Source organism: Prinia subflava, chromosome 9, assembly GCF_021018805.1.
Source record: "Prinia subflava isolate CZ2003 ecotype Zambia chromosome 9, Cam_Psub_1.2, whole genome shotgun sequence".
NCBI lineage: Eukaryota > Metazoa > Chordata > Aves > Passeriformes > Cisticolidae > Prinia > Prinia subflava.
The window spans coordinates 15,563,091-15,664,341 of NC_086255.1; the positions used below are offsets into that span (position 1 = coordinate 15,563,091).

Genomic DNA, 101,251 nt, shown 5'->3' on the forward strand with positions numbered 1-101,251 from the left:
TGCTTCAAGTGATCCATAAACCTTTTCATACATTCAGCTAAGTCCTTGTGTGCAAACTTTTTATATAGCAAAAGGAAAATAGAATAACAAAAAACCCTCATAAAACTTAACAGAGAAATCAAGCATTGATATCTAGTGTCTGAAATACCTTTAAAGTTATGTTTTCAAAATTACCAAACTTCAGGTTTATTTCAAGAATGTAAAAATATTATTTTGGCAGGAAATTTATTGTTAAGACAAATATACAAAAAAGACTGTGCAATATTTTTTTTTTTTTTTTACAGGGTACTGCATACGAGGCAACTGTTACTAGCAGACAGGAAAAGAGCAGCTGTGCACCATTCTTGGACACAAAGTCCTCAGGAGTCACGAGGTTAGCACAGGATCTTTTTTTTTATGCCTGGTTTTGCTGACTACAGTCACTTAGTCAACTATAATAATCAGAATAAAAGTCTTCTCCAAAAGTTAGATTAATTTTATGCCACTCTATGGCAAGGAAAAGCAAGTCAAATCTCTCAGAATTGCATCCAGAAGAAAATAAAGATCAGATATATGAAAATGCCCTTGCTGAGATCCAGTCCTTTGAGCTGCCTCTTGGAACCACCCTCAGGTATGCTTCTTTTTAATAATATTATACTCTTCATGATGGATGTGTTCCATTCTATAGCTGTTCTTTCAGTCAGCACAATATATTAGAAACTTTGTTTTCCTGACCTGAAGTCTACAGGAAAGTTGATTTAATTTCAATATGATTGGCCCTAAGTGAAAAAATACAAACCAAGGTCACCTACTGTGCTCTTTCTGTTCACCAGGACAAAGTGATCTGTTTCTGATGGCTGGCTTCAGATTTGTGAAAAAATAAAGTGCTCTTAAAAATGAAAACAGGGGAAATTTTCTCTGTTGTGTAGCAGTGTTTTTAGTTTAAATTTAACAGCTACATTTAAAAAAATATCTGCTTCTTATTCTTAAATTTTTAATAAATGCAACTTTTGTTTTAATCACCAAAGACACAACTACTTAAGGTTTTACTGTTGTTATTTCTAAATATCTGAAGATTTTTTTTTAATTTGTAGCTTATGGAAACTGTTTAACGGTAAAAGTGCAACTGAAAAAAATTCCTCTGCATATTAGTCCTTAAAAAAGTAATACATATAAGACTGCAATGTAATTTGTCTAGGTATAGTGTCAGTATTTGCAGAGGAGTTTTAAAAATAGCGTGCCTGGCAGTGTAGGCGTCAGGTTGCAGTAATGATCAGGCTAAAAAAAGAAAATTAAATTTACCCTGAAAAATGTGTCAATCTAACTTCAGTATTTTGGGGATGGGAAAAAAAATGAATGTAGGAAGATTGTTACTGCATTTGAGTGATTTCTTGGAGGAAATGCTACAAGTGGTAGGATTTTTCCTTTTTTTTTTCATCATGCACTTTGTAAGCACTTGTCTACACTAGAATAATTGTTGATTTAGTAGTGTCATCAATAATGATTCATCTGAATCAACAGTGAATATGATAAAGGCACAAGCACAGACAAGATGTGCACTGTCTTCGGTGCCATTTATTAACTCGTGTACAGGTGTAGTTGCACCACGGCAGGAGAGATGATGAGTTTGAGAACAGTAACTCATCCTTTGGAAGGATGCCAAATGCAATTGTAGACCTTGATGCATTCACATTTGTCAAACGCTGTCAGTTCCTTACTGGAAAAAGTAGCCAAACATCACCCTGAAGTTTTACATATCTGGCCTATTTCTTTACATGAGCTTCCCACTTGTGTGCAGATAACTTTGCCCAGAAAGCAGGTGCATCCTGTCTCCTGAGCATGCAAAACTCGAGGATCAGTTAATCCCTGGCCACAGGCCACAAAGTGTAAAATTTAAATAGAAGATAGGTTATTCCCCCTTCATTGACACACGAAGCTTCGCTGTACACAGCACTAGGAAACATTATGTCAGTTTCTAGTGAAACACAGCAAGCCGCTGCACGTAAAGGTGGTACTTTTTTGTTTTGGCTTGGTTTTGTTCTATTTTTACCCCGATCCCCAAGTTTCTATCACGTAAATAACGGAAGGAATGGAGTCAGTGACATAACCTGAACGCAGAAAGCCCCGCAGAGCCTCCGCCTCAGGGGTCGGTGCCTCCCCGGCGGGACGGGCACGGCCCGCGTGTGCGGGAGCGCTCGAACCAAAACAAGCATCATCATCATCATATTACTATTATTAATAATAATAAAAATTATAATGATTACAAGACCACACCATGAAACAAACCAGAACTAGCTCAGTGGAAAAGGCCATGTTGAACCCCATAAGCCCTCAGGCCGTCTCTGCAGCCGGCCCGCCCGGGACCGCGGCCGCACTCTGCGCGTCCCTCGTTTGTCACAGCGCGCTGAGCGGGTGTCGGGGGCTGCGCCGGGCACACGCGGCTGCCGCGGTCTCTGCCGACACCAGCGCCCGGAGATGCCATGGGGACGGAGGGGCTTTGCCGGGCTTCCCGGGCATCCCCGGCCTAACCCTGCCCCTGATAGGGGCAACGAAGCACCGCCGAGCTGGTGCGAACGCGCGGGGCGCGGCTCCGCGGGCCCTGCGCCCCCTCACCTGCCGCTGCCCCTCCTTCCTCCCCGCCGCCCCGTGCGCACCGGGAAACCCTCCCCGGCCCCCGCCGGCCCCCGCCCGGCTCCGCCGCCGCTCCTCCCTCGGCGCCTCCCGCAGCGCCGGGTCCCTCCCATCCAAGATGGCGGAGAGTCTCCCCGAGCATGATCGGATCCTGCAGGAGATCGAGAGCACCGACACGGCCTGCGTGGGACCCACCCTGAGGTGCGGGGCGCGGGGGCCGCGGCGCCGCGAGCGAGCGGAGCTCCGCCGCCCTGCCCGCCCGCCGGCCCGGGGAGGCACGGCCCGGCCCGGCCGCGCTTTCTGACAGCTGCTCCCCAGGGGCCGCCCGCAGCGCCGCCGGCGGGAGCGGGAGCGGGTGCGGAGGGGACGCGCAGCCCCCGCTGCCGCTCTGCGGGGCTCGACCGCCGCCCCGGTCCCGGGCGCTGTGGGGCGGAGGGAAGGGGCCGGTGCGGCGCGGGCAGGGAGCGGGGCTGTCACGCCGTGCCCGGGTGCTGACAGGGAAAGGGGGCCGGGCGCAGACGGCGGCCGTGGCCCGGCTCCGGGCCGGCCGCTCCCTGCCATTGTCTACCGGGGAAGCAGGCGGGCACGGCCCGGCTCCGGCGGGGCCGGAGCGCGGCCTCGGGACGCGGCGGCCCTGGGCCCGGCGCCGGTGGCCGCGCTTGGGGCGCCCGCCGTAACCCAGTGCCGGCCTTTGCTGCCCGCTCTTGGACACGAGTCAGCTCCTGGCTGTGCCGGTACCCCCGGTTCTGTGCTAGAACGGCGCCGAAACCGTGTCATGGGTGGGTGTTGTAGTGCTCCACTGTGCAACCTTAGGGATGCGGTGTGAAACCTACTGCCCCGGTCAGTTTCCTTGGAAATGTGACAGTGTTGTTCAGAGCATTTCTGGGATGCTATGACTTCAGTGGTTTGGTTTTCTGTCCTTTTCCTTCAATTCCACATACTGCCGAATGGCTTAGCCTGAATGTTGAGGGAAAGGTTTTGCATAACCTTTCCTGTTAGAGGTGAGTGTGGAAGTGCCTTCCACTTAGAGCTGGAGAGGTAAGGGCAGGGCCTGTGGAGAGTGAATTGTGTTCGTTTTATAGACGAAACACAGGGGGAAGGGGGTCTTCATGATGGAGCTTTTCAGGGGCTTCTCAGATTAAAGATGTCTGAAAGGAGGAAAAAGCATAGGCACTAACCAGACGGGGGAGAGAGAACTGCAAATTTGAATGTTATCTCTTTGAGAAGATACAGCAAGCCTGTGTGCAGAAGACTGGAAAAGGCAGTTTGTGTGGCAGTGTGCTGCAAAGCATTGAGCATGGTGCTGCTGCTGTTCTGCAGTGGGAATGGTGCAAGCTGGAGAGTGGGGACACGGCTGGGAAGGGATGAACGTGGGCTACATGGGTGAGGTACCCAGTCCTGAGAACTGGTGGAAGAGAAGTTTCTGGTGCAGGCCAGATGGTCATTTTGCACATCACAGCAGTTGATTTTGAGGTTGGCTACCTGCGTCTACAGTGGATCCTCCAAAGCTGGGTGGGAGGTGGCAGTCTGGGCAGTTGTCAGGCTGGCTAATCAGTCCTCTGAGAGGCCCCATGGGGAGGGTGGTGGGGTTGTCTGGACATCACACGGGGATAGATATCACACGGGCACTGCTTGCTGGCTCAGTCTGGTCTTGGGGGTCAGCTTGGGGCAAGCCGCACTCTGCTCTCCCCTCATGTTCCATAAACACAGCTGCTGTTGGGAATACAGTGTGGAGATGCTGAGCATCACGAGGAGCCTCACCTTAGGCTGTGGCTGTGGGCTTAGGCTGAGAGAACGTAGCTGGGATGCTTTCAGGCTTGAGTTGTCCCTGGAGGCAGTTTCACCATGTTTCACCTAACAAGCCCAGACAGGTTGGAGCTGATGCCTGCAAAAAGCCCACAAGAAAATATTAAATATAATTGCTGTTTCACCACCATCTTCAGTGTAGAGCTTGTATCAGAGTAACCTGTAGAAAGGACAAACAGAGTATTAGGCTACACAGCAGAAGGCATCCACAGGTGTGGATGGGGAAGGGACTATCTGAATCTTTTATCCATATTAAGTATTTAAAATTTGCTGATTTTTTATAAAGACTAAAAATTTTTTTAATGTTCCTATCGTATCACTGACTTTCCAGTCAGGGGATTTTGCATTGCTGACTTTCAGGATTTTTAAGGAAAAAGTGCATTTTGGTCTGATTTAACCTCTAGAGTTCAACTACAAATAAAAAACAATGAGGTGAAAGAATGGTTACATCTGGCTAAGTGTTTTGAAAGAAGTCCAGCAGACACCACAGAAATAAGCTTCTACTCCCTACAAATAGTAGTGTTTAAGACCAAAACTTGAGCTTTTTAGCTCTGTGTTACTGTTTGTGAATTGGTGTGTGAAACTGGAAAGTCTGAAATCCCACATCAAATTACAAGATCTGTTTCAATGAAAGAAGCATGAATGTAAAATGGAGCATTATTTTCTGCATGAGATCTAGGTTTTACTTGCTAAACAATATAAATCAAAGGAATGAGTTGAGTAATTCTATGTGCAATTGCATAAGGCTACAGCATGAAGTGATCCATTGATTTCCAGTCACAGAAGCTATTGAAGCCAGTTGTCTAACGTAATGACTGAGGTTACATAAATTTCATTATGTGAAATGGAATAATTTTATAATCTCTGGTTTTTAATGGTGGGAGAATATTTATAGCATTGCCAGATGAAGTAAAGTACCAACATACCTACTTAAATAGCAGAACAAAAGAAGGGACTTGAGGTGAGTGGTTTGGATAAGCAGCATGAGGTAATATTAAATGATGAAGATTGTAGGATATGCAAGATCTGACTTATCCTTAATTGTTAATATCAGGCTGTTAATGTCTTCCTAGTGCATCCATGCTTTGCAAAGGAAGTGTCCTTTTTTTCTTGTGGGCCGTATGTCGATTCCATGGAAACACATTTTTGCTCCTGCTTTTCTTCAGTGTTTTGCTTGCTGGTTGGGTATAGCTGTCCCAGCCAGGCTGCTGTTTCCTACACTGGTACAAAAGTGGCAGCACTTGTTCTTACAATATAAAAAATAATAGCATTTATTGATATATAATGGTTTTGTGTATAATTTACAAGTAAGAGAAAACCTACAGATTGATCCTGCAGGTGATTTGCTATTGCTGATATCTACCTATGAAGATGAATGTGAAATGCAGGTCCTTTATAGAAGGAATCAACATACAGGTAGTGCAGGTGGGATTATTTTCTGTTTACAAGAGTTAGCTCCTAAAGACTGCTCTGCATCTCAAGAAATGAAGAAATTGTATTGGAATAAATTAATTTTCTTTTTTTATTTTAATTGGATGAATTTATTGATTTAAATTAGCTGCTATTTTACTTGCATCTCTAAATTCAGTAACACATGCTGAATCATTATAAATGAGACTTAAGCCAACATGCCTTTCATTAAATAGGCAGACTGTGTATATAGAAAGCCAGGATTAATTTTTTTTTTCATCAGACTCTGCAAAGCTTTTATCAGCATCTTTTTGGCTTTAATGGCTAACAAAATGAAATTAATGACAAAACTTGTTAAAGACTCATCACTGTCACCTTTTTATATAACATGTTAACATTGTATAATTCATGCTGCATACATAATTTTGAGCTTCTCTCAGGGAGAGCTATCACATTTCAAGCCTTTAGAAAGGAAATGGAAGAAGACAAAAAGAAAGAAAGGCAATTCCCATAAGTCTCTCGACAACAACAACAGAAAAAGATCAGAAAGTTAGTAACAAAAAACTTAAGGCCCTCACTGAACTCTGTGTCTTAACACTTCTTGAATGATCAGTTGGACATGTTGTGGTAGCTAGTAAGACAAATTCTCTTCAGAAGAAAATAGCTGACCTTATTTGATGGTTAGTTTATGGTTGGTTGAAAAAGGTCAAAGTGGAACTTGGCAGAGTTGGAACTTGGCCCTTGTTCTGCCAGGGCCCTGTGTACTATAGATATGAGTATCTTTGAGTCTGTAGTAATGTGTAGTATTTCAAAGCTTTTTAAAAAAATAAATTAATTAACTCTTAAACTCTAGCTTGGCAATATATTTCATAAGCATATGGTAGACTTTCTCTAAACACTTCATCTTGTGAGCTTTGCGTCACTAGGTCTGCAGTATTCTGTGATTCCCATACACAGCCTGTCTCAGGGGAGTACCTCCATGCCCACAATCCGTTGACTGTACAAAAATACAAAAGGAAAATTAAATATAAAAACTGGGGGGGATTTGATAATGGAAATTTTGTTGCTAAGGTGAAGTTGATAAGGAGGTGCTATGTCTATTGATGTATCTATAAGTGGAATGTACTCTGTAGCTTTAACCCACAACCACAGCTTGGAAAGTGCTCCTCGAAAGTCAGTGTAAAAATGCTTTTAATCAGATTCTCTCTTCCTGAGATCTGTCATCACCAAGTAGATGTTGCCTGGTAGATGTTAGAGCATCTTCTAGGTTGCTCTAAGTTGTGCTGGCCATGAAACTTCTTTGCAGAGCTCTTAGGGAGCCTCCTGTGAAGACATTTCACTGTCCTGTTGTCTCTGGCTGCAGCAATCACACCCACAAGAACCCTTCAGTTGATGCATTTGTGTCTCATGCTGCAGTATGCTGCAGTCACCTTCCACTGATCTAGGACTGCATTGCACTGGTAAAAGCACTGAGCTGAGACTGCAGAGCAAAATCATTTCTGTGTAGTGCTGCGTTTTTCTCATTTAGGTTAAACAGAGTTTGGAGGTTGGATGTCATAAATGAGTTTGGCTGAAGTGTTAGAACCAATTGGTAGCTGTTCATTCTGAACTTCTGTCTTTGTATTGCAGAAAAGCCAAAGGTAAAAGCTACACTTTAGTAAGGCATCATTAGAAAAATAAGCAAGAGTATTTTGTCCTTTACTGATCAAGGTCTCTAAGAAAATTCAGAGTTAGACATATGGAGTGAGAGTCAAATTCTGCTGCTTTTACTGTGTTGTGGTGCACTTTGCAACTGCAGATGCTTTGCCCTGGGGTCTGTAATTTGTATTTTGGAGATATTCTTTTATTCATTGAGGGGGCCTGACCAAAATAAAATGAGCAAAGTGCCTAAATGTTATGTAACTTCAGTTTTACTGCAAGTGTACATTACATTTACCAGCAGGCATGATTTAGGTTTGTGATTCTATGTCTTCAGCACAACAGTTAGTAAGCAGTAACATAGGCAGTATGAATGAAATCTCAAAATGTGGGAAGATCTTACAGCTTTAACACCATTGCAGGCAGGGAAATACTTTTTCTGCCTGTCTGTTGGGATTTGTGATGTGGTTATCCAATAACAAAATGTGGTTTTCTTCATTTTTCTCCTGTGGTCTTACTTGTCCGGTGGGAATGTCTAAAGTAATTTTTCTGTGTTTTTCATTATTTTGGTTTTGGAGCATGAGCCAGCAATAAGCATTTTTGTCTATTGCTTGGTCTCGTTTTAAATATCGAGCAGACATAAGGGTACTCTGAGGTCATCACCCAGTGCTTTAGATTAGAATTTTAATGGTTTGATCATATATTTTGATTTCAAATAGTATGATAATATTTTACAGCTATTAGTAAGCTATTGTTTTGAAAATCAGTGGACCTTATCTTTATTAATGGTCTGTCTTCAAGCTCTCCTCAATTTTCAAGTTAATATGTTTCATTCCTGGTTCCCTTTCAAACAGAAGTCACAAAGTGGCCCCAAAGAACTGGAAATTCACTGTAATAGCCCTGGTCTCTTTTGGATCAGGACTGTACTTTCATGTACATTGTTGTGGTTTAACCCCAGCCAGCAGCCGAGCCCGCCTAGCTGCTCATTCCCTCCCCCACCTGCAGCATGGGGGAGAGAATTAGAGGGGTAGAAGCTGGAAAACTTGTGGGTTGGGATAAAACAGTTTAATAGGAGGAGCAAAAGCTGCACACACAAGCAAAGGAAGGAATGAATTCACTGCATCCTGTGGGCAGACAGGTGTTCAGCCATGTCCAGGACAGCAGCTCCCCATCGCAACTAGTGGTTGCTTTGGAAGACAGAATCACAGAATGAACTAGGCTGGAAAAGGCCTTTGAGATCATTGAGTCCAACCCATGACCTAACACCTCCTCATCAACTAAACCAGGAGTGCCACATCTAGTCTTATTTTTAAGCAACATCCAGGGGTGCTGACTTCACCACTTCCCTGGACAGACGATTCCAGTGCCCAATCACTCTTTCAGTGAAGAATTTTTTTCTGATCTCTAACCTAAACTTCCCATGGCACAGCTTAAGACTGTGTCCTCTTGTTCTGTCAGTTGTTGCCTGGGAGAAGAGACCGACCCTCACCTGCCCACAGCCACCTTTCAGGGAGTTGTAGAGAGTGATAAGGTCTCCCCTGAGTCTCCTTTTCTCCAGGGTAAACAAACCCAGCTCCCTCAGCCATTCCTCACAGGGCTTGTGTTTCGAGCCCCTCACCAGCCTCGTTGCCTCTTCTGGATGCACTCAAGCGTCCCAATGTCCTTCCTAAACTGAGGGGTAGAGCTGGACACAGCACTCAATGTCTTTCCTAAACTGAGGGGCCAGAGCTGGACACAGCACTCAATGTCCTTCCTAAACTGAGGGGTAGAGCTGGACACAGCACTCAATGTCCTTCCTAAACTGAGGGGTAGAGCTGGACACAGCACTAAAGGTGCTTCACTCAAGGGAAGATTGCTGCTCCCTCCTCCTGCTGGCCACAGTACTCGTGATCCAGGCCAGGTGCCATTGGCCTTCTTAGCCACCAGGGCACACTGCTGGCTCATGTTCAGCTGCTGTCACCAGTACCCCCAGGTCCCCTTCTGCCTGGGCACTGTCCAGCCACACTGTCCCCAGCCTGTAGCACTGCAGGGGGTTGTTGTGGCAAGATGCCATCACTCTAAATGTCTCCTCTCTTCCTCCTTGCTCCCCCAATTTATGTACTGAGCACGGTGCCCTCTGGTCTGGAATGTCCCTTTGCTCCCTGGGGTGACCTGTCCTGGCTGTGTCTCCCCAGCCTCGCCAGCGTGGCAGCAGGAAAGGCCTTGGCTCTGTGAGCCCTGCTCAGCAATGACAACAACATCTCTGTATCATCAGCCCTGTGCTCAGCACAAATCCAAAACACAGCCCCATTCAGCCACTGGGAAGAAAACTAACTTCATCCAGCACATATATTTATCTATCAGTTTATCATAATAGCTAACTTCTGTTTTGTAGCTGGATTATAGAGTAAAGAGAATTGCCTGCTCACGGTGAACCAGAGTATCCTAAAAAACTAGAGGATTACTTGTAGTGTCAGTTGCAGATTTTGTTACTTGGTGCAGCATTTGATGGTATTCCAAGTATTTAAGTTGAAACACAACAGTCAGATAATGCAACTGTCTATGTGATGTGTATTGCTATGAAGGAGCAATTTTTTTTATTGCTAGTCCATTATATAGAGTCAAAAGGGCATATGAGGAGTGTGTGCTGGCATTCAGCAGCAGAACTGCAGTTCTGATTTTTCTGTAGCCTGGTCGGATTTGCCATTGGAAGCAAAAGTATTTTAGAAGGAGTCACTTGTATTGCTGCAAGTTTCAACATATTACTTCTCAAGTTTTTATAAAGCCTGAAACTATTTGCAGGCAATCATATCTGCACTGCTTTTTTTTTGTTGTGAAAAAATGTTTAGGTTCAATGCTGATTAAGTTTGTCATGAAGTATGTGTCTGCAGATCAGGTTATCTTGATCGCTTAACTGTTCACGCATCAGGTTCTGACTCAGTTCTTTCAGTGATTTCCAAATGGGCAACTGCCAAGTGAAGCTTTAACCTAACTAGTAACCTGTGTGAATTGTTCTGAAATAGCTCTCTCCAATTTCACAAGCATTACCAAAGGCTTGTAATTGTCCCAGTGTTTGGGAAACAAGTTTCAAAATACACTGACGCTTTTAAAATAGGGGAATCATCTGATACATCATCATCATCAGAATAGTCTACTTAATAGGTGTTTCATGCAGTTTGTGTCTCATTTAAATTCAGCCTTCTCTTCATATGAACAGTTTATGCTTGTCCACTTTTACATCAGTTAAATTTAGAAAAGCCAATTCTTATTCCTGTCATCACTTCATTGACATGTTCCTCAAACCGATTTTATTCAGTGTCTAGTGACCCAGATTTTGGACTTGCCATGTGCATAGGAAGTGCATAATTTTACATCCTTCACAAATGCTAGTCACACAGGTGCTTACTTCTGTGCAGATTTTTTTTTGGAAAGCCAACAGCATAGCTTGTGCTCCAGCTTGCTTTGTGTGGCTGACCCATTGCTCTGAGACATTGCAATTTCCTCAATACAGATATCTACCTGAGGAGCCTTAGCATCATTAAATATAAATCTGGCTTTGACTTAAGTATGGTGTATTTGCAAGTTTTGTCATGTTGCATTTTATGTATTATACTACTAAAATGAGCTTGTTCAAACTGAAGAGGATTAATATGTCTTAAATAATGCTTTTAAGAGAATGCCAGAAAAGGATTTGCAAATAGGAAGCTATTTTTATAGGTTGTAGTAAACCATTAAGTACTAACTCATTCAAAAATACAGGCCTAGCTTTGCATCAGCATCAAGTAATCATGTGAGATTTTATCTTGCTGAAGGGCTTGCTGTGGCTGGTTGAAAATCTAGCTGTTGCTAGTCTTTCGGGCTATTTTCTGGTGATGGTTGAAATGCCCAGAGCTAATCCCTGTCACCACAGAGCTTGCTATAACAATAACAGTTCAGTTTGAGGTTCAGCTTGATGAAGTATTTTCAACAAAGCATCTCTTCCTCATCTGTACTCCTGGCAGCTGGGTCCTGTGCAGGAAGGAGTTAATGATCTCTCCTGGAGTCTGGCTGAAGCCCTTCCCGTACCTCAACCTTTGCCAGTAATACCAAACTAGTAGGGAACTTAATCACCAACAGAGATATTAAGAAGGAAGGAAACAGCTTTTAGGGTGCATCAGTCTTGATGGAAAGATGTGGGATTGGACAGAGAAGACCTAAAAGACATTGGGGATTTTTTTTTTAAATATAGCATGAGAAAAGTGTTCAGTTCTAATACTGTGAGTGGGATTTTCACTGTGTCTCAGGGAAAGTAATTTGCTTACAAAATTGCAGTGAGTGTAACTTGCAATTCTCCTGTGAATCAGAGTAATACAAAATTAATAAAGCATATACTGTCATATATCTCCCTGGGGGATACTTTTGAGACATTTCAGCTTCAAAAGGAAATGTTTAAACTATCAAGTTTTGGGACATTTAGAGTTTGCACACTTCTTAGACATGGAGTGACTTTGAAGGATTTTTACCCCATTTTGTTCGTGGAAACCATGGTTTTTTACCAGTTTTGTTTTCAGTTAATTTCACCATAAAAGTAACATAGTAGATACAGTTTTATACTGTCTGTTTGTTCTGGTATTTTTCATAAACTTAGGAAGCTGCAAAGAAATGAAGAGATTTTCTTAGTTTGTTTATCAAGCAGATAGAGAACTGGAGTTAGTCAGTCGCATCAACACTCTTAATGGCTTCCTAACTGAGAGAAATGCCGAGTTTCAGTTCAGCTTCTCAATTGAAAACAGACTTTTTTTAGAAGTCATGTTTTATTTTCTTGAGTGATCCTGGGAGATATGCAAAGAATATACAGCACAGGCTGTTGTTTTACATGGATTAAATACATGATGATTTTTTGTGTATCGGCTATATGAGCTCATAGAGTTAACAAAAAAGAATAATATAAAATTGTTGTAAAACTCATGCTCTGGTTATCTGCTTGCAGAGGAGTGTGACACAGCAAAGGTTTGATCTAGTTTGATCTGTGTTGAATAGAATACATTCTTAATCTAACTGGTCTTGAAACTTTTTAGTTACTGAGTATTTTATTTTATCTGGAACTTCTTAAATTTCTGAAATAATGTATTTACATCAGTGTAGTGTTGATATTCAAAGCCTATTGAAATAAGTAACTTACACATTCCTGACATTAATTATCCTGTTCTATTTCATATGTTTTGTGAAGAGACATATAAGATTGTTGAAATATGAAACTTATTTTCTTCCAAAATGATTGGTGTGTATTTATCTCAAAGATTATGTCTCAAGTGCTCTAGATAAAGTTGACAGATTAGCTAGAGGTTGTAATAGATGCCTGATTATTTCTGGTGCATGTGTAAAAGAAATATCATGAAAATTTTTAAAAGAACTTACAAGTTCACATTTTGGTTTACAGATGAATCTGTTGCTCCTAAAATATAAAAATTATGTAATAAACAGTTTCTGGAGATATTAAGGGAAGATAAAAATATTGCTATATAGACTTCAGTTTCGTACTTTATGTTCTATGAAACAATGTAGGTTCCAGCTACATCTCCTTGTATCCATTTAGGTACATGGAACAGATGGCCAAACTTGGCACTTCATTCCGTGCCGATAGCCAGTACCAGGGCGAGCGAAGCTGCCGTTTCCTTTGCTGCCTTTTTATCTCCTATTACAACACAAAATAAGGAAAAAAAGTGGTAGTGTAGCACTTGTTTTTCAGTTTCTTGCTTCATACATCAGTAACACACAAAGGCTCAGCAGGAAGAGGCATCTCCTTGGTCAGCAGTGTAAAAACAGGAAGGAGGAAGTCTATTGCAAATCTGGGTGTACTGATTATCAGTTCATGTTTCGCTGCAGAGGATGTCCATTAACAGCCACCAGCGTGATCCAGAGCTTATCCAGCACGAACAATGACTGCTCTAGTGCTGCCACTACAGAATAAGGGCCCTGCTTATAGGAAGTAATGTTAACTAACAAACTGTACTCAGCCCTTTCCTGCTCATAGAAACAGGATACTATTAGTGAGAACAATTCACAGAAATTGCACATCCAGGAAAACCAGGCAAGCAAAGCATAACAGCTAAACTAAGATGAATAAAATCTTTTCTCTCAATAGGCCATAGCTGTGTTCTGTGTTGTTCTGGCATGTAATGTGAGCATTTAAATAGAGTGGTGAGATGTAATTATGAGTAAGAATGGCAGAACTGGAACATAGGTAGCGTCTGGCATTGAAAGACTACTTGGGTTTTAAGAAATGTGCTTATTACCATAACTGCAATTGAATTACAGGAAACACCTGGACATTATTTTATAAAGCTTTTTAGGGTGTATGCAGCCACCTATATGAAATTACTCCATGGAAAAATCCCTACAAAGTTTGCAGCTTGTGTAAACACAAAATATCTTTGTATATTCTAGGATAAAGGAAGTTTCTGCAGTATTTCCTGTGAAATTGCAGCTCAAATGGAGTGTGTGATACAGTATCATGGTTAGGGATGCCATGGTTATAGTCACAGTGTGACAGGGCTGTTTTAAGGGCAGAATCTTAATTTACATTGTCAGTGTTTTGTGCTTGCACTGATCCCACTAAATTCATCATGCAAATTTGAATTGTAAATATTACTTTATTTTTAAATTTTATTTAGTATAGCTCTCTGTTGCTGTTTCATTTTTGGGAATTTTTTTTCACTGAAAGGAGAAATAGGGAGAGCATCTAAGGGGTCACTTCTTGCAATGTGTGTTTGGGAACTAGTTGAGAGCATCTTTAGCATCAGAACAAAATTGGCATTGGTAGCAAGATATGAATTATGAAAACACTATTATCCATAAGCACAGTTTCTTCATTTGAGAGTTGGTTTATTTCTGTGTGTGTTTTGTTTAAAGTATTACTTTGAAAATTTGAATAAAAAGTACACGTTTAGGGGAATTTTTTTTGTGCCTTCATTTAACTGACAAAGTAATTAGTAATTTCCCCCTGTCCCCATGGTGCTTAATTTGAGGCTCTACAAATGAATCCTTTTCTCTTGCTTCCGTTGAAGGTCAGAAGCTGCATGGTCAGGCTTACATTCCGTGTCAAACTGTTGTACAGATACGGATAATTCCTGTCATTGGCACAGCATTCATGGAGTTGTAACTGATTGGCACTTACTGAGTGGTTATCAGTGTCCTGAAAGGAATGTGTACATACAGTTTTTAATTGCTTCATATGTCTTGTGTAATCAGGAAATGAAAGACTTTGTGGCAATATAGGCAGGGGTGGGGAAAGCTGCAATTCATCCTAGAAATGGGACAGAACAGGATGGGTTGGGGGAGGTGTGAAAATGGTGGAAGGTGGCAAGTAACTAATAAGATGTTTCTTTGTCCTGTAAAAAGATTGCTGTCTTTTTCTCATTTTTCTGACATGCTTTTTGGCTATTTTCAAATACATGATTTGTTTTGAAAGTGTCTGCTGCTGCTAGAGCCTGTTATTATAAATGATATATGGAGTAATGCTCCATAAGTTCTGATTTGTCTTTCCTGAATATGGATTAATGAATTAATAGATTATTATGGATTAAATTAATTATGGATTAAAAATATGAATATGGATATGCAATTAAACGTTGAATCATTGCCCATTTAAAAGAAAACACAAAACAATCCTAAAACCTTCAAGAAATAATAATTTTTTTTAAACTCCAATGGGATTTGTTAAATATTACATTTTCTTTATCTAATAGACTATTCTAGTAATGATTTTTTAATTGAGAGAGTTGTCACTGACCAAGAATACATATTATCTTCTGAATTACTATTTTCTTGTGAAAGTATGGAGATTTATTTTTAATAAAATAAACTCTTAAAGTTCTTTTTTTTTTGCCCTGAAGCCTGAGTTGCTGAGCAGTTCTCTCATTTGAAAAGTTAGAGCTATTGCTATAGATATGAGACAAAATTACTTTAGTTCCCATTCTGATTATTCTCGAAATCTATTTTTCCATGCTAAAACAAGAAGATTACAGTAGAAGTTGTACTTAGGTCTGGTTATTGTAATTTTCTAGTCTAGAGGCCATAGATGTGGAAGTAGACAGGAGATGAGGAGGGGAAAAAGCAAATTTGGGGTATTTGCTGAACTTCCAAAAAATTATTTTGAGCTCCTGTCCTTTTACACTTAATAGTCTATAAGCACTTCCATTCTCTGCCCTTCCAGTAGTCTAGTCAATGTATTAAATTAATTTCTGGGCTTATATGTTTTTTTTTTTTTTTTTTTTTTGCCTCTAACTTTTTATTTCCTTCCTTGTTGGTGAAATTCTTATCCTCTTTTACTCCCACCTACACTCAGGCATTTAAGGACATGTATCCTGATTGCATGCACAGAAATATTGTATGAAATGATAACAGAAATGTATTTTTGAAGTGAGACTGTAGCCATTTGTGAAGACATTTATGATGCTCACTTAGTGATAATGTATATGTATGGAGTTGTCATTATGGAACAGATCAGATGATTTCAGGATAATTTATTTTGAAAATTTTTTTTTTTTTTTAGAAAGGTTGTGTGGAGTTCCTGGCATGTTAAGTTTTACAATTTTTGGTTGAATTTTGGTTCTCTGGAAGTAGGCTTTGTTGCTTACTTAACCGTTGGTATTTTTGTGCAGAGGATGGTGCCCTCTGGTGCTTCAGTATATTTTTGCATGTAAGCACAAAAAGTCTTCATTAAGAACTATTAAATACACACTTTTCATACTGTGTTTCAGTTTTGAAAGTAATAGTTTTAGGGAAGTTTTTTATGGTATAAAGTAAACTTATTATTTTGGAAAATGGTTGCATATCTGAAAATCATCCTTAATTATTTTTTGGGACCTGAATTCAAATCTGTTTATGCTTGTCGTTCTCCCTTCAGCATACCTGGTAAGAAAGATCAAGCCAAAAATATCCCTATTGCAATAAAATGTATCAAGTGAACTCAGACATTTTTCTCCTTTAGGTCAGTCACTGACTGCTCCTAGTTTATTTTTTTCCTTTTTCAAGTATGTTCTACACTATCTTCTTTTTACCTAGACTGGTATTAACATGAGTCATCTAAGTGTTGGAATGAGTCAAAAAAAAGTGTCTTAGTTTATATACAGAGTTCTGGGAATATAGACAGAAAACCTGCTACTCATTACCAGGAAAGTTGTTCAGCTCTGCTTGTGCTTTTCATGGGTTCCCTGTTTGCCCTGTTGTTTAGGAAAGAAATCAGTACCTGTCCTGTCATTGATTGCTGTATTGGTGGCTAAGTAATCGCTCAAAGTTCTCTCATTCCAGTTTGAAAATTAAGGTGACAACGTTGTGTTGGTTTGGGGTTTTTTTGGGTGCCAAAATCCAATACAAACTTCTGTCTCCAACATTAGTGATCTTCTCCTTTTTTTTATCCAGTCTGAAGACCTGTACCAAGAAAAAAACTTCCTTGTCAAAGTTTGATGGTATGAATCAACCACTGGTAGTCTATCGGTTCCTGTAGCTGTGCAGATCAGAGGTTGAAAGCAGCTTTAATAAAAACTGATCATGTCTTTCAGTTTTACACAGTCCAAATCTGTGCTGTATTTTAGACCATCAGCATCCACTTCAGGGGCCCATAAAGCCCATGAAGATCCTCAGGGCTCTTCATTCAGAGGTGTATAAATGTAAACAAAACTTGAAAGAACTGTATGGCACATGTAAAAATTCCTTTGGTATCCCAGGCACATTTGTCCCTTTTTAATGACACTTCCTACTGCTGGATGTGAAGCAATTTACAGTGGGAGAGAGATTTTTAGGGTAGACATAATTGCGTGGAATTATCATCTCCTGAAGAAATGGAGCTAGAAGGTTACTACTTCCTCACTTGCTTTCCAACAGAACTCTGTGTGTGTTGTAAATTCAGTTAATTTTGTCTTGTAATTTTAAAGAATTATCTCTAGGATGGTTTTAGGATTTCATGTCTCTCCAAGGTACTGCAGTATTGGTGATTTGTTTGTTTGGTAATTAGCTCTCAAAAGTGGAGAATTGTTATCAGCATCTCTTGCAGTATCATTATCTGTAGAAATGTACACTTTCAGATAATTATTAAGAGGTAGCAATTACTTTATTTAGATAGGTGTAGGTGATCTTGAAATAAGTGTATGTATGGAAAATAAGCTTCAGTATCAGAAATAATTTATATAGTGTGATGTTCCGTAATGGGTAAATCAGATGTGTATTGTCTCAGTTGTGTTTGCTGATTTGAGAAAAAGCCTAATTTCTGTCCATGGCCAAAGACAGTCTGGCTCTCTAGTGTACACTTAGATTTTCAAAAAGGCTGGTGTTTTAGGCCAGACGTTGTTCTGAGCCCCTGAAACTGCACGTGTAGTGTCCTCAGAGGACAGTGTCCTAAGGCAGTCAATGAACCTGTTTATTAATCTTCTACTCACCTAGATGAGAAAGTTATGATACAAAGAGAGAATTTCTTTTAAATACTCTGACTATTTATTTCTGTAAAGGCAAGCAGTTCTGTCTCAGGGGTTTTTTTACTCGTCTGCTGAGAGTGTTGATTTGTTGTTCCCACAAGATGGAGCTGTTTACATATGTAATTAATGTGGAATTTCTACTACTGGTGCATCTTAGGGAGGTCTGTCAAAATGCTGGTTTAAAACACAGGTCACAATTTTATCAGTATCCTTGCAGAAAAGGGTACAATGTACGACACAAAATAGTAACTATTATTTTAAGAAGGTAGAGTAGTCTTGTGATTAAGGTATTGGGAGGTACACCGTATTGCTTTCTTCCCCATTATTTTGAACATTTATTTCCTGTATTATTTTCAGTTAAATAATAGTGATAATACCCGTGAGATTAAAACCCAGTACTTTATTATAATTAAATTTAAGCATAAGTGCCCTTAATATTGAGGAAAACATAATACAGATTTTTATAACAGTGAAAACTGTATTATCTGTGCTACATTGTCTGTACTTCCAGAAGTTCTGGCTGTGTTTTCTGGATTTTTGATAACATTTTAAAGAGAAATTCTGATTGCAAAGGATTTCTTTTTGTCAGTATTTTAAGAGCCTGTCTGAAAGTGTTGGCACAGATGTGAAATGGACAGAAAGTTATCAAGGCAGCTTTTGGATACCCCCAAATCATCAGGCAGTGAATACAGAAACACAGTGCACTGCCACCATGAAAGAAAGTCTGGTGGTACACACTCAAGTATGGAGCTCCTCTTGTACCATCTTTTTGCAGTCTCATTCCCATTTTAGTTACATTTTCTTTACTGAGTTTTGCTGCTGTTTTCATTTATGCTTACATGACAGAATTTACAATTTGGGCACATGGTGATAGATAGAAGTCCCCTATTTCTGTGATAATGATGCTCCTTTCTCAGTTCTCTTTGAGAACACTGGAAGGACACCTAAACTTGGAGGCTTCTTCCACCCTTAAAAAAAAGGTTAAGAAAACAGTAATAAATTGAACTTTTTTTCTGTGGTGGTTTTTTTTTTTTTTTTTGGTTTTTTTTTTTTTTTCTTTGGTTGGTTTTTTGATTGTTGATATTTTTGTTAGTCGGTCGGATTTGTTGCATTTTTTGTTTGGTTGTTCTTTAGTTTGTTTGTTTTGCTGTGTTTTGTTTCTTCTTTAGCATGCAGTGCAGTATAGGTGGCGAGTCCAGCCCAGTTTGAGGGGGCTTATGCTTGCCAGATCTCTGTGAAGGCACTTTGATGCATCTGATCTTCCTAATCTTTTTTTCTTGTCCAAGAGCTCTGAAGACAGCTGGATGCCCCTGTGTCCACCCTGTAGCTTCCAGCATTTCTGACCCTTTTCTCAGTGGAGCAGCACTCACATAACTGTAATATGTATTTTGGAGTGCTGCCACATCAGTCGTTGAACCTTTTTCTCCTCCCTCCCCCATTTCTTTACAGGTGACAGTGCTGTGGTGCAGGTGCTTGCCCCTGCAACTTCTCATGCAGAACATCAGGCTGCCTAGTGAGGCCTCACTCAATGCCCTCTGTGTCTTGCACCTTTCTTTCCTCCCAGGCCAGGATGCTGCTTCTCCCTCCAGCCAGCACTGGGTTTGTGTGGGTATTTCCCTCTGGTGATGCAGTCACTTGGAACCATCCACCACAGCCTTTTAGAGCTCAGCCATCCTGGGCAGCCTCGAAGGAGCCCTCTCAGGCAGCCTGGTAGGAGCCTCAGGGGGAGAGGCTTACGGGCACACATTTGCTCCTTCCAGCCATCACTTCAAACTGTGGTGGTAGAAATGGTGAGGGATGAACCACTTCATGGGTTAACAATCTTGTTTATCCCCTGGTGCACTTGGGAGGAAGTACACCTGCTTTCAGTACTATAGCCTTATTTTCCTATCATAAGCAAAAGGGGATATTCTCGTAAAATTTTATTCAATAGATTTTTTTCCCCTGAAAAAGTATCTATAACAAGTGCAATATAAGAAATGGGCTTTCTTCCTTCAACATGTAGGACAGCATATTGCCATTTTCTGTCACCTAAGTTGTTAGTTCTCTGAATATATACGAGGTCAAAAGAAACTCAAAAAGTGTAAAGAATCTTGTTACGAGAGTCTTTTCTGCATCCTTTTCTTCATTGAAAGGTCATGTTCCTGTCAGACACTCAGGTTTGTTGTGCTGATGATGAACTCAGACCTCAGCAAAGCCCAGAGGTCTGGTTAGAAAGAAAAGAAAAAAAGAAAAGAAAAGAAAAAAAAGAAAATCTTGAAGAATATGGGAAATCACACTTCTCCAAGAAGACTGGGAGAGAAGTATTTTCTTGCTACTCAAGAGTTGTAGAGGCTTTGACTCATGGTTGCTTGGGTTTTGACCTTAAGACTGTACTTCTGCAAGTAACACTGAAACGCTTGAAATTCCAGCTTTTTCTTTTCCTCATGTTAACATTTTTTATTTTTTCTAAATCAGCTTCTCCTTACAAATATCTGGAGAAAACATTATAATTGTGAGAGGAAGTTAGAGGCTAAAAAGGCAATTTAAAGATTTTTGATTAATTTTTTTTTAACACTTGCAGATTGCAGTACAAACGTGTTTGTATATGTATGATTAAATCATCCTTGTATTATTGCTCTCATTCTATGTGAAAAGCTACTTCCAAACTACCAGTATTTGTTGTTGTTGCTGTATCAAATGATTAATCAATTTTTGGAACTGTTTATGCCTTGCCTTTGTTGGGAGACATTTGCTTTTGGTGCAGTTCTATGTAAAACCTCTTCTCTTGCTTACTCTGAGGAAGTCTAAAGCTTAAAACTGTGCTGTGCCTCCTTTGCTCCTTCTCATGCTGGAGCATTTCTCCGTGCTCGTTTCTGTTTCTGACGCTGTTTAACAAACTACACCGGTAATTTCTCCCAAGTCACGTTTGCTGTTGGAGTTTCTAAGTGACCTAATCAAGAACTAGTAAAATAACCCAGAGGACCTGATTGCAGCCCTTCCTGACAGTGAGGTGCCGTGGAGGAGGCAGCCTCAGGCGTGTGCATGTCGTGGTTTTGCCCTGGAGCTGTTGGGCACGGGCAAGGACGGAGCCTTGGGCACTGCCTTTGCCAGGGGTCCGGCTGCTGCCGCACAGCGCTCCGGTCACTCCGGCTGGAGTCATCCCACCCTGATTTAGTTGGATAACTGTGCTGTTAGGAATACCAGGAAAGCAAATTTGTATGTTTGCACTTCTTTATATTTAGCAAAGAGTGGAATTTGATGGAAGAGCGATCCATGCTATTTGAGGTGGTTGGAGAAACTGATTCTTTTGTACCCAAATTTGAGCATTAGGGCATAAATAACAGGCCAGTGAGGCTCAGGTCAACCATGATGTAACTGGTTAAGCACCTGGATTAATGCCATAAGGGCTGGGTTTTGCGCCATCAGTTCTCAGTTTTGTGCCATCTTTTTTTTAATGCTTATTTTGATGGAGTGGATCCACCAAAGGATGCCACTAGCATCAAGTTTGCTTGCTTTTATTTTCTTGTTAAGAGAGATAGGTTTCAATAAAGATTGTTGCATACATGCTATTTTCAACTGAGGAAAAAAGTAAACTTTTATTTTCTTGTTTTTATTTAATAGGTCTGTATATGATGACCAACCAAATGCACATCAGAAGTTTATGGAAAAACTTGATGCCTGCATACGTAACCATGACAGGGAGATAGAAAAGATGTGCAATTTTCACCATCAGGGCTTTGTGGATGCTATTACAGAGCTTCTTAAAGTTAGGGCTGATGCAGAAAAACTAAAGGTAAGGAACAAATTTTTCAGAGTTTCATATATCATTGTCTTTGAACCTAAAAGAAGGAACTGGACTCTTCTACTGAAGATTATTTTAGTGTTTATCACATGCACTGTGATGTTTGCAGCAATTTTTTAGAAGTGAATTGAACAGGATTTGTGATTAGAGCTGTATTGCCTGATACAGTGATTTATATTTACAAAGCTGAATATTTTATTAGATCTCATTCTGATTTTTTAATGTGTGTTTTCAGAAATTGGTACTAAATTATTTTGCCTTTTTATACAGTCTTTCTCAGAAGGTGAAGGACAACAAATGATAAACACAGTATTTCTTAAATAGGTCTTTTCCTAATCATGTGTTTGTATGTCAGACCTTAGAAGAATTGAAAGTCCTTATTAGAAAACTAAAAATACCACAATTATGTGTGCAAAACCCCCCTGTTCTTTACTTTGTAATGAGCAGGGGAGTAGGTGATGTTAGTAGTTTTCATGAGATATGAGAACCAAGATTTCCTCGCGGATCAGAATGCAGAATAGTGAATTATGAGATCCATCCCTTTTAGCTCTCCTTACACTTTTGAGAGCAAAATATGCACACCAGACAGAATGAGCATAGTTCATCAGAGGTTATGATTAGAAGACCATTATATAAAGGATATTCAGATAACAAGAGACCAAATACAGCATCAATGAGGTCATTGAGCATCTTTGTTCAGAAATTAATGAGATTTTTAATAAACTAGAATGTGCTTCCTTATTATGATGACCTAATGAGTCACTTACTATGTGGGAAAATCTGAGGTTGAGCTTTGCCTGCACCTGCAGCATTAAAATGTTGCTGTGGTTTGGAGATTTCCACGTTTGATGTTAATCAACCACCCAGTGTTTGCATTCAGCAAAGTATGAATGTTTAATTACCATAAAATGCAATCACCATTTCTTACAGACAATGAATGGCCCATAGAGCTCATTGAGGTTATCAAAAAGGGACCAGTGGTCAATTGGGTCAATGATTTGAATTGTTTGACAGACCTACAGAAACAAGGAAAGTTCAAAAATCCCAAGTAAATTTGAGAAGTTTGCCACAGAATCTGTTAGAAAGAACTGTCATAAGTAATTGAATTTAACAAAAGCCCTTTGCGATCAAAAGTTCAAGTTCAAGCTGTAGAGTTAATTTGAATTTGCATTTCTTTGTTCTAAGTTTCTCAGGAAGCATGATCTGATTACAAGGGTGAGCAGTCACATCAGGGCAATATATGCATATTTGTCTAACAAAGGTGAAATTATTTTTAAGGTCCAAGTTACTGATACCAACCGAAGGCTTCAGGATGCTGGGAAAGAGGTGAGAAAATGGTGCTTCCTATATGGGTGTTATGAATATTTGTAGCAAAATAAATTTATTTGCATAATTTAAGTGTGATTTTCTTTCCTTTTTTTAAAAAAATAACCTTTAAGGTGATAGCCCAAACAGAGGAAATCATCCGATGTAGGGTTCAACAGCGGAATATTACAACAGTTGTGGAAAAACTACAGTTGTGTCTTCCAGGTGAGTGACCTATAGCTAAGTATGATGGCAAATTAAAGAAAGTAAGTCACAGTAGCCAAAAGGAAAAGTCTTCTGTTTTTTCTGTGTTCTGGTCCTGTAACATCCAGTTTAACGAAAAAATTAATAGGTTTTTAAAAGATGTCAACATGTAGGTTCCATGTTTTGCAATATTTGACACAGAGCAATTGTAACAATGTCAGAAGACAATGAGACAGTTGAATGGCACAAACAATGCAGCCACATACAACTTTGAATGAAATAATATTTTTAATATGATAAACAATTAATTTGTTGCTTGAGAGGGTAGGTTTGAATACTGGGGAAAATACTAATGATACTCTTTCAACATTGTACTTTTAGTTCTGTATTTCAAAACAGGTGTTTTGAAATAAAACAAAAGGGCTCTAAATGTTGTTTCAGGAAGGTAATATTGTAGGATTGCACACAGCTCCATAAGGGTTTTATCCTGTTTGTCATTTTGCTGTAAAGTAGATTTGAGAGGTTTTTTTGTGAAGTCTTCTTCTTGACATGTTCGGAGTACAGTAGGTGGTACTGTTGCCTTTTTATTGAGACAGACCATGGACTGGTAATACAGATCAGCTTGTGGCGTGTAGTAAGTGAATAAATATGTTTGATATGTATACTGTTGACTGTTTTGTTAATCTTAATTATTTTTAATTGAAAAGCTGTTAAGAGTTCAGTTATCTTTTTGTTTTTTAGCTGCAGTCTAGATTTTTTTTGCTAGATTTATCACATTTATGCTACAGTAGGAATTAAATGAGGTAAATATAGTACATCCTTTTCTATCTCTAATTTTGTCCTTTACAATACATATTTTCCTCTTTTATTAACTAAAGCCACAGTAAGACTCACAAATTCATCTGTTTGCTTTTATGCAGTGCTGGAAATGTACAGCAAACTAAAAGAACAGATGAGTGTTAAAAGGTGAGTAAACTTATTTCTACGAGAAAAAATGTAACATTTGTAAGTAAGTCGACAGAATAGCAAACACTTATGTAGACAAGTAAGACTTCTTAGCCTGTAGCTTGGTATATGTGTAGTCTTTGTTTCCTAATACTGGTCTGTATTTCAAGAATATTTGAAAATGTTGTGTTAAAGAACTTCTAGGACCTTAATGATTGCCATGAAAAATAATGCTTACTTAAATGACTATGACTTGTAGTGAAATTATGATTATAAAATGTGAAATAAAGTTTTCTTGTTTTATTACTTAAAGCAGGTTAAGAAGCAAGAAAAATAAGATCCTTAGGGAGTAAAGGTCTTTTAGAATACATTAATATCTGATTAATATATCATGATATATTTAAATTAAACACATAATACCAGAAGAAAGGAGATTTTATTCCTTATATCTTTCTTTAGACCTATCTAGTTTCTCTATGCTTTTAATGTAAATGGGACTATGAGAATGAATTGCTGATAATGTGTTGTTTTGGGTTTTTACCTCTGTGACAAACTGACTTGTTAAAAAGAATTAAAGCTATAATCTAGGATAAGAGTTTATAACTGGTACCTGAGCAGCTGCTCCTTCCTATTGTGTCTCCACTTTTCATTTTCTCAGGGAGCCACTCACTGCTGCTGTAGTCCCAGTATTCCCAGTTCTCCCTCCCTCCCCGGCAGCTTGGCTGCCCCTGGCCTCTGCGTTAGCTGCATCCTGTCCCACTGGGGCTGCTGCCTGCACCCCGCACACCCACCCCAGCAGTTCCACTGCTGCTGTTTTCTTCTTCATGATTCCCATATCATCACTGCCACCGTGATCCCTGCCTGCTTTCCGCAGTGCCTCAGTCACAGCGATGCTCTGTGCCTGCCCCTTCTGGGTTCCTGCTTGCTGGCAGTGCCTCTTTGTGCACTTGGCACCACTTCAGGGAGCTCCTGCTGACAAGTCTGTCTGGACAGGACTGTTTCCATTTGGAACTAGCTGTGCACAGTCAGTTGTCTGCAGGGCTGCTATGTAATGCAGGTTTACTTTTGGACTGTTTGTCTGGATTTCAGTTTCTGAGTAGCCAACACCTCCTACCATACTGTTGGCCATCTGAAAACCCTCAACAGCAGCCACTGTGTGAGTAATCAGCTCTAAAGCCTGTGTGCAGACATGTCCAAAATGCTTCAGATTAACTGTACACATCAGGTCTATGAACATTGCAGCAAATGTGAGACATCTTTGACAGTGATATATGCACTAGATGATACCTATGCATGTTTGCTCTCTGGGATATCTTCTGCAAAAATACAGAAGCTTTAAGAATGACCTTACAGCTATGGCACTATGGTGTCTCTTACTACAATTAAAACTTGCTGCATGTGAACTGGTGTAGTAGATCCCATCAGCTTGACTGCTATACAATGTTATCTCTGAACATTTCACTGGTTCAGCATCTGCTTAGAGTAGCTGGCACATGGTAGTAGTAGTGGTAGCATGTTGTTGCAGTGTTCTTGGAGCAGCTCTGCAGGAAGATGTAAACAGTCTCCTTGCTTCTCCAGTCAGAGATCATGTACTGTCTGAATCACACCACTTCCCTCTGCAAGGTCTGCTGTGGACAATGCTATGTTTAGTATCCTGAAAATATTGAAAACACTGGGTTCAATGCTGCATTCTGCCCTTGCTCTGTCAGGCAAGGCAAGCAGCATCCTGGTTTTAGAATTGCTGGGGAAGTTGTAGTTCCTACTGTCATCATATAACGATCATTTAGGTGAGATAAAATTGCTGATGGTTTTGACTCTGTATTGTCTAGTCCTTTTGTAGAGTCCACTGATGGTTGATGTGCTTTCTGAGAAACCATCTGTACTCTTCAAATCTTAAAGACTTCTATCTGATAATTTTCCCATGGAAGTTGTTGCCAGACAGGAAGTCCTAAAAGTCAAAGGGCTCCTGAATTGAGGGGTTTGGACACATTATTATCATATTGTAAAGAGATCTAAAGGAGAGGGGAGATGCCATAGCTTTGATGTACCATGCCTTGAAATCACATGGAGTGCAGAAGGCTTAGGCTGTGCTGCAGGCTACTGCTGCAGCTCAGATAACTCTTTCATTAGCTACGCTACAGTTACTATTTTGCCTGTGACTTTACAATTCCCTGTAATACAACCAACAGGTGGCTATCCCATGGAACTTGCAGATAATTCAAGTGGTAATTTCCTTGTGGCTCAGCAGAGTGCATGTGTTCTGGCCTTTATCACTACTAAAAGATTGAGCAACATCAAGAACATCCATAGTGTCAGTGCAAAGACCTGACAGCTGATGTGTGCGCATACAAGGCATTTCAAAACTGATCTTCCTAAGTTTTGCTGTGAAGCTTTTTCTTGGAAGAGTCAGAGAGAGTAGCAGTCACAGTCGAAGACATAGCAAAACAGTAAAGAATGTTTATTTTAGGCAAAGAAAATTTCTCATAAACCTTCATTGAAGTTTGTTAATGCAGCAAAGCTTTCACTGCTCTTTTTTTTATAAAAAGACATCTTGACTTTCTCTGCTTGTGGCTTTTTAGAACATATTTTCGTTATTCCATTGTCTTACAGTCTTGTACCGTGAATAAAACTCTCAATTCTAATATTTAAAGGAAGGGAAAACAAAAGTATAATTATGGATACTATATATGTTTTGGGGATAGTTGTTATAGGAAAAAGATTGGAATTTATTTTCTTTTTCCGTGGCAGACCTCTTTTAAGATAATGCAGGATTTTGAATCTGGAATACATACTGGTTTATGCAAGTGGAATGGAGGTTTTCAGAGAAGTCTAAAAAGCCATCTATTGATAGCAACTTTTGGTCCTTTACCAACGTGGGTAAAACTGATGACCTAGAGGTGAAAGGCTCTGTATCCTATTTATCTGTCTCCTGAGCCATGGATAACACAAATTGACAAGAACTATAGTAGTGAAAGGAAGTAACTGCAGAATCTGCCTTAAACAGACACAGTTGGCTGGAAAGAGGTACAGAGGGTTTAAAGTCTTAACTGAGGAAGCACAAAGGAGGAGTGTGGTTTCTTTGCTGCTCTCCCAGCCACCTAGTGGGGGCTATGCACTCACACAATTCGAGCTTGAGTTTTAAGTCAGAGACAAGGTCATCACACATTTCATACAGCTGTTACCATGGCCTTGGTGTTTAGATTTTGGTATGTGTCTTGGGAGGCAGATCCCAGCTGCTTCAAGTGATTGTGGTCTAATTTGGAATAGTTAGAACCGGTGGTTTTGCAAGTCTTTCTTGACAGTAAATATTACAAGAAACCTAAACCCATCACACAATGGAAGTAATACAATAAGTCAGTCTGCCAAGGTTGTTGCTGAATCTTCTCAAATCTTCTGTGAGAGGGACTGAAAAATGAGTATACTGTTTCAGAATGAGAATAAATTATTCTCAGTAAAATTCAGTGTTTGAGTTCATCTTGCTCCTGATCTGTGTAATGTCTTTACTGCTGTAGTTTAACTTGATGGGGCTTTTTTAGTAAGTTATATTTCTCTTTACTGCCTCCAACTAACACTTGCTGATAAAAATCTTTAAAGTCCTCTTTGTTATTTAAAGCATAAAAGAATACTTCATGTACACTAAAGTAGTGGTAATTTTCTTTTAATTTTGGGGTTTTTTCTGTGTTGCTGTTTCATATTCTTTACAGACTGTTCTGACTGTTCTGTGCCTGGGGAATTTTGCAAAGAATAAGGTGATGCAAAACACTAATATTAATCTTTGGGGGTGGATGGAGGGGTGACTGTTTCTTTGTTGCGAGGTTTTTTAAATTTACTTTTGTGTTGTGCATTGGTTTTTAATTTCCTGGTTCTTGCTGGTATTAGAAGGTTCCATTTTTACAGTTTGGGGATTTTAGTAAATCTGTTATGCAATTTTCATGTTCTGGTGTCGAAATGGATCAGTTCTGCACAGTCTTACCATATGACCCATACTGGTGTTTCAAACTTGTGTCTTCAGCTGGAAAAAATTACAAATTTTGCGTCAAGGAGTGTATTCTCATAACATCAACTCAGAAGAATAGACAGAAGAATGCTATATTTATATTAAAAAAACCCTTTGAAGATACTTCTTTAACTCATTTGTAGTCAGATGGGCAATTTTCACCTTATGTGATTGATAATGCATGATTGCAACTAATAATGTTGTCAAAACCTTCAGCATGGAGTTAAATCTGTGGAAGGTTTTAGAATCTAAATACGTGAATTCTATAAAATGGTATGCAAAACTTTCTGGTTTAAATCCTGACCTGCAGATGACCTTCAAATTAATAAGACTTCAGTGCTTTATTAGAACAGATGTTAAAAGGCCAAGGTCCTGAGCTCCATATATGTATAATTAGTAAGGGACTCTAGAATGGATTTAGAGTGGATTATGTTAATTCTGATCGTAGAGCCAGCAGTCAAAAACCTTCCAGATGAGCTAACAGTGTTCTGATAAGCTGATCTGTATAATTTAAATAAAAACCTTTTATACGATTTTGATGCTATTATGGTTTTATTCCCCAGAAGTCTCACCATGTGGCACTCTTGACCATTTTCTATTTAGAAAAACAAAACCCACACACATAAACCCCCCAGACCTTTTCTTATGTGCAACATTCCCATCACCTTATGTATATTTTATATAAACCAAGCATATAACAAACAAAAGCTCCTAATTTACACTTGAAACCTCTTTATTTGCAGTCTTCTGAAAGCAGCTCTGTTCTGGAATAAAAGAGAATGTTTTTCCCATCCTTCAGCTATGTTCAGTTGTTAACTTGGAAATGTCTTGATTAAGAAGATTCAAACATTGTCTTAATTTCAGAATTGAACAAGAAATCTTGTCTCTAGTGTTAGTAATTTGTTATTGTTTGTCTACTGAAGGAAACCAGAAACTTGAATTATATTTTTTGAAAGTGTTTACTCACTATATTTACAAAGTAATGTCCAGAAACTAGAGAACCGTAAAGGACACTTTTCTAGGTTTCTCATTTGAAGGGATTTTCCTCATATTCAGCTTTTTCCCTCAAAATCATTTGGTAATTTTTCAAAAAAGATTATGTTGGACTTTAAGGAAGAAAAAGGAACTTAAATTATGGAAGAAAAGCTGAAAATGGGTTAAGGATATCACTCCATATTTGTGGAAAGAAAGGGTTTGGAACTAGCAACAAGTTAACTCCATCTCATCTGAGTATTTGTGCTTTTCCCATTTGAGACCAAGGTAGAAGGAATTAGTTTATCTTAATCTGTTCTAATCGGACAAACTAAATTCATTTTCCCACCTCCCTCCAGGGTGAGTAGCTGGTAAGAATGCTACATAAAGGGAAATTATTGTCACATCTGCAATTGACTGCTGTCTTACTCATATTTAGCCTGATTCCTATGCCTCTTTAAACTGTGGTTGAGATCACAGGTTTGTTGATTATGGTACTTCATTAATTCAGTGTAGTTGTTTTCTGGATGGGATAGACTGTATTTTGTCAGAAGAATTAATAGGTTTGTGGTTTACAGCAAAATATGATATACTGCTGGAAAAAAGCATTGGTCAGGATAGGTGTGTCCCTGTCTTTCATGACTACAGATGGTAGAAGGAGTGTGGGCATAGATGTGTGCATGTGCTCACATATACCTGAAGAAGGCAGATAGCTGCAGACATGCTTTTTCAACATTTTTTTCATTGTTTGGTGCATATACTGTGGTGTTGGGTGATTGGCAGTTTCTGTTTCAGAAAAAACCCCAAATCATAAAAAATCCCTGATCAGTTCAATCCAGAAAGGAAGATAATGGTCATGACTTCAGTGTCTCCATTCTGCAAGATGCTCTATGTGGTACTGGGACTCTTGATCAGAGCTGTTAATACTGTAGGAGTCTACTTAGTTTTGACTTGGCTGAGTCACTCTGGCACTTCACCGGGGTTTTTTTTTCAAACTAAAACATTATATGGATGACCTTTTGATTGTTAATTTTTCTAAGAATAGAATAAATTAGATGTATATTGATTTTATGTGTGATATTGATATATATATATATATTTATTAAATTATTTTACCAATATTTTATAAGAAGCTACATAATTTTGTTTTAATCTCTTTGTAGATACTATTCAGCTTTGAAAACAATGGAGCAGCTAGAAAATCTATATCTTCCTAGAGTTAGCCAATACCGCTTTTGCCAGATAATGATAGAAAATCTGCCAAAACTGCGTGAAGAAATAAAAGAAATATCCATGTCAGATCTGAAGGACTTTTTAGAGAGTATTCGAAAGCATTCTGACAGAATTGGGGAAACTGCCATGAAACAGGTAAGCCAACCAAACTATGACTTTGGTCTGTTGTTTACTGAAAATTTCAGTTTCATTAGTGTCAGATAATCCCAGAGGGTTTATTCAAAGGTTACAGACATCCCACAGAGCTCTGAGTAAAGATGGAGAGCTGTGAAATGCAAACATATTGTGTGGTTTTTATCAGTGTCCTGGAAAGAAGTAGTTTTTTCCCTGGGAAAGGAAGGAGAGATGCTGTATATCTCAGTTTCAAGAAACTACGAAATACTTTGAGTAGTCAGCTCCTGGACAGTCTGTATCTCAGCAGCTACTGCACCAAGACAAAGAGCAGCCTATCTGGCCAGCTGGCCACGATGAGTTAGACAAAAGAGGTGCTGAGATATAGCTGCCTAGTTCTCTCCAAAGTGCTCCTCCTGCAGAAGACTAAGGTAAGAGCCAGAAGGAGACTGAGGCAGCTGGAGGCCTTGCCTGCTCTGTCACTAAATAATCTGCCACTTCAGAGCACTACTGCTAGGCAGGGTTTAAAGCAGTCAATGCTTTTAAAGTTTATTCGGAGAGCAAATACTGTTTTCATTTGACTTCTCGTTGACAGAATTCAGGTTGGGTTGCCATTTTGTCACCTAAGGTCCTTGTAAAATGCAGCATTGATTATTATAAATGAAACTTAATTGCAAGGTTATGCTGTGCTTTCTTCAATAGTAAGGGCAATATAGTAGTGCCTTTGGCTTCTGCAGCTGACTACTCACTTAGACTTAACTGAAGACAGCAAAAAAGTATCTGGGAACTCAGATACCTGTACTTCATTTATAGATTGATTCTCTGCAATTTATGATCAGGAAAATTACAGATTGATTTTTAAAAATTTTTCTGCCTCTAAAATTTTATACTGGAGATTAGGGAAAAGTTATGCAGGGTTCACTATTGAGTTCAGTTGTCATCCCAAATTCATTAAAGGCCAAATCACTGGTGTAGGCTGAGGGTGTGCATGCACCTTGCAGTTATACTGGTGTGTATTCAATTGCACCACCTGTTTTTCACATCCTAGCATAAAATCATCAGTGATGAAATTTGAATTACATGCCTCTTAATTGATTCTACTCTTAAAACAGGCACAGCAGCAGAAAACCTTTAGTACTGCTCTCCAGAAGCAGAACAATGTAAACTATGGTCGGAATATGCATCTAGGTAGAAACAGGATTTTGGAATCCAAGAATGAAATCACATTGAAGCGAACATTTGAAGATGAGGATGAACATGAAGAAGAGGTAACTTTGTACTAAATCTGTTCATCTTATTTAAAGTGAATTTTGTAGGTTTATTGAACAAAACTCACTGTCTTTACACTGTCTCTAGGTGGTTAACATTAGTTAGAAAACTACACAGAACACCTTCAAGTTATGGTAACAGTCCAGATCAGCATTTCAGGATGAAAAATTAGTGCTAAAATATTAGTTGTTTTATTGCTAGCTTTAGCATTATGTTTGAGGACATTCAATTGGACAGGACTTCCAGTTCTTCTGGAATTCACTTGCAATTTATGTCATGCATTACCTGCCCACTGTTAGTGTTGTGTGGCCCATTAGAATGTTCTGGTGTTGCTAAATTATGCATTTTGGTGTTGAGGACCTCAGTTTAGGTAAGACATCTTTAATCTGTCAAATACTCAGTATTCCTAAATTAAATGAAACAGTGAGTACTTAGACCTTTAATTCTGATGCTCTGGAAACACAGAGGAAGGATTGTGGTATTGTAACACGAATAAAATTTCTGACTAATGCAAAAGGAGGAGAGATTGGAGCAATTCTTTTATTGTTTTCTAATAGAAGCCATCCATTTTTGAGTCCTTATTATGTAGACAAGTTCTGTTGGTACTATATCCCATTTTGCAGATTATATGCTTATTATGTTTTATATACTCTTCTTTTTCCTTTCCTTCTTCAGGTTTTAACTGCCCAAGATCTTGTAGACTTTTCTCCAGTCTATAGATGTTTGCACATCTACTCAGTCTTGGTATGTATTAAGATGACCTCAAAAAGAAATATAAATTTTTGAAGTTACATATTCATTTTCACATTGTTCATACTCCTAATAGTTCCCAAACAAACAGGTATATTGCTTCTAGTGTTAGTAGTTCTGGATGAGCCAGCTGAAATGGATACGGGTACTCAGGACACGAGCCCATGAGTTCTTTTGTATGCATCGTAAAGGACACTCCGCAAGGCATTTATTACCTAGGTGTTTTTAAGTAAAATACGCACATTTGCCTTAATACTGGTATCCACACTTTCACAGTTCCCACTAGTGTTCCCTCTTACCCAAGTATTTGGATGAATGTGATAAAACATAGCAATATTCGGCCTGAATCTTGTGGAAATCAGAGTAGAAGTGAAAAATAGGAAGCAAAATCTGGAGATTGTGACAGGGTGTGCCCAGGCAGATTAGATTGGATTCAATGGCAGAGACACAATAGCCTATTTTAGCTTCTGTAAAACAGATTCAGTGCACAAGTTCACAAGGATGAAAACTTTTTTTGTGAGACATGGTATCAAATTATTTGTTGTTTTCTTATCTTTCCTATGTCTCGGTTACTTTTGAAGTCAGATTACTTGCAGAATTTAAGTAGCAGTGACACTGATGTGTGCTTGTAAGTACTGCTAATCCTACAGTCTCGGCTGCACCTGCCTTCAAGCAGTCAGTCTGGGTTATCTTCTTTTTATGGAATCTTTGCAGCTGTGTTATATGAAAGGTTGCATATTGAAATACTGTTTAAAATGTAATTTCACTGTAACTTTTTTTAAAAATAAAAATGCAAACAAAACCATCATTAATTGTTCATCTCACTGAAAAGTTGGGAGGGATAGAAAGATAGGCTACCAGAACTATTGAAAGAGTGGACTGTTTTTTTTAACAGAGAACAATGTGAAAAAACACATTAAAAAGAATGTGTAAAATTAACCATACCAGTTGACAACAGCTGCTGATTCTTTCTTTAGTATAATAAGGGAACAGAAAGTAAAATTGATACATGACATTTAAAAGTAATATGTAATTATATTTTTCACTTTAACGAGGATCCTGAAGTTGCACCCTTGATCCAAAGATATGCCTTTTGGGTTTACACAAAAAGTTTTCCAGATTTCAAATTTATTTGAGACAGAAAACAACTTGGAGCGCTTCCTGATATCAAAAAGGATTGTTGATGTAGACTTCTGTATTTCCAGCCAGCATAATTTCCTTAATAAGCCGTGATAGCATTATCAAGAGTTGTGCATTAGCCACTTTTGGGAGTCCTTCTCATTAACCTTGTGTTGCAAACCATCTCTTTTGAGTTTAGAGAACTTGATGAGGGCAAAGAAGGGGAGTTGATACCAGATGACTTTTCATTTCTCCAATAAGGATCTTACAGCAAATGTTATGTTCTTAATGTAATTCCATCTCTGCTACAAAATTGAAGAAAATATTCTAATTTCACACAGGGCAGAAGTTTTCTACTCTGCTTCTTCATATTGAAGAGGAAAGCATGATTTTATATACCTCAGAATATTACACAGTTTGTGATTCCAACCTAGTGATGGCAAGATACAGACTGTATTTATGGACCTGTAACCTTTCTTTAGACTAGAAATTGATGAGAAATATGCATAAAGATCTTTCTTTAGCCATCAAAGCATTTTTGTAACAACTTTATAATGCAGTTACTTTCTTGAATAACCTAGAGAAATGTTTTAGGAGACAATGAGTTTCAGTTATACAGTAATAGGCAAAATGCCTTGTCTATGAATATTAATTTACTCTGAGAGTTGTAGTTTAAAAATGGACATACTGTTTAAAATACATAATGTTGCTTGGCAAAATGTAGGCATGTAAACAAAATTTCTATTTACAGTACAGACTGTAAGCTTCTCTACAGAAGAAGGTAATTTCTGTGTATTTCATGCATGCAAAACTTTGCTGGTGTCAGCTGGAGGTTTACACGTGGAATAAATGCAAAATATGTGCTTAGTTTAGGGGAATTCTACCTTTAAATTTAGAAGAGCCTTTTTCACACAGAGACAAGATTCTTTTTTTGACTACTTATGTCTTTTTTTAGGGTGATGGGGAAACATTTGAAAATTACTACAGAAAACAAAGGAGGAAACAAGCAAGATTAGTTCTGCAGCCACAGTCAAGCATGGTAATCAATACTTTCGGTTTTGCATTGATTTGAGTTGAAGCTAATGCTTAGTGATATTTTTGTTCCTAAACTTGTTTTTTTCTTTCATTGAAAGCATGAAACTGTAGAAGGCTATAGAAGATACTTCAGTCAAATTGTAGGGTAAGTTTTCTAAATGAAAATTTATTTCAGTTTTACTGTGTTGATTCTTAATTCAACCTGTGTTCACCCGTTGTCCAAGAACTTTCTTCTGCAAGATTCAGTTTCTGCACAAATCATGTGGGTGGTTATTGCTGGATCTGAGCAGGAAAGGGCATCTAGATCCTACCAGCACGGTGCCCTACAAGGACCTTCCAACAGCCTGGGCTCCAGATGGCCTGAAACAAACTTCACATTTTTATTTCATTCCGGGTGAAGCACAGCACCAAACCTACCAAAGTGTCACTGCTCCAGTGGGGAAGGTTTTGGCTATGCTTGGGTATGAGGGGTAGTATTTGCCCTAATATTAGAAACAACTTCATAATTTAAGTACCATTTTGTTTTAGTTTCTTTGTAGTAGAAGACCACATATTACATGTAACCCAAGGACTGGTAACCAGAACATACACTGATGAACTCTGGAACATGGCCCTTTCCAAGATCATTGCTGTTCTTAGAACACATTCAGTAAGTGAGAAATCTTACCAGTATTGCAGTTTAAATCCTCTTACTTCAGAGCTCTATGTATTTAAAGCTGGGATAGCAACAAAGTGAAAAATTACACCTCTCTCATGTTTTCTTATTCTTGTGATTAAAAATTGCTCAGATTTGGGAGGGAGCCTGCCAAGCTTTTGTTTTTCCCAACAGTATCAGGCTGTGATCCACAGCCATGGGCTATTTGCATAATCCTCCACTGATTTACAACTCACTGGGTCTTCCAAACCTCCTCTTAGTCCAGCAGTTTAGAATATGCAGAGTTAATCTGCTGTTATTATTGCAATCCTTCCTCATTAGGCTCAACTGACCTCTTCATTAGATCAGATTGAATAGTTCAGCACTGAAAGCACCACCAGGAAATAGTTCCTAATTATCATTCCAAATGCTGTGTTTCCAAAATAAACTCCACCAGCAAAACCCTTGCAGCTCTCTCTTCAATGCTGTAGTGGTGTTATGTTTACGGTGAAGTCAAGGTTTTAGAAAAATTCTGTATCACTTGGGTATTTCAGTGCATTCAAGTGTGTCTCCTAAAGTTATATTCCTGCCCTAGCTGCAATGATGCTGGATGCTATTTCTTATTCCTCTGTGAAAAACCAATGGAATACACATTGTTCACTCAGACTGACTGATAATAAACTGCTTTTGGCGTAACTTTTACTGTCGGAAAAAAGACGAGAACTTTATCTTTCCCTTTTGAGCGTTTACTAGCAGTATTTCCTTTGTGCGATGTTATTTTTATTGTTATTAAAATTTATCTCTAATTTAAGAAAAATTTTCTATTTCATATATACTGAGGAAAAATGGGGAAGAAGTTGAGATTGCAACCATAGTTATCATAGGTCCTTTATTAACAGTGGTACCTGAGATGTTCTCATACTTTTTTACTTCTTTTGAGAGGATTATTGAGATATATTCATCCAGCATTTTTTAAAGCGAAATACGTTGCTAATTAATTGTCTCCATGTGGATTTATACACCTGTATCAGAATGGGATGATTTTGAGGTTGAAAATAATGTAATCTCTGAAGAACTCTACTCTTGTGTTCTTGGTCACTATTTCTTCTCTGTATGCATAACTCCCATCAAACCCAATTCTGTCAGAATCTCTCTAACATCATCCTACTGAGGACTAATGTTTAGATAAATAAACCAAACCCTTCTTTTTAATGAAATACACTAAGAGCAAAACTTCAAGAAAGGTGAAACAGGTGTATATTGTCTTCAACCAATACTATATTCTCATGCAGCTTTAAATTATAATAATAGAATTTTTTTTACTTTATCCAGTATTTCAAATAGTGAAGCTGAGGTGAAAGCCTTAGTTGTATAACTCTACACCTCTGAAAATCAAATTTCAGTTTCAGTCATCTAGTAAATAACTTAATGTCTTTACCTTTTTATCATCCAATTTAAATTTGAAATAGTTTAGAAAATATTTTATTAAGCTTTACCCAGACAGTTTTTTCCCAGCTGGAAAAAACTGTTTGAGGTGGCACAGCATTAGGTAGACCCAGGCTTGGTGGTCAAAAGAATGTCCTGTGGAACGTCTCTGATACTGATTCAGCCAAGTGTGCTTATGTTCCATTAAAATACATGTAATTTGCTGATTTTTCAGTCTCAGTACACCATGCTGGTATTTATGGAATCTTATATTTTAGTTGACTTTTTCTAAACTTTTACACCATTGACAGTTATATTAATATTTAACAAATATTTTTATATAGCTGGACTAAGTAAGGCGAACATGTCTAAATTGTTTTTCACTAAGGCTGGAGAGTTTAATCTGTGGTAGTATTCTTTGAAAATGTTAAATCCTTTTACTAAAACGAGAATTTCTCACTTTCAGTCATATTGCAATGATCCTGACCTTGTTCTGGAACTGAAGAATCTCATTGTAGTATTTGCTGATACTTTGCAGGTACATACTGTATTATTAATTTAACTGAAATTCTTGTAGTCAGATTTTAAGTTTAGGTGAGTGCACTGTTTGTGTTTTCATGAATCATATATACAAATCAAATTCCAAATTGCCCAGTAATATTAAAAAAAATGTATTTCTTGCGTTAGGTCCTAATTTTCAATATTATGAACTGAACATATGTGTTCTGGGCTATCCAGCATGTATCAGTTACTCATATCTGTGCAAAAGTAGTATTAGTTTTGTAATTTGTGTACACTCTTTTAAAAATGCTTTACTTCTCATCTTAAAAAAAAATAGCATTCCAGTTGTCATTAACTCTTTAGCTGAAAGACTAAGTGAACATCACTGCCAAGTATATTTGCAGTTTTTAACAAATAAGGAGAAATGGGGCAAATTTCCCAATGCACAGGATAAATACTTAGGTAAAAATTTAGTAAATCAACATGTAGTAGTGTGCTTCAAGTGCTATAATTTGTGTTATAGAGGGGATAAGGTTGAATATGTGTCTCACCTCACACTTCTGAAGTGTTGTGATAGGAATTGAGTGTATTGGCTCTTGAACTATCCCCTCTTCGTTTTCATCCTTTAGGGCTATGGTTTTCCTGTGAACCGACTATTTGATCTTTTATTTGAAATAAGAGACCAATACAATGAAACACTTCTTAAAAAGTGGTCTGGATTGTTCAGGTTAGTATATCAAAATAGTTGTGCCTTTTGTATTGCATCTGTTGTTATTGTCTGAGCTCAAGTTTTTATGATGTAATTCAGAAAGAATTTGTTAACTCAAGTGTTGTCTATGAATTCCAGGTTGGCTAGGACTAAGATATTCATCACATGTAACTACTAATTAGAAGAAGATACATCAAGTAGTGTTTCTATAGTTAGTGGAAAGAAGGAAGGTCTCCATAAGGACATTATCAGAGAAACATGCAGGAGAGAGGCATCTATTTCTCTTCTTTAGGAACCTGACAATTCCAGATTATTGCAATAGGGCTTTAGGTTCCTAATTTTTAGTTTGTCTTAATGTTTACTGTTGGTTGATATGCATATTTGCCTGACAAACCACTGACTTTGGCACTATGTCTTCATTATTTAATGAAGTATGTTTTCCACCAATTTCTTGGTGGAATAAATCGATGGAATAAAATCTAAACCCAGGAATACATCAGCCTGAGACTGTACTCCAAGCCTATTTGCAGATGGGGTGTGATGTCTCAGTGTGCAGAAATTGTTTGCCGTAAAATGTTTTATTATGGAAAACCTTAATATTAAATTGACCACTTAAGGTTCTCCAGTTCCCTGTGCTTCTGTTACAGACATTTGGCTGGTACAGAAGTGCAGAGGGTGCCCAAACTGTGCTGTGGCCAAATCCTGCTTGAAGTTCTCTCAGTCATCTCCATTGACCACATGTGGCTCTGGTGTCAGAGTGAGACACTCTGAATATCAGCTTTAGTGAAGGAAATGTGCAGGTTTCCTCATCAATAGCTATATTATAGTTTACTCTGGGGTGGATCAGTTGCTCTAAGGTTCCTTTGCTGTATTATGCACATATGAAAACACTTGAGGTTTTTTTTCCTCTGTGATTAGACATACTGTAAAGAGTCAACATATATAGCATTTCCAAAGCAATCAGAAATACTTGGGATGTGTAAAGTTCTTAAAACTTTTTGAAGATTCAGACCCAAGTGTGGTAAAATTTATATTTATTTACCCATTTTAACACCAGAAAATACTGTAAGTTACATGTCCAAATTTTTTTCACTTCACTTATTTACCAGGGATATTTTTGAAGCAGACAACTACAGCCCTATCCCAGTAGCAAATGAAGAGGAATACAGAATTGTTATAAGCAAATTTCCTTTTCAAGATCCAGAACTTGATAAGGTAAGGGGAACTTTTATGTTATTAAAGTTTGTGGAAATCTAATTGAAGACACTAGGGACAGTAATGATTTCTATAATTAAAAAACAATTAAAATTTGAAAAGTGAGGTCGATTAAGAGGCTAAATCACCTTCTTTGTGTGTAATTATCTAGTCATAAATAAATATGAAAATGAAAGATTGAGTCATTTGCTCAGATGTTTGTGTGAGTAATGAAACCCATTGTTTTGTAAACAAATTAATAATAGAGTTTAATTGCTAAAGTCCTTATGTAATTATAATGCAATCTGTCTTTAGCTAAATTTTGCTGCAACTTGTGTTTAATTACTCAGTATACACCGTTGTATTGCAAAAACGCATGTAGAATAGAGATTGGTTAGAGACAACAATTTCTGTATTTCACTTTTAAATTTAAATATTTGTGTTTGAGGATGTTGGACAAAATAAACATGAAGGGACTGTGAATAATTCTGCTGTAACAGCACTGCAGTGGGATGTCCTTTTGTAGTGTCAGCCATTCTTTCACTACAGATTCCCTTCACAGAAAGGTGATTAACCTGTTCTGCTATTCAGGTATGATTTTAGAAGTACCAGTGAAGAAATAAGAGGCTCATGGTGGAGTCTGTAGAGGGGCACTAAGAACCACATGACAGTGGGAGTCACTGCTCTACGGGGAAGCTGTTTTATACAAGATCCATCTGCTACAGATACCTGCAAAAGTGAAAAGCTATTTGAATTCTGTGGTTCAGCAGGGATTTGCCAGCAGCTGTAACAGCTGCATGTCATTAATGCAGTGTTGCCATGAAGATGAAAAATTAAAGGAGGTTTTTATGCTGATTTTTGAATGAGATTCTAGAGTGATTTCTGGATGCATTCCTCCATCAAATTAATTTACTTAGCCATCATAATACTAAAATAAGTTAAATAGTTAATGAGTTAATAAGTTAAATAGAATGAAAATCCCTTACAGTGTTGGAAGTATACTATACCCTGGATACTATTTAGCATGGCATAATTTGCTAATAAACTGCCGAAATTTTTATTTTGTACTAAAGAGTTTTATCTGCTATACATATATGTATGATTACTACAAAGCTTTGGCTGTTGTTGATGGATGCTTTTTTTCTAAAGAGAAATTGAATTATTCATGGATGATACCAGTTGTTGATTATTTTTCTCATGCATTAGTCATAAACAGAAAAATAATTTTTCGTAAATGTCAAAAATTATGTGTTCAGTGCAGAAATACCTATTTAGTTTGTGTAGATTTAATTGAATTTATTCACTTTTGTTCTCCCAAATACAGTATCAGCTTTAAAATCGAAGTAAGAAGCATGGTTTTATTATTACAAACTTACTACTATTTCCCACATGTGAATCCAAATTCCTGAAAATAATTCAAACTGCTTAAAAAAATAGTCTAAGCATTCTCAAGATACTTTGAGAGTCGCAGAGGTGTTGAACTTCTCAAACTTTCTTTGTATTGCTTTCTTTGAGAAAGAAAAGTTTGTATTTTTGAACCTCTTTTCCCAATTACTTCTATCTTGTTCATTCAGATTAAAAGCAGTTTGTGACTTTTTTTTGATGTATCTTTGTAAATGGTTTTCTGCAGGGGCATCTTGAGTTACATAAACTCTCCAAACTTTATCGTAATTTAGAGACGTTATGAAATTCTATTCTGCTTATAAGCTATTTAAACAGATGCAGAAGTCAGCTCAACATATGCAGCTTTGTATTTGATGAAAATCAGAAAAGGTTTAGATAGATTAAAATGTCGATAATGTCAAGTGGCTTTCTAATTGTTTAGTGCCAAGCTCTTGTTGGAATCAGTTCCACGTGTAAGACAGTATTATCTTTTATTTTCTCAGCAGTCCTTTCCAAAGAAGCTTCCAATGTCTCAGTCAGTGCCTCAAATTTATATGCAGGTGAAGGAATTTATTTATGCAAGCCTTAAGTTTTCAGAGTCACTTCACCGCAGGTAAGCTTGAGCTATCAGGAATGTGGCTGTAAAGTAACTTGTAACTTTCAGGTGACCTAAAAATATATACTAAAATGAAAATACACTTTCTTGTGTATTTGCTTGCTAGGCTTGTTTCATAATTTATGTATGTAATTCTTCATATATATTTAACCTATGATTCCCAGGGCTGTAGCACATATTTATACACATGTGGGTATGTATATAACTATACAATATGTGCATCAGTGAGCATTGCTTGGTGTGGTGAACAGTTTAAAACACTGCTGGGATTCTTTAAACAGTATTGACCAGTTTGTATAATCTAGAGAATTTATTTAGCAAAGCATGTAAAGATTGAAATGTATGCTTTGATGCTGAGCATTTCAGAAGTAACTGTTTAGCATCCCTGATTACTTCCTAGTGTTTCCCCACTCAGTGCTTTGAGTTTAGCAATGATTTCTCCTGCAACAAAATGTGCTGCCTGCATGTTCACTTCCTCTGCTATCCCACCTTTTTCTGACGGAAAACATCACAATTCACCCATTTCCTTTCCTCTTCTGGCCTTCAAAAGCTTAGTTTTAATTGCATAAAATAGAGATCTGAAATCTGGAAGGTATTTGTGGCCTTGTCACCCACTTCTGCACTGTTAAAGATGTAAATTACTCCCTTTCACACATTCTTAATTGATACTGTTTATAATTTACACGTACTAATGAGCACATGTTGACCTCCTTAGTAACTCATTAAAACCCACAAATTAATCTTTACGAACTGCTGTGTGAATAAACACGTCCAAAATCTAAAAATAACAGATTTTTCTTCAGTGTTGAACTTCAGTTAATGGATAATTTGGTAGGTGAAAGAGGTGTTCTATCACAGAAGACTTGGAACAACCAGAATTTAAATGCACATAGAGAATTCTTAGCATCAAAAGTTCCCTTTGCATGGAAGAAATTAAGTATTACTGTCAAAGTATTGCTACGTACAGCATAATTATAAAACCTTTTTTTTCAGTTCAACAGAAATAGATGATATGCTCAGAAAATCTACAAATTTGCTGCTTACAAGAACTCTAAGTAGTTGTTTACAGAACCTAATTAAAAAACCTCATATAGGTTTGACAGAGGTAAGTTTTGAAACACATATTCAAAACGATGAATTTTAAAACAATCCATGCTAAAACTGTTTTTGTGATTGTAGATACACAGATAATGACACCACAGTATGAGAAAATCAGGTAGTGTTTGTTTTAAAATTAAAAATGAAAATAAATATAAAAAGCATCAATATCTGTTACATCCATAAGAACAATACAGTGTTGGGTCTTGTCGGGCCTTTTGAGAGACATGACAATGAAGGAGTTCTGTGGTTTTTATGATAGACAGAGAGTTGCAGGAAATAAGCCAAAGATGTTCACATTTTTGTTTACATGCAGAGTATGATTTGTGTGTTCTGTCTAGCAGCTGGTACCACTAATGTTGAGTTTCTCTTTCTTTCTATGAAAAAGAGTGGAGTGGGATGTACTTGAATGCATCATTCTGCAGACAGTGTTGTGACTTTTTAGGAGCAGTAATTTAAAAAAACAATCAAATGGCACAAATTAGTGATTATATTTCAGCAATATATTTCCCTTTATTTTCCCTTTTTTAATTCTAAACTATCAATTGGATTTACTTCACTGGGTAGGTGTCTGAGATCTTTGGTTTTGAAATGGCGTAATTTGTATTTAAGCTACATTATTACTTCTTAGTGGTATTTGAAAGCAAACGTGAAAACTAACAGGAAATTGGTGGTAACCTGAAATACTGAAATGAATGTCTAGTAGCATTGTTCATGAAAGAAGTAACCATTTAAAAAATTAAATGACAATAGGTAATATAAAAAGATTTTTACAAGTGTTTTTTGTCTCGTAGCTTGTTCAAATTATCATAAACACAACACACTTGGAGCAAGCCTGTAAATACCTTGAGGATTTTATATCTAACATTACAAATATTTCACAATTGACTGTCCACACTGCAAGACTTTATGGACTTTCTACATTTAAGGTATGGTTTATCTCATCCATTGTCTGAAAAGTTACATAAATGAAGCATTTTAAAGCAAGAAGGGTGAGAGCAAAGCTGCATGTCTTCTCATCTTTGTCTCTAAAATAATTCTGAACTGTTAAGCATTCAGTTGTAACACTGAGCAGATAAAGAGTAGTTTTTTATGTTACTAGTATGATCTGCAATATGTCAGTACATGAGAGGCCTCAATATTATCTTTCAAGTGCATTTTTTATTAAGTTGTGAAATGGCACTCAAAGCTTAACTTCACCAGAAGCTTTTAATAGATTAAGCTCTAGTTTGTGTAACTTCTCTCTTTTTCTGAATGGAATCAAGCAAAACATCTACCTTAATCTAAAATGTTTGTATCTATTTTTTATTCTACAGTAGAATTGTTTTATGATGTATTTTCAAAGGGTGTAAGTATTAGTATTAAAGAAGTGTTAACAACTAGTGTTTGAACTAAGATTATTCTATGATATTTTTAGAATTTAAACCGCAAAACAAAAGTCATCAGGGATTCTACAGCAGCTGCAGCTTGAACTTTAGGTATTTGGCATTTTTTCCATGCACACTGAGACAAAGGAGAGTGATTTCTTGTATTTATGGAATAAAAAGGATTAATTCTATTGAGAGAGTTCTGTTTTCTGCACTTCATTTTATCTCTTGATGCGATATGTAGCCTGTCCTACTGTAACATACCCTCTGGCATAGCTGTTAAAAGGTGGGCGAGGTGGAATCATTGCAAGACACCTCATGTTTCCAGTGGATAGCTAACGATTCTCCCATTAGCTGCTGCTTGTTTTGCTGAGGATTTAGCACATAAGGCAAGACAGAAAGGTTGTGGCCTGGCAACCATACTTGGTTACCACTGCCCTCCCAGCAGTTTTACTAATTTTGGTCTAGGGTGCCTAATTTGCTTGTGTACCCATAGTGCATGTGTGTCTTGTGTATCTGTAGCTATTTTCCTCTAAGGACAATTCATTATCTTTTTACCAATCAAATGTGCATTCAAAAACACTTAATACAGCCGTAGTCTTTGATTCCATTAGGAGGTGAGATATTCTTTATCCTTGAATTTCATTTAATAAGTGCATTTGCAAGTTGTGTTATGTTTTTTGTAGATTGCTTATGCTGTTTAACAGTTATGTTTAGCACTCCTACAAGCTAAGTTCTGTTGGAGGGATTCAATACTGTGTCTGTTCTTAGTGAGTTTAGCATGTATACACTTTGGAAAAATACGGGATAAATACTGACAAACAGAAGGAGTTTTGTGTGTGGTTTCTCTCCTGTCTACTTGCCTGGAGAACTTGTTAGCACAACGTTCTCCAATTATAGTAGAAAATTCTTTTCTTGTTAATCCCTCTTTTTTCCCCGCTCTCTATTGTAATGAAAAACTGCTCACCGTTCCCCAACTGGGCCCTCACAGAGTTTGGTATGTTCTACTGTTATTAAATTCATCTCCTGGTGGCAAATTGTGTCACCTCCATTCTTTCAGACTGGTCAAAAATCTCCTTTTATTAGCAGCAGGTCACGTTTACATTCCATGAGATGAGCTTTTACATCTACAGTATATTTTTTTTAATGCAAGACAAAATCAGAAGGACGAGTCTTGCCATTGCTAGAAAATCATTTTAACTGTTAAAGGTTATACAACCAGTCCATGAATGACTTAGATTAAAAAAAACAAAACAAAAAAACAAAACCCCAAACACAAACGAACAAACAAAAAAATTTGAAGCAATTTTGCTCTAAACCTAGGCAGGTGTATTTGCAAGTCGCATCATTATAAATTGTTGCAACTGAGGTTTCATTGTTAACAGAAACTTTAAATGTAGACTTTAATTGAAACTGTCCTAGTCATGGCCATCTACGAAATTGTGGATATCCACATACTCTTTTGACATGATGACAGGTTGCCAGATTCTTGCATGTTGGATTTGGAGAGCTGTTCAGTGCAGGCTTTCTCAAGTTGGTTTGGCAGTAAAAATGCTATTTTTAGGGAATCATACTTTGATATTTATTTATGGCAGGGCCGCATACTTTCTTGCTTGCTCCTGAAGTGCCTCTCAGCCTAGGGCCTGATTGAAGATTAAATTTGGCACACTCAGTTTGAGGACACCTTTAAGCTCAGATAAATGTGAATATTATTAGTTTTTCTTTTTGCCTTTCTTATTTACCCTCTTCTCAAATGCCATGGTTTTTTTGGATGGCTTTCTTCTAGAGGAAAGTAGCGATGGGAGTTTCATCTGTGTTTTTGTTGCTTCAGTATAGCCAGGCTATTTTTACTCTCTTAAGACATTAAAGTACCAATTTCAATAAAATATTTTTTAATCTAAGGAAAACACAAGACTTCAGTTTTGTTGATGGATATAATTTTATATGCATTTAATAGTATTTTAGAATTCTGACAAGCATTGCACAATTTTTTTTTTCAGGATGCAAGGCATGCTGCAGAAGGAGAAATATATACAAAACTTAACCAAAAAATAGATGAATTTATTCAGATTGCTGATTATGATTGGACAATGTCTGAGTCAGATGGAAGAGCCAGTGGATATTTAATGGACCTAATTAACTTTTTGAGAAGCACGTTTCAAGTATTTACTCATTTACCTGTAAGTGTTCAAAATGAAGTTTAATCTCAAACTATTTGAACATCATTTTATTTTAAAACAGTAAGGTTTGGACAAAAGGTTATGGTTTTTGATTTGTGCACCTGCTGACAAACGTATTTTTAAGTTTTTCTCAGGACAGAAGTATTGTCAAATGTGTATTAATATGTTGGTGGAGCTTACCCATCAGAATACTTAGAAAATACTTTCAAATACTTTTATCTAAATATTGTTACAACTAATTCACGAACAGTGTAAGAACTCAGGCAGTTTTCTAGAGCCTTTTTGGTTAATCATCTTGGTTTTGTGCACATATGCATTGGTTCAAAAAATGCAGAATTGGTATAAATCCTGTATTTGTGCATAAGATTATGAAGGTCTTGTATTCTCCAAGATTTTTAGCTAAATATTTTTGATCATAAAAGTTATTTGATTCTAGTTGACAGAGCTTCATTGAATCCTTGTTCTTATTTAAATATATCCTGTGTTATTTTGTCCCAGGAAAAGGGGTACTGTTAACCTGTCTTCTGTATGAATTGTTCTATTCTGTTGTCTGATTTCCCCTTGCTTCAGATAAAAAAGATTATTTCTAGTTTGGCTTATCATCATAATGATATCATCAAATATCATGATACCATTATGATGATATCATTATGATATCATAATATAGCTTGATGGGTCTGGAGTAACTTCAGTAAGTAATTCAAGCCACATCTGCTTTTTATCAGCTTGGCCTTGGTTGTTACAGTCACACTGATGTCTAAGTGCTTTGCCCACCTGCAGTGCTTACAAAGAGCACGTCCTCAATGCATAGAATATTTTGAGGCTTCAGACTGAAAGAAAAATTCTTTATGTGCACAGCAAGATGTTGAAGTTGCTAGCAGGCTTATCTTGTCTTCCAGATCTTACACAGAGACTGTGATCCTTCAGTCTCCTGTTCTTTTAACTGACTCAAAGACAAAGCCCACCCAAAATGTATCATGTGGTACTGATGCGAATGTGTCATGTGAGGCATGTGCTTCTGTGCCAACTCAGTGGAGCGTTTTTTGATAAAGAATAGCAAGTTTGTTAGATAGTGTAATTCATTGTAACTTAGTATACAAAGCAGTGTGAACAAATGGCACTGGTCCTCAGTGGCCGTACGCATGTGGCAGTGAAGGGATGTGAAATTTGTAGAGCAGGATGTACCAAAGTCTGTCATGAATGTGTGTTGCTAAATGGCTGTTCAGAAATGAGCCACAGACAAAATGGAATAATGTGTAAAGAGGAATTCAAAGAAGCAGCTGTGGCATTAGGACTTAAGAAGTGTGAAAGGTATAGAATTATGTGCCTGGGGGTACAAGTCAGCCTTTGGAGAAAGCTATTTCTGTAGAGAGGTTACTCTGTAATTGCAAACTCTGATCAGGTAACAGGCAGCTTGTAGAACTGTATGGACAAGTAGTCTGTTGTGGCAAGAGGTTTCTTAGGATTTTTTTACTTCCTTTGCATCTCGTTCCCTATTCTAGCTTGGCCAGCCATAGAAACATACAGTCCTGCGAATGTTGTGTGTGAGCTGTGGAGTTTGTATGAAAATGTGTGCACACTATGGTGGTTCTAGTTAGATTTGTACTAGTAAGTTATTTTTGTTAAGAGAAGATTTATAGTGAAAGTATTTTCCAAGATTAGCCCAAAACCAGATTCTATAACTCATTAAAATAGTAGGTGCTTTGGAGTGATAAACTAAGCTAGATTTTCCACATGCTATGATTAATGTTTGGAATAGTTTTAGAATTAATTTTCATTAATGAATTATTCCTTTAATGTCATAGTGTCATTTCCATAATAATTTTTGTATGGCTGGCAGAAACATTCCACTGCTCAAACCTGTTTATCAGAACCTTTTCTGTAATTAGAAGTCAAAGAACAAATTCCTAGCAGACTGGCCACAATTCTAGTAAGCAAAAGAGTGGGACAAGTGGAGAGGTCTCTTCCACCTTCACACACCCAGCTGTGTTAGAGGGCACTGGGCTAGGACTGGGGACACTAGCTGGCCACAACAGTTCTTTGTTGTCACACTCCAGAATCACTGACTTTCTCGTTGGTATTGTTTCAAACACTACTCTGCCTGTAGAAGTGTTATGATATGTTCTCTAATATTTTTTTTTTGTTGCAGTTATTGGGTTCCTATCATTAAAATCTTGTTTTATTTTTGCTGTATGTATAATGCTGTGTAAATGCACAGGGATGTGTCTCCCTTTGTGCTTTCTGTGGGGCTGTACTGAAGTACTTCTGTACCAACGTAGGCATAACTTTTCGAAAATGCATCTTACATTGTATATCTGTTTTGTGCAATTTGTATTATTTTCATTGGAATATTAGAGCTCTAAATCAGGGACCATGAACTGTACTGAATCTGCACACAAAGTGACATAAGTTAGTTGGAGTCTGATATCTCTGTTGAATCATTGGAAATCTCTTGTGTCTCCAGAGCTTTTTTTCCCTCACAAGTTTTGCATGTTAGTTTTCTCCTCTGTGTTTACTGTACTTAAGAAGCAATTTTGGAAAAGAAAACAGCTTTCTTCAACCCTACAGTTACATTGCCATAAGTTACATGTTAAAATTTATTAATGGGTTGTGTTATATTTAGATTCTTTCTGTCCTGAGCCATTTAAAGTCTTGCTTGAACAAAGCATGTTAATATACATATAGCCTCTGTAAGTCGTAATGCTAAACATGGCATTTATTTTTTAACCTAAGTTTTTTGGAGTATATTCTTGCTTTTAATGGAAAGTTTCTGGAAACACATTTCAGTGGACAGTTTGTCATTTGAAGTTTGTTACTTGGATGTTTTGGCATACACTTCCTTATTACAGAAAAACGTATTATTGCCAAATTAGTATTATTTCAGTTATAATCTCTCTGTTACACTTCATCAAAATATTATATAAGTTCAAAGGTTTTTAAAAAAATTACTATTATGTAGCTATAACTGTTCTTTTTGTAAGCTTTTTCTTATCTTTTATTGCTACCAATTTTTTTATTCTTTTTTTTTTTTTGAAGTTGACAGTACATCTTAATTTTTTGTTTTGATTGCCTTACTGGTTTCCTTCTCAGCATAACAACAATGACCATGCAGCTATGTCGGTAAGTAGATGCAAGATGAAGAAAAAGCATGTGAACAGAAAAACTATTAACTGCCTGCAGGCTTATTGCTTCAGTTTTTAATCATTTAATAAAAAGACCCTTTCTGTTTTGTTGATAACTTGCTGTGTACCTTGTGTGGATGCATGCAGGGATCAGGTTAATGACTAACATTGGGCTTTCATACACTGGGACAGACAGCGGGAGTCCTAAAAACCTTGCAGAAGGTTGATGGGGTGTGCCTTGCATCCCAAATGAGGTAATTTAGAGACTGAGACCTCTTGAAAGAGAGGTCAGGTATCAAAATACAGCTATGAGACATGCATACAGAATTAGGATAGAGTGACAGAGTTGAATAAAGAATCAGTGAAAGTTCCATCGTTCCTCTGATACATTGGTCTGGGGTCAAGGGAATGTGTGTCCTGGTGTTCTTTATTTACACTTTAAAAAATTTTTTTAAGAAGCTGATGAGTTGCATTTAAGAATTCTCCTATCCCCTGGTATTTTCAGGTTGTAATTTTTTCATATGAGGAATTTATTTTCATTTGGCATAAGCATTGCTGTGATAATGAAAGTGATGAGGTTAATATTAATAAAATTATTAAAACCTGAACTGTTTTAGCAGTTGTTAGGTGCCTAGAGCACAAGTGGAGGTGTATGGAGGTGGAGTATTTAGTCTGTTAAAGAGAAGGCTGAGGAGATATCCAGTGGCAGCCTACAACCCCTTGGAGAAAAATACAAAACTGACAGAGCCAAACTTCTTGGCTGGGCTGGCAAATTCAGATGTGGCTGTGGTCACAGGTAGAAGCTGGGGAGGTGGAGCTTTGATACTGAGGGAAGGTGTGCTTGAAGAGAGTAGTGCAGTGTTGAAGGAGATTGCACAAAGGGGCTGCTGAGTTCCCATCCTCAGTTACTTTGAAGGGTCTACAGGAAAAAAGGTCAGTGGACCTGAAGTAATGTTGGCAACAGGGCTCCAAGTAGAAGGCTGGACTAGGTGACAGTGGTGGTTCATTCCAGTCAACGTTTCCATCATTTGAATACTCAGTGTCCTGGTGAACTGTCAAGCCAATAGGTGTCATGAGCTCTGTGTTTTGTTAGAAATATTTCCTGTTAGTACTGTGTAAGTCTCACGTTGCTGGTTATTTCATGATGGAGGACTAGCAGAATTTCAGCAGTGTAGAACGCAGAAGCTGTGTGGCTTTTGGAAGGTTATAATTGGAAAGCCATGCACTTTTAAATGGTTCTTTTTTCTGAATTCACAAGAGTTTACTCTTTGGAGATTATGTCCTGTTTTAAGTTCATCTTGCAGTTTATAGTGCCATTAGATGCTTTGAATTAAAAAGCAAATTAAAATTCTATTATTCAATCATTAATCTCATGAAATAAATTGGATGATCAAATTTGTTATTAAGGAGCTACCTTTTTTAGTTTTATATTGAAGAGTTAGGGCAAAATGTTACCTTGTATTTTCAGATCAGTTAACTGGAAATTATAGTGGGTCCATATGTAAGTGGTTTTCATCTAAGTTTAGAATTAGCTAATATTTTATTCTAGATATGTGCCTTTTCAAAGTTGGAAAAGAGTGGCCATTGAAAAGAGACTGTTGCAAATTACTTTCAATTAGGTATTTTTAATTGTTTCAGTAGCGTTTGGGGCAGAGACTGGAAGTAAAGTTGATTCTTAACTATTCCATTCATGTTTTTAGTATACTTCTATGAATAGTTCAAAAGTTGGAATTTTAACCTCGAGTGATAAAATTTGTATAATTTATTTGCATTTTTAAAAAGAATAACATTAAGTTATTTCATATTGCTGAATTAATTCTTCATCTTAGCATCTTAGATTTAACGGATAAGGTTTTTTATTTTCTTTTTATGCTGAGGATGGCAGTTTGTGTTATTTTATTGTTTCTGTGATTGGCAGCAAAAGCCTCATTTCACAGCTTGCAGTGAGGGTGAAGGGGTGGTGATTTTCTGCAGCTATATTCAAAAACTGTCAATCAACAGCCTCCACAGGCTACTCAGAGAATGGGTTTTCTTACTGACTTCTGCAACTGCTGCTTCATGCTGTCTTTGATTGGCACAGCCTGGCAGGGAGGATGGATGAATCTGTCACTGGCTGGTTAATTGTGTTGCTGGTCTCAGCCTGACATCAGGTCTTTGACTCCTAAGTGGCTCAATACAAAACAAATTAGCAGATTGTAGTCATATTTCTCATTCTATATGCTTTGACTTTGTTGAATGCAGTCCATAAATCATATTGACTGACACCATAGTGAATGATGAAAGCTGCTTTTGAGACAGCTAGCATGGGTTTTAGAAAGCAGCACCGCGAAGGTGCCGTGGAAGGATGCATATGGCTGACCCTTTGGGAATTTCCTAGGAGCCAAATGTCTCTTTGGTACAATTGTTCTTAGGAGAAAAGCTTTTGGGTCCTATAAAAAAGGATTTAATATGTCAGCAGATTCTCTTTACAAGCTCCTTTGAAATATAAGAAGTTTGTCTAAGGGTTTTCTCTTTTTACAAACTTGTATTTCAGCAAAATGTGAAGGCTGGGTGAAAAAACAGTTGCCTTTAACACTGTTAGCAGGTGTTTTTGTGTATAGAATAGGGTCCTTGTTTCCTAAACTTTACACTGATTGAGTGGAAGAATAGGTTTTGTAGATAGGAGCAATTAGCATAGGCACAGCAGAGACAATAGTGGTGTCTCAAATGGGAGGCAACTGGGGCGGATGTGAGAAGCCTGCTGAATCTCTGCGTGCTGTTAAATATAGGTATTTAATTGCTAGATAACCACGGCCACCCCCACTCCCTTAAATAATAATAGTGATTTGAAAAAGCAAAATTAACAAACATCAAGACTGTTTTAAAATTAACTGACATTTGTTCAGTTCTGAAAAATAAATGTTATTGCTATGTTCATGAATCCTTATATTTCCTCTTCAAAATGCTTTATGAAAAATTGGCAAGGAATTGATGGTATGGTAGATCTTGTAAATTTGGAGATGAATTTTCAACTAGATCCTATTTTTGAAACACAAATGTTAATTTCATTCTTTTCTGGTTATCATACATCCAGTGTATTTTGAACTGGGAAGCACTGAATTTTGAAGAGGAGAACAGCATAGTTCAGATTTCTCTTAGCTAAAATTCAGTATTTTGATAGATATTACATAGATTTATTTTTTCTCTAAATTTGAGACTATTAAGTGATTTTCCTTAAGTATCAACTGTGTATAGTAAACTTGTAGTATTTGTTATGTGTCATTTGAACAATAAGCCTGTAGTTCAAGTTACATAGTTGGAAATAATTTATATGTTAGGATGTTTCCATTCTATGAAACTTTAAAACCAACATCAAATGTACATGTATTGATACTTATTTGAAGTCTGAGTGGCTTTAGCTGTGTCATTTCTGTATTGTAACCATTATCTTGTGCTCCAGTACTATTGATATTTGCCAGATTGTAACAATTAACTACACATGCTTGTTAGAAATATAAAATTCTGTCATTTATTTAAGATAACAGAGGAGTACACATTGTTTCCATATGAAATAAACTGAATGTTAAAATTTTTCATGACAACCTATTAATCTGGATGAACTTTTATTACATTATAGTGGCAGCATAAATAGGACATGGAGCTGATTTGATGGAGCAGTACATTAAACAGAGATGCACTAGTTGTTCCATTAAATCAAAATGACATTTCCATTAAGTATTTCAAACGCACTACACTGTAATTACATGAACTGTGGCCCATTTAGTCCCCTTCTCACCTCCCTTTTTCCTTCCTTTTTTTTTGCGTATTCTTTTTTTCTTCTTGTTCCCCCATTCATATTGATATTGTTCTGCTTGGGGAATAGAGCTGCATGTCTCCCAGTATAATTGCTGTTGGGTTTGGGAGACTTTTAAGCATGCTGTTCTTGCATTGTTTCTTACATTCTTTGTTGTCAGTTCATCTATTTTGCTTAAATATGTTATTTGGTTTTCTGAGATTTTCAATTAAGAAACTGACATGTCATTTTAGATAAAAAGCTCCTTACAGTTCAAGGTGTCCTAATGCTAAAAAAGAATTAGCAACAGCCATTTAATATGTGAATGTGAGGAGAATTGAAGGCTTTCCATTGTATTCACTACATTTAATTACCTTTTAACAAATAATGGATTTTTAAAGCATGAAATATTTGGGGCCAAATTTGCTTTCTGTAACGAAAATTTTCTGCACATGAAAATTCAATTATCTTAGCAAGTTGACTTATTAAGGACAAGATCTGGCTCTTCAGAAGCTGGAGCAGAACTTTCCGAACTTCTTGGGACAGTGAGCTGTTGTCCATTATAGTTGTTCATTACTTATATGTGTTTCTGGGAGTTGAGAGTGAATTGATCAACCTGACTTTGCAGAAAACAGCTGGGGAACCATTACTTTAGAGAAGCAGGTGACATCACTGTACTGATGGATAGAAGTAAAACAATAGTGATGTGTGCTCCAGTAGCTCTGTTATGTTATTATGATTTCTGTTGTGTAAACGTGTTGCTACCTTTGTTTCAATATCATTGTAATGTACACATCAGTTGAAAGGAGTGGTTTCAGTGTACTGAACTGCAGAGATTCATATAGTTGGATTTGACATCCAAGATCACTCTGTTTTAAAAGATGGCAGCGCTGTGAATAGAATGGTGCCATCTGGTTTGGTAGCTGGTCTCAATTGGTTTTCTTTAAGGTAGCATTTAGTTATCTTTAAATTTTTCTATAATACATTTTAAATAATTTATTCAGGTAAATATCTGACTCTTGTGTTTTGTTTTCTGATCTCATGTTGAGAAAATTGTCTCAATTACATGTAGATGATACAGAGCAGTATTGCCAGGTAGATAGACTGTGACTGAGAAATTATTTCTATTTTGTACAGCAGAGGGCTACATTTCATTTTGTAAGTAGTTGATCATTGACAGCACTGATTTATTAAGCACCTGAGATGATGGATAAGCTTGAATTTTTGAAGTAATTTAGAAACAAACTTTGAAATAGAATCTGAGCAGTTAAACTACCAAAAATTAGCACAAGCTCTTATGAGAAATGCCCCAACCAATTGCAATCATTTTGGTTTATATAAAGTTGGGAGGTTTAAAAATTTGCTATTGTTAAAAATATGCAGCATGTTGATTTTCATTACATTCTTGCCTTCTTTCTGTATGGGTTAAAAATATTTAAATAACTCCACAAAGCTGTTCATATGCTTCATCAACTTTAATTGTCATTGTTTTGGATGTGCCCTTGTATTCATGAAGACTGTTGGATTGCTGGAAGAAATATCAATAATTGCTTTACCTATTTAATCTAGTTCTCTGATGAAATAGAAACAAATCTAATAGGTCAAAGAAATAACAGGAAGTATGATCTCTCTCCTTCTAACCTAAATTTTGTATCATTAAGACTTCAAATGTATATTAAAATCAAATCAGATGACCAGTTCTTTAGTGGTGTATCATTTGTTTCTGTTTTAAAACTTGTTGCTTTCTCTACTAGGGAAAAGTGGCCCAGACAGCTTGCATGTCAGCCTGCCAGCATCTTTCAATGTCCCTAATGCAGATGCTACTGGACAGTGAATTAAAACAAATAAGCATGGGAGCAATTCAGCAGTTTAATTTAGATGTGATACAGTGTGAATGTAAGTATATATTCCCATCTGTATTGGTCTGAACATTGAAAAAAAGTTATTTAGTGTAAGCTATATAGCGATCCTTTTCTATAATCTACTAAAACTTTGTCTTTTACTAAAAAAATAATTTTACAGTGCATCTTCTTGTAAAAGTATTTATGAGTAAGTATGTTGGCATTCCTGGAAAATTTTTTAATGAAACTTTTCTTTTAAAAAAGTGTCTAAATTGAAATGTGCATTGTTGTTACTCGTAATGGGATCATGATCACTATACCCAGTAAAGATTTTGTTTAGTACAAAATTGCCCAAATCTACTATATAAATATTATGTTTTAATGGTTAAGAGAAAAGGTCAAATGTTTATGAAATTTTAATATTTCCTCTTGAGTTCACCTATTATGACACAAATTTTAAATGTGCTGTTACATAGCGTTTCCTCACTCCTAGAACTGCTACTGCCTTACTGTGCAGAATAATAGTACTCATTTAGTAAACATCAGATGTTGTTTTATTATCACTGTTTAAAACATGGTATCAGAATTATTTTAGAAACTGGTTCAATACAGCACTGAAGGCAGGAATAATTACCTCATGTTTTGCATGGAGCTCATAGCTCAGGGTGAGCTGTTAATCTGTAGGAAGGAAGTTCCATGAATAGGTGTTAGGACTGGTTTTATAGTTGATGACTGAGACAGAGTGGAAAGACTGACTAGAGATTTTTTTCAATGTGTATTTTCAGATTCCTCTGCTCTGGGTTTGTTTTTTTTTTTTCAAAGTATCTTTCCTGTTATGTGTTTGAAGCATAGGTCTCAATGATTTTGGTGACAGCTGTAAAATGGGCAGTTATACAAGTGATATCCTGAAGCTTTTAGTTTGGATGCATGAAAAAAATTGATGACTACTCCATTAGAAGCCACCTATGGGAAACTGAAAATTTAATTTCAAGCGATTTGGTTAGCATCACAAAAGGTTCTTGTGGGAGTCCAGAGACAGACTTAAGGGACATTTTTGACATTTTAACCATATACTTGTCTTTTCTTCTGCCTTATTTGTTACATTCCAACTGAACTCAGTAGCAAGTAGAGCAGGCATCTTTGTGACAGACCCTCACTGTCCAGCCTGAAAGCCTTTCAGCATGTGGAACAAACTGACAGGACTGTCAGGGTCAAATTGATAGAGTATTTGTGATTGTGACATTAAAATTCTGTGATTGTACAAGTTAACCAAACAGATCATGGTTTGACTTTTCTTACTTTCAGTATGATTGATGTTGCAAATTTAATAGTGTACTTTTCTGGTAGGTACATAGGAGTGTGTTTGTCCATTTGTGTAGTTTCCTAGATGTAAAAAAGTTGTTAAAAGAGAAATTATACAGTATTCATAATACTGACATCATAGTCATTCATCTTAACAAGCTGAATTAATGCAACCACTAAACCATCATGTGCCTTCTGAACGAATAGTGGAACAGTGAAGAAAACTTGTCCATATAAGTATTATTCCGCTTCTAATATTTAAAATATCAGCTGTGAACAGCACACTACTTCACTACTCTCTGTAGATTACCAATGTCCTGTTTCACCCTGGGATTTCTAGCAGTACAGGGGATAAAATGCGTGTCTTGCAGGTGACTTTCACAGCATGAACAGTATTTTCATGGCAAAGAAGGGAGAAATTCCACTGTTGCCAGCTGTTATCTGGTCTTTGGGTTGTTTTCAGACCTTTTTCCTCTCAGGCAAAGGCTGATATGAGCCCTGATTAGTGTCATCCTAATTTCTGTTACCATTCTGTCTACCATCTTTGGTTGATGCACAGCAGAAGAAAATGAAGAAATCTTAGTAGAGTTTTATTTGATCTAAAATGATAACATTTCATTATTTTAAAGTAATGAAATCATATAACTATAAGATGACATGGTTTTTCATATGGAGCTGTCATTCTGAATATATGGCATGGACAGGACATACCAAAACTTTGGCCAAAATGACAAAGTTTCAGAAAGCTAGTAACTTAAAAACTGAAAAATGCATTCTTCCACCACTGTGTAATTTCCTGCATGGGTTGTACAAGTGCAACTTTATTTCTTCCTTTGTGAAAAGCTTTTAAAGCATGTTAGAAAAAAATCCTGGTTTTGCACAGAAACCCTTTGAGTAGTTTAAATATGATTATGGAAGCTTGTCAGAATAGTGTGCTGCAACAAACCACATTTGCAGTCTGTGGAATAAAGGAGTGACACAAAATTTTGCTCAGACTGCTTTGCTGATGTGGTTTCATTCATAAGGTCCATCACAGGCACATTCCAGGCCTCTCTGTGATGCCTGTGATTTATGTTCTTGCTCATCACCCTCCCCCAGCTTTATTCTTTGATGCTTTGGGATTAATGGATACGACAGTGACATTTCAATTAGTGCTTAGAGTGTGCAAATAATTCACAACTGTTGGGAGTTTTCTACTGTATTATATTAATGGGTTTGACATTTTACTTACAATAGAGTATACTCTATTGTATAATGAATTTTGAACTAAGAATTTAGATGAGATGTAGAAAGTTACTAATAGCTGAAGGTAAACTTCAAAAAATTTTTGCCAATATAGTAGAATGTTTTTTCTGATCTTTAGCATTATAATTTTATTCTTTCTAATATGAACTGGAGATATCTAAATAAAATCAGAAAAATGTGATAACGGACTAGTTTTTTTATTTTTAGTTAAAAAACAATCAACAGTCCAAACAACAATCCAGCAATCTGTTAAAGTCAGCAAGTGCTCTTCTTAGTGGCAAAGGATAGATAGAGTGATAACTGGACTTCCAAGAAAGAAAGGTGGAAGTGAAGGAAGTGATCTGGTGGTGAGCTGGGATTTTTGTTATCCTGCACTAAATTTTCATACAGTGGAGTACCTATAATAGCTAACTTCATAAAGCACAGTAGAAAATCTGGAAATACCTGATATTTTTGCTCAACAGTAATAGCATCAGGTGGTCCTATCTCATGATTTGTAAGGGGAAAAAAAAGTCATCATCATCTTGCTGCTCTTCTGGCATGTTTTTTGTTTCCTTCCAAACATTCCAAAAGATTTCAGTTTTATTTCAGTTTCTTCTGTTCAAATCAAAGTATTTCTCTACTTTCTTTGCAAATTCTATAACCTAGAGCAGTGTTTTACCCCTGTATTTTGTACCATTCTTTCTCAGTGGTTGTTTCCACTAGGATGATTGAGATTCCTGAAGCACTGTTCAGAAAATAGCATGTACTAAGTGCCATTGAATAAAATCCAAAGAGTAGTCTTTTGCTTGAATATTATGTTTTGCTTCCCCAAGGAAGGAAATGGGTTGGGAAGGGGATGTTTGCTATTTCTTGAAGTTAAAATTCAAATATGGGTTACTGTATCTCACTATATAGGAAGAAAGGTGTACATAATAAAAAAGGAATTTTGAGAGACAGATCTGCTTAGCTTACATCAGCTTCTTATTAAGGAATTAGAATTTGTCTGACGTTGTAATTGTTGGAAGAGCTAAATGTTTTGGGTTTGTTTATGTGTTTTAACGTAGATGAATTGTGAGGCAGGATTCGTTAACAGAATGAAATATGCCTGAGTGGGCATCCTTCTTCACCCAGATGTGAAGGGGTGCAAAGGTTTTGGGTCCTGCCTATAAACAAGCAAGGCTTAGTGGAGAGTTAGTGCAAGCAGGGTGCTCTGTATTTTCCCGATCAGCCGTGTACGGCTTCCTGGCAGCCCCTCCTTTCACCCACTGCGTGGAGAGCCGCAGTGTCCAAGAGCAAGTGACATCCTGACAGAAGTGTTCTCTGCTGAGCACACACAAAAGCAGTCTCCAGGTGGACATTGCACAAGCTGAGGAGCCCAGATCCTGTTTCTCCTTGGAAAGGCACTGTGTCCCTCCCTGGAGGCCCCTGGCTTTACCTGCCTGCTCTCTGGTCTGGGCAGTCAGGTTGACTTCCCTCGCTGGAGGCCATCCTTCATCTGCGGGGCACATGTGGCAGCACGGGCGGCAGGGAAGCAGCGAGACCTCGCTGGCGCTGGGAGCTGCTGCCTGCCCAGCTGGCAGCCCCCAGCAAGGCTCCCCCCAGGCGTGTTTGAACAGCTGGAGCATCCAACAGCGCTGCAAAGTGGCTGAGGCAGCTGAGATAGTCACCTGATTCTCTGCTCTTCCTTTAAAAATACTTCTGTAGCTTTGCTGTCCCGCCTGTGAGTCAGTGCTGTGAGACTGGAGTTAAACTATCCTGATTTAGCTTTTGGTTCAAAGTCTGGACTCTTGATTTTTAATTTCTTCCACAGCAAAACTATTTGTCAAGAATTAGCTACTGAATTCCCAGACCAACAGAGAGGCACAACCAGATGATGTCTAAAAGATGGGCTTTTGAGACAATAAAATTAGGAGACCTGTTAATAAATCTGGAATTGTGTAGAAATTCAGTGCAATTTACAGTTAAAGATGTCTTAAATTCCATTTAGTAGATACAGCCTTCATCTTAAGATCTCCATTAATACTTACGTATATATATGTCAATTCTTTTATATCCTGTATACAACATGTAATTATAAGATCAAAGCAAAATATTCAAAAGAAAATGGACAAATTTCAAAGTAATCTTTGAAACATTCATATTCACCATTATAATTTGTGTTGTCTCCCAGCTGTTTTTGTATTACTACATATTTGTTTCATTTGATACTATCTTATTTATATTCCTAAACTGCCTGTTACAGGAAGTGTGTTGAGATTGTACATATTGAGGACCCATGTTGTTCTTGTTCTATATACGCAGTATCAGCAAAGCAGAGGAAGAGAAGATGTTAACAAAAACCTTGTGAATACCAGATTCACATAATGTATATTTTCAACTGATTTTTCCCAAACATTTGAGTTTCTGATTCAAATTGCCAAACAGCCAGTCGTTTGCCCCTAAGAGTGACAGTTTAATAGTGATCTTCGCATTTAATTCTCCTATATTATAAAATTCCAGAATGCTTTAATGCACATTAAGCCAAACAACCAACCAGTCTCCTACCCCTGCAAATCCTCTTTAAGCCTAGAATGATTGTAGGGCATGAATATTTTAAAAGATGTATATATGACAGTATTTCATTACTATCTTAAAAAGGGCCCTTAGGACAAAGACATTAAGAATGTTAATCCTGTTCTTATATCTTCCTAATATGTTGTGCAGTAGAAAATATTTAATTAGCTTTGTAAAATTGTTAGCAAAACTTAAAAGCCCTGCGCTGAGGGCGGAGGGGGAACTGTCTGACTGTTACCATAAGTAGATTATCTTTTTGCCCTCTGAACTCATGAAATTATAATAATGAAACAAATTCTATTGTAGTCACCTGTCAGAGTGTTCCAAATGTGAGAATAAATGTTTGTGCTATAATTAGTGTCCCTAATGTTGTAAATGCATTCATAATATAAAACTAGTTTAAGAGAACAAAGCTTATACAACAATTAATGGTGTGTTGTGTACTTCACGTTCTATAGCTGCAATACTAGTAGGTATTACGTAGAGAAACAAAAGGATTCTGCGTTACTTAATGCATTAGGATAAATTCCAAACTCTCTTCGCCTGCTGGGCACAGAAAAGATGCAAATATTTGCCCTGTGGCATGTAAGAGTATTCTGCTGTAGGAAGATATCTCCTGAAGTACAAAGTGCCAAAAGCTAGATGAGAAGGCTTTCTGAAGGTCACACTTTTCAGTTATATTTACTTTTCAGTTCTGTAACCCTTTTTTTGCCATCGATCTTCTTTCTCCCAGTGCTAGCTACAATTGTGGAAGAGCTGAGATTCTGGTGGGGGAGGCTGGTTGCAGCGTACTGTATATGAACACAAAGTTAGGATCAGATCAGATGGTCTGATGGGCCTTGCCTTTCTGGTTTGAAGTATAGAAAAGACCCCTTCTGACCATCATGTGTATCCTCCATGGCTCACAACTTATGTATCTCTTCTCATCTGTTTGCTGTGGAGCTCTGCTTAGGACTCCCTCCTGGAGTGTGGTGTTCTGTTTTAAACTCTGGGTTTGGCTGACCTCAGAGCCCAGCTTTGCTGTCCTTAAGAAAGGGTGTTCCTTGAAAGTGGCCGTGAAATATCTCCAGGAAGCAGCCATGTAGACTCATAGGCCTTTAGCCTAGGTTGTTCAGAAGGGTGCCTAAGGTTCCTAGGCTTAGGCATCTTTGTAATTCTGCAGGTTGGTGATTGTACAGGCTGATTTGTCTCTGCTGATTTAAAGAGTTTATCATGAGAAAGCTCTCCCTATAAAATACTGAGTGTAAGGTATGTTTTTTCTACTGTTTTTTTAGCTTTCTTTTTTCCTTTTTAAAGGCATGTTTGTGGTCAATTAAAATTTCCTGAAAACTCCTCTAGAAAGTTGGTGTTACTTATAAAGTAGGAAGACCAGACAATTTAAAATTCATACTTGCATACAGTAATCAGTGAGCATTTGCCAGTGTTACCAGTACTTGTCTGTGACATTACAGTGGTCTCCCTAAGGCATTTAGTTGTTATTTTTTATTTCTTTAGTTGATAAAGAATGAAGCTGTATTGCAGTTGGATTAATTCTCCTACTACATGACTCTCGTAAAATAACTTTTGCACTAGTGTAATACAAGTAATAAATTCTGCTTCTACTGGTAAAGCTGCTACTCTAATACTATATCCATCTATTACTAAGCTATTTTAAGTATTCTGAGATGGTCCTAGTAGTTTCTTGACCATTTAAGTAAGAGTCTTTATCTAAAATTGTGTTCCATATAGTCATTTTTAGACTTGTGAAATAGTCGATCTGAATTAATTAATCTACTTTAAGTTAATCATCCATTCAGAAGTAAATGTTCAAGTCCATTGTTTTACCATCGTGTTAGCTCAGACACTAGTGGTTTTCTGGATTTTACCTCCATATAATCCACATTTTCTAACTAGTGATTTAAAACAATATATTATGGATTTCATATTACTTCTAAATATTAGTATTAAGAACGGTAGAGTTTAGCACTGGGTCTGGAAGTTGGATACGTACGTTTTGTTTCCTCTACCATTGAATGACCTGTTTCTCAAACTTGGGAAAAAAATTACCTTTCACTGCCTCAGATGGTGCTTCTCTAAATCTGTTGCAGTAGTAGCTTTGTTTTGTTGGAAGCTCTACCTGAAGGGCATAAGAAAAATACTCTTAAGTTCTTTTGAAATAAGATATCTAACCTGAGTGGGGATGTGAGGCAGTGGTTGTTTGTCTTTGTTATTAACTTGTGACCAGAATAATAACAACAAAAAGTGTATTTATTTTTAAGTTTAACAACTACTGATCTTTTCCTGATTTAAATAAATAACTGACTTTTTTTTACTGACCTCGTTGCCACTTTTTGTATAACAAATATATTTTTGCCTGCCAATTTTGACAGCAAATTTTGAGTTCAAAATGAGCAGAAGTTCATTACTGATAAGCAGGCTAAAAGGCACAAACAGGCATTTCAGCTCTGCTCTGCCTGTTGGCACATAGGGCTTTCTACCTGTTATCTACACATGAAGCTAACTCCCACCTTACTGTTTGTCCTTTAATGCTGTTTGGCTGGAGGTGGAGGTTTTATAGCAAGGATGCTGTAACAAAGGCAGATGTTTGAAAAGACATTGACAGCCATGGAATTGGTATTTTTTGGAAATTCTTCAGTAATCATGCACCTCAGGCTAAAAAATATCTTGATTTCTAGGGTCATAACATTACTACTGGGATAGAATTTTAAGCAAAATTGCTAATAATACTCCTAGAAATATTATTCCTTAGCATTATTGGAAAAACTGTCAAAAGGTTGTTTGTTGTTTTGTTTGGGTTTAATCATTGTGAGTTATTAAACTATTCCTATGAAACTGAGCTACCTAGCATTTATATTGCATAGACCTTGATTTTTCTGTTAGAGTAAAAAAAAATCTACATCCGTAATATTTTAACCTTTTTTTTGCAGTGTTTGCTAGTTCTGAGCCTGTGCCAGGATTCCAGGGAGACACCCTGCAGTTAGCTTTCATCGACCTCAGACAAGTAAGACACTAGTTGGTGTTTTTTATCCTACTAATTTCCCCTTCTGACCAATGCTGAAGTTATTAAATTCAAGAACCTTTCATGTTTTTGCATTCCCATGTAATTAGTTGTGAAAAGCAGTTATTTGAAGTGTTGTTAGTAGCACTATTCCCTGTAATATAGCATAAAACTGTTTCTCCAGTGTGTGGTTAGGGGGCACTGTGCTACTGGTAGTAATGTTGTAGGAAAATTGGATTGAATTGGATTGCCTTTTTGCAAGAGAGTATGTGTTATCCTGTGTGCTGGTCTGATTCCATTCTGAGCATTTGCTCCTGTCTACAAAACTACTCTCTGGATAGCAGAATCAGGCATTGTATTATTTAACATTTCCTTTCCTGAATTTGTTACATAGAATTCTTTTAAACTGCTGGAAAGTAGCTTTATTCCAACTGGATGGTCATTATTCTACATAAAATTTAGTTGAATTTAATTTTAAATGCTGTAATATTGGAAGCACTTTTCCACAGATCTTGCCAAAAGGTTTTCTCAGACTAAAATCTACTAAAATCTTTCTAAATTTGGACATTATAACTGCCATTACAAATGATCTTCAAAACCTTTTCATGCTTGAAGTTAGCTTTTACAAAGGATTTACTATTTCACAAAATCGTAAGTATCATTTAAATAGTGAAATGAATCATTAACTGCACATGGAGGATCTGTAGCCTTAAAGATGTTGGTGATGTTTTTCAGGACCATTATGAACCTATCAAAGTCATTAAAAATAAGAGAAAGTAGACAGAATTCTATTTCAAATTATCTATATAGTGAGAATATTTTTGCTTCTGATAATTTAGTTGGTTTTTTCATAGCAAGATTATTAAAGAGCATTTCAGAAGGGAAGATTCTTGAGGCAAAAGTATTCAGATTTCTCTTGATAGTTAGAAAGGATTTCATTAAACTGTCTTTTTGAATGGAAAAGTTATAAGGTAGCGTTTTCTGTTATGTTCTCTCAATAATATAATAATGAACAATATCTACAGTGGGAGAAGTGTATCCTGTGTGAGCAGGATACAGGAATATGGCTACAAGATTTGTTCACGCCACAAGTCTTGCCTCGACTAGCAGTCTTCCGCTTTTGGATTCTTTTTTAACTCTCTTTATATTGCCAGTGTTAAAAAAACTAAATACCTTCCAATTTGTACTTAGATCATTTCAGTTGAAGGGAATGGATGTTGAGATTTTGGCACCATTTCTGTCATCCACCTAAGTGGAATCTTTGCAGACCCTACGTTTGTTTCAAGGGAAAACATGATTTCCAGCTATGCAAGAGGGCAGGGTTTGTACATACTTGCTACAGGAAATAAAGATTTTTGTATGTTTTAAGTACTAACTGGGGAGTATGTCACTTAAATAGGTGTTATGTTATTTATCATAGCTCTTAGCTTAGAATTCTGTCAAGCACTTTATAGAGGATTCTCTGTATGTCATGTGAATTTAATTGACTTAATATACTTTATAAATAGGGAAAGTTTGGGCAACTCTCTTATTGGGTTGCAACTGGAGCTTGCAGATGTAAAAGAGTTCTAGCATATTTGGTTTGGTTTTTACTATATTTTTGTGTGCATCACCAAAAAGTATTGCAGGCACACATCAAAAACTTTTACCATCTAGTAAGAATTTTCAGTGCTTTCCCTCTTCTCCTTACTTGTGATCCATTCTGTCTTAATAGGGTAGATGACAGTTCTTTTCAAGAATACTTAGAAAGGCAACAGAGCCTTTTTCAGAAGGTTCTTATAAAAGGTCATGCTTCTGTTTTTTAGTTTGAATTTGATACTTCTTCATGAATTGCAGGATATGAAAGATAAGGAAGTAGGTCCAGTGGTCAGGTTTTACCTGCCCACCCGGACTGTGCCCTGAGGTCAAACTCCTGATATTGGCTGTTTGGTACAGAGGAGCTGATGACAGGTAGGGGCTGATACAAGGGGGAAAGCTTGAACCGTATCAAAGCTAAAAGGCAGGAGATTTGGGACTCAGTGAGAGACTGTAGCTAAAAGATGGATCAGCAGGATTGCCCTCTTCTTAAAAAGCAGCTGACCTGCAAGGGAAAAGACTTTATCGTCCTGCCAATCACATGGTTGCTAATGGAAGCCAGTTATCTCAACAACAGCTACTCACTCTGTGCTGTACTAGTGCAGTGTGTAAGATTAATGAGGATTGGGCAGTAGGATATTATAGCACACTTACTAACAAAGTAAAGTCACTTACAGGGAGCCAGCTTGGAAGACAGAGAGAGGAGCTACACTTGAATGATTACCATGTAGGGAGGAGCAGCTTTGAAAAGAATTGCCATAGGTATTTTCAACCTAATAGTTCTTGATCCTCTGTCTTTCCCTGAGGACAATGTGTAGGCAGCATGTTGTCCCCAGCAAGCCCACTTTCCTTCTTCCTTCCACAGGCATAGAACAGCAAACAGAAACAGCTGGCTTGAGAAAGAGCTGTGTCTAAGAAGACAACAGTAGTTAGTAGCAGGAAGCTCTAAGAGGACAGAAATCACAAAGGAGCAAGCACCTACCAATGTCCTGTTTGAGCCACTGTCTCAAACTGTCTGTCTCTTTATACTATTCTGCACTTGAGCTTTTGGCATACTTAACATGCTCTTTAAAGATCTTTGTAATCTGAAGAAACACTAGTCAATAAAGATTTTTGTGCTATTCATAACCACAGTATCTCAGCATCTTAGACAGGTGACTTGGTGGGGTTAGCTGATCACACTTGATCATCTACTTCCAGCTCCAGCTAGTTTAGCAGGTAGAAAATTAGGGCAGATCCACAGTTCTGTGCAGCTGCAGTGATTGTGTCATGCCTTATGCCACTTGTCTTAGCGTATGACCTGAGGTCACACCTATGTGCACCCTTTGACCCCACTTAAAGCCATTGAGGGGCCATCTCAGCAAGGCAATTATCAAAATGGCATGTGCTGCTTTACAGAGACTGGTCTCTAGCATCTTGTGAAGATGACCCAGCTCTCCTGCAACGTGCATTGCACTCTGACAATAATTTCTGTACTGTCTGTACAGGGAGCCTGGGTAAATAGTGCAGTGGTCCCAAGTGAGGGGGAATAAACTCTGGAAATTTTGCTATCAATTCAGATCTTAGGTCAATTGGAATTAACCTTCTAAAGTAAACAGGTCTTAGTTTGTCCTACTTGAATTGTCTCTGAGGAGGAAGCACAGCCTCTGACATGAATTAGTTTTTTCCTGGTTATGATCTGTTCTTTAGTGCCTAAAGACTAGGGTTACAGTTTTGGAATGTGAGGGAGTTTCTTGTATGTCCTGTACACTTAAGTACTGTGAGGATAAGACATAAATATTATAATTCGTATGTTATTCCTTGGAGAGCCAGTGTAGTATGGAGTGGACAAGAACAATAATCTTATGGTAGGCTGAGAGTTCAGCAGTTGCTGTCCTAGGCCAAATGTCCTGATTCTTAAGCAAGTGGGTGCTAACCAATACCTATTCTGGAAATCGAATAATTTTCTGCAGAGATATAACTAAGCTGCCAACATAGCTTGACTTTGTTTCACTTTTGACTTGATATGTTTCTCCACCGTCAGCACTGCTTAGGGGCTTCTTCCTCTACTGTCTCATCTCAAACAAGTCAGCTAGCTTGATGATTTGTGGAATTTCCTTACTTTGCTGGGTTGAGGAGAACTGTGTCTTATCTGTGTTCCTTTGGCACTTAAGTACATGTTGTTAACACCCTCCAGCTGCTGTCAGTGTTGATCCTGCAATGGGCAGCAGTCTCAAGTGAGTTTAATCATATGCTGTTGGTAACTCCAGAGTTAGGCAACCACAGTAGCAATATTTCCACCCACATGATAGAAAGAGTTTCAGAGTTTGCAGTCTGATAGTGGTGTCCTTCAGATGGGAGACCAAGGGCTGTAATCAACAGTGTCCATAAGCTCTGCTTAAGCATGGGGGGAAATTATAGAAGATTTTCAGCAGTTTCTATTTTCCCAGTGTTAGAGATAAATTGGACACAAAGTCATGGTGCAATCAATATGACTAATATAGAGAGTAATTTATCATAGAAACATTAGAAGATACATGTTTGTCAGACTTTTGTTTATGATGTGTGTAAATAAGCATGTGTTGCTTCTATGAACTGAAGTTATTGGTAGTACACAATATGTATTCCATCTGCAAATTGATACCTGATAATTTAGAAGTATGTTTTCTTCTAATTCCAAATCATTGATAGTTCATTGGGTTGCTTGTCCATTTATATTTTAATGTGTTTTCTGGTGAGAAATGTTAGTAACCTTGTGAACATGCAACAAAAGTAATGTAAATTTATTTGAAAGAGGAAATTGTTATTACTACTTAATATAGCCCTCTTCTTTCTTCCCATTCATTACTGAGACTGTCCGTCTGATAAACTCGGAAGTAACTCCTTGCAGGTAGGGACTGTGTAACAGACCACTGGGCTTCAAACCCAGGCACAGGATTTTCTGCCACAGAAGACAGGGTGACAGTTCAGTCTTCCCCACTGTTATGTTTGCAGTGTTTAATTTGAAGTAATTTCCTGTGGCAGTAACTGTGTTTCAGCTCTGGCTTGTCTCCGATTCCCAAAGGTTCAGCCTGCCAAAACTCTTGCCATCTGTGTTCCCTGTGGAGAATGCTCTTGAGCCCTTCAGCAGACCTCAGAGAATAAGTTGTAGCCTGTTCCCAAACCTGTTTGCCATAACTCTTGGAAGCTGAAGGCTCTAAAGGTGTGCTCTGGCTTCCTCTCCAGGCTGCCAGCCCACAGAGTGCCTAGGCTTTGGAATTAGTGGGGTACACCCACCTTGACCTCTGTTCCAAGAACGAGACTTGAACTGAAAAAACATCAGGAGTTTTCAAGAGGGAGAAATCCCCAACAGTATGTTTAGGAGTAAATCTTAAAAACTTCAGAGTTTGAAGATAAAAGTAAGACTTTTTTTCATAAGGCAACAGTTTGAATTTTTAATTAGAAAGTAGTGTAGAACACTTCATCTTTTGCTTCCTGAGGGAAATGGTTGCTGAGACTTTCATCTTCACAGAGGCTCTTTCACAATGCCTACTGATCCCTTTCTCCCTGTTATGCACTCCCCAGCTTCTCTGAGCAAGCAGAGGAGCATGTTACATCTGTAACATGAAGCCCAGCCTCAGGGTGCTATGTAATGGGATTTGTGCTTCTCTAGTTTTCAGTGCAATGCTGCTTATTTAGCTAAAGAAAGGAGCTCAGGTTTCAGACAGCAACAAAACAGGAGTTGCATCTCGCTGGATTTCAGAGCATAGATCCTCACTTTGCTGGAGGAGGAAGGCAATTCTTCCTGGACTTTCCCTTCTCCATAAGTTGGCACTAAGGCAGGAGGGCTTGAGGCGCACTGTGAGCAGAAGAGGCACAAGTCAAGGTTCAATATCTCATGTATTTGCATCATACAGTGGTAACATACATTTGCATCTCTGGCTTTATAAATGACACTGTTATTTGAGTATGACTGCAAGTTAAAATGTGTGTTACCTGGCTTGCAGGGAAGACACAATATTTCTTCAGAGTACTATATTCTTCCAAGTAAACAGAAATTCTTCACACAAATGTGACAACTTGTTTTTAAGTACTTATATTCCCCAATGGAATCTCTTACTTTTGATTTCTCCTTCTCAGCTAGCTTCTGCAAAGCCTGTAGTTAATCACAGTAGGCTCAGGTCACAAGCTGTGTCTAGAGATATTTGTGAGGAAGATCTCAATCAGTGCTCTGTACACAGAAGCAAGCTGGCTCATTACTAGGATGGGATCTTCCTGCCAGCTGGTAAGAATTAGGAAGCTTGGGAAACAAATGCACAGAAATTAACAGCAGGGGGTCAAAAACAAGCGTGGCTTTGGATTCACAATCTTGATAAGGATTTGCAGAATCAAAGCAGAATGGCAAGTTAGTAATTTCCTGGTAGTAAGTATTTCTACCCTGTTAGTGCCAGAAACTAAAAGCTCACATGCCAGGTATTTGGTGTCTTTGGGACATTAAATCATTCATTAAATTCAGTGTGAAACAGATTGTATCCAGTTCATCTAAATACCCCTTTTTCAGCAGAGAAGTGTGAATAACATGCTGATCATGTACCAGGATTTTGCTCTAGATCATGGTGTACTAACAATGAGGGGGCATACTTGAAAACAGATTTGAAAACCTCAGTTTCAGAACAAATGCTGTTCACTTACTAGCTCTATCAATACCTCACTTAACAGAAGTTATATACCTGTGGCCACAAGATACCCCATTCCATTTATGGCAAAAACCTTAGCAGTTTTTCCAAAGGATAGTATATTGTACACAAAAGGCTTTGAGGTGTAAAGGTGTAATGCATAAACAGAATGCCATCTCTTAATTGACAGTAAAGAATGGCATAGGTACCTAAATCATGGAAGTTATAAAAAATAAGAAAATTCCTTATTGTTTCTTTAGGCTAGGTAATTTGTGGGACACACTTCTCTGAGTTCTCTTACTTAACAAGATACACACAAGAACTAAATGAGCCAACAAGAAATCTGTAATGTGTATTAAGAAACTACAAAGAACTTATGGAGCACTGACTCATCTGGACTTGGAGACCTGCAGATAACAGTCTTTGAATAAGCCTCAGTTAGGGCATTTTTTATTGTTGTTGTTAGGTGAATTTATAGTTTTGGGAACTGAGACAGGAAATCACATTTATTGATCTCATTTGTGCAGGTGAAACACTTGACTTAGAACTGTGCAGAAGAGTTTCATCTCTAAATGCTACCATCATGGAAATCACTAAAAGTTTCACTGGAGAGGTTGATCAAAGCAGATATGAAAAAAAAAAAAAAAAAAAGAAAAGTTGGCAAAAGCTGCTGTCAAGACTATTTAGATGGACATATCTGAATCCCTGTCTGAATACTACCAACTGTCACATTTAATCAGCTTTAAGCTCTTCTTGGTTATCATTACTTTTGCAAGACACAGTTTAGAAATAGTTAATCAATTAATTCAAAACCTACAGAGCTGTTGTTAGGATGAAAACTTCATATCTCTGGAAAACCTTTCCATTCAAGAAAGCTTATCTCATAGTTACAGAGGAAATTCCTATAAGACTGGGACCTAAATGGAACTGAATTTTATCCTTGGTAGTTGAAATGAAATCCCAAGAATACTCTGCACATAATGTTAGAACCCAAAGGATTCCATTTTCTTGGGCACTGAATTTCTTTAATAACTGGCATGCCATGGAACACTTTGTGAAGCAGCCATTTCCAATGACATTATAAGAGAAGGCACTAAATAAACTTCATCTGGAGAAGGTTTTATTCTTTTGCAGAAGGCCCTCTGGTAGGAAAGTTTCAGAAAGTTTACTTCCAGATAATTTCTCAATTACCAAATATCTTCCTTGAATTAGAGGTTGATCTATGTGCCTGTTACATTTCTAAAATCCTGCTTACCCTTTGGGTCACTGATGCACATTTCATTGAGTGAAAATTATTCAGTGAAATTAAGATTCTCTTTAGTTATTCTTCTGCTAGCAGTTTTGTTCCCGTTCAGTCCTTGCCTTTGCCATATAAGAAATTAAGTACATGCAAGGAAGAAAGATCTGGGTGCACACCTTTCCAAAGTTTGTGGATGCATTATACCAAGCTGTCTTCCTGCTGACAGGCAGCTGCTGCAAGATCTCCACCATTGTGTCTGGGCCCTCCTGTAGCCCTGAGCTGATGGATGGAGTTCAGTTTTGGAGCCCCCATCTCCCCAGTACTTCCTCTAAATTCTGTGAGCAATCTATGTGGTTCCTATGAGTAATGAATAAGGATTATTAATTAAGCAACACAAGAGAAGGAAATTACTGTTTTCCTTCAAGTTACATGTTATTTGTATTCTCTTAACATTTCTAATACCTAGTCTCCCATTGGGGAGCCATGGAACTGGTAGCTGTGTTAGTGTATTCTGCCCCAAAATCACTTACATTCTCCAGCCTTATGTAAACTGGTATTACCACTGGTATGTAGCATGTACTGAGCAGCACTACTAAGCCTTTAACCCTACAGATTTGCCTTCAGTATTTTTTTCAGTTGCATCAATCAACATTCTTAGGTGCCATTCCTTTTCTAAATTATCTGTCAATCACGTGCAGCAGACAGAATACCCCATTTTTCCTTTTGCTAGTTTCTTCTGTGAAAAAGGAAGTCCATCTCATCTTTGGAAGTCACTGCAGGGCAAATATAAAATCCAGTAAAATCAAAGGAATCTTTTACATCAGGAAAACAAGACTTCTTCTTTGCTTCAGAACAGTAACAATACAAGGAGGGAATTGCATGGACGTAGTAAAGCAATGACTTGAATTGGTGAAATGTAGTTAATGAATGTTTATTCATTTGGATCATAATATCTTGGGGAAAAAAACATCATATGTTCAAAAGTGTTTGCATTGGATGTACCTTAATGTGACACTGATCTGCATTTAGCTGTCTTAGAGCTGCAGAAATAGAAATTAAGAAGTATTACTCTGTCTAGCTAGACTGGCGTCTGTCAGTCAGTGAAATTTGGGAGATGCAGTTAATACAAAGATACCAATAACTGGCAAAGGAAATATTTTCATCCTGGTTTGTTATAACTGGATTCTGAATGAAGTGCAGTACTAGTTGTACTGCAAGCAGTATGACTGAACCAGCATGTTCTTGGGCACAGCTTGTCATATATGTTAACATTTATGGCTCTCATGGGTGTGTCAGGTTCAGAGCAATTTATCCTTTTACAAATTGTGCTATTTTAAAGAATATTGAAGTAACTAAGTGCACATGGAAGATTCACATACAGATTGTGTCCTCCTTGCAGAGGACTTTCTCTGGAGCATTAGTAGGAAAGGAGCAGTGCAACTTAAAAGACGCTGCGATTACAGAAAGTGTGAATAAAGAGTGAATAATAACAGAAATGCAGAAGTAAATCAAAATATGAGTAGGTGGAAGCCCTAGGGCATGGGGAGAAAAGAAGAATGTAAAAATATGGGATGATGGGGGAAAAAGATAAAAAGTCAATTTGTGTCTGTAAATGTATTTTATTATTCTTACCCTTTTCTCCTGTGTTTATAATTTTCCATGGTTTATGCTGAGATCCAGTAAGAACTTATCTTTTTTAAACAGTAGAAATTTGAAGAGATGTTTTTATCCAAAGAAAAGAAAGACTTTCAGTACACAGTTAATGGTGTATGAAGTCCATAAAACCATCAGGTTGCCTTATTCCCAGGAGAACTCAAGCTTTCCCACTTTCAGTAGTGTGCCTCCAGGAAATCGTTCAGAAGGACACATAATTAGCCCACACTCTTCCAGAGTGCACAGTGTAACTTGATGCAGCTAAACCAGAAGACAGTTTTCATCTTTTGACCCTGTGTCAAATGTGTCAGTTGAGTAGCTTACCTGAGATCTGTAAGACAACGTAGGCAATCAGGTATTTTCCCATAGAAAGGAACATGCAGTAGGACACACACACAAAACCACAATTTTAAAACCTGGCTTACTTTCAAAGTAACAGAAAGTGGTCATTGTAAGTGGCAAAATTCCAGATTATGTTTCTTTTTGCCAGTCTGAAGTTGAAAGAAAAATGTTTGCCCTTGCTTAGGATGTGTGAAAAGGACATTAAAAGTGGCTCTTTCACTTTAAGCACTAACAAGATCTTGAGATGCTATCATTCCACATGCAAATGATGGTTCTGGGAATGGTATAATGTTCAGTGTAGTGTCTACGTCTTGCATCCGTTGACATGCAGAATAGTTGAAAAAGCTCACAGTGAAATGGAATAATGTTGAATAACTCCTAGACAGAAGTGCCCTGGTAACTGGGTGGGGTGGGGTGGTGGTGGTGGCTTGTGTGTGTCAGGGTGTGGTGGCTGCAGGGAGTACCTTGGTAACTGGTAGAAAAGACACAAGCTGAAAACCCAAATGACACTGTAAAACAGACCTCATAGCTTAATTAAATAAAACCAATAATGCGATTTAAACTTCTTTGAGTTAAAATTACTTTAATAAGGGTGTTAATTACTAGAGGATTAACACTGCTTACATGTGATAATAGATCTGGTCAGTCAATAAAGGGTGAGAATAATGTTCGTTTAAGAAGCAAAAGAATCTAGCACAGGATTACTCATTAGAAAGGGATAACATTTCAAAGTGGCAAGTAAAATCAAGGGAAGATGTTTTCAAATTGCAGGAGGCATTACAGGCTGGATTTTGCCATCATTACTCAGCAAAAGTTCCATGTGTACTGGGATCTGTTGGTGCTAAAATATGAAGAGTAATTATTGAAAATGACATAAAAATAATTGGTATTTACTTGGTGTTCCAGAGAAATCATAAGAAATAATTTTTAGATAAACTATTTAAAGAAAATACTGTCTACAGAATTGAGCAGAAAATGTGCAATCTAAAGGAAAAAGGCCATCTTCTAAGGAAAAAAACTTCTTGAAGATATATTTCTTGGAAAAGAAATTTTATTGGATTATTGCCTTTAGGCAGAATGGGGTTTTTTCTAATATGTTTGCAAACAACAGCCAGAGGAGAAAGATCTTTTGCAAAAACCCAATTAAAAAAGGAAATTTTGATGTGTCCAGGATGCAACTTGCTGGGTTTGGAAGCCTTTGTTAAACTAAGTTTTCTAGACAGGTTAACAAAACAAAACCAGGATTTTATATGGGCTATAGTACTTGCTAAAATGTTTTGAGAGTCATTTGATAGATATAAATAGGGAAGTAACTGTTTTCTTGTAGCTGAAGAGGAAAGTGAAGGTTGTCCATGAAAGAATATGAACGTTTTTTCTTAGTGATTTTGGCTTTCCTTTTAACTTGTCTCTATTTACATTCCTGTGCTAGTGATTGTGGAATTCCTTGTCCAGAGGTTCTCAGGTCTAGCATAGCTTTCCCTAAGGGATGTAACTTCATCTGCCATAAAGGGTGGTTATGCAGCCGTACCCTGAGTGCACTGCTTTGGAAGATTTGTTTACAGTAAACTTACGACATCCACATGTGTAAGTATCTGTGCCTTATAGATTGCACTGGATTTTTGTTTCTGGATGCAAACAGAATTATGCTGTTTTGTGGCCTGTTATATCTTGAATTTCAGTGGCTTTTCACGTATTCTAGCTCAGCACCCAAGATTGGCTGAGATACTTTATTGAGCAGTTGCTGTATTTGTATCTGCTTCCTGCAGAAGCTTTTCAGAGAGTCACCTTGTATGTAAAATTCTAAGTGTTTTGGGGGCTACCTAAGAGAAGAATCTGGCACACTGTGGCTGTAATTTTTTTATTTTAGATGTGCAGCTTTTAAGAAACGCATAGATGCTAGAAGAAACTAAACCAAAAGAAAGTTGTCAATTAAAAAATAATTACTCTGTTGTGTGGAACCAAACTGTTTCCCCATACCTGCTGTAGAACCTCAGGTTATCTCAGTGGAAATAATATGATTCATAGTACACACTGTAGATCATGGACTTCTGTGGAGATCAATTGCTGCAGATTTAAGAGAGCTCATACATGTTACAGACCTGATGTAAATCCTCCTGTTAAGTTGAATCAGTCTCTGTAGCAATGTAATTTCAGCATATTTCAAAGATGTCATTTTCTCTCGTGGTTTTGTCCAAGTCAGAATATGACAAGGAATGTCTGGAAAGTTGGGAGAGGGAAATGCCCGGTTCACTGGATCCCTAGTCCCCAGCAGTGCCTGCACTGGCAGTGTCCTGGGTCTGCTCTTGAGCTGCAGCTTCACACAAAGAGCTGAAGTCTTCCCTTCCTCTGTAAGCACAAAGCTGATGCCATGGAGCTGTGCCATGCTCACTTGTCTTCCCATAGGCATCAGTTTGCGTTTGCACGCCAGGGCTGTGAATCTAGAGCTCCTTCCTTCAATCCTGGAAGTAACTGGACTGAAATGGAAACCCTGAGTTGGATACTTGGGCAGACCACTGCAGGTGATTAGTTCTAGGGGAGAGCAGCCTGACTAGATCAGATGTGTGTGTATACGGGGACAGTTTTGGGGTTGTTCAAACCAGCATTTCTCAATTGATGACTTCTTGTGGTATGGTGTATATACTTGTAAGACTACAGGCATCTGGAGTTACTCTTCTGGATAGTGCTAGGTATTAAATGTGACAGATGGGGCAAGAGTGGTCAATTCCAGAACACAGTATGGAAGTGGAAGTGAGTATGCTTTGTGTTTGATTTTTTTTCTAGTTACACTAAATTAGATTAATTTAAATTAGACCCACCTCTAAACCAGAGAAGATGGTAAAAATTTAACTTTAGATTTTGAACTTTTTGATGACATTTTTGTAGTGAATCATCTCAGATGGATTTTTACAGGAAGGATTGAGACAAATTATAGCGTTTTAATCCCCAGGAAGCTTATTTTAGTATACTGTGCCTCATCAGGTGCTGTTTATGGCATTATTTCATAGACGAGTGAATAGTTTAAAGCAAACCTGTTGTGAATTTTTGCAAGTAAAAAAAGAAGTGCCTATACAAAATTAAAGATTAAGTAAGCTAAACTATAAAATTTCTTTTGTTGATGTCAATATTTAAGTACTACTGGCAAACTTGTGTTTCAAAAACAACCAGAAGTCAAGTGAAAATGCCAGCTGTGCTGTATTAAATGTTTCATAATTTCAACAGTTGAAATTGTCTTTTCAAGTCTCGTTCAGGTGAGAGGCAGATGGCCTGTCCTGGGGGGCTGCACTTGTCGCCCCTGGTGCTGTTTGAGCGTGTACACCTCTGCGTCAGGAGCTCAAAACCAGAAAAAATGGTGAATGACCTGACCATTGCATAATACACGATTTTTAATCCACACAAATTTTGCCATTGACACAGTTTTATGCTTTGTCTAAAGGGACTTTGTGTACGGACTAACACGCTTGACAGGAGCAATTTGGCCCGAGCCCATGCCCTCTGGAGCCTGACTGTCTGCCAGGCTCCTGCTTTTCAAACTCTTCCCTGCTTCTAGACTCAAAAGATGGTTCTTTTGCTGCTAGTCCAGCTTATTCTTTAATGATGAGGAACAACACACTTCATAATAAACATTTTCACTGTAATTAAACAAATCTTCTTTGAAGAGGTATTACTTGTTGCTGTGTTGTGTGTTTCATAGGCCTAGCTATTTATACTTGTCTCAGAAACTGTTTTTCTGTGTCTTCAGATGTTACGTCGTGGGCTGCTTGAAGTTTTAATGGGATTTGTAAAAATTATACATTGTGAGTGTTTTTCTGGTTATGGTAACAGCAATAAGCTTGTTCATGTGACTTCAACAGCAAGCATTCTATTTTACCTAAGTTCATTTTGAAGTGCCAAAGAATAAGAAAAAATCCATGAATATAACAAGACCAGGCATCTTTCAAAGTGTACCACAAGGTCCAAATTCTAGGAAAGAGTTCTGCCCTTTGCAAGGATTTTTTCTTACAAAAGATATATGAATACAAATAACTTCTGTTTTTTCTTAGCATAGCAACAAATCCCAGTGGTTCAGCTGTCATAACATTATACATTGTACATTTATGAATGTGTTGAAGATTGTATCCCAACATTCAAGATAGTGACAGATACAATTTCACTTCTAAATTTGAAACAGATGGTAGCATTTAAATACAAAATTGTTTCATTCTTGTGAACATTTCAGTATCCCAAGTTTAGACACAATTTCTAAATGCATGGTGCTTAGAAGGAAAAGGCACGTTTTAATGCAGTGGCTTAAAAACTGAAAGACACTGCCTTTCTAACACAGACTATCCTTCCTTTGAAAATCCAGGGCTCAGTTTTCAAAGCATTGTCTAGGAATTTAGCCTGCGACCCCCATTGACACTAATGGGAATTGCATAGCTAAGTCTCCATAACATCACTTTGAAAATCCATTTGTTGTACCAATTCAGAAAAATAGCATAAACTACAGGGAGACGTTCACAGATCAAGAGATCAATGTACACTTTGAAATACAAGACCAATGTGCATTATTCAAGTTTTGTGACGAGTAGGGGGGATTCAGAAATTCACCACATTTGCAAAATAAGTCACAGGTCTAAATAAAACAAAATATTTTGGCAAGTGGCAGGCAGACTTGCTAACCAGACTAACAAGATGTTTGTCAGCAGTAATGAACACCTACTGATTAAGTGATAATTGTGTTTGGTTGGTATGGTGTTATTCTACAGTTAGCAAACTGTGTTTTTGTCTTTCAAGCTGGACTTAGGTATCTATATTTTAAGTAGTTCTGTTGTTCCTTTGCAACCAAGAAATGTTCAGAGTAAACAAGACTTGTCTTTGTCCAATTTTGATTTTGATCCTGATCCTTTATGTTTTGTTTTCCAATTTAGTAAGTGCTTTCATGGTGTGCATGCTTTAATTAACAGGAGCATAACTTGGTGAATAATGATGGTGTTATCTTCATAGTCATGCAGATGGTTTTTATGGGAAATAAGTGTATACCTGTGTCAGATATGTTCACGTATACTTGTGCATGAAACCTAAGCAAAGATTTAAAAAGTGTTGTTCTTGTTGTGTAGCTGTTACTCCAGTGCCTATGAGTTCCAGTCATGGACCATGGCCCCATTATGCTGGGCAGAATATAAATAAGTGTTTTAACAAAAGAAAGACAGTGCTGCCTCAGAGTTCCCAAAGCAATGAGATTATAGCTCCCCTGAAAGGCTAACATTATGTCAGAGATTATGAAACAGCAACGATTCTGGTTGACAGGCTTCCTTTTGGGTCCTGAAGCCCATTTGTCCTTCTTAAAACAAGGTGGGGTGGGAGGGTACAGTGTGGTCTCCTTGGAGTAGGAAATGTTGAGGACCGGAACATTTTTGAGTCGCTTTTGCGAGTTTACTGTGTTTAAAATGAAAGACATCTTCATGTTTGGTGCTTTTTAGCTCCAAAGCCCGATAAAAAAAGTAATAATTGAAATATTTATGTGTCTGCTCTTTCTTTATCTTAGGGATTTAAATGATACATAGCTAGCAATAGCAGGTTTTTTCTCTAGGCCAAAAGCCATGCATCCTCAAGGAAAAAATCGTAATGTTACTTCTGTATTCCTTCCTAAGAAAAGATCGGGTGTAGCTTGCAGTTGTATATGCTTGGCACTATTAATTTCCCAGAAGAGTTCACCGTATTCTAGGCTTTGGGTTTTTTTTAATTAAAGAGGTCAAAATCCATTATATCAAAATTTCAAAGAATTTACCAATTAGCTGTAGTCTGTGATGCCCAGCAGGTGGCTTTTATACTATTAAAGAGAGATTGTTTCCATCTCTGATCAAAGCAAAAGCAAAACAAAAGAAAATATAGAATATTTTGCTGTACACAGTGCAAACCACTTGCTGTGTAAATTATGTGAAAACTGTATATGAGAGACTGTTCAGTCATCCTGCTTTAAGAAAAGGTTCTATATATTTTCACACTGGTCCTCACAAAGATTTTAATGGTAATGTCTAAGTATGTTTAGATTACTGATTAGCTGAGGTTAGACAGCTTGCTGTTTCCTAAAATGAAGACTTTAGCATTTTCCTTATTTAAAAGTAAAAGTAAAAATGCACAATTAAGTAGATAATGAATTTACTAGAAGTGAAATTAGAAAAAGCTGAGTGTGCTGGAATGTTTCAAGACCCAAAAAAATTTCCCAATTTGCACTTTTCAATGAATCTAAACTTCCCCGATTTTTGCCTACTTAAAAGAATGTTTGTGACCTTTTGACCCTTTTGTTATCCCTTACTCAGAAAGGCCTTTATTCTGTAAGACTTAGGTATAAAAAAATAAAAAGAGCATTAATGGCGTAACAGTCCTTTCTGATCACCCTGTGTAAGATGTTTATGCAAAGTGTCAATAGAAGCAATTGGCCTAACAGTGTGACAACCTGCTTTGCTTGGAAATGGGCTAATCTCCTGTTTGGGTTATCCAGAGGTCAGGTAAGGATTTCTTTTTTCGCACTCCCCGTAGTGCATGGGTACATAACCTGCAAACACTACAGGGCAGAAATCAGAAGCAATTGAGCCCAAGGATGCCACAAAGCATTTTTAGTTAATCCTGAGCAGCTTGCTTTTCCTGATTTTTTTTCCCCTCTGCTTTCTTTTAGTTTTTCCATTCCTGGTCCCATCCCAGAGAGTCTGCTTGAGCATATAACACATAATGATGACAGGGATTCTACCAATTTCATTATCTACTGCTTCACTGTGTTCGTTTTTTCCTTTTTTTTTTTTTTTCCAAACAGGCATCATCCCACTCTTTTTTGAAGTTCACGTGGAAACCTACTTTAAATCTCAGTTTTTGAGGGCTGCCCCCTTTGCCCTGTCACAGCAGGCTGGAACTCAATAAGAGCTCAGGCAAGCGTAGCGGGCCGGGCAATGGGCCTTGGCGGGCTGCACGCTGTGAACTCCTGCCTCACTGAATCAGCTTCTGTGTGTTTTTATAACTGCCTTTTTTTTCCCTGTTAATTATGCCCCAAGGCTGTGGAAAGACAGCATTTATCTGTTTCAACAGACTAAGCAGCAAGTGTTCTGACATGTTTATCAGGCAAATTGTACCTGACAAAAGGTAATTACATATGCAATCAAGTCCAGAAGTAACTGGGTGATTAGGGGTTAATAAACTGTTTAGCATAAGAAATATTCAGTGTGTGAGCAAGGAGAGCTGGCCAGAACTGACATAACCTACAGTCATATATTAAAAAAATTATTCTTCTTTGGATGGAATATTTGACTTTACTGAAAGGGAAGTAGGAAATTAAGTGAACAACTCAATTTTATCTCCAACTCCCGAATCACTGGTGCCATTTGTACAACCAAAGCAATTTGCTGATGCTTGTGCTGCCTCAGAAGAGATTCCGACTTGCACCATTCCAAGTTGCACTAAGCTACCTTGATAATTTACAATTAGGATTTTTGTAGTATAACCAGCACAGTGTCTAAAGGACACTGCCCCCATTGCCATCTGCAAAGCTCATGTCTCCTCCTTGTGCCTGTTGCTGTGTTCACTCTGTGCATAGCTAGTTCCCAAAGTTGCGTTCTCTTCCAAGATTATTCCTGACAGTTGCCCAAAAGTAAAAAGGAAAGGGCATCTGTATGATATCTGAGGATGTGACAAGAGGCTCAAATGGCATTGAAAGGGCCGGATGGTCAATTCCAGCAGTTCCCAGTGCACAAAATTCTCACGTAATTACAAGATGGCCTAAATACAGGACTATGGCTGAGCTGCTCTGAACTTTAGGTAATGCAATACAAAGCTTTAGTGAGCAATGATGAAGAGTAAATTCTGTTCAAACACGGCCATATCACCTAGATACTGGGAAAACAGTAGAGTACTAACTTTGAAGAATAGGTAAAAGTACCCTATTTGAAAACAGAATTCTGTCCCTAACAGTTTAAGATCTTCCCCCCTCATAGCATCAATATTATAATATTTTGTGTTAACTGATCCTGTTAGCTAGCAAGGTCTTACAGTAGGAGCTCTTTCAACCAAAACATAGTTTAATATCTTTTAAAATAAAAGTCTTCCAATTAAAAATAGCAGTATTATCTGTATAATGTGAGAAATTACTATAAACTTTTACGTAAGTACCTTTCTTTTCCAAGTGATGTTTATTTCTTCAGAGAGACCTAATGTTAGACATAAAAGGTGTTTAGAAAATACCTGCACATGAAGGGAAAATTACAAAATCAAAGAACTGTAGAGCAGTAGAGCAAACAGAGGCTTAAGTTAACCTATAATGTTAGAAGTATATATGTGACTAATAATGTAATGGTTTGGGAAAGCAACACTGTTGCACGTATGTTGTAAGAAACATGTTGCTCTCTGATGATCATCCCTCATGGTTCCAAGATGTTGGATAAAGGTTCCCCTTATATCACACCTTTAGAAGAGGCAAAATCCTCTGAATAAGGTGGAAATGTAGACTGTACCTTGTAAATGGAAGTAAGTGGACAGTATATAGGATGTTCTGTGTGGTGTACAGGAAAGGCTAAAGCTTGTTCTTTTTTTTTTTCCCTCTTTCCTTGTTTTCTTTTTTTTCCCACAATGACTCAGACACGCACACATCTCTGCAAATTGTTCCTAGTCAGAGGGGAATAATTGCTCTTTGCTCCTAGGGAAGCATATTCTGCTGCATTGTAAAATACTTGGGTATAGTATTGCCTGTCTGAGCTTATTCTTATTTTTCATGGTTATTATGGGATAAAGAGCACAGCAGTGCCATTGTTCTTGGGTAACAGAGTACGTATATTTAGTTTATTGAGTGCTTCACAGTGTTTTGGCTGCATGATAAGCTGGTTCTGACTGAACACCCTTGGGTGGCTCCTTAGGTGGGGCTGAGTAGCTTTCTAACAACCAAAATGAGCTGTGCTGCCTCCAGACTCTGAGCAGTGAGGGAGACTGCCTTTCTGTCAGGTTTTTTCCATACATGTTCACTTAGGAAAGATGCATGTGCAAAATAAACATTTCTCCTATTGTAATTTCAAGGCAAGCTGTGCACAATCTAACCTTGAAGGAGTTGCTGCCAGTAGCACCATTATGATGAGATGCACTCTGTGGCTCTGACTGATTTTTGAGGCTGGGAAATACTTATTGCCAGGACCTACTGTTTGCCCATATTTATCTTTTGACAGTGTATGCCAGTGTGGAGTTTTCCTTGGTAGACAAAACATCTCATTTTCAGTTACTGTCTCAGTAATAGTGGAAGCTTTAATAGGTAAAATAGTAGTAAGGAAATGTTGCTTTAACTTGGCCTTTAATCATTTTTGATCCTAGATGCTGCAGTAAAAATTTCTGTCACAGAACTAGCAAACTGTCCTGTGCTTCATGTACATCATCTGCCTGTGGCCAAGACAGTCCCACTTTTTCTGTATCAGGGAGAGGAATTAAAATGATTAATTTAAATAGAGCACACATTTGTGTAGCAAAAGATGGCATAAATCAGAAAGCAACAGAGCAGCAGAAATTGAAATAGATTGGTGAGTTAACACCTCTGCATTGTTGCTGCAGGAGTGAAGGTGAAATTGGTGTTGTGTTGTGCTCAAGTGAAGCTTTGCATGAATGGATTGAACTTATTTCCCACCACCCATGTGGTGGTTCTGGGGCCAGCGAGTCACTTCTGCTAGACTGTCCTCTCTGCCACTGCTCGCCAACCTGCTCCCCTCACAAAGCACCTGCCTGGGCTGGGCATCCACCGAGCCCGGCTGCCAGGGCAGGCGCAGGTGACAGGAATGGCCAGGACAAGATCCCAGGCACACCAGGCAGCTCTTGCCCACCCCACAGCATGCAGTACTTCTGTCAAAGCCCACTGCGTACAGCAGTGTGCCGCAGTGCAGAACTGCAGCTGTGAATGGGACAAAATGCTCAATGCGTAATTGTGCACAGCAGCAGTCTGGTCTCCAGCAGTGTCTGCAACTCCCTGCCACATTTAATCCAGAGCCAGGACATGATTGTCACACTGCAGCCTCTGAACAGATGCACAGGAGGAGGAAGGGGGCTGTGACTGAGTGGCATGTGTCATTTGATTGCATGTCTGGGCCTTTGAGCTACCTGCCACATATCATGACAGCTGCTTTAACTGAAGAGATGTATTAGCATGGCTTTAGATTTATTAGTTGGCTGCGTACAGCTCTTTCACCATGCATGGAGCAGGGAAGAAGCTCTGGGTACAGCCCCTTGGCAATAGTGCCTCTTTGGGTATTCATTCTTTAGGGCCAGGACTCTCTCAGAGTGCACAGAATATGCTTCATGTGTGACTTCTTTTTGCCTCGTGTTGAAAAACAACAGACTTCATGGTCTGTTTAGAGCCCTACATGCATACCTGTGTTTGACCAGGTGACAAATGAGGTGTAATCTTCCAGCCATCACTGTCACTGAGATTTCCCAGAGCCATGGCACAAGCAGTTGAGTCAACCATTGAAAGCACTGTATGAAATTCACTCATGCAGTATTGTCAGGGAATTTCCTTTGAACTTGTCAGCACTGTAATTGTGTCAGTCATCAATGGCTTTGGGCTGCTCCTATTTTAGCAGGATACCTTCAGATACCTTTCACCCATATGAGCTTCAGGGTTGTTTAGGATTTACCCAGAAGCCTCAATTTCAATGGTACAATAGGGATAAGAAATGAAATCTTTCACCGCTGACTCACTGAATACAACTGCAGGAATATTGGTCCATCCTTAAGGACCCTTCCCATGTGGAGCCCATGACAAGTAGCACTGGAAGTAGCCGTAAGTTATTAATGACCAGAGTATATAGTTTGGGTTCCTGTCAGCTTTATGCTCACAGCTCATTTTGTGAACCTGCCTGTCCTATCTTTCCACTCTTGGTTGTGCTTTAAGATATCTCCATGAGGACTGGGCACCACAAACTGTGTAACGCAGGTAATAACAAATGATGAGTAACATGCACTAGCAACTGAGGCTGTGAGTTTCACAACTGATGCTAATTTCTGAGTTATCAAGCCTTCCCCAGTCTGTTTGCTTGGTGACTGAAGGCTTGTTCTCAGCAACTCAGTAAAATTGGTGGTGTCCATCTCGAGAAAGGGCTTTGTGAGAAGGAACTGTTTGAATTTGGCTTTGGTGGTTATTATGGATATCTATTTAGCAGTGCCTCCTTGGGTTTTAGATCCTTTCACCCCTATGAGATGGTTAAATGTAAGTGTCACTGAGGTTTGTAAGGGTCCCTGAAGGTCTTTGGGATGACAGAGCAGTAGGTATGTCAGAGGTCCAGGAAATGGATATAATGCCAGGAAGTGTTGCTAACTAGTCCTAAAAGACTACACTACAATTAAGGAAGGAGTAATTAATTAGAAAATTATGTATTTAAATTAGACACTCTATTTGAAAGTAACATAAGAAAGTGGTTTGGAAGTGGAAAAATTTGTAAAAAAAAGCATAGAAATTTGAAGCTGGGAAGACTGGATCTATGCTTTTATTTTGTAAATAAATTGGTTGTTATGATTTTGGGCACGAGCATTACTGGACACCTCTGACAGTTTATCAGGCTGAGAAGTTTGAGTAAGAAGTTTGAGAATTCAGAGGAGCAGGCGCCTGCTGCAGCTCTGCCTGTGGGATCAGGGGCTGCTACTGTTGTGCCCCAGGTGTAAAAGCTCTGGTCTGGCTTAGCACAAGCTAATGTTTGAAGTGAACAGGGTTCTTCCTTGAAGTAGCAAAGTGGTGTAAGTTGCAGTAGTCTGTTACATTTTTTAAGTGGCTTTGTTACACAAAATCCTGTTCTGGCCCACCTTTGCAGCATTACTGATCCAGCAGGGCTCCAGGTTACAGTAAGGACCCAGCTCAGCAGAGCAGCCACAGGCACTGCACGCTGGGGCGAGGTGTTGTTAGTGGTTCCCAACGCTCATTTTATCAGTAGGTTTGGCTAACACAGGCAGCCTGAGAACAAGCCCTTGTTAGCCCTTGTTAGCCCTCCGCAGCAGGGCAAGGGCAGGCAGCAGACGCAGGGGGAAGCTGGGGCGCCCCGCCATTGACGTCAATGGCAGTGGGGCCCGCTGGCCCGCAGGTAGCCGTGGGAAAGGCGGCCCCGAGCGGGGCTGCCTGTGCCCTGGCCCCTGGCAGCCTGGGCAGGGTGCCCAGCGGTGCCTGGCCTGCACCCTGTGATGGTGGACGGGGAATTAGGCTTTGAGGGCCGTGAGGATGCTGGCTGCTGAAGGTTCGGCATTGCATCTGATTGTAAAAGCAGGCTGGTTTTTTGTTGAACAGCAGCTCTGAGACCACGAGTCAAAGACCTGATTTGAAACTGCAGCCAAGCGTAGGACTGTGCTTGGAGACGTTTTGTTCCTCCACTAATGTGTTTGGGTTTGTTTGGCCAAAAGCGTGCCCAGGGCTTAGCGCTGAGTTTCAAGGATCAGTCACAATGGAGAGTGCAGCCAAGAGGTGTTTCATTCACTTCTTTGAGACTACCTGAACCTCTCGTTTAAATTACTTTGAGAAGCAGCAGACAGGAGCATCCCTGTCTTGCTCCCCACTGTAAAGCAAGTTCCCAAATACTAAAGCGTGAAGCCATTAGCATCCCCTCCAGGGGCCGAACCTTCGCAGCCGCCTCCCTGCACACTGAGGGAGGTGAGAGACGCTAAAGAAAGAAATGAGCAGGTGAAGGGGGGGTGTTGGCTGGGCTCGGCGAGGGGCTGCGCCCGGCCTCTCTCCGCAGAGCCGCCCCGCACTCCCTCACCCGCCTCTCTCCCGCAGCTCCTGGACCTCTTCATGGTGTGGGACTGGTCCACCTACCTGGCTGACTACGGGCAGGCCACCTCCAAGTACCTGCGGGTCAACCCCAGCACGGCCCTCACGCTCCTGGAGAAGTAAGTGCGGGGGCCGGGGCCGGAGCTGCCGGCGCGGGGATGCAAAGCGGCGCCGGAGCCGGGGCCGCCCCACGGGAGCGGCGGGAGCAGCCAGCGCCTGCCCGAATTGCCGTTCTAGGGGAGGCAGGCGCTGAGCTTTGGCCGTGGTGAAGCCGTGCGAGCGTCTCACCGGCCTGGCGGGCGGGCAGGGTGAGCGGGACACGTTACCGGCAGCCCGGTACCAAGCCGCTTGTGAAAACCGCATCAGAACAGCTGCGGTTTAAATACGCTTTCTAACAGTATTTTCTCTCCTTTCCTGCCTGCGATGAAAATGTCTTTCGCAGAGTTCACAGAGGGTATGTATCGCCTATATTGTTACAAAATATTTTTTCTGTAACTTACTCAATTTCCCGAATTTCGTTTTTATATCCGTTGGTACGGGAAATCAGCAATATAGATACCCGCTATTGACGGTGAACGAAAGTTACCCATTCGCCGAGTCTGAATTTACCATGGAAGGAGAGGATACTAACGGGTTTTCTGACTTGATTCTCTCCTAGGGCAATTGGTCGGAGTCCTGCTGAATGGGTATTTGCTTAATACTTACAGGTTATTTGTGAAATAGTATTTGTTAAAACGAATTCTATATCGCAGAAGTTTAATTTAATAACACATAGTGAACAGGTTTAGTAATCTTTCAGTTCTTGTTAGCAGAAAGATCAAAAGAGGAACAGCAGTAAACTGATCTAAATAGTCAGATTTTTCCTTTTCAATTTATGTTTCTAATGTGTTTGTCACTTGCTTTTTTATTTCTCTAGAATGAAAGACTCCAGCAAAAAGAACAACATTTTTGCTCAGTTCAGGAAGAATGACCGTGACAAGCAGAAGCTAATAGAGACTGTAGTAAAGCAACTTAGGAGTTTAGTGAATGGTATGTCCCAGCACACATAGGCCTCTTAAATCGACAGTATCTCATCACACCAAGAGGTGTTTCTTAGCCACTATTTCTACTAAGCAAATGATGATACCAGTTAGGACTTTTGTTTGACGGAGAGAAGGAAAAATGCAGTAGATGGATTGTACATGTAGTCTTCAACAAACAATTCTTTGTACGTATTTTTAATGGATCGAATACTATTTTGTATATTGTAAACAAATGGTGAAAAATAAGGTTGTACAATAAAAACCAGCGCAATTGTATTGTACATGGAACAGCTAAACTGTAAATACGTTATTTAAATATCTGCAGATATGGTGTCCAGAATTTTGCTCCAAGTAGGAATTATTTGAGAAATGACCCCTTAGTTGCTGTTTTCTGGTTGGATCCTAATTTAATGTTTTGAAGCATTGAGATACTTGTGTTTCAGATGCCACCTATTGTTTTCTTGCATTAAATGTATATTAGCCTTAAAGTGATTGGACATAATTTTGTATACCAGGTTTTGTAGTCTGGAGGTATGAAAAAGTCTTCTGATTTTTAGTACCTTTGAAAACTACCTGAGAACTAGACTTGATATCTATTTAGCATTAGGACTTATAGGCTTTGTTCTCCAAAAGGGTTTAATCTTGAGGTTGTGAATGTAAATAACCATTTGAGTTCTTTATAATGTGACATGTTGTTTCGTTTTGGTTTTGTTCCTCAGGGTTACTATTTCTAACTGTACTTTTGTAAGATCTCGGGTTCTTTATCCCACGCTGCAGTAAGGAATAGGTTTGCCGCTGTTGGTTTCGTGCTGCATCTGTTTGTTGGTTTGCGCTTTCTCCTGCCAGCCCCATCCCAGCGATTAGCATTTTGTCCGACTGTCCGTCTCTTTGCGCTGTCCCCTCCTGGCTATTTTAGACACTAAGAGAATGTCTAACAGATACAAACCAAATGGAACGTGTAAAAATTATGTACATTTTCGCTGTATTTTTAAGTTATTGACGGTCTAAATACAGTAATATAAACCTCACCCGCGTTCCTGTTTAATGTCGCACACCAGAGCACACATCGGGGCCGGTTTCGCGGGACCTGTGCAGGTCGCGACTCACTGGTGATTTAGCCCCGGGGAAGGCGGCCGGGGCTCGGCGCGGCCCCGACGGCGGGAAGCGGGCCGGCAGCGCTGCAGGGCCGCCCCGCCTGGCGCTGCAGGCCGGGGAGCCGGGGCGGTGGGGCCTGCGGAGCAGGGGGAGCCCGGGACGGGACTCGCTACCTGGGCGGGCTGGCCCGAGGGGGCGCCGGGAGATCCCGGCGGGGCGCAGAGGGTACCCCGCTCCCAGGGGCGGCCGTCCCTCCTCCGGCTGGGGCGCCCCGAGGCGCTGGGCGGGGGCGGGAGGGGCGCCGGGCCCCCAGCCCGGGGGGCTGCCCCGCCGCCGCCCCGAGCCCCTCGGCCGCTGTCCCCGGCCCTCCGCGCCAATCACCGCACTTGGCCGCGCTGCTTAAATATGCAGCGGATACGTCATCTCCGAAGGTGGATCGGGCGTAAGTGGCCAATATCTATATAAATGTGGCCGAGGGGCGAACCGGCAGCAGGAGGCGAGCGGGGCCGGGCGGGCAGCAGCCGGCAGCGCCCGTCGCGCAGTGCCCGTAGCCGAGCCGCGGGCGCCGGCCCCCGTGCCCGACAGCCGCCGCCGCCCGCCCCGTGCCCGCCGCCGGAGGAGGATGCCGGCCGGGCTCTCCTGGCCCGGGGCAGCGGCGCTGGTGCTGCTGGCCCTGGCTCTGCTGGTCACCCTGTGCCGGCACCTGTGGGCGCTGCGCTGGAGCCTCAGCAGGGACCGAGCCAGCGCCCTGCCCCTGCCCAAGGGCTCCATGGGCTGGCCCTTCTTCGGGGAGACTCTGCACTGGCTGCTCCAGGTAAGGCGCCGGGGGAACGGGGCGGGGTGGGAAGGGGGTGGCAGGAGCCGCGGGCTGACCCGCAGCTCGCCCCCAGGGCTCCCGCTTCCACAGCTCTCGGCGGGAGAGGTACGGAAACGTCTTCAAGACCCACCTCCTGGGCCGGCCGGTGGTGCGGGTGACAGGCGCTGAGAACATCCGCAAGATCCTGCTGGGTGAGCACACGCTGGTCAGCTCACAGTGGCCCCAAAGCACCCACATCATCCTGGGCTCCCATACTCTGCTCAGCTCCACCGGTGACCTGCACCGCCAGCGCCGCAAGGTGAGCCTCACAAACACCCCGACGGGGCACACAGCCCAGGCGGCACCTCCGGCCCAGGCCTGGGACTCGGTGCCATGTGTGCACCCCTTGCTTTAACTGCCTGCCTCTCTTCCCCCCTTCTCCTCCTAGATCCTGGCCAGAGTCTTCAGCCGTGCCGCCCTGGAGAGCTACCTGCCGCGGATCCAGAAGGTTGTGAGCTGGGAGCTGCGGGGCTGGTGCATGGAGCCAGGCTCTGTCGCAGTTTATTCCTCCGCTAAAACCTTAACTTTCCGCATTGCAGCTCGGATTCTGCTGGGGCTCCGCCTGGAGGAAAAGCAGTTCAAGGATCTGGCCAAAACTTTTGAACAGCTGGTGGAGAACCTCTTCTCCCTGCCCTTCAACATACCCTTCAGTGGGCTGCGCAAGGTACTGCCGCCTGCACTGCTGCCTCTGCCCGGGGCAGAGCCTGCTGCCAAGGGCCTGGGCCCTGGCAGCACAGACCCCTGTCCCTAGGCCCACCAAGGGACACATCTGATGGGCCAGGACTTCTGCCCTAGGGCTGAGGGCTTGGTGTCTTTCCCCTTCTCTCTGCACCTCTCACCTGCTCCTGGCTGGCTTCCAACACCTCTGGGCACTGGCTCCAGCTCATTGTACAGCACAGGGCTCCTCTTCTCCCTCATCCCATGTGTTGCCTCTGGTGATTCCATCACGCCCGACCCTGTCGCGTCTTATCCCATCTGAACTCATGTCAGCCCACGGCAGAGGGGTCTGTGGGCATAAGCACAAAGACAGGTGGGCACAGCACACCCCAGCCTAGCACCCCCTCTGCAACTCAGGCAGGCTGAGAACTTAAACCTCTTATGGTCCTCAGTCCCTTGTAGTCCAGCAGCCCAGAGACAACCCAGCGAGAGGGACAGTCTCTGCCTCTTTCAACCTGCAGTTTCTTCCCTGCTGCTCTGCCCCTCTTTGCCTGCCTCTTCACACTCCTGCCCTAGGTATAGGTCCTGTGTACCATTCTTCCTCTCACATTCCTCCCTCCTCTGGTTTGGGTTCTCCACCCTTACCACAGCCGAAGTCTCCTGTCCACTTTAGCCAGGTCTTACCTCATCTCTTATTTCCACTGTGAGCTCTGCCCTGTTGGATCACTTTACCCAGCCAGTCCCAGTTCTCCCCCAGCCTCCCTGCTACTCTTCATCAAAACTCTTGTTTTCCCTGTCCAGTTTCCCTTTGCAGGTTGTTACCAGTATGAGTTTTCATCCCTCCCACCCTATTACTCTCTACCCTTTTTCAGGTCAGCCAAAGCCTGTCTGGCCCCAAACCAACATCTTCAACTTGCCTTTAGGACCCCTTGTTTTTCTCCTCACTCCCTGCCCTGTTTACTTTGTCCAATCCTTCCCACCTCAAATCTAAGCCATTGTATCTTCTTCCCAACATCTGGCCATGGCCATTTTTAATTTCAAATTTCTGGTCCTTCTGGATTTTGCAGGAGACATTTTTACAGAGAGTTGTACGCTCTGTGACTCTGTGCATCCCGCTTTGCAGTGACATTGCTGATCCCTTGACTTGCTGAGATCTTATGTGAATGTTTTGCTGCACTGGAGTGCAAGACACCTGAAGATGAGCTGACTGTGACTGATGTGTCTTTATCCACTATACCCTTGTAAAACCATTAGTGCCTTGCTGTCTGGGCTCAGTTTTATTGCTATCTTTTCTTGTCCCATGGGATAAGCTCCTTTTGGACCCGACACAGCTGTAGGTTTGCTCAGGGCAGATCCTCTGAACTTGGTAGCATGGGTTTACTGCTGTCCTTTCCTCCCAGAGAGTTTCTTAGGACTTGTTGCATTTGATTCACAAGTCAGCAAGGCAACAGAATGTGCAGCATTTCCCCCCAGACTGCTGCCTCTTGCAAGGCCCTGGGGCTGGGCAGCAGGTTAAACAGTTCTTCCTGTTACAGGTCCTGGGATTAAGGATTGCTACACTTGGGTTCCCCATGTCTTTCTAGAGAAGGGGGCAGTTCCTAAGGTTCTCCTGAACTGTGTGTGCCTCTCACAGGGAATCAAAGCACGGGACATGCTACATAAGTTTATGGAGAAGGCCATACAGGAAAAACTGCAGAGAAACAACCCAGAGGACCACAGCGATGCTCTGGATTTCATAATGAACAGTGCCAAGGAGCATGGCAAAGAATTCACCATGCAGGAGCTCAAGGTAAGGAGAAGCTCTGCCTTGCAGTGCCACTCCTGACTCTGGCTGTTTGAGAGACGTGGGCTGAGGGCCAGGGGGAGCCTTGTGTGGGGACCTCCACCAGCTGCTGACTCCTGCCCCCCTCTTAGCAGCGGTGAGGACACCGGCTCCTGCACAAGCGAGGGAGCCTGCTCTCAGCACACTCATGCTCTTGTAGTCCTGTGTCTCTTTGCATTAGAAGGGACCCTTTTAAAAGGGAATGAATGCCCCTTCTACCTTTCCTCTTCATGGCCACCAGCCTTCAGCCTGATGTAGGATGCTGGTAGGGTTATGTGGCTGCGTTAAGGCTCTGCACGTCTGTGCACTCAGTAACCTCCAGGACACTCTTGGAAATATTTAGAGCTGTTTGTGTGCTTCTCAAGCACAGCCCAGCACCCAGCCTAGGGCAGGGTGTAGATCATGTCCCTGGGCTCCTCAGGGCTGTGAGCCCAGAAATTTCTGAGGTGATGAATCAGAATGGATCCAGGGATGGAGCGATGGATTCCAGGTCATTCCCTATCACCTCCTCATTCATCAGATCATGTGGATTGCTATGATGAAATATGATGTATGACTGTAACATAGGGATGTGCTCAGCAGTCCTTGCTGAGCAAAGCCACCAGTGAACATCATGAATATTTTACCAAAGATCTTGGGGAAAAAATGTCATTAGTACTGCATCATTCATAGCTCCAGGTCACTCTGTATCAGTGAATGATAGATGACATTGCATTTATGTGACAAGTTTTGAAGAAGTTTTGCATGGGTACAGCAGCTGGATATGGTTTTAAAGTATTTGATTATAGTTTAAAGGTAGTTTTACTGTTTATTTAATTATTTCAGGATAACTGTCCAAAGACTGATATTTTATAAATATTTTGTAAAAATGCAGTCTCTAAATCTAAAATATTTGAAAAACTTTGAGCAACTATCAGATATAATTACAACCAGCATGCATTCCTAAATACATTTTATTATAATTATTCATTATATTATTTATTCTAACAATGTTTTATTATAATGTAATTTTTTAAATTAACTGACAGATTCAAAATATGATTAATTAATCTCTGTTAATAATCACATTAATATGATGCAAGAATAATTTCACAATCTCTCCCTGTCAATCATGTTCCTGGCTCTGATCACAAATGGAATAAGGAGATATTAAATATAACATGGACTGAGTGACATGGCAGTGACCTTGGGCCAGCTGATTCAAATTAAATATATTCATGTGTTGTTCTGTACCTTCATGGTTAGAAAATTTCTGTATTTAACAAAAATATTTGCAAACTGAACAGCCTATGCTTTCAATTATGGCAATATTCTATACCCTAATAAAACAGTAGTAGAGGTCTCATTTAATGAAATGGTGTAAGTGGATAAAAAGTCCAAAGCTGTCTCAGAGTTGTGGATATATCTGTCTTTGAGAGACCCTCCAGACACTGGCACAAACTAGTCACTAATCTGCTTTTTTTTCAAATGATCTGGAAAGATATTTTTCCCAGAAATTTTCCTAAATACACTGTGATTTGTACTGCTGCCATGAGCTCACCAGGGCCCTTAAAATGCAAAGGTCATTAGAAAGATATTGCTTTGCCAACAATACTGTTTTAAAATATTTTAAACCTTGGGGAAGATTTTGAAGAACTGTATCCTGCATACTAATGCTGTCACTAGCTGGGTGTTGCTGTGTGTAATGCTGTCTGTTCTGCCTCTCAGGACAGGGACAGTACTGGTGAAGAAGCTTGGGAATATCCTGCCTTCCACTCACTGCTTCTGTTGGCCTTGTAGGAGCAGGGAGGGGAGGCTGTGACAGCAGATGTGACACAGCTTCTGCAGCAGCACTGTCAGAGGTTGATGCAAAGAGCATAAGGGCTGTTATTTCAAACCTAAGAGGTTGCCCTAAATTCCTTGCATGCTATTGAAATGTCTTGGGGTTTAATTGCATGTGGTGGAACTGAGAGGTTTCTTTTCATCTGGGTCTGCTACCTTGTGAATGTAAAAATTCCTGCTAATGCCTGCAGGAGGTGTGATTGGGGTTGACAGGGATCTGTTGTTCCAGGGATTTTATTTCAGCTGGAAGATGCCCTTGAGAGCTGCACTTTGGCAAAAGCATCTAGCCCAGCCAATATAGGGCACTAGGGATGGTAGCAAAGTGTCATCTTTGTTACATTATCCTTAACTTTATCAGACTGGAATCCAAGTACCTTCAGTCTTCAAGTGTTCCTCTCTGCTAGAACCAATTGTGTCAGAACAATTTAAAGTCTAGATGCAGTTGTGTGAAGGGAAACTGCTCTGTGTCCCTGGGGGATTTTGCTCCTCTTTGCCCCTGGGCTGGAGCAATTAATGCTCTGTGATACCAGTCAGGTCCCAGGCCTCCTCCCTTCCACTTCTTGGCTTTTGTCTCCGGCCTCAGTGCTCCCAGCCCTGTGCTGTGGAGCCACTGGCACCTTCAGATGATGCTGTAGGTTTGAGCATTATGTTTGCTGTCAGAGATGCCTCACGAACCAGCTCTGGGCAACCCTTAACTTTTGGAAAACCACTTGCAAAAGTTGATCAGAGGGTGCTGCAAACAGCCCCCTGGCACGTGCTGTTCCATACAGACCCTGCAGACAGTCCCACAAAGGGTAAGAGGCTGTGAGGAGACCCCTGACCTTGGACAAGGCACATATTACAGATTTGACTGTGCTGTGATCTGTGCATCTGAGCTGCTTAACTTCCTAACTTGTTATGGATACATGTGCTATGGAGCTGTTGGGAACTCTGCTGTGCTTCAGACTGTACAGGTTGAAAAGCAAGTCCTATGCCTGGTGTGTGCTTCTTACTGGCTACAGCACTTCCCAGGCTGATCTGCCCTAGCAGAGAGGCCTTTATGCTTCTGACTCTTGCCTTGACTCCCCTCCCAGATAAGATCAGTCATAACTGGAGATGGATCAAATGCAACCCACTTTAGCTGCCAGCACATCTAGAATTTGTGCATAAACCACTGCCCATATCCTTTGCCTGGGCAGAGAAGTAAAAGCTGGGTGCAAAGGGGAATTGGCAGATGAAGATAAAAAGGATAATACTTGAAATGGACTTCACCCAATGTGCTATAATGCATGCTAAAGTGCTGCCTTAAAATTGGTAAATCTTGTGAGGAAATCTTAGAAGAGCTGATTGGAGGTAATGTGTACTCATCTCAGCCGTAGTTCTGCATCAGTCACTTAGCAAGTGGATGTCCTGTTCATACAGAAAGAAATGCTTTGGTCCCTGCCAATCCAGGATGGGTGTGGGTTTGGGGAGTGCAGAGTGGGGGCCAGGTCCCTCTGCACAGGGGCAAAACCTGCAAAAGGTGAGAACAGTCTGACACACAATCACTTTGAAATGTTATTCAAACTTGTCATTTTCATTCCTCTCTCAGGAATCAGCAATTGAGCTCATATTTGCTGCTTTTTTCACCACGGCTAGTGCTAGCACCTCTCTGATCCTCCTGCTATTGAAGCACCCCTCAGTTATTGAAAAAATAAGGCAGGAGCTGATGTCCCATGAGCTGTACCAGCAGAGTGAGTGCTGCCCTGCAGGACCCTGCCTGGACACCCTGACTATCCAGAGCAGGGACAGAGAGAAACTACTTTCCCACTCCACGGCCAAAGACATTCACAAGGACCAGAGCCAGCACCTGGCCCCGGTGGAGGAAGATTCCCTCCAGTGCAGTGCCCTGCCGGAGCCCACTGGCCCCCGGAGCAAGCCCTGCGCTGGCCCCCAACTCCCGGCTCCCCCAGGACAGAGCTGTCACTGCACCTCGGACATCAGCCTGGAGAAGCTGAGCCGCCTGCGCTACCTGGACTGTGTGATTAAGGAGGTGCTGCGGGTGCTGCCCCCAGTCTCCGGAGGCTACAGGACGGCACTGCAGACTTTTGAGCTCGATGTAAGTGCTTGGCGCTGAGGCAGGCTGCTGTAGAGCTGAGCCTGCCGTTGTGTGCAAGCACCCCGTGTCCAGCACGGTGGTGGTGCTTGGCAGTGTAGCTCAAGGGAGGTGTCACCCTGCAGCCTCTGTGGGTCCCAGTCGGGCTGGGGAGAAAGGAACCGTAGAGCAGGTATGTAGCACAGGTATGTAACAGTCCTGTGCTCCCTCTTCTCTCCCTTCCCAGGGCTACCAGATCCCCAAAGGCTGGAGCGTCATGTACAGCATCCGTGACACCCATGAGACAGCTGCTGTCTACCAGAGCCCCCCCGGCAGCTTTGACCCCGATCGCTTCGCTGCCGGCCGGCCCGAGGCTGCGGGCCGCTTCCACTACATCCCCTTCGGAGGCGGGGCCCGGAGCTGCATCGGCAAGGAGCTGGCACAGGCCATCCTCAAGCTGCTGGCCATTGAGCTGGTCAGCACGGCCCGCTGGGAGCTGGCCACCCCTGGCTACCCCTCCATGCAGACCGTGCCCATCGTGCACCCTGTCAACGACGGGCTGCAGCTCTACTTCCACCCACTGCAGCCCAGCCAAGGCCACCGGGCCTGAGCCAGGGCTGTGCTGCTCCCCCAGCCCTGGAGCTCATGCCCCTCCACAGCTCTGGGAGCAGGTCTCTGCTGCCCCAGGCTGGGTCTGCTACACAACCTTAAAGGTCCTTCTGTTTTTCCTCTCCTGGTGCACAGGCTGGTAGGGTGTGCAGGGTGCTGCAGCAGGGTGTCCTGCAGAGTCCCACTCCTGAGCACTGGGACCTGCTGGAGCTGCTGGCAGGGTGCACATGGCATGGGGACTCAGTCAGCCTCTGCCCTATACAGGCTCCCCTACCAGGGATGGGGACCAAAATTCTGAGACCCACAGCTAAGACTCCCAGGGTTGTCTCCTGTAGGTGTGTTATAGGAGAGGCAGGACAAACATCCTGCACACTGTAGCTTTTTAGATGAAAAAAGAGGGAAGGTGGGGGCTCTGCAGGAAAACACGTGCCAGAGTTGCCCAATCCACAGCATCAACTCTAGCTAGAATAATAGGGTGTAAAGCGGTTTTTATTTTAAATATTTAATCTCATTCATGCACTTCCCATTAGAGCTGGCACAGAGGACATCTCTCATTCACCCTGTAGTAGTAGCTGTGTACGTTGTGCTAGAACACTGTGCTACTGCTTGGGGTCTGCCATGAAGCCCCCTCTGAAGTCCCCCCAGGATATTCTCCCCAGCCACAGCCTACCCATGGGATTGGACTGAAGCAGGGAAGGGGGCTTTGGGGAGCAAATATTTAGAAAACAGACATTTCTGGATATGTAGAAAGTCCCTTGTTCCTGGTGATCTGTTCTCATTGCAGAGGGGACATCTGCAAGGTGACACAGGCCCTGTGGTAGCTTGCTGGCTGGCCAGACTGACTCTGTCACCTCCGTCAGCCCAGCTCTGCCAGGGAAAGTGTCAGGACAGCAGCTCCATGTGTCTGTCCAGGAGGTGGTACCCGAGGTTAAACGTGGGTGTTGAGGGCACCCTTTTAGATGGCTTTTGGGTACCCCCACAGGGTATTTCTCTCCCATGTAAAATAAAATGAACTGAGTCCTGTTGTTTGTGTACTGAGAACAGCGCTGGGCCCAGGCCCTTGATCCACAATGTGTCGATAAATTTCTTTCAGTTTAACTTCTACTCCCCACTATCATGTGTGAATGCAGTGGGAAAATAATCCTCCTTGTCCCTCCAGAGCATCCCATGCCTGGTGGTGTCGTGTGCTCTGTGTGAAGAACCAGCTCGACCTGTGAGGGCCAAAATGGCAGTGTCCCTTTGGAAAGGCTCTGGGGAGCTCTCCAGTCTCCTGAAACTCTATCATCATCCTGCTTCAGTGCTAGAGATGGCCTTGCCCTGCCAATCCCCCTTGCCTGTCCATGCTGGGGCACTGCAGCAGGGTGTGTGCTGGCATTAACTCTCGGAGGGCTGTGCAGCCACCACCTCAGTACCTCGGGCAGAAACCTGGCTCCCAAATGTGACAGGTCAAATCTGGAGGAGTTGAACTGCACGGCTGAGTTAAGTGCTAATGGCAAGTCGACCCTGTAGTGAACCAGAGTCTCTGGCCCTCCTGACCTTGTCCTGAAAGGTGAATCTTTTTTGCCTATCAGAGCTGAAATCAGTAGATGGTGGCTGCAAGTGGCAATGACTAACTTTAATTAGCAGGAGTTACTGGCTGGCTGAGAATGCAGGCGGTTCTCACCGCGGGCAGGACCTGCAGGGCTGGGCCTGCAGCACCCAGCACCCGCTGCTGGAAGGTCAGGCTCCTGCAGCAGTGCACTTAAAAATTACTCTGAGCGCCAACAAGCCCACTAAAAAATGAAACATGAATCTAGTTAAAAAAAACAAAACAAAAACAAATACAAAACAAACAAAAAAAAACCCTAAAAGAAACTGATAAACTGATTTTGTTTGCAGATAAACACAAGCATTTACAAATGAAGTGTAATAATTGTTACTTGTAATCAAAGTTTGTTCATATTAGGCTGTTAATTTCTTGACCCCCTTCCAAGATGTTTTTAATTATCCCTTTCACTCTTTACCATTTGATTCTTTTCAAGCCGATGGCTGGGGAATACACAGCTGGGGAGATAATAAAGCCTTCCTGTGGCAATTATCGGTGCTCAGGCCACCGTATCTCGTTATTTTGATAGACAGTGAACTTGGCGCGGTTGCCGGCCGGGTTCACGCAGATGTCACGGTCCGTGTTGTAGGTCACAAGCAGGTCAGCGCCCGGCGAGGGGAGAGCGCCGGGTCAGGGCGCGGCCGCCGCTCCCGGCCAGCGCCGCCCGAGCCCGCGGCGATCCCCGAGGGGCTACCGGGGCCGGGGGAGCACCCTCCGGGGGCTTCCCTCCTGGGGAAGGGGCTGTGGAGGCGGGCGGCCTCGCTCCGACAAGGCATCGTATGATGCGTCGTGTCTCGTGTGATGCGTTGATTGTTAGAAAAATAATAATTAAAAGTGACATCTCCCTCTCCCCTACACAGACACACACACAAAACTTCCAGCGTTTATTGAGCTTGTCTGGGAACAAGAAAGCAAAAATAACAGAGAGGGAAAAGATAAAAACGGTAAAGAAAAAAAGTGTATCCGCAGCAGCCGTCGCCAGCGGAGAGTTCCGCGGCCCCGCAGGCGCGGTCCGCGCCGGGCGCCCCTTCCCCAGCGGCCGGCGGCACCAGCAGCAGCCCCGGGCAGCGCAGCCCTCCCGCAGCCCCGCTCCTCCTGCCCGGGCCGCCGCTCCCGCCCAGGCAGCGCCCGTGCCCGCCCGCCAGCGCGGAGCCCCTCTGGGGGTGCCCGGCCGTGCCGAGAGCCTCTTCCCGGCCGCTGCAGCCCCGACGGGATGCGGGAGAGCCCCAGGCCGGGGTGCGCAGTGGATCCCGGGGAGAGGAGCTGGGCACGGCGGGTTTGGTGTTTCCTTTCCGCGCTCACCTCCTTTTCCCTCGGTGACCCGCGCTTGAACCTGCACCGGGAGGCTGAGACGGACTGCTGCCGGCGGCTCCTTCCTCCGCGGCCGGCAGAAATACAAGCCGTGCCTTTCGAGGTGAGCCAGGGGACAGCGGAGGCTCCGCCGCCGGTGCGCCGGTACAGCTGCGGCTCTGCTCAGGGGTCTCCGGGCTGCCCCAGCACGGGGGATCGTCCGCTCCGGCAGCCCCACGGCCCCGGCCCGCGTCTCCCGAGTCCGTTCCCAGCCGACGGCGGCGGGCGAAGGAGCTCCGCGGAGCGCAGCGGCGCCGGGCGGCAGCGCCGGGGGTAAGAGCCTCCGGACAGCCGGGTGCCGGCCGGGAATTTCTGGGTGCAGCCGCTGGTCTCTAACGAGCACCGGCGATAAATCCGAGGACGAGGAGGCGGCGACGGCCGACCACCGGCTGTCAGCTGTCGGGGACGACCCGCAGCCCACTCGCCGAGCGCGGCGCAAGGTCAGCGAACCCGGAGCCGCTGCTGCCGCCCCCGACAGCACCTTTCCTTCCCCGGCAGAGGTCTGCGACGGGTAGGATGCACTACGCAAAGCAAATAGTTAAAGATTTCGGGGGGAGGAGCTAGGCCGCGATCCGCAATTAAAGATGAACTTTGGGTGAACTAATTTATCGGACCAAGGTAGGGGTGGGCAGCAACCTGGGAAGGGTATAAAAGGCGGCCCGCGGCGAGCCCAGCCCGCGCACTCAGAGCTCCCGGGGGGCCGGGCGGGAGTCGCTCCCCAGTCATGGGCTTCTCCGCCCTAGTCGCCAGCGCCCTGTGCACCTTCTTGCTGCCCCTGCTGCTCTTCCTGGCTGCCGTGAAGCTCTGGGACCTGTACTGCGTGAGCAGCCGCGACCCCAGCTGCCCGCTCCCGCTGCCCCCGGGCACCATGGGGCTCCCCTTCTTCGGGGAGACGCTGCAGCTGGTGCTGCAGGTAAGGCGAGGCGATGGCGCGGGGAGCGGAGAGGCGCCCGTCTGGAGCCAGAGCTCCTCTGGCTGCAGGGGAGGGAGATGAGCGGTGACTTTGACAGGCTCCCGTGCCCAGGTGGGAAAGAGCTGCTGTCCCTGCCTCTTCCTCTTATCCTTTCTAAAATTCATTTTATCATTTCCCCCTCTCATCTCCTGTCTAGAGGCGGAAATTCCTGCAGATGAAACGCAGGAAATACGGCTTCATCTACAAGACTCACCTCTTTGGGCGGCCCACGGTACGGGTGATGGGCGCCGAGAACGTGCGGCACATCCTGCTGGGCGAGCACCGGCTCGTCTCCGTGCAGTGGCCCGCCTCGGTGCGGACCATCCTGGGCTCGGGCTGCCTCTCCAACCTCCACAACGGGCAGCACAAGCACCGCAAAAAGGTACGGCCCGAGGGCGGGCGGGGAGCGGGCGCGGTGGCCCCGGGCGCGGCGGCTGAGCCCGTGTCCGCTCCTCCTCGTCCCCCGGGCAGGTGATCATGCGCGCCTTCTCCCGGGACGCCCTGCAGCACTACGTGCCCGTCATCCAGGAGGAGGTGAGCGCCTGCCTGGCGCGGTGGCTGGGCGCCGCCGGGCCCTGCCTGCTCGTGTACCCCGAGGTGAAGCGCCTCATGTTTCGCATCGCCATGAGAATCCTGCTGGGCTTCCAGCCCCGCCAGGCCAGCCCCGACGGCGAGCAGCAGCTGGTCGAGGCCTTCGAGGAGATGATCCGCAACCTCTTCTCCCTGCCCATCGATGTGCCGTTCAGCGGGCTCTACCGGGTGAGGCTCACGGCGGGCCGGGAGGAGAGCGGTGTCCCTGCGGCCAGGGCACGGGGGAATCGGGGGGAGGGAGGGAAGGCAGTACGGCCTGAGAGCCACACTGCTCTCCCTCCCACTTGGTCAGGGCTTGCGGGCACGCAACATCATCCATGCCAAGATCGAGGAGAACATCCGTGCCAAGATGGCCCGCAAGGAGCCTGAGGGTGGCTACAAGGATGCGCTGCAGCTGCTGATGGAGCACACACAGGGTAACGGGGAGCAGCTCAACATGCAGGTAAGGTTCCTCAGGGCTGGATTAAACTCTTTCCCTCAGGCCACCTGAGAACATTACACTTGCCTTGTGGGGCAAAAAGAAAGAGCAGGAGATGCTCTGTCTCATAAAATAAACCAGCTTGTGTTGAGCACTAGGGTGCTGAGGCTGCAGTCAGGCTGTTGGATGGGGAGACATCCACAGGGAGCATAAGCACCACCAGCTCCCCCATCCCTGGCGGCTGGGTGTCTGTTCCAGTTCGGGAACAATGTACAGCATTGCAGTGGTAGGGTGGGCCTGGTAGGCATACTGTGTTCAAGGCCTGGTTTATGCCTCTTGTATCCTTTGTGTAAGGAGTTGAAGGAGTCTGCCACAGAGCTGCTGTTCGGGGGCCATGAAACCACTGCCAGTGCTGCCACGTCGCTGATCGCCTTCCTAGGGCTGCACCATGAAGTGCTGCAGAAAGTGAGGAAGGAACTGCAGGTGAAGGTGTGTGTCTTCCTCAGAGGCATTTCACAGGAGGGGGCAGTGGGAGAAAGGGACCTCCGGGACAGGTATCCCAGACAGGGCTCCCTTTAACCCAGGTGGTGCCCTACTTTTAGGGGTGGCAGGAAAATACTTCTGGTAGCTGAGGGGCAGCTGCTTTGCAGTGCCAGGAGCCCTGGCTGCATGGTTCATAAATGTCATGGCAGCATTTTCCTTTCTAGGGGTTGCTGTGCGGTTCCAACCAAGAGAAGCAGCTGGACATGGAGGTCTTGGAGCAGCTGAAGTACACAGGCTGTGTCATCAAAGAGACCCTCAGGCTGAGCCCGCCTGTTCCTGGAGGATTTCGGATTGCACTCAAGACCCTTGAGCTAAATGTAAGCAAGGTTTGGGCACAACCCCTCGGAGCAGCTGTAAAGTATTTTGTGCTCATGTAGCCTGTCTGCCTTAGAGTGACCTGCAGGAAGCCAGGAGGGGAGGTGGGGTGCACTGATGTGTCTTGTCACTTCACATTATTTAACACAGCAAGGTGCTCCACATCTCCTTTCTGTTCTTTTTTATAGGGTTACCAGATCCCTAAAGGTTGGAATGTTATTTACAGTATCTGTGATACACATGATGTGGCAGATCTCTTTACCAACAAGGAAGAATTTAACCCAGATCGCTTCATGTCTCCATCTCCAGAGGATTCCTCTAGGTTCAGTTTCATTCCTTTTGGTGGGGGCTTGAGGAGCTGCGTGGGCAAAGAGTTTGCAAAAGTCCTTCTAAAAATATTTACAGTGGAGCTGGCTCGGAGCTGTGACTGGCAGCTGCTGAATGGACCTCCTACCATGAAAACGGGCCCCATAGTGTACCCTGTGGACAATCTGCCTACCAAATTCATAGGCTTCAGTGGCCAAATCTGAGAGCTCAACACTCGCCTCTGACTGGATTTCTATATAGCATTTGATATGTACATAGTGACTTTTTATAGGAACAAAGGCCTTTAAATATTTAAAACTTGTAAATGTACAATAGTTATTTATGTCTTCTAAATATTTCAAGAGGCTATGGTATTTTTTCCCCCAAGCACTACAATTATGGGTCTCTGATTCATAATTAAATAATGTTATTTCTATAGAAATAAGTTTTCCCCTATTTAAAAATATCATTGAGAGCTGGCCAGCTAAGCATTTGAAGACCTTTCAGGATGGTGTATGTATTAA

General features: G+C 40.6%; 3 protein-coding genes across 15 annotated transcripts in view; all 3 read left to right on the plus strand.

Annotated features, from left to right (window-relative positions):
* The first annotated feature begins 284 nt into the window (after positions 1-284).
* On the plus strand, positions 285-86,782 carry EXOC6 (exocyst complex component 6). 11 transcript variants are annotated; one of them, XM_063405608.1, is made up of 24 exons: positions 285-610; positions 21,498-21,669; positions 22,957-23,004; positions 23,118-23,208; positions 24,108-24,153; positions 30,265-30,469; positions 31,558-31,713; positions 32,390-32,458; positions 34,539-34,622; positions 34,717-34,763; positions 35,147-35,267; positions 37,144-37,215; positions 37,808-37,905; positions 38,997-39,102; positions 40,968-41,077; positions 42,074-42,185; positions 42,973-43,107; positions 45,546-45,725; positions 48,816-48,845; positions 54,374-54,515; positions 62,470-62,543; positions 84,739-84,851; positions 85,175-85,186; positions 85,649-86,782. In XM_063405608.1, exons 1-24 carry the CDS (start codon positions 489-491, stop codon positions 85,779-85,781), a joined length of 2,478 nt encoding a protein of 825 aa, XP_063261678.1. In that variant the 5' UTR covers positions 285-488; the 3' UTR covers positions 85,782-86,782. The 11 variants fall into 11 exon arrangements, 9 of the variants coding, with proteins under 9 accessions (XP_063261678.1, XP_063261679.1, XP_063261673.1 ...); XR_010081312.1 differs by lacking the exon at positions 285-610 and adding an exon at positions 2,669-2,811 and having other exon boundaries at positions 84,739-85,186; positions 85,649-85,783; XM_063405603.1 differs by lacking the exon at positions 285-610 and adding an exon at positions 2,669-2,811 and having other exon boundaries at positions 85,175-86,782.
* Positions 86,783-87,186: 404 nt separating this feature from the next.
* On the plus strand, positions 87,187-96,841 carry LOC134554746 (cytochrome P450 26C1). Its single transcript, XM_063405617.1, has 6 exons — positions 87,187-87,663; positions 87,740-87,964; positions 88,094-88,369; positions 89,996-90,151; positions 93,576-94,082; positions 94,306-96,841. Exons 1-6 carry the CDS (start codon positions 87,472-87,474, stop codon positions 94,666-94,668), a joined length of 1,719 nt encoding a protein of 572 aa, XP_063261687.1. The 5' UTR covers positions 87,187-87,471; the 3' UTR covers positions 94,669-96,841.
* A 1,134-nt stretch (positions 96,842-97,975) lies between these two features.
* Positions 97,976-101,251, plus strand: part of LOC134554745 (cytochrome P450 26A1) — a 3,427-nt gene continuing 151 nt past the window's right edge. Inside the window, exons 1-7 of one of the 3 annotated variants that reach the window (XM_063405616.1) lie at positions 97,976-98,102; positions 98,712-98,936; positions 99,026-99,313; positions 99,438-99,587; positions 99,918-100,052; positions 100,271-100,423; positions 100,610-101,251. The exon at positions 100,610-101,251 is cut by the window's right edge and continues 151 nt beyond it. In XM_063405616.1, coding sequence (XP_063261686.1) covers positions 98,730-98,936; positions 99,026-99,313; positions 99,438-99,587; positions 99,918-100,052; positions 100,271-100,423; positions 100,610-100,951 — 1,275 coding nt within the window. In that variant the 5' untranslated portion in view covers positions 97,976-98,102; positions 98,712-98,729 and the 3' untranslated portion in view covers positions 100,952-101,251. Of the gene's footprint in view, positions 98,103-98,132; positions 98,516-98,711; positions 98,937-99,025; positions 99,314-99,437; positions 99,588-99,917; positions 100,053-100,270; positions 100,424-100,609 lie in introns of those variants that run through there. The other 2 variants (XM_063405614.1, XM_063405615.1) reach the window with 2 other exon arrangements.

Coding starts and splice junctions, on each gene's coding strand:
- EXOC6 (XM_063405608.1), top strand. CDS start 489: ATGGCAAGGAAAAGCAAGTCAAATCTCTCAGAATTGCATCCAGAAGAA. Junction 37,216..37,807: donor TATTTGCTGATACTTTGCAG/GTACATACTGTA, acceptor TTCATCCTTTAG/GGCTATGGTTTTCCTGTGAA. Junction 39,103..40,967: donor AAGATCCAGAACTTGATAAG/GTAAGGGGAACT, acceptor TTATTTTCTCAG/CAGTCCTTTCCAAAGAAGCT.
- LOC134554746 (XM_063405617.1), top strand. CDS start 87,472: ATGCCGGCCGGGCTCTCCTGGCCCGGGGCAGCGGCGCTGGTGCTGCTG. Junction 88,370..89,995: donor CCTTCAGTGGGCTGCGCAAG/GTACTGCCGCCT, acceptor TGCCTCTCACAG/GGAATCAAAGCACGGGACAT. Junction 94,083..94,305: donor TGCAGACTTTTGAGCTCGAT/GTAAGTGCTTGG, acceptor CTCCCTTCCCAG/GGCTACCAGATCCCCAAAGG.